This window comes from Lagopus leucura, unplaced genomic scaffold, assembly GCF_019238085.1.
Source record: "Lagopus leucura isolate 7727_CA_CO unplaced genomic scaffold, USGS_WTPT01 Super-Scaffold_100027, whole genome shotgun sequence".
Classification (NCBI taxonomy): Eukaryota; Metazoa; Chordata; class Aves; order Galliformes; family Phasianidae; genus Lagopus; species Lagopus leucura.
In genome coordinates, this window is record NW_024962278.1 from 1 (window position 1) to 142,573 (window position 142,573).

A 142,573-nucleotide genomic window follows, 5' to 3' on the forward strand; every position below is an offset into this window, starting at 1 on the left:
TGGGGGGGAATGAGTGAATTCTGTTGGATTTTGCATGCCACTGTCCTCCGAGAGCTTCCCAGTCATGCATTAAGCAGCGTGACTAACGCCTCTCTCATGTGGTCGGGTCTCTTCTCGCACTCTCCCCGCAGGGAGAATTGTGTGTGCCGAGGAATACTTGTTTTGGGAGGGGTTTTTATTTTTAAGCACTCTGTATTCTGCCAGCAGGTCGGAAAAAGGTGGCTGGCACCAGAGAAAAAAGTGTGGGATGGTCCTTAGATCCCATGGGAAAATAGACCGCTGCTGTGCACCGGCCCCTGGGAAGCCTCTGCCTCCTGCACAGATGTGCTTTTCCCCCATGGTGGAGCTTCCTCCTTCTCTCACACCCTGCTCGGGGCTCTCACGTCTGCTGCGTGTCATCCCCACCCCAAGCACCAAGCAGGATTTGTTCCCCTGGCAAACCCAGGTGCCTGGCTCCCACCCTCCTCCTGCAGCCACCTCTTTCTAGGGTGACGGCCTCACTCTGCTTCCAGCCCCCCCAATCTGGGGGCTCCCTCCAGTGTGGAAACACAGGGTTCAGGCTCCAGTCCTTTATCCCAGAGAACACCGCATGGGTGCAGGGCACCCTGGGGTGCCTCCCTTCCTGCCCCTGGCTCCTGGTTCTGGTGACTCAGGGCTGTGTGACGGCAGAGCCACGGCCCCACACATGGACTTTTACCTTTAGCTGAGATCCTCACACCTGGGTTTAGGCAGGGTGGATACGTCAGCGCCAGCCTCATGCAAACAGGCGTGGGCAAACAGCCTGTGCTGGGTGCCTCCCCACCAGGCATCCTCTGGATCCCCGTTCCTCATGCTCCCCACCCTCAGTGCGCAGACATTTCCAAAGCAATGGGGTGACGACTCTTGGCGTGGGCTCAGACCCACATCCACAGGGCACAAATGCCCCCTGTGTGGGGTGATACCATGCCAGCACACGGCGATGGGGGCAGGGGCACGCGCACACATGTTGCTCCGTGCACACGCGTGTGCGCGCAGTGCAGCAGTGCCAGCTCCATCCTGGTGCACGCGCTCTGCTGGTGCAGGCATGGGTGTGCTCCTTTACAGTGCTTGTGCACACACGTACACGTGTGCACACACGTGCTTGTGTGCTTGCACGCTCACTGCTGGGTCTTGCTTGCATCGATGCAGAGCCACATCGTGCTCCTGCTCAGCTTCCTGCCTCCATCCCTGGCCATGTGCAGGGTGGGGATGGCTGGCTTTCCTCCTCCCTTCCACCCAGAATGTGCCTGTGGATGGCTGTGCATACTCTCAGCGGGGTGGGAGCATCTGTCCTCTGGCACAAATGGTGTTTGCAGGACCAGTGAGCAGAGTGGAGCTGGGCTTTGGGGCCAGAGCTTCATTTTCAGAAGCAGAGCTGTGTTTCCACCTGCCGAGGGAGAGCTTGAGGCAGGCATTTGTCTACGGGCAAGCAAGGGGATAGAGGGACTGCGAGCAGCTGGCTTGGAAAGCAACAGGGCAGCCGGCGCAGGATGTTCCACTTGTTGAGGAGACACATGATTCCAAGTGAGCAGGAATTTTGCATTTGGCCATGTAGCGGGAGGACCACCATCCCATCCCGTCCCGTCCCGTCCCGTCCCGTCCCATCCATCCCATCCCATTCCACGGGCTGGGTGCAGAGCTTGGAGGGTAGTGATAGGAATGGAAGGAGCGAGTTGCTGCTGCGGGTGCCATGGCAGATGTTGTGGATGCTGATTTTTGGACATACAGTGAAGGCTCCCTGTCTGCTCACAGCCAGGGAAGCAGGTGACATAAAGGCTGGTGTCCAGGAGAAGGTGATGAAGTGTGTGGCTCAGTGCAGAGGGGACAGTCCCTGCAGAGCTGGCACTGGCCCTGCAGTGTCTGCACGCTGGGAGGAGGTTTCCAGTGGCTGGGTGCCTGCAGTGTAGCGTGCAGTGTGCGTCTGCAATGCAGGGGGCAGCGCTCCTGTCACCATTTCTGCAGTCGGTGAGGTGGACACGGACAGCCCTGGGCACCCCCCAGGCACATCTCAGCCAAGAGCAGGAGAGAATGGGAAGGAGCAGGGAATGCTTTTTGGCTGGTGCAGGGTGCGGGGTTGCCTAGAGACCGTGCAGCGAAGGGGAGATGCTGTGCTGCCCGTTGTGTTCAGGGGCCATGAAGAGCTGTAGGGAGGCTCAGGGACTGCAGGATGGGTGCTGGGAGCTGCAGTGCAGGGTGGGAAGTGTTCCCCTGGCACAATGCCGGGCACTGTCCCTTCTTCTACTGGGACCAGGGACAGGTGGCATGCAGTGCAGTGCAAGTGTTGTGCAGGGCTCCTGCATCCCTGCAGTGTTGGGTGGGTGGTGCCTTTGCAGCGCAAAGCTGGCAGCTCAGGGAGGGCAGTGCTGTGCTGTGCCTGCTGTGGCAGTGCACTGCATCCCTGCAGTGCTGGAGGGGTGGCACGCCTGCAGTGCAAGCAGTGCTCCACATCCTTGCATCCCTGTGATGCCCCATGTTCCTGCAGTGCTGAGGGGCTGCATCCCCACATCCCACACAGGGACCCTACCTGTCCCTTTGCTGCCACAGCCTTGTGGTGCTGACAGGTTCCCCCATGTCCCTGCAATGCATGGCAGGCAGTGTCCCCACAGTGCGTGGTGCACAATGCTCCTGTGTCTCTGTGGTGAGAAGCTGTTTCCCAGCCTGGCTGGCTCCCATCGGGTTGCTGGCAGCAGGCTGCGTGCAGTCTGCCCCGTTAGCATGCCTGGCTGGTTGTAATTACAGAGTGTGCGGTGACGAAGAGGGTGGACGGTGGCAGGAGTGGCTTCCTGTGTCTTGCAGGAAGGGCCAGGGTTTCGGTGACAGGGTTGTTCTTAGGAAACTCGACACTCCAGGGTCGGGCTTCCTGGGCCCTTTCTGGTGGAGGTTTGGGCCAGGTGGTCCTGGAATCCCCCTTCCTTTTGAGTCGTGGCTTTGCAGTCCCACAGAGTGCAGCCGGAGCTCTAACAGCTTAACCCAAGGTATTTTGTGTCCTTCCAGCTTCCCTGAGGCACAGGATGAGGACCCTCGCCTCCTGCCTGGCCCTGTGGCTCCTCTGCCAGCTGCCTGCCCTTGCTTGCGGGACGCGTGTGGTCTACAAAGTGCAGGAGGAGCAGCCCCCCAACACACTCATCGGCAGCCTGGCCTCTGACTACGGCTTCCCTGACGTGGGGCACCTCTACAAGCTGGAAGTGGGGGCCCCGTACCTGCGTGTGGATGGCAAGACGGGAGACATCTACACCACAGAGACCTCCATCGACCGGGAGAGTTTGCGTGAGTGCCAGCACCTGATGCCCGGAGAGCCCTGCTACCTGGAGTTCGAAGTGTCCATCACTGACCTGATCCAGAACAACAGCCCGCGCCTGCTGGAGGGGCAGATCGAGGTGCTCGACATCAATGACAACACCCCCAACTTCGCCTCACCCGTCCTCACCCTGACCATCCCTGAGAACACCAACATTGGGGCTCTGTTCTCCATCCCCCCAGCCATGGACCGGGACTCGGGGCTCAACGGCGTTGCCTCCTACGAGCTGCTGGCTGGCCCTGAGGCACAGGAACTCTTTGGGCTCCAAGTGGCTGAGGACCAGGAGGAGAAGCAGCCACAGCTGATTGTCATGGGAAACCTGGACCGGGAGCAGTGGGACTCCTATGACCTGACCATCAAGGTGCAGGATGGGGGCAACCCGCCACGGGCCAGCAGTGCACTGCTGCGCATCACCATCGTGGACATGAATGACAATGCACCCAAGTTTGAGAAGACCCTCTACGAGGCCGAGCTGTCTGAAAACAGCCCTGTGGGGCACTCCGTCATCCAGGTTGGTTTTTTGTGTTTCCTGCTCTTCCCCAGCTCCCCTATGCTTTAGCAGGGACAACCCGTGGGCTTTGGGAAGGAGATCCTAGAAGGGCTGCATGCTGTAGGAGCCCACAGCATCAGGCTGGGATGTCATTTCTGCTAAAACACAGTGGGATGGGACCCTTGGGGAGTTTGGCAAGGGTCGGGAGTAGCAGCAGGGTCTTTAGGAGCACGGTGGCGGGTTTTGGGGAGAGCTGGGACCCACGGTCTGAGGAGGAGACCAGAGTCACGCCAGGCTGGTCTGAACACTGCGCATGGACATAACATAGACCCTTTCACTGATTGCATTCTCTCAGCTGCTCCTTGGAAACAGACAGGGGATGTCGTCTGCAGAACCGGAGTGCTTTCTGCACGCAGGACTCTGCACCATAGTGGGCAACCCAAGGGCTGGGTCCGGGTTGCTCTTGCTAGGAGGCAACATCGAGATGATAGCAGCGACATCTGCTTATCGGCAGCTGCCATCTTAATAAGCAGAGCGTGGCTGGCTCTCATCTGCTCGCTAATTCTGATGTGAATTTTTAAAAATTCGTTTTTCACTGTTAAGAGAATGGAAGTTGGAAGCAGATAAGGGAGCCACGTGGCCGGGAGGAGAATGGGCTGAGCCACCACCACTGCCATTGCTCAGCTTTTATCTTTTGGGTGAAATGACTTCCGCCTTTTTTTGTGAGTGGAGGTAAAAGGTGGAATTTACATTTAACAACTTTCATTCTCCATCCAAATCTGCTGAGCAAGATAACGGCAGGGCAGCAAATGGTGCAGAGAACAGGCTGCTCGGAGAGCCGATTAGGGAGGCAAATGTTAGACAAACCTCATCTTCTTTTGAAAGCAAATACTAGGCAGATTTATGAGAATGCAAAGCTGCTGGCAGACAGGCAAGGGATGGTTGGTGCAAGCTGAGATGGAGCTGCCACAACTGTGCATGGCCTCACCACTGTTATCTTCCCAGCCACCCGAGCCCTACTTGTTGGCTGCAGGCAGTGGGAAGGGATGGCTCAGTGCAGCAGGGGCTGTCCCTCCCCAGTGCTGCCTGGCTCTGGCAGTGCTGCTTCCCAGTGGATTCTCTGCATGCTGGAGCCAGTCGGGAGGGGAACTCAGCTCAACCGGCACAGCCGGTTTCTCTGGAAGAGTGAGGGAAGGCCTCTGTTACTGAGCCACTCCCAGCCACACTGCCGGTCTCAGGGTGCCCCGTAGGTCTTAGCCTCAGAAGAGGAAATCCACCCTTTTCCCCCCACTCTGGCCTCTCATTCACCGTCCCCTCCCTTCGTTCTGCAGGTGAAGGCCAACGACTCGGACCAGGGTGCCAATGCTGAGATTGACTACTCCTTCCACCAAGCATCGGATGTGGTGCGCCGGCTGCTGCGCCTGGACCGCAACACAGGGCTCATCACTGTCCAGGGGCCCATCGACCGTGAGGACGTCAGCACCCTCAAGTTCTCCGTCATGGCCAAGGACAAGGGGGCTAACCCCAAGAGTGCCCGCACGCAGGTAGTGGTCACCATCAAGGACATGAATGACAACGCGCCCTCTATAGAAATTCGGGGCATTGGGTTGGTCACCCACCAGGATGGCATGGCAAATATCTCGGAGGACGTACCAGTAGAGACAGCAGTGGCTCTGGTACAGGTGTCCGATCGAGATGAGGGCGAGAATGCTGTGGTGACCTGTGTGGTGGCTGGGGATGTCCCCTTCCAGCTGCGGCAGGCTAGCGAAACAGGGAGCGACAGCAAGAAGAAATACTTCCTGCAGACTACCACACCTCTGGACTATGAGTCGGTGAAGGACTACACAATCGAGATTGTGGCAGTGGACTCGGGGAACCCGCCCCTTTCCAGCACCAATTCGCTGAAGGTGCAGGTAGTAGATGTGAATGACAATGCGCCCGTCTTCAGCCAGAGCTTCACCGAGGTGGCCTTCCCTGAGAACAACGAGCCCAATGACCTAGTGATGGAGGTGAGTGCCAGTGATGCAGACAGCGGCTCCAATGCCAAGCTGGTTTACTCGCTGGTGACCGACCCGTCCTCCAAGGACTCCTTCACCATTGACCCTGACTCTGGAGAGATTCGGGTGAAAGCGGTGCTGGATCGTGAGCAGCGGGAGCGCTACGAGTTCTTGGTGGTGGCGGCAGACAAGGGCAGCCCCAGCCTGAAGGGCACAGCGTCGGTGGCCATCAACGTCATGGATAGGAATGACAACGACCCCAAGTTCATGCTGAGCGGCTACAACTTCTCGGTGATGGAGAACATGCCACCCCTCAGCCCCGTGGGCATGGTGACGGTGATCGATGCTGACAAAGGAGAAAATGCCCGAATCCAGCTGTCGGTAGAGCAAGACAATGGGGATTTTGTCATCCAGAATGGCACTGGCACCATTCTCTCCAGCATCTCTTTTGACCGGGAGCAGCAAAGTACGTACACTTTCCGGCTCAAGGCTGTGGACGGTGGGGATCCCCCCAGGTCTGCCTACGTAGGGGTGACCATCAATGTCTTGGATGAGAATGACAATGCTCCCTTCATCACCTCGCCCTCCAATGCCACCTACAAGCACATTCTGCCCCACACGAGCCCCGGCCAGCAGGTGAGCAAGGTTAAGGCAGAGGACATCGACACCGGCGTCAATGCCGAGCTGACCTACAGCATCACAGGAGGCAACCCCTTCGAGCTCTTCCAGATCTCCCCCCAAAGTGGAGACATCACACTGGAAAAGGAGATCCTGCGCAAGCACCATGGCCTGCACCGCTTGGTTGTGCGTGTCAACGACAAGGGCAAGCCGTCACGGCACGGCACGGCCCTGGTGCACTTCTATGTCAACGAGACTTTGGCCAATCGCACACTGCTGGACACACTGGTGGGGCACAGCCTGGACACACCACTTGACATAGACATTGCTGGGGATCCTGAGTATGAGCGCAGCAAGCAGAGAAGCAACATCCTCTTTGGAGTCATTGCTGGCATTGTGGCTGTCACCTTGGTCATCGTGCTGGTTGTCCTGGTGCGTTACTGCCGACAGCGGGAGGCCAAGAGTGGCTACCAGGCAGGCAAGAAGGAGACCAAAGACCTGTATGCGCCCAAGCAGGCCAGCAAGAGTGGCAAGAGCAAGAACAAGGTGAAGAAGAGCAAGTCTCCGAAGCCACCCAAGCCAACAGAGGACGAGGAGGAGACAGGGCTGCAGAAATCCCTCAAGTTCAACCTGATGAATGACTCTGTCAGTGACAGCCCCCGCATCCACCTGCCCCTCAACTACCCTCCGGGCAGCCCGGACCTGGGCCGGCACTACCGCTCCAACTCACCCCTGCCCTCCATCCAGCTGCAGCCCCAGTCTCCCTCCGCCTCCAAGAAGCACCAAGTGGTGCAGGACCTGCCGGCCACCAACACCTTTGTTGGCACCGGGGACAACAACTCAACGGGCTCCGAGCAGTACTCGGACTACAGCTACCGCACCAATCCCCAGAAATACACCAACAAGCAGGTAGGAGAGCTCATCCTGAGGCCGGCAGCGGCCCCCCCGCTGCACCGGGGACCCATCTGGACCGAGGTGTGGGAGTGAGCCTGGACTGCGGGGCGGGGAAGGGACAGGGACAGAAGAGCATTGCAGTCCTTGTCACAGCGCCCGGGGCTGGGACCTGGGTGGTGGTGACACACAGGCTGCTGCACGCCTGTGCCTCTGCATGGGGAGCGCCGGAGGGACACCACCCAGCTGGGTATTCTCTGGGGACTGATGGTCACTGGGGCAATGTGAGCACAGAGCTGTGTCCAGCTCCCTGTGCAGAGCATCGCAAAAGCTGGAGCACAGCACCTGCTGCGCTGGCTGGGCAGGTGGGGTTGGGCAGGGGAGCAAAGCACTGCCTTTTTCCCAGGCTTGGGTTCTGCCTTCCTCAGGGCTTGGGCCTTCTGCCATCACTGGCACAGTGAAAGCATTGGGACCCAGCAGCTTTCCTCACATGGGGCTCCTCACTGGTGGCATGGGGCTGGGAGGTCAGAGTTGTGGGATGCGGGGTCTCTGCTGTGTGCTGCGGTTAGTTCACTGCTCTGCGTCTGGCCGGGACTTGTGCTGCACATGGGGCAGGGTGTGGGCAGGACCAGGCTGCTGGCTGGTGTGCTTGGAGGTTGTGGGAGGACCGCAGGGGTCCGGAGCTTGTGGAACCTTCTCTCCTCGCGCTGTCTGACCAGTTGGCTTGCACCTCATCTCTGCTTTGGCACCTGTCGGGTCTGCCCTTAGCTCTGTTCTCAGCTCTGTCCTTAGCTACTAGGGAGGGAGAGAGGGGACGGGTGGCTTCATCTGTTCCTGGCCCGTGGGTGAGGACCACTCGGTCCATCTCGCGCCGTGCTGTACCCCAGTGCCCCATGGAGAGCCCCAAGCGGCAGGCTGGGCTCCTGCCGTAGGGCTGAGCTCTGTTGCCTTGTTGGATTTGACTTCAATAAAGTTTTCTATTTTTGACCGCTTGTGCCTTATTTTCCGTGCTGCCCTTGAAGCTGCTCTGGCTCCCGGCCATTTCCCAGGCAGGCTTCCCACGTCCCTGCTGCCCAGAAACAATGTTCTCATGGGCCAGCCCCTCCGTAACCTTCCCCCATCCCCCAGTAGCCAACCCAGAGGTCCCAGGGCGCTGACTCCCTGCATGACTTCTCCCATCTCCAGCCTTCCAAGGAGCCTTTCCTCCAGGACACGGTTCACCACACATACACCCCAGTATCCCTGTACCATGCCTTCTCCTTCATCCTATCCATCCCCATGTCCACATAAGACCTCCACCTCTCCAGGCCAGCAGGCGGAGGAGCAGAGCCCTGCCTTGGTAGCATGACCCAAATCCTGCCGCAGTGCTGCAATGAGGAAGCGGGTGCAGATGGAGCCTGGGTGCGTCAGCAGCGCTGGGGGGGGGGGCACCCAAAGCAAGGCGCTCCCGCCCCACCACGCGACAAGCGTCAGCACTGTGGAGGAAATGTCCTCCCAAACAGGCTTGCAATGGAGCAAGGTTGCCGTGCTCCCCAAAAAGATCGCGGTCCCCCTTCTCTGGCTCTTCTCCCTCCTTCTCAAAGTTGTTGGTTCAACTTGGGGTGCAAGGAGGCACTGGCTTCACCTTTTCCCCAGGGGCTCCAACCGGCCCCACCAGCCCGCTGGGGAGAGGAGGTCTGGCGCTGGGAAAGATTAGATCAGCTGGGGAAACCAGTGCTTCTGGCTTCCGTGGTTTGAGCCTGGTGCCAGCCTTGGCTCTTCCAGCCTCCCCGTTTATTTTGCTAACAGCGTCAGGTTTTATCGTCAACCGGCCGGGAAGCGTCTGGGCCTCCTGGGCAGGCAGGGCTGTGCCCTGCGGGAAGTGCGGTGGCTGCAGAAGAGGAAAAGAGATACAGGCACCCACCTCCAGCAGCAGCCCTGCAGGGATGGGCCAGCCAGGCTGGAGATGTGGCTTCTCCTCACAGCCCTTCGGGAACCATCCGAAAGCACTTTCCCTTCCCTCCTTGCCCTCAGCAGCTCTTTGATGAACCCTCAGCCAGAACACAACCACATTCAGGTGCTGAAGTATTTTCTTCTACCTCCGTCCCAGCCCCCATCAGCTGGGGCATTTCTTCTACTTTTTTCCCTCCTTTCTCCTCTCCTGGATGCACGAACCCAAAGCTGCCCAGGTCACTACGGCCCCCTGTTGCTCACAAAGCCAGCTGGGAGTGATGTTGGCTTGGGCACACTGCTGCAAGCTCAGCAGAGGCACCTGCACCTGCCTACAGGCGAGGCAGTGCAGCGCAGCATTAATTACTCTCTGCAGGTGGGGGGGAATAAGAGGAATATTGTAGCTGTAATGGACAGAAATGAAATTGTCTTGTGGTAGAATTTAGTTGTAAGTCTCCATAAATTGCAGGTTTAGGTGTTGGCAGATGTCTGGGAAAGTCTCCTGCCGTCCCGGGTCATTGGATTTTGTCAAGGTCGCTCACGTGGAATGAGCTGATAAATGGATCCAGCACTGAGCTGCAGATGGAGCGGAGGGTTCAGGGGGGACCTGCCCTGTTTTCCCCTGCTATGGATAGAAGCTGTGCTGGGAGCAGTTCCCAAAATGCAAATCAGCTCCTGATCTCTGGCTCGTTTTGAACTGATGCAGATTCAGTGTGCCTGAGGATGTAGTGCAGGGCCCTGAGTGTGCATGGGGAGTGCCAAGGAGGGTGAGAAGTGGGATGCTCCCTGTCTGCATCCTCCAGTGGAGGCTGCATGGTGATGGGATGAGCTACGTCTCCTGCAGGAGGAGATGATGTGGAGATTGGTGCCGTGTTGTCCTAGGAGAGTTGGCATGGGGTCGGATACTACAGTGCCTGAGGAGGAGGTGGCACAGGGGTGGCAACCATGTAGGAGGAGGTGGCATGTGGATGGGTACTGTGTTGTCCCAAGAGGAGGTGGCACGGGGCTGTATGCAGATTGCACTGCACAACAAGTTGACAGTAGGGTGTAAGCGGTGTGGTGATTGGAGTGTCTGACAGGTAGGCATGGTGCTTCCTGTCCCCACCCTCCTGAGGAGAACATCAAATCTCTCCTGCTTGGCAGCCCCTGTCCCCATTGGATTTGGGGACATCATCCTTTGCTCTCTTGGTGGCTTGCACAGAACTCTCTTCCTTCATACCTGTGCACTACGCTCTCCCCACAACATGCTGGCCTTGCAGCCCCAAGCCCCCACTCCTGCCCATTCCTCCTCCCTGTCCTGCTGAGCCAGCCACTGGCCCACTGCCCCCTTTTCCCTTTGCCTTTCACCTCCAGTCTTCCACTGCAACATCTGCCCCCCTCCATCCCTCTCTCCTGACTGCTCCCTTCCTCCTGCCCTACTCAGGCAGTCTCCTCCCCCTCTCCCATATCTTTCTCCTCCCAAATCCTGATGGATGCTGAGCCCGCGTCCCTGCAGCTCAGCAGATCCTGCAAGTCCCGGCGCAATGAAAGCGCTGGCTCTGGCCAAGGCACACTGATTGATATTCCTGGCACCGCTCTGCCCGCTCGGCCGGGCTGTCAGCTGCAGTGCTGCTCCTGGAGCAGCCTGGAGCGGGGCTCAGCCCTGCAGCCTGCTACATCAGGCACCCTGATCCTGGGGGGAGGGGGAGCACAGCGATTTCTGCAATGCCAGCATGCATTCCCAGCATTTTCGCATCTCTCTGCAAAGGGGGAGAGGGAAGGATGCAGCGGATGAGATGCGAGATGATGCCTGGGGTGCATCTTTGGGGTGGGATGCAGCAGAGGGAGGAAGGAGGGTACGGTAAGGATTGGGCTGGGGTGCTGTGGGAGGTAATGAGAGGGTGTGTGATATAGGGCAGGAAGGGTGGGGTGTTGTGGGGCAGATGTGCAGACCAAAGCTCTGTCCCTGGGAGCTGTGATGGGAAAGGCAGCCCAGTGGGGCATGCAATGAAGTGACCACTGTGTGCTTGTGGCCCTAGATCTGGTGTCTGCCCAGAGGTACAGAGGACATTCAGAAGCTGAGCTGACACCTTGCAGGGTGCTCTGTGGGGCTGAACCCCTCTCTTCTCTTGTTTTGAAAGATGCCTCTGGACTTGAGCCCTAAGCCAAGCCCAAAGCACCTTCATCCCTCCCCAGCCTACTCGCCGTGCATTCCAGTCATACTACAAAAGCTGGGCACAGCTCAGCTCCATGGGAGAGCTGTGTTCCTACCCACTGTCCTGCAAGCCAGTCCTTCCTGGCTTCACTTGCACAACCCACACTGTGCTTATGGGAGAAACTGAGATGTTCAGTAGAGATTGCTCCAGACAGGGCTCTTCCCACAGTCCTCATCTTCCCAGGAGCACACACTGCTCAGCTGGGACGCTTCAACTTGGGATCGTGGTGTCATCAAATCATTAAGGTTGGAAAAACACAACAAGATCATCAAGTCCAACTATCAACCCATTTGCCATGCCAACTAAACCACGTCCCTCAGTGCCACATCTACCCTTTTCTCACACACCTCCAAGGATGATGACTGCCACCTCCCTGGGCAGCCTGTGCCAATATCTCTCCACTATAGCAGAAAGATGAACACGCCTTCTGCTTCACCTTCTGCTTCCCTTGCAACAGGCCTGTCCTTTCCTTGTTGGGTGCATGCCACTTCCAGCACTTTGGCACCTCCTTGTCACCTCTGGCTCTGTCTCAGTTATTGCACACTGCTTGTTCCCCAGGTGGGAGCTGTGCATTGCCTCAGCCCTTTAGCTCCTGGCAGGAAGGAGTGGGTGGGAGGAGAGCAGATTTGTGGCAGTGACCTGCCGGGAGGGCAGGACACATCCTGCCTGAATTAGCACGTCATCTACACCCATTTGGGCATTCACTTGAGGATCCTGCCCAAAGATCACCAGAGATGTCCTCACCCCATTAGCAAAACATCCTCATGAGCACCTCTTGGCTTGCGAAATGCCTGAGCTTCTATGAAAACAAGCACAGAGCTGGGCAGGATTCATCAAAGCTGCCTCCAGAGCCATCATTTTGGGAAGGCAGCAGACCACCACTTCTCCCCTGGGATAGACCTCGCTTCGCAGCAAAGAATCCAGAGCAGAGTGCCCTGATTCAGCTCCTTGGAGAGATCTCCAAAGGCCCAGGCAACCTGGAAGCCTGCAGCTATTTGGCTCCCACACAGCTTGCTGTTCACATGCTCCAAACTCCCCCATGCTCCTGAGCATCTGCAAAGCTGCTGCCAGGAAGGATCTGACAGATATCAGTCCCTGCTGCGGGGTTTTGTCTTGTCTGAACTCAGGGCTGCAATCCTGCTTTAAATATCTTGCTAATGTGATGTCTGATGTTTCTTTACACTAATCTGTTAATCTTTCTGCTTCTTCATCAAATGAGCTCAAGCCCAATAGAAGGGAAATCGGTATTCCAGATGAAAAAAAGCCCTTCTTTATTATTCAGGCTGAGTGAGACCTTTTGGGGTGTTGCGACATTGATTTGAGCTGCCTGGAGGGGCCAGAGCTGCTTTTCCTTAGGATTTCATGAAGATCACAGTTTATTAGGGACCATCAGGTCTCCTTTTTTTTCCATAGAACAGAGCTCAGGAACCTTCTCTGATGTTTTGCAGATTTTTTATCCAGATTTTTCGCTTGCACCACAATCTGCAAGGTCTGGTGCATGATTTGACAGCTCACACAAGGAACTGAGTGGATGAGAGATTAAATTTAGGAGAGCAGATATGCAATTCCTTTAGGAATTTCCACTCATCTGGGAATATTGTTCTACAAGCAGGATTTGAACAGGCAGGTGGAGCAGAAACTGGTCATCAAATCACAGAATCACAGAGCCATTAAAGTTGGAAAAGACCACTAAGATCAAGTCCAACCATCGACCCACCCCCATCATGCCCACAGATGTCTCCCAGTGCCACATCTACACTTTTCTTGTCCCTTTGAGGTGTTCTTCACAACCAGACCTCTTTAGGGCTGTGATGTCACTAGGGAACATAGAGGGGCAAGTACTTGGGACTTTCTTAGGTGGCCCATGCTGAGGGATCCTGCCGTTGGGTGAGACACACATGGTGAGTCTTGCAGCTGACCACTGAAGGCTTTGGTGGGACTCCCCTTACTCTTCTTTCCAGTCATGCTGGAGACCACATTGCACCAGGCTTTGTACCTTCCACCTTCTCTCTTCGATGGCTTGCTCTAGAATTCTGCTGCTTTTGATGGGTGGTCAGATGACTCAGAATCACAGAATCACAGAATCACAGAATCACCCGGGTTGGAAGGGACCCCAAGGATCATGTAGTTCCAACCCCCCTGCCTAGCAGGGCCACCAAACATACACATTCAGATCAGGTTGCCCAGGACCCTGTCCAACCTGGCCTTGAACACATCCAAGGACGGGGCATCCACAACCTCCCTGGGCAGCCCGTTCCAGGGCCTAACCACTCTCCTAGTAAAGAACTTCCCCCTAACATCCAACCTAAATCTTCCCTCCTTCAACTTAAAACCATTTCCCCTAGTCCTGCTGTTATCAGCCCTTTGACTCCTGTCAACCAGCACCTCCACCTCTCTGCATGTGCAGGAAACCAGTTCGTATGCCTCATACATGTTGCTGAGCGGGATCCTGATCCTGCACACGTGGGAGCAGCACAGAACACAGGGCACCACAAGTGTGCACCTGTTCACCTCCAGCCCACGCTGTTGGGTGCAGTCTCTGCTCTGCCCCAGATCCCTGTGCAGGGTCACAGTGCTCTTCCACCACCTACATGGCTTTGTGCTCCTGCAGAAGATGCCAGACACAAGTGTACTTCAACACAACAGTACTACTGTCTCATCTCCTCGATTTCTCCAAATGAAGGTGATATCTCTCACCCAACATCAATATGTGCAAACTGGTGGGAGGGATCTATGGATGTCCAGAGCACGCTGACCTATGGAACAGACACAGCTCCTCCAGTAACCGGTCAAGCTTCTGCGCCTTGTCTATGGAAAGAGTTGGTTAGAAAGTGGGATCACCATCGAGCTAAAAATTTGTATTTAAGAACAATTCAGAAAGAAATGACAGACTCTGTTTTGTTTTGGTTCAAGTTAGTAGGTAGACATATAGGTAGGTAGGTAGGTTGGTATGCATGTAGGTAGGTAGGTAGGTTGGTATGTAGGTAGTTAGGCTGACACGTATGTAGGTAAGTAGGTTGGTAAGTAGGTAGGCAGGTAGGTTGGCATGTATGCAGGTAGGTAAGTTGACATGTATGCAGGTAGGCAGGTTGGTATGTAGGTAGGTAGGTAGCTAGGTGGATAGACAGATAGATAGATAGATTTCTTAATAATTTTGTAAAGGCACCATTCTGACTGACATTTTCTTTAATTTAGTTTCATAACCGCTACTAGGCTTGAATTCTGAAGTGAAAATCACCTTTGCAAGAGCATCACTTTTTCATTTTTCCATGTCAGCAAAGATATCCCCCCTGCCCCAACTTTGAAACAAGACGTTCACTTGAAAGAAGATCTGATTTCAGCAAATTGACATTTTCTGCATGCAGAGTCTTCTGTTGAAGCATCCCTTGGTTAGCTCTCTCCAAGGGGCCTAAGCCTCCTGCCTGGGACCCCCTGCTTTCCCCAGAGCCCTCCATGCGATCCATCAGCTCCACTGGGTGCAATGAGGAGCCAGATTAGTTCATTATTTTCACAGCATTATTCTCCTACTTGGCAGCTGTCAGCTTCCTTGAGGGCTTTGTTCAAGTGTTTCTCCCTGTCCTGGAACCTTTTTCTGCCTGGGATTTTCAGATGGTTCTAATATGACAATGCGACCTCCTTCTGTGTCCCAAGCAATTTCTGCTCAACACCAACCAGCATCAAAATGTCTCTATTATCAGCATGAAGGTGATAGACATTTCAGGACACCATGGTCAGTCCAATTCAGACATTATTCCATAAAGATTATGACCCCTTTAGATTTTATGATTCACCCTTTGAATGATTTATTTCCATATTTTCCTTTCCAGTCTTCTTTTCAACCAAAGAAAAGCCAAATTGCACATCCTTGATGGGCTTGGAGCTCTGATAGGCTGCAAGGTTAGGCAATCTCTGTCCCGAGGCTGTCTAAATGGGTTTGTAATTGCGTTAGATCTTGCTATGAGTTAGATAAATTCGATCTGAGCAGGCAGGTTGGCACCGGGCTTCAGCAGCTCCTTTGAGCAGCATGCAAATTTTGGGAGGCTTCAGGGCACCTATGTGGAGACAGTCCACATTTTACCCAGACTTATTCATTAAATAGCGCCTCGGGATCCGATGTCCATTTCGGGATGGCTGTTCTGCTATCATTATTTCAGCAGGGCTTGTAACACCTCTCCTCTGACTGCAAGGTCAGCACTTGCTAATTGCTGGAGATGGAGCTGTGTGAGCAGTCACGAGGAGGGGTGAGAGGGTGCTTTCCAAATTGTGTGATCCACATGGATCCCTCCATGTCTTTCCTATTGTCCTGTGTTCATTCTGTGGCCTCATTTGTCTGCAGCAAAGGAGCTGAAGGGACGTCAGGAGCAAACCTCGCAACCCTTGCCAAAGGGCTGTTCTGAAAGCAAAGTGGGATATGGGGATGGACTCGCGGATTTAGGGAAGAGCAGTGCCATCAGACGGGACCTCATGGACATCAAGTGGAGCAGAACTGGCAGCCCATTGCTAACCAGAGGAGCTGACCCCAATAAATGAGAGGAGGTCAGACTGGTAGATGAGAACAGCAGAAGTGCTGCCCGCTCCATGCCCAGCCTTACACCCCAGCAGAATCACATGTTGCTGCTGTAAGGCAGCTGGCTGCAATGGCCACGAGCTCAGCTTGGGCCCTGTTCTCTCAAGCTAAAGCCTTGCTCTGCACTTGGCAGTTCCCATCTTGCTTTCCTAGAGGCTCCGTTTAGTTTCCAAGGGTATAATATTCTCCACTCCAGAGCCTGCACCACATTGCATGGAACTTCCAAACATGACCCTAACAGATTAAATATTTGCCACATGCAGCAAAGCCTGCGTACACAAAAAAGTTGGAGCTGCGTAGCTTTGGGCACCGTCTTCATTATAACAGTAAGAGGGGATGCCGTGCAGCTCCAGGAGCATCATGAATTCATCTGAAGTTGGCCAAGTCCTGTGCCACAATGGCTCCCTTGTCACTTATTTTGATATTCTGGGCACCGTGGTCTGACATGGCTGTCTCTCCACAGCCCTGTGAGTTGCTGCATTGTGGCAGTGGCCGGGGAAGCAAGCTCTGTTGGCAGCAGGCTCGGAGGCTGCAGGCGTTCAGGGAGCAGCGAAGGGGTTAACAATTCTGACGTTTCTACTGCTCTGGCACTAATCCCACAGGAAAAGGGTGCCTAGGGTGGATTCTAAGGTTCCTTTTGTGCAAGGCGTAATTTCTGGCCCTGTGGTCCCTGCTGCAGCATGACGGTGTGACGGGTGCATTTTGAGGAGGAGCCAGCGCAGCGCCACCAAGCCCTGCTCCCTTATAGCCCAGCTCCTGGTTTTGCTGAGTGCATTGGCCCAGTTGGGAAGCAGAATGAACCTGGTGCATGCCCTGCTTTGAGATGGGGAGGTTTACATCCAAGGGAAGAGTTGGGAAGGAGCAGAGAGTGCCCTGGGTCTTTCCAGCAGCCATGGGGGCCCTGGGGGGAGGGGGAGCAGTGGTGGGGAGCAGCAGGATGGGGGAGGATCCTGGGAGGATGAACAGTGAGGGCTCATGGTTACACCATGCAGAGCGGAGAGAGCAGTGAGAAACAGGAAAGTGATAAAAGGGGGGGAGAGGGAGAGTGTAATGATTAGTAGAAATGAGTAGTTTTGGAGTGTTGAAAATTGACGAGGAAAGCTAAAAAAAAACAAAAAAACAAAAAAAAAAAACAAAAAACCGTGGGGGGAATATCAGTTTTGACAAGCAGGATACAATGAGGAACACTTAAAAAAAAGTGCTAGGAGGAGGCAGTACCAGAAATCGTCATTTGCAAATTGTTAATTATGCAAAAAAATGCAAAAGTACTCAGTAAGTTGCACTGGCAATTTGGGTTGAGAACAAGGCAGGATGTGGCACCTGCCAATGAGCTGGTAGGTGACAAAGGTGTTCAAAATACAGCCTCTTTGCAACAACACTATTTGGGATAGCGCAGTTCTGAATACCGCTATTTGGAATGATGCCCTGAACCAGGGCAGCAGTGAGGGGCGTGCTGTGGGCTAGGAGCCCGCTGAGGGGACCACAAGTGATTGCAGCCAACGTGGTGACAGGAGGTGGTCAGGCAGTGTCACCAACACGAGTCTGTCCTGGCCACCACCAGGACCCACAGAGTCTATTTGACAATGTGCGGCTGATGGAGCCTTGGCAAAGATGCCAAGTTGATCAAGCCTTCTGTTGTTATCATTATTATTTCAAATTAACACTCTCCATTGTACGTGGGGCACTGCTGGCTAGGTGACGATCTGATTTAGTAGCAGCATAGAGAAGAAAGGCTGGAAAGTCCCTGGTGGAAGGGGGTCTTCTGGAGGAGCTTTTGGCAGCATGTCCACACCCGCTGCCATTCAGTGCCTCAATCAGCGAGCTGGAAGTAAATACAAAATCAACGCTGATGAAATGTGCGTCTGACATGGAGCTTGGTGGAGTGGGAGATTGCAATGAGTACAGAGCAGTCATGCAGAGCGATCCAGATTGCTTGGTAAAGCGGGCCTGAGGAAACAAAGCGCATCTTAACGCAAAGCCGTGTGGTGAGAAGCAGGGGATGCCCATGAGTGTCCTGCAGAGCATTGCAGTGCAGGAGGAGCTCAGCTGGGCACTCACACTGCTCTGACCCAGGGGTGTGAGCTGGGAGGTGGTAGCAGGAACGGAGCATTGAGATGCATCCGACCTTACAGGGATAGAAAGGGAAAAATGGGGTGAGCAAAGAGGAGGGCCATGAAATGGAGTGGCTGGCTCAAAACCCAGCTTGTGGCTGGGGCTTGAGGAAGCCAGCTTGTATAACAGCAGGAGAAGGTTGAGGGGTGCCTCGGTCGCACTGCACAAGCAGCTTCTTGTACAGGGAGCGCTGCTGCTGAAAGGCGCATTGACCTCACAGAGAGAGGTCAGACAAAACCCAATTTCTGCAAGTCAGAGCCAGACAAACGGAGCCAGTGTCTTGCCGTGCTGAGTCCAGAACAGGGCTGTGCGGGTGGGGAGCCTCAGCCAGAGACAAGCTGCTATTATCTCATCCCAGCGTGGTGGGGACTGTGCGGGGCTGAGGGTCTCTGAGCCCACAGTGCTGTGTGCATGAGGGAGCAGGGCTGGGAGTGCTGGATTTGCCCCTCTACCAGCCAGGTGTGGTACCTGATGGAGGTGTTCTGTAGGAAAAGATGCTGTTCGGGAGCAGATGTTTGGGGAGGTAGGATAGCTGCCATAGGCTGGGTCCAGAGCTCTGTGACTCTCAGAGTTGCTACTCCTGCATGGCACATTCCCCTTTTAGGGATTTCTTACGCTTTGCCAAACCTACGTAGGTATTTCTTCTGCTCTGGGAACCTCCATCTTCCTCCCTGCGGGTGGAGGCAATTCCATCCTGCTAATGGCAGGAAGGAGCAGCCCACTGTTCTCTCTTTGAAGAAAGCATTTGCAGAAAGGATGGTTCAGTCTGGAGAAGAGGAGGCTATGAGGAGATATTATCACTCCCTGCAGCTCCCTGAAAGGAGATTGTAGCAAGGTGGAGATTCGCCTCTTCTCCCAGGTGACAGCAATAGGATGAGAGGTGATGTATTTAAGTTGTACCCAGGGAGGTTCAGGTTGGATATTAGGAACAATTTATTCTCAGAAAGAGCGGTAATGCATTGGCACAGGCTGCCCAGGGAGGTGGTGGAGTCACTGTTCCTGGAGGTGTTCAGGAAAATCAGGAAATGTGTTGATGCAGCACATGGGCACATGGTGGGGATGGGTTGACGGTTGGACTTAATGGCCTTGGAGATTTTTTCCAACTGTAATGATTCCCTGATCTATAAGCTTTACACCTTCTGCCTTCTCCTCCCCAGACCTCTATCCTCAGTCTTTCCCTGCTTATCAGGATATTTTCTTATTTCTCTCTGCCTCCCTGGGGCACATGGCTTTTAGTAAGAACTATTGGTGATAGGTGGACGGTTGGACTGGATGATATTGCAGATCTTTTCCAACCTCAGTGATTCTATGATTCAATGAATGTGATGTTCCAGACTGGACATGGCATTTCTACAATCCTTCTGAAGCCCTACTGGCACCAAGCACAGTGTGACTTCAAGACAAATATCCTGCTTATGCATCCCAATATAGATGCGTTTTTTGTGAGGCTTTGACACAGCTGATAGATAGCCAACCCATGATCTGCTGCAGCCCCCAATCCCTCAGCCAGCCTGCTGCTTTCGTGGTGATTATTTTTCCCAAGTGTGTAAATGTGACAGATATATTCCACATTTGTCATCCGAGCCGTTAATGAAAATACAGGCTAGCAACAGACGCGGGACAAAACCCGGAGAATTTCATTTGAAACATCGTCCCGCCTGTAAGACTTGTCTCCAGTAATTACTTTCTGAATATGACTTTCTAAAGGCTTTGCATCCACCCCGCAGCGAGATGCACCGTATTAGCAAAGCGGAGAAGTGCTACGCTGCACCTACAACACTTCCCTGCATTCCTCATGAGAATGCCATCTAAAATAGTGTCAGAAAAGTTCCGAAAGCCAAGCTGTAACGTTTACTGCTCCTCCTCCATCCACAAGGCCTGATGTCTTTTCAAAGGGAGAAGTTCAATGCCTTGACATGTTTGTTTGTGACAAACCTACCGTGGCTGTTACTCATTTCCTTGTTATCTTGTAGGTACTTACAAAGAGTTCTTTTATCTGTTTCAGTATTTTTCCAGGAACTGAAATTAAGCTAACTGTTTTATAATTCTCCAGATCTTCTTTTTTCTCGTCTTTAAAGACAGGCGCTATTTTAGCTCTCTTCCACTTTTCTGGAGCTTCCCTCAACCTGTAAAAATTCTTAAGAAAAAAAAAAAAGAAAGCAGAAAAAAAAAAAAAAGAAGAAGAAGCCCTAACAGCTCTGAAGTTCCTTAAATCAGGTCTCTAAGCACCTGGGGTGAATTTAATCAGGTCCAACCAACCTAAAAGCAGCAAGCTCATTTAAATGCTCCCTGTGTGTTCCTTCCCCTGGTTAGGCTTGATTCCTTCCCTGTCCTCCTTGGTGCTGGCTGTGTGGGATGCCTGATTGCCACTCCATCTTGGTAAATACTGCAGTGAAAGTGGAATTTAGCCTGAATGGTGCTGCCTTTCAGTGTGTTGGCTCTTTGCCTCCCCATCATTTCCCAGTCCCACTGAGCAGCTCCTTGCGATGTTGATTTTGTGTGTCATTCTCTCTTGGTGTTTGTGTTCTCATCATCCTGGTTTTGCCCTGTGAACTTGCCTTACTCTTTCCACTCCTCACTAATCATGACAAAGAGGGATTTTCTGGAAGGATTTGAAGGAGGCTGATGATGCAGTTTAATGGCTCTTTGCAGCAGCTCTTCCATAACATGAGGGAGAGCAAGTGTGAAGTAGGGCTTGGCAGTGTTTAACGAGCACACAGAAGAAGCGATCGTGACCCATGATGGAGCATCTCTTACAGTGAGAGGCGACGAGCTGCAGGCTGTAAGGTGGGAATGATGTCACCCGAGGCTTTGTGCTGAGCCTTGATCCCATTAGAAAGGCTTTTGATGGAAATGGGTCTCCAAGAGCACCAAGGGTGCGTGCAAAGTGGAGGGCAAGGAGACCGCATGAAGGCTGGGGTGGAGGCCAGCCCGTAATTCAGGGCACGGCGCTTATGGGGGCCGTTTAGAGCCTGTAGGCTGAGAACTGTGGCACTGAGGGACGCGGTTTAGTGGTATGGTGGTGAAGGGTTGATGGTTGGACTGGATGATCTTAGTGTTCTTTTCCAACCTTAGCGATTCTGTGATATACAAACTGTGTGTCCTCCTTGGTGGCAAAGGAGGCAGGGGCCAGAGGAGATGATGGGCACAAGGTCCCTTGAACAGTATTCCCTGCTGACCCTCTGCCTTCAATGTGGGGTCAATTCTGATGCGCCCTGCTTTATGTCAACCACCCAGCAAATGAAAACCTCTTCTCTTCTCTCCTCCCACAGTTACCTCATCGCCGAGTGACGTTCTCTGCAGCCAGCCAGGCCCAGGACCTACAAGACCCCTCCCAGCACAGCTACTATGACAGCGGGTTGGAGGAGTCGGAGACTCCCAGCAGCAAATCATCATCGGGGCCCCGCATTGGGCCACTGGCCCTGCCTGAGGACCACTATGAGCGCACCACGCCTGATGGCAGCATTGGGGAGATGGAGCACCCTGAGAATGGTAGGTGCTGGCGGCACCCGTGTCTGTGCCCACCATGGGGACCCTGCACCCAAGGCTCTTTAGACTCTGTGCCTTGGTCAGATGGGGCTCCCACATGCAGCTTGGTAGGGCTGGGAGGCAAAAAGCAAAGGAGCAGCAAAGGCATGGTGGGGTGGGGAGAGTTGAGGGGATAGCAGGAGGTGGCAGGGCTAGGAGGCAGTTCTAACAGCATGATAGGGGGCCCAAAAGGCTGTTCTGAGGATGCAGCGTGGATATAAGCACACAGAGGGGCTGCCCATGGTGAGACTGTGGACAGAAGGTCCTGTGATGCCTACCCCAAGGCAGAGGGCAGCGGTACTGGGTTGTGCTCAGCTCCATGCTGCGCTCTTGGAGATGTAAAGCTTCGCTGGGGAGCAAAGAAGAGGTTTAGTGGCACAGGGAATGCATGGGGCTGAGGACCCAGGAGCAGGGTGATGGTAATCCTAAGGACTCCAGCAGGGCCCTTCAGGTCACCTCTTGCTTGAGTCCATCCTACAAAGCCCTACCAGAGGCATCTGCCATCCCACCACAGCAATGCTGGCTTTCCTCTGCCCTGGCACAACTTCACCCCTAGTCATTGTCCCCATGCTGCCTTCGTGCTGCCTGCTGACTGCCTCAAAGCAGTCCCTGCCCCAAGCTAGCTTCTCTGGCCGGCTTCAGTTGCTTCTTCAGCCTTGGCTCTGGCTGTGCACATAACGCCAATTTTCCTCTACCTGCTGTCTTCTGTGCTCTTGTACTTAGGGGGAGCTTGCTGGGGAATCTCTCGGAGTAGAGGAAGGTAGTGCTAAGGGTCCTCCTGAAATCTCCTGCTTCTGGGAGCATCCTTGACTTTGGGACAAAGCTGAGAGTGTTCAGAAAATCTTGGAGCTGGGAAGCATGCTGGGTTCCCCTCTTACAGCACAGAGGGGGCCCAGAGCAACTTGGGGGCCTGAAGGTCTGTCAGTCCATCTTCTCCTTCTTCACAGGTTAGTTCCTGGGATAATGTTGTGCCCAACAAAGCAAGGCAAGTTTCAGCTGGGTCTGGCTGGGCTCCCAAATCCATTGGATGCTCTGGCAATACGAGACACCCTCCTGCTTGAGAGTGTCGTGCAGTCAGCTTTCTTCCTAAGAGCACAAGCCAGACAACTGGGAAAAGCAGTATGGAGAGGTTTCTGGTGCAGGATGACTGCAGTGGACTTGTCAAGAGCCCTCAAGTACCAGCCAGGTGCATGCAGAATGCACAAAGGTCTTGTGTGAAGGGAGCTGCATGTGGCTGTGCTGCTGGGTACAGCAGAGCGGTGGTGTTGGAGCTGAGAGAGGGGATCTTGAGCTCATGAATGTGGCAGATGACTCAGAGAAAGTGAAGGAGGAGGAAGGTGAGAGAGGAGAACCTGGAAATTCTGCAGTAGGAGATGGAGGGCATTCTGCAGTCCTTGGCGTGTTCATTGTCTTCCTGCCAGGATGTTATGTGATGAGCAGACCCAAACAAGGCACAGATCTCTGCTCTCTGGTGAAAGGGGCAGGAGGTGAGGGAAAGGCATGGAGCTGCATCAGGGGAAGGTCTGTCTGAATGTTAGGAGAAGGCTCTGCCCCAGAAAGCAGTGGGCATGGAACAGGCTGCTCAGGGCAGTGGGCAGGGCTCTGAGCTGCTGGAGACCAAGGAGCATTCGGATAATGCTCTCAGACATAGGCTTTGGATTTTGGGTGGTTTTGGAGCCCGGGGTTGGACTCAGTGATCCCCTTGGTCCCTTGCAAGTGGAGAAATTCTATGGCTCTATGGTTCTAAGGCCAGGGGATACTGCTCAGAGTAGGGGCTGCTGTGGGGGCAAAGCACCTTTGGAGTCCCCGGCCCTAACCCACTCCACTAATTCAGCTTTCCCACTGCATAGGAGATGTAAGTGCTCACAGCGTAGAACAGAAGTCACCTTGCAGCCACAGAACCTCGCAGTTCTTTGGGTGCACACAGGATAATGGTGTGCTGGAGCCCCCATTCTGTTCACTGCCCCCAGCCCAGTTCCCCTCCCATGGCAGCTGCTGGGCGTCCTGCTGCCTCCAGCACCCGCCCCGACATACATAAAATCCAGTGAGAGCCGAGGCCGCGGCAGGGCACAGCTTGGGGGATCTACTGGCATTAACTCCATCACCCTGGTGCTCTGCAGATTATCTGGCAATGGCAGTTCAGTGAACTTGTGGGGCTGGGGTGAGGGCTGTGATGCTTTAAGCGGGCAATAAGGGGACTCAGGAGCCAGGACACGTTGTTTGGGGATCACAACTTTCTGGTTGCGTTGGGTTGGTCCATTGGGGCCATATTTCCCATTGCATTCCGGATCTGTCAGCGGCATGGGACATGCCTTGTTTGTGCAGGGAGGGTGATGTCATCCTACTAGAGAGCTCTGTGACCACTGTGACCCTATGGGAATATCTCACCATGCTTCTGTTGCCACTCAGAGTGCTTCAAGAGACCCTGCTTCGTTCTTGTGGAGCTGGAAAGACGGAGCCATTCTTGACCTTATATTAAACTGAAGAGACTAATTGGATCTCACACACCCTATCTTGCTGCACGAGCGCAAGATTGACACGACTGTGCATTTTCTAGGCTTTCATCTAGTTATAAATATCCAACATAACAGGGCTTCCATTGCTTTCTCCAGGAGATTATCCCTGCAGCCGAACCAATCTGATAAGCAAGTATGCAAGGCTATTTATAGCTCCTCAACTGGAAGACAGATCCATGCCTTTTCTTTGTAGATGGTTCTTCACTTGATTAACACACATATCAGTGTCCTCCTTTTTTGGACACCTTTTACTGTGCAGACTGCAGTAAAATGCTCTATTGCAGGGGCTGAGCCAGGTCCTTTTCAGGAGGAATTACGATCTTCCTGATGAAGACTCCTCCAATATCTTGGCACTGACACACCAGCTCCACAGTCATCCCAGGCATTTGTCATCCCTGGTATTATACCTAGCTGCCCACTGCTTCCTCCCCAGCGTTTTGCCATGCTGCTATCCGCTCCTGTGAGGTTTCTGAGCTTAATCTCCCACTTGTCCACCAGTTGCCTTTACCGGAGACATTTGCACCCACCGCCCAATTAAGAGAGGCTCTGCTGGGGAGCCTGGGAGTGGTCATGCTCTGCAAAGGGTCTTCCACATTGCAGTGTATGCAGAGGTTGGGTAATGCAAGTGCTGGTATGTCTTTCTCCTCTGGTAAAAATTTAGTGGGATCGCTATACCAAGCTGTGCAATTTGGAGAATGTTACATAAAGGCTTTTAGGAAATTAGGAGTTGCTATGTGAAGGCTGTTTCATTCTGCTCCTTTGTGGTGTGGAGGTACTTGAGATGACAGCGCAGTGGTTAAAATATTCCTGAGCTGCATTCTTCAGCCCACAAAACAGGGGCAAATGTTTAATTTGTTTCATCCCCATTATTTAAAGTGGGGACCCCATGCCACTCTTAATGCATGCCATTACAACCCCACACTGAATATGTAATTAACAACCATCCCATGAGCTTTTGCAATGCACTTAGTGCAGCAGTATCTGTACTTCACAGATGTTAATGAGCCCATCTTACGGCTCCCCTTCCAGGGAGGCAGCCCCACCATGGGTGGGGAATGAAATGGGAAAGGATAATCTGAATTTTCTGAGCTGCTTGCTGGCTTTGGGCAGATGAACAGGCAGTGTTCAGGCATCCAATGCTTGGAGGGCGAGTGCTGCTGCAGGATCCTGATGCCACCAAGCAGCAGCCCAGCTGTGGGCAGAGGGCAAAGCGCCGGATGCCTCTGGGCAGCTGCTGACGCATGAGGCGAGAGCAGTGCATCATTGAGAGGCTGAGACAGGGATGGATGCAAAAACCTCTCATTTGGTTCACAGCTACAGGCTTTTCCAACAAGACCAGCCTTTTTTTCTCAAGGTCTCCTGCCTCCTTTGTACACATCAGCATGGCTCTTCAGGGAGTGAGCTGAGGTAGTGTTTCATGGGTTTGGCTGCTGGACTTAATAGAGAAAGCCCTCTCAGCCCCAATTTCCCTTTGTTTTGAGGAAGATTGGCAAACTGATGTGTTGAGAAGCCAGGAGGAGCAGCTCATCTGACCCCCTTTGTGACACGAGTCATAAAATTCTACCCTGTGCACCGTGTGTCTGGCTGGGGCTGAGCGGCAGCTCTCTGGGAGCAGATCCAGCTGTGGTAGCTGGTGAAGATGTAGGTCCTCTCTGACCCAATTTCACAAACCTGCATTTGAATTCCACTTGAGCACCCCTAGCTTCCAATTCTTCTCATTGAACTTGATAATGTCAGAAGATGTTCCACTTCATACGTGCTGGTAGGTCACACGCAAGCAAGTCAATGCTTAAAGTTCTCTTTGATAGACTCAGAAGCCAAGTGAAGTCTCTTCCCATGAGCAGAGCTGAGTCAAGGCGTTTTGGCAGCCACCTTCCCTCCCACCTTTCCTTGAGCTCCTCCCAGCTGCTGCCATCTGCTCCCAGTGCCACCACAGACCTGCAGCCCTGCTCCTGGGCAGCAGCAACATCTGGCAGGGCTTGGCTGTGCGCGCTGCGTTTTGGCAACCCTTCCAAGGGCTGCCTGGGAGACTTATCCTCCTGCTTCACTTCTGAATGTAGCTCATGTCCTTCTTCCTTTCCTATCATTTTTGTCTCTGCATGACCTCCCATTTGCCAACAACCTTCTATCAGTGTGGATGTGTCCAGATGATAGCCCACAGCTCGCCAGCAGCATCCGCATCTCCACCAAGCACAGATATGATATGGCTGCTGGCACTTATGCTATAGTCTTGCACCAGTCACGTGTGCCCTTTGCTTGCAAACCGAGCTGCCTGTGGCTAGCACTGGGCTGGGCACAAGAACTGCCCTGGGTGGAGGTGGGCAGCCCAGGGGAGCCCTCCCATCACTATGCTCCTGGTGACAAAATGACTTTGCAGCACCGGGCAGCTGCTATCTCACATCTCCTACTTACTTTCAGCTTGGTTATAAGCTTCTCTTTAAGCTTCTCACTATTATTGTTCCGTTCCTCCCCGCCAGCAGCTGGGACGAAAAAATTATTTTGTCTCCTCCAACACAGATCTGCCAGAATGAAGTCTCTAGATCTAAAAACCTATTCTTCTTTTTTGCATTATCTTTAAATGTCCCTTTTGTCTTGCGGAAAGACTTTCAGGCACATGTTCAGTCTGCGGATATTTTTTTTCTTCTCAAACATACCCTGCAGCATTTTTGCTTTGTTGCAGAGGAATGCTTTGCCCAGACTCCCCTCCTTGCTGTGGTATTCTGGCTGGTGCAGTGTTGCTCCCAAGCACTGGACAGGATGCCAGTACAGACCTCTTAAAGAGAAATCTCACCTTGTTGGAGGAAGATGGGGATATGGGTGGACAATAAGGAAACATGGTTCTCTGGCTGGCACTACATCCCCATGTCAGCATCCCCCTCTGACTGCCTGAGATCACCTGTGTTGACTGTTGGCTTGGGTCTGGCTAGTGCTTGGACTCAGCACCAAGAGAAGGTGGTGAGACGTGGTGGGATTTTGTTTTTTGCTTTATTAAACTGTAGCCTTTTCTTTTATAACTCATCAGGGCTGGAATTATTTATTGTAGATGTGTCATCATTACTAGCGATTTCCAGACCCTGTTCTTGTTTAGGGTAGGCAAAATGATCTCTGTAATCACAGAATTGTTTGAGTTGGAAGAGACCTTTAAAGGTCATCCAGTCCAACTCTCTGCAATGAGCCCCATCCAGCCTGACCTTGAATGTCTCCAAGGATGGGACATCAACTGCATCTCTGGGCAGCTTGTTCCAGTGCCTCCCCATCTTCCACATCTTACCTACTTCTACAAATTACTGCTGTGTTTCTCAGTGGCCCTCAAGTCCACAGACATCTGCATGTCTTCATAAGAAATCCTGAGCTTCTCTGCTTTCCTCACGTAATGTCGGTTCATCCCAGAAGACAGGTTCTGATTTTCCTAATAGCTACTGAAGGGCAACGTGAGAAAAGATTCTTATCATGAGAAACAGCATCTGAGAGACTGCAAATGGCCATGGATTGCACCATCTTGGTTTCAACATGCCATCTCTGTCAGAGACATAATTTCAAACTCGTTCTCACCCTTATTTCCTCCTTTCCCTGTTTTCCAGCAGTGCGTCTGGGTAAAATGTCTCTTACAAAAGTCACTGAGGTCAGGGTTGCTGTGGCATGACACGTCAGCCATGTCACCTTCCTTAATTGTACTGAGGTGAACAGGGTACAGCTGTTTTTCTGCCTCAGACTCAGTAACAAATACATGTCTACCAGCTAGAGAGAATGCCTCTAATCCTCCCAAGACCTTCTAACGAGTATGCCACTTGCTTCAGAGGCTGTCCAAAATAGCTTTAATAATTCATTTGACATTCTCTTCTTTGTCTCCCAGGATTATGTGTTGATGTACATGTAAGATTGTCCTGAAGTTCTCCAAAGATCCTTGGCAGATTCCAGACCTCTCTAGAGGCATTATTTATTTGAAGGAGCCACATTTCCCGTTTCCCTCTTGGATTCTGGTGGCTTTATTCACCCTTTCTATCCCTCAACTGTGACTGCAGCTTATGAAGAATTTGGGTAGAATGATCTCTGTGTGTCAGTGCCCCAGAGGCAGAAAGTTCCATATTTCTATAGGAAGATGCCTTCCTTCATAGGATAGATAGGTCCCTGTGGCTGTATTTACAGCTCCTCCATTTGAAATAGGGCTCCTTAGGTTTTTGCTCTTCCTTTCAGGCCCGTGCTGGGATGTGGCATCCTCCTTTCCCTCTTGCTGTTTGTGGCAAGATGATGGGAAAAAACAGAACACCATCTCCCTTCCCTTATGTTCACATTCCTCCTGCTCTGAAAGTATCAGGTGGAGAAAATGCTGTCAGTTTTCTTAATCTCTATTCTTTCTTCTGTTTGGAAGCATTTTAAAACTTTACATTTTAAAACCAAAAGGTAAAAACAAAGAAGAGTGGCTTTGGAACCACCAAACTTGGCAGTTTCTGCTGTGACTTTTCTCATGGGCTCCTTCTGCGAAAGGAAGGGAGGAGAGAGCGCTTTTATCTGGGAATTATAAATGAGCTTTTGAAGGGGAGAAAAATTTTGCTGTCCCAGGCAAAGGAGGATTTCAGTTTCCCAGTGATGCTGAGAACAATGGTAGATTAACACAACACATCAAGTCGTGTCAAGCAGGTATTCCTTTATTGCAGCGCACAGAAGGGGTCGTTCTGCCCAATGCCTACACCTTGGCTCCTGTGCAGATTACAGTTATTGGTTGTGCTCATACATACTCCTGTTTTTACCCAGAATTTCATGCATATGTTAAATATTTTCTCGAACTCACTGTTGTTTTCTTAGAACTGATTAACAAAAGACCCTCCCCCTTAGAGCGTGCGCAGTCACCCCTGAGGGTCTTCTTGGTGGTCAGCTGGGGTTGAGGGAGGAAGGCTGGTAGTCTTCTTCGCTCCTAAACTTTTGTCCCCAGTCTTCAGGAGTGTGCTCAGTAAGGAGTTTGCCTCTAAAAGGGCCCCTCCATCTTCAGTTTGACTTCGTTTTCCTTCCTTATCTTTAAGATACCACATATGGTTCCTGCACATACTGATGCTTGCAATATTTGAGGTCCTCACTCCATCACCTTTAGGGCAGGAATGCTTTCCTCCACCACTGCATCTCAGCAGGGTTGAAGCTGAGTCTCAGCGCTGTGGCATTAAATCAGAGAGATCTTCACCTTCATACTGTGGTTACAAGCAGAGCTGCAGGGTGCTGTGATGTGTAGGCTACTGCTGTCAGCCTGCACTGTAATTACATGGGGTTGGGTTTTTGGTTTTTTTTTTTTTTTTTGCCATTGCCTGGCAATGGCTGCAGATGCCTAAGCATAATGGTCATCAACAGCTATTCTTATCTGCACCATGTCTGAGCACCCTTTCTTTGGTTTGGTACAAAGCCTATTTGCCAAAGAATAGGTCGTCATCCCCAAGCTATTTGTGGGTTCAACGCAAGGTCACCAGACTTGGTTACTGGAAGCAGCTTTCAGAAGGAGGGTTGGGCCCCTTCTTCCTCCTGCTGCCTTGCTCAGAACGACGGGTTGGGCAAAGCAACTTCAGGCTTAAAAATAGGCATTAGAGCAGGGCTTGAGCTCCCAGGCTTGGTCCTGCTGCTGGGCAGCGCTCTGGAACAGTTGCAGCAGCCCAAGAGCCGTCCGTGGGAGGCAGCAGTTGAGCTGGGAGCATTTTGGTGCCCTGCGTGCTGTTCTCAAGAATGCCAGCACAGGCAGCACCCTCCTCCACCGTGCTTTGCTCATCCCTGTCCCTGTGTCACAAGCTCTGCCATGTCAGCACAGCTGCCTGGCAGCATTCAGACTGGATCGGGGAGCGGGGCAGGCTGAAGTTTTGCTTGGTCACTCTTTCTTTTTGCCAGATCCCTCCAAGCAATTTTCCCATCCTGACTCCACCGGGAGCAGGACCTGCAGGGGGACCACGAGCAGCCAGAGGTTGGCGTTCAGATCCAGAACGTCTAAGGCAGAATAAGCAACCAAGAGTAAAAGCAATAGACAACTTAGATCCCTCAGCGGTCCCAGACTATTTGTTGTTTTCAAAGAGCTGCTCCTTTAGAAAGCTCCTTTTGAAGTAATTTGACACGTCGTTTCCAGCTCCTCTATGATCTAGCTCGGTTATTTCCCCTTTATCTGCCTCCGAGAGCACCTGAATGTCTCTATAAACCTGCCAGTGCCTCCTCCCATGCAAGGGGACCTGCATTAGTATGGGATTTAAACTTAATGCCCGAGAAGCTTATGAAGTCTCCCATTTGAGCTTCTCGAGGACTTCACACTGCATTTTTTTCTCATAAAAATAGCATGTGCCTGAGTTTGAAGGATTGGTCAGCTGCAGATCCCTCAGATGGAAAATCCCTCTTGTCGGCGTGAGATAGACGATAAGGGATTCATTCCTGTCCCCAGTGAAATCAATGCGAGCTTTGCTATTGAGACAGGTCAAATGTCAGTCTCAGTTGTTCGCTCTTCCCTAGGATTTTATCCTTTGTACTCACACTATCAATGAATCTCTCTTCCTGTCTCCTTCCCACAAGCTCTCATCCATCCTGATTTGAAGTCACCTCCATTAAGTGGTTGTAACGCTAGCGCTTCGCTTTACTTGCAGAGAGGACACTCCATAAATCTAACATTAGTCATGGCATCTGGCGAGAGCTACCAAGGATAGGCCGCTTTGACTCAGAGGTTATCTAACCGTATCAGCCCCCACATTTGCCTTCCTCTCAGGGAGCCCAGGCTCCCTGGCAGGATCTAGGGCTCGTTTAGTGTGTGCTGATGCAGCCCTGCCATTTGCTCAGGGCTTCCTATAGGAGCAGCGGAGCAATCAGTCCTTGCTCCCAGGGCTATGTGGTCACACCTGGGCTCCCTCTTCACCTCCTCATCCCTCTCCGTGGTCCAAGCAGGACAGCAAGTGCTCTGCAGTCAACTGCACATCGGGTCCCCCGGTGTTCTTCATGGTGGGTGGGATCCCTGTTCATTGGTAGATGCATCCGAGTGTATCTCCATCAGGAGATGGAGGACAGGCTGTGCACTTGCACTGGGTTATGGGGCTTCCTAGGTAACCTGCAGTGGCCTTCAGATGAATCACAGAATCACAGAATTGTAGGGGTTTGAAGGGACCTCCAGAGATCATCGAGTCCAACCCCCTGCCAAAGCAGGTTCCCTACACCAGGTCGCACAGGTAGGCATCCAGGCAGGTCTTGAACATCTCCAGAGAAGGAGATTCCACAGCCTCCCTGGGCAGCCTGTTCCAGTGAGCTCCTCATGGGAAGGGAGAGCTGCAGTTCATAGAACCATAGGACCGTAGAATACACCCTGTTGGAAGGGATTGGTAGGGATCATCAAGTCTAACTCCTGGCTCCACACTGCACCACCCAAAACCCAAACTGTATGTCTTAGAATGTTATCCAGTTGTTCCCTGAGCTGTGGCAGCTCAGGGCTGTGCCCACTGCCCTGGGTGTTTGTTCCACGCCCGCTGCCCTCTGGTGCAGAATTCCTTCCTAACACCCAGCCTGATCCACTCCTGATGCAGCTCCTTGCCATTCCCTTGGGTCCTGTTGCTGATGCCCAAGCTCTGGTGGACACCAAGTCCTACCTACTGCCCCTACTGCTGAATACAAAGAGCCAGAGTTTGTTCTTGGGCCTTGGAGCCAACGGGCATGGCACAGCTCACATTCTTTGGGCTGAACTCTCTTGGTTGGGGTGACCTCACCCATCCTGCTCATTGGGAATGGCTCCTCCATGAGGCTCACCCCACGCTGTGCCTAGGCTCTGTCTGGCAGAGATGCTCAGCACTGGGTAAAGGCAGACCATCTGCAGAAACAACCTTGGTGATGAGGATTGTGCTGGTGGCAGTCCTTGGAGCAGCCGGGATTTATACCCAGGGCCATTACTGGAGGGTGAGACCTGGCTGAACTGACTGCACTTAAAACCATTTAGGGCAACAAGCAAGAATGCAGCGTGTCAGGAAAGAAGCAGCTTGGCTGGTCCGTGTGTGTGAGAGGACTTGTGCCTCTGGTTCAAGCTGTCGGTGGTCATTTACTCGTTCAGGTTGTAAATGGTGAAATGTTCTTACATGGATGGCCATCAACCCATTGGGTGAGGCGGGGTGCTAAGGCTGCACAGACATGAGTTCATAAAAGCAGCAGTTCTCAATCAGTTATATGGCTGTGTCTGCTTTACAACACCTTGCTCAGAAACGAACAAGCCAGGAGGCAGTGAGAGCAAGGAGAAAATTAGGATCTGGTCTTCGCTCAGGGATGTGTCAGAACAGCATGTTGTGGTGTTTTATGGCTGCTGGGGAGAGACAAGATGGAGTAAGGAACGTAAAATGACAGAGAGTGAGTAGATGTGATATTTGCCTGATGTATTTTGCTAGTAATTAGTATAATACCAATTAAATATAAGTAATCTTTTCTTCTGCTGTATAAGTTATTGCTTGAAAATATGCCAGCTAAAACCAAGATATTACACTTTGAGAGGTAGGGAGGTCTCTGTTCCTTGAGGATCTCCAGATGAAATTACCCAGACAACAGGGATCTTGACAAAAGCGAGGCTTATTATTATCTAGAAGGAAAATGAATAAAAGCCAAAGAAATTGCAGATTCTGTGTCTGGCTGCTCATTAGCCACACAGGAGGGGCACCCACAGAGACACACCAGGGAGAGAAAGCAAACATCTTGCACTCCTGGAGACAGTGATTTGCCAGTATTGTTCCCCATTGCCTCCATCAGCCTTGCCATGCTTGGGCTGCTCTCCTCTGGCACTCCCCAGTGCCCACATGTATTTATCCTCCCCCCAGCCCTGTTTTCCCTTTGCTGACCCATTCAGTGAGGCTCAACACTTGGGCTGCTTTGCCCCTTGATTCTCTGGGACGTCAGCCTCCTTAATGATGATTAATAGCTTCCTTCAAAGGGTCAGTTGTTGATCTTAGACATCTCGAATCACAGATGCTTCTGAGGTCTCTACCTGGCTGGTTTGGAGCTTCTCTTTCAAGCAGGTTTGCTGCTGTTTATCCCAATGCTATACATTCATTTTCTACTGAGCTATAAGGAGCAGAACTGCTACTATTATCTCCTTTTGAAAAACAACCTGTACAAATCTCTCCCTTGCACCAATTCTGGAAGTTTTCATGCATCTCTGTTGGACCGTGAAATCAGAATCTCCTGATAGTCCAACTGTTTGCTCACGCTGTGCTCACAGGGTGATGGAAGTGGCAAATCCCTTCGGCCACTGTGCCTCAAATGCAAAATGAGGCTGTGTCTCCGCTGCCCCGCCAGGTGTAGGCCCTGTGTTCATTAAAACACACGGTATATCTGCTCAGCATCTCCAGGACTCCCTCCAGGGTGTAGACCTGGCAGCACTTGGGATCTGCAGCACCCAGTGGTAGCGGGGGTCGGTGCTCCCCCTCCAGTGACATTACCCTTCCCGTTCCCACTATACTACAAGAGTGTCATCCCAGTAGCAAACATAGGGCTCAGCAGTGCTCATCAGCATCTGGTGGATATTCTTTTCACCCCTGTCTTCCCGCGCAGAGCCCAGCCTGTTCTATTCCCCACTCCCACCCCTCCCTTTTCTCAGAGATGTGTGGATGCCCTCCTGTGCATGCTCACGTTTGCGAGCTGCAGTGGCACTGACACCTCCCATTTTTCCATGAGCAGAAGGCACCTCCCCGTGCACATCCCTGAGCAGCATCCCTCAGTCCCTCCGCTAGCAGGACGGCAAGCAGTGTGATCCACAAACGTCACCCACCTGGCCTCATTCCTTGGCACGTGCCACAGTGCGTGCGCTGCTCCTGCCGTGTGCCAGTCTCTCACCCCCTCCCATTCGGCTTCCACTGCGGATTTCCACCCTGCGAGCATGTGGATGTCGGAGGAGTGAGCAATGTATGATTCTGGGGAGAGGCTCCTCAGCACGGTTCAGAGGCATGGTCTCCCCTGCATGGGTTGCCCTTGTCCTTCAGCAGCCTGACATTGTCCTCTAGAGTCAGGTCATTCATCCTGTGTTTTTCATGAAGGTCTTGGACTTGATGATCCCCAGAGGCTCATTCCAACCCCTACAATTCTGTGATCTGTATGCAATTGGGCATGCTCAACCTGCTCCTTTCCCTTTCCCAAACCTTGACCCCTTTTCTCTGTAGTAAGAACTTCAGAGAGCCCCCAGCCACCAGCTATTTCAGGGCAATATCCCATTACTGCATTGGGTTTCACATTGGGTGCTCTGAGGCTGGTGGTGGCACCCTGGGCAGGATCCACGCAAAGGCAACAAGGCTTGTGCACACTGACCTGTACCACCAACCCTAATCTCAGTTCCTTGGGCTCAGCCTTACCCAGGGCTGCTCCTCCTCTTCCCCAGCCCCATGTCTCCCACTGGGCAGTGGGTTGTCTGCCTGCAGCCCCCTGGCTGATGTGAGCCCCTCACACCAACTTGTGCTTCCATCTATCGCTCAGGACCTAGGTGACTCCTGAAGCCTTGAGCAGCACTTTGCGTGCAGCGCCCCCCCCCTCGCAAGAACAATTTCCCCTGATTCATTGTCCTGCTAGCGAAAGATTATTAAATTGTTGATGGAGCTTAACAAAGGTTTTGTTCAAAGGCAGACTCGTGAATGCCAGTTCTTTTCTCCTTGACACAAGAGCTGCAATAATGCTGCACAATGAACGGCAGCCACCCAGGAGCGGGAGCAGCGCTCATGAAGCCACATGTCCCCAAGTCCCCATGCTCCCCTCCCCCCAGGATGCTCTTTATGCCGCCCTCCAGGTGAGGTCCGAACCCTACAGCCAGTTCACACCGTTTATTGGTTTTTCTCACGTAGAATCATTATCGGGATGCCAGGAGGATGGAGGAGCTGGGAGTTGGGTGCATGGTGCTGGCACAGGGCTGGCACTGCTGCTCCCGTCCCCCCACCTTCTCCCATTGCAGCCTCCGCATCCCGCAGCGGGGATCATTAGAGAGGCTGCGCAGCCTCAGGCTGCTTGACATTTAGCATTATTCAGGCTTATTTTCTATTGCTTATCACTTCAGCAGATTTCTAACACTAAAGCTTAAATTTTCCATGCTGGGTTTCCCTCAGGTTCATTCCTTTTTCTTTTCTCTTTTTTTTTCTTAAGTTTTAGCGAAGGTGTTCCAGCTGTTTTGTGAGAACAAGGCATGCTGTCTCGGCCCTGCTAACAAACCGCTTATAAGAATTCCCTTTCAAGACACATTAGCTTAAATATGCTTCGGAAGAGAGGTGGGGAATTTGGCACAGCAGCTGCCAGCATCGGCTGTGGGTTGTTTGCCCCCAGAGGGCCAAACTTTTCACTGCATGGCTGTCAGTGCATGGCCCTACGGAGCTGTACCCACGCATCATTTTGTGCCCTCTGAGCAGCATCGTGCTCCAGTACAGCCCTTGTGCAAACTCGGTCCTCCAACAACCCTGGCACAGGAGCTCTGAGTCCATCCTCCTGGTGCAATCCCCTTTCCCAGCACCTCAGGTGTCCCCAGATTGTTTTTGGGGTGCTGTGGGACATGGGACACTCCTGGCTGATGGGAGGGTTTGGCTCCAAGGGACTCTTCTCCCCAACGTTGGCCTTCCCAGGGTATATTCCCTGCCCTCATCCTGCTGCCTGCAGAGACTGCCTCAAGCTCCACTGCCTTCCCTGATGAGGTGCTGCCAGGAAAGGAAACATGGCTGCAGCTTTAATTAAATGATAAGGGCAGAGCCCCGGAAGTGTGGAGATAAGTGCAGTGGTGTCTGCCACCACATTTGCCTGGGCTCTTTCTAATTAGCTCAGAGAAGCTTTGTAGAGGATGGTTAACCCTTGGAGGAAGGCAGATGCAGCCTGAGGCTTGGGGTGCTGCAGGTCACACAGGGGTTAAGGGACCCCTCCATGTGCCAGAACACCTTTCCCAAACTCAGGTGGTAGGTGAAGCTCTTGGGTCAGCCACACAGGTTCCTTCTGTAAGAAGCATTTGGTGCTTTAATGCATCCCATGCCAGGCTGCTGTGCTCATTCCTTCCTGGGGACAGTGGCAAGGGTGCAGGAGCCATGGGAGAGGTCTCCAGCCCCCCTCAGAAGCTGTGGGAGAGCAGGAAGGAGATGGGGTAAGAGGTTGTTTATGGGAAGATGTCAGCAACCCATAACAATGAGGACCACGAGACCAGAGGGACTAGATGCCCCAAGGACCCTGACCTCTACTCTCCTGCTAATCACCCAAGCTGGGGCTGGTGAGCAATCATTCTGGGGGCCAGAGAAGGGCTTCTCTTCTGTGGGCACTCCATCGCTCAGGCAAGCAGCTGGGACTCTGCTCCTCCTGAGCACCCCATCCCATTGTCTGCACGTGTCCTTGCATCCCCAGAGAGCCCAAGTGAGACAGGAGGACAGCCAGACCACAGACCCAGGCTGGGACCCCTATGGGAACCTCTGGGAGGAATACTATGCACAGGAGGTGTTGCAGAGGCCAAGCGGGAATGGTGCACGCAGGGACTGTGTCGGTATTTGGGCAGCAGGAATGCGCATCAGAGGCATGCATGCGCTAAGAGCCCCTGGGGATGGCAGGTGTTGTTCCCTGCGTGTTTACATAACCGTCATTAGCCCTCGCAAGAGAGAATGCAAAAGCCGGAAGGGGAGGAACAGGCAGCCTGCAGCGACAGGGGCAGATGAACCAGCTGGGGACGTTGCATCCCACCTCCCAAAGGTATTGCAGCAGCTGGTGCTCACCTGACCAGCGACCCGGCCAGGTGATACGGGGGCATGTGGGGAGGTGTGGGAGGACACTGGCTATGGCACTGTTTGGTTTGGGTACTGCTCCCTGGCCCTCCTGGAGGTTATTTGGTGGGTATCTGTTGTTTGCAGGTGCTGTGAGAAGTTCTTGGTAGGGGAAAGGACAGTTGGGGCAATATAGGCAGTAAGGCTTCGTACCATAGGTAGGCTTGACACTGTGCCTTATCATAGAATCATAGACTGATGAAAGTTGGAAAAGACCACAGAGATCATGTAGTCCAACCCCAACCCACCCCCACCATGCCCGTGAACCGCATCCCTCGATGCCACATCTACTCATCTCCTGAACATTCCCAGGGATGGTGACCCCACCACCTCCCTGGGCAGCCTGTGCCAACGCATCTCAGCTCTGTTGGAGAATAAATTATTCTTAATAACAATCCAAATCTCCCCTGGTGCAACTTATGGCTGTTTACCTCTTGCCCTACACATAGCATCAGTGAGGACTGCTCAGTAATGCCCACTGCTTGAGTCTGCTTTCAGTTGCTGCAAGTTTTGGCAAAGTTTAAGCGCAAGGAAACAATTTTTCATGGTGGGCATCTGCCGCTTACCAAACATTTTGAAAAGTGTCGGTGAAATCTGTCCAGATAGCTCATTTCCAAGAGGAGGTAAGGAAAGAAATGGCTGGTTTTGCTCACTGGTAAAGGAATTCCCCTGCCCCCCAGCCCCACGCTTTGAAGGCGCAATTTGCTGTGATCTCCTGACCCCTTCATTGTGCCTTCTTTGCTTTCTGCAGCCCATAAGGTGGAGCCCCAATGGCAGAGCCTCTCCCTCCAGCCCAAACCTGGTGCACCACCGAGGTGTCCCCATCCTCTTTACAGGAGGACCCCGCAAAAGAGGAACGTTTTCCACCAGACAGCGCCTCTGGTCTGCATCACAAAGCAGATTTGTAAGAAGTGAATTAAAACTGCAGGGACAATCCTAATTTTGGCATTTTCTAACCTTTGAACCCCCATAATCCTATTAAGGTAGTTCTTAACGTAATTATTCTGTAATTTAATGTAATAATTCTGCTTTTTATAGTCCCACAAAGGTTGAAGCCCTGTGGTGCCAGGGCAGGAGATCATCCAAGCAGCACCGCAAGCACAGACTGTGTGACAGGGGATGAGATTTTCTTCCCCGGGTATTACAGGGATTGCAGATGGTGATTTTGGAGGTCTTCTCCTGAGCTGCAGCTGTCGGTTTGGATGCTCCCAGTGCCGGTGGTGCGAATCTCACCCTGTTGCCGTGGCAATGTCTGTGGGCTGCGGGCTGCAGGCACAGCAGCAGTGGGAGGTGGCCCTGAAGCTCCAGCAGCAAAGGGAGGGGATGGGAGATGCGCCCCAGGGACCAAGGTGCGGAGTGGTGACAGAACGGTTCAGCATTCTGCTACCTGTGCTGGTGATGTTAGGGCTGGTGGGTGCATCTGTCCCCATTAGTGACACACTGGTTCTGCTGTGATACCCTTGGAGGGATCTAGGAAGTCATCTGCTTCAGCTCTGCAGCTCGTATGTGCTGCTGTAATGCACTACAGGGGCCACGGTTTGTTCCGTGTGTGCATCTGGGTGCTGACAAGCCGTTGCATTCAGAGCAAGCTGCACTGGTGCTTAGCCACCATTATTCAGCATTCGGGCAACGCTGCAGGGTCTGGGGGAGATGGCTGTGTGCCATCTAGCTGCTGTGTGCACTCTAGCTGCTGACTTGTGTGCCTAGAAGAAACCCATCTATGTGCTGGCATCAGAGCTGCAGCTCTCTCAGTATTTATTGAGAGCACTGGCGTTGCTTGCTATGGCCTGGGAGCATTCGGTGCGGTGTTGAGCTGCAGCAACCACCGGATGGGCACCACCGGGTCACTCTCAGATACCAGGAGCCATCTGTTTGCGTGTGCCACAATGGTGTTAAGTTTGGAAAGCCATCTGCCTGGGTGATGCCGTGCTAGAATCGGTCCCCAAAGCCGTCTGTCTGGGTGTTGTAGTGCGAGGAATGGTCCTGCAAACCGTCTGCCCGGGTGCTGTGGGGACAGCATTAGCTCAGTCCAGGAAAATAGGGGCTGACGTGGTCAGTGCGGAGCGCTCTGCTGCTGCTCTCAGCTTCTGATATTTCTCTGCTCATCGATCTTTGGAGCATCGCTGTGGAAACGGGCACAACTCCAGCAGCGTTCCCCGAGGCCTGGAAAGTGAAATCAGGATTGTGCTGGTGCTGCTCCAGAGGCAGAAGGCTTCTGGTGGTGGCCATGTGCTGTGTGGGAACTGGGGATGAGGAGGGATGGGTGTGGGCTGTAGGAGGGGAGTGTGATGCTGCAGCCCCCCATATCTAGAGGATGAGCATCCAGTTGTCATGCTCCCATAAAGGAGATCTGGGGTCTGCACTTTGCAGCAGAGCAGGTCAGGGCCCTGCAGCCACCTCCCAGATCCCAAAAGCCCTCTGAAGGGGAAGGGGAAATGGAAGGAGCCCTCGAGTTCCCGGCTTCAAAGGGATCACATGCAGAGCCAAATAGGGCAGGAAGCAGGGGATGGGCTGCTGAGCACTTGCTGCTCCAGTGGTGCAGGGGAGAGGCACAGAGAAGGCTGAGACGAGAGTGGGAAGGGGCCCATACAAAGATATGAAGATATGGGGCTGCTGCTGTATAAAAACTGGATTTCTGGGTGCACTATCCAACTAGATGCACTGAGAGGGAGCGAGGAAGCGGGAGCAGAGCATGAAGCAGCACTGCAGGAGAGAGATGCCTGGGGGGAACAGTGCTGTGAAACATGGTACCTGCAGGACGTGGCAGTGCCTGGAGGGAGGAGAGCAGCAGGGGGTACCTGAAGGAGTGGCAGCACAGAACATGGCACCTGGAGGACGTGGCACTGCGGGGAATCGGTACCTATAGGCAGCAGCGCAGTGGGGAACGGTGCTCACTGGGAACGGCGCCGTGGGGGGACGACACCTGGAGAGAGCATCGCCACGGGGCACAGCACCTGTGGGGAGCAGTGCTGTGGGGAGCCACGCTGCTGGGGAGCGGTACCTGGAGAGAGAGGAAGAGAATGGCAGCTGGCAGCAGGACGGCAGTGTGGAATGGGGAGATGGGGAGAGCGCTGTGGGTGGTAGTGCCAATGGGTGTGAGAGCTTCAGGTGGAAAACTCGAGGAAGTGATGGTGCTGCAATGGCTCTGGTGAGCTGAGGTGAAGCGGGGGAATGGTGTTGGTATGAGGGAGCTGTTGGGAAGAGCAGCACCAGGGATCAGGAGATCCCACGGGATGTGGGCAGGGACGGTGGTGCTGTTGGAATGGGATGCCATGGAAGGTCATCACTGTAAGGGATGTCCCAGCAGTGGTCAGCAGAGCCTTGAGGGCTTAGTGCAAGAGGAGCGGTGTTTTCATGTGTCTGCACCAGGGAACAGAGATGGTAAAGCTGCCAACGTCCTGCTTAGCCAAAGGAAAGCTGCGTGGAAAGAAATTCTTGGGTCAGGTGTAGTGCTGCTGGGCTCTGAGCAGGAGCGGCTGGCTGAGTTAGATGCTGATGTTCTCTGTGCCATCAGGTGGGGAAGATGACTCTTTGCAATGTAACACTTCAGGAACGCATCCTGCTTTGCCTTCAAGCTACTCCCCGCATCTCTGCAGCCCTGAGCCTCCCTGCTCCCTCCTTGCATGCTGTGCTTCCTTCTTCTTCCTCCAGGCTTCTTTGCACCCTCTGCTGTGCCCTGCTGCCTCGTACCCTCAGTCCCATGTTCCTCCATCCCAGAGCTGCTCCTCTGCATCCCCTCACCCCCAAACTCACAGCCACATGTGCTGTAGCACCCCTGCTCCCCCAGCCCTGCACACCACGCTCTTGGTGATGATGTCTGATGTGAATGGAAGAAGCAAATCAGACCATGAACACTGGAGATGGTGGCACAAAACCGTGCTCCAGGCCGGCTCTCAGCATGTGTTGAAGATACTTGGCTTATGGTGGGTGAGGGACCCCCAGCCCATCTACTGCAGGAGATGGAAGTGCTGCTGAGTGATGCTGCCTGCTTTTGTCTCCTCCCTAATGGTACTCCAGTGCACTGCTGAAATCCCCCATGAAGAGCAATAAAACTACTAGAAGAGTCCTTGCGAGAGGGAAACAGAGAGATAATTAGCAGCAGCACCAATATGTGTCTCTTCCCAAAGGAGACTGCCCGGCACAGCCTCCTGCACAAAGAGCAGAGGTGCCCTGGATGCTGCAGAGCAGGGCTGCGGGAGGGAGCTTCCCCTCCTCCAGGAGGGGCCAGGACCCAGGCGCATCTCTGAATGCATCTCCCATAAAGGCCCTTTTCATCTGAAAAGTTCAAAGGGATGCGACTTTTACTGCCCCGGCTCATTCCTATGCAATGAGGCTGAGCAGCCCCCAGGCAGCCAGAGACAGCCAAGCAATAGAAAGGGAGAAGCCAGCGGGTGCGAATGCCCCGACAAGCACGCATCCCTCCAGGCATGGAGATGCTGATAGAGGGGTAGGCTGACCCTCTGGGGTGCAGTGAGCAGGCTGTGGGAAATGGTGTCTGCCTGGACACCATGGCCAGAACTGGCCCTTTGTGGGCAGAGTTCTCACTGCTGCTTACCCCTAAAGAGTTGTGCTTGCCCGTGGTGGCACATTGAACTCCAGCCCACCGGCATGTGCTGAGAATTAGGCCGTGGGGTCGTGTTTGCAGTAAATTGTGGCTATTCAGGAATTGCACCCTGCCCGTTCCCGGGCTCTGGAAGCAGAGCTGGTTGTGCTTGCGGCACATAATGCGCTCCTTTAGCGGGAGAGCACTGATGCCAGCATCTCACTGCAAGAGACAGCACTGGAAAATGGCTTTCATGCCAGAAATTAACAATGGGAAAAGCAGAATAAAAGATCCTGAACACTGAGTTCCTGCTTGACCCTGTGATTTCTCAGCTGCTATTGGCGCGAGGAAATCTCCATGGCTTTGTTTGATGGAGAGGTGGCATTATTTCTGTCCCATGGCAGACCACCTTCCCTTGGAGCTGGAGCATCCCATGACATGAAAGAGCAGCACCAAGCCCTTCAGAAAGTGGGAATGGTGAGGACTTGTCCCACTTGTGTACTGGGAAAGGAGATGAGAGGTGTTGCTTGTGCAGAAGTGAAAGACAGCACAACATGGCCTTGGTCCAACCAACCAGTGGCCATCCTGTTAGTACTGAGAGGTGAGAACAGGGTTTGATTATTTCTATCTGCAGCTCAGAGAAATAAATGAGGCAGCTCTGCACTTGCCCAGGGAGTGGGAAAACATTTTGTCCATGGCTCTTAGAACAATCCCAAAGACCACAGGCAAGCACAGCTCTCACAGTGACACTTGTGGGCTCTTTGTCCTCTCCGATGCTTGGTCCCTGGCTTTTGCACCCTGCACCGTGAGCATGGCTGTCCCCTGTGCATGGGTTCTTCCATGTGTGCCCATCCACAATGCCAAATGTCCACATAAACCCACCCCAGTGGGTTGTGTCCATGTGTGTGCACATCACCGCAAGCCAGGTGGCCTCGAGCTCTGCGAGTCAGCTGGGAGGTGAGGATGAGGATGGAGAAACACAGCGGCGGCCAAGCAGCTTTGGGAGGCTGGAACCTGAAGGCAGCGGGTGCCATGAGGACATTTGGGGGCTTGCTGCAATGCAATGGGGAGGGGAGCAGGAGGATCCTAGGGTGGGTGTTTGGAGGCTGGGGCTGTGCACTGATATGACCCTCTCGTCCTTTTTCTGCTCCTCATTAGAGTCCCCTGAGCGGAGCAGGCTGTGAAGGGGTCTGCACGGAGGTATGTCCTTGGGGCTGCTGCCAGGATATCGCAGCCAACGTGTGCACCAGGGGATGGGAGAGTTTGGGTTGCAGTGGGTGTTTTTTTAGGGCAAGACATGCTCCCACACTGGTTTGTTGCTTACTATGCCTCTCTCCCATGCCCATCCTGTTAGCTCTCACGTTTGACCCTTTCTACCCATTCCCAGCATCGTAAGAGCTTTCTCCCACAGAGACCTCAGTGTTGCTGGTGCATGAAAGCTGTGCGGGGTGACTTGGGATCACCCATGATCTTAAGCCCCGAGTTGGTGGCAGGAGGGACATGCTGGCAGAGGCAAAGTCTCAGCATAGCATGAAAGGCTACAATTTGCTTCTTGCCAGGGCTGTAGGTCCCTTCAACCTCGTAGTATGAGCAACAGTATAAGCCCTGACCTGCCAGCAGGTGCCAGAGGCAGTGATGTGTCCCAGGCAGTGACAGGGAGCTGTGTTATGCCCAAGCGGGGCAGATAGCAAGAGATGGCTCATGCCTGGAACAGGTCTTGTAAGTATTCTATAGGAATGGTGGGAATTCCAAGCTGGGGCCTCTGAAGACTCTTAGCAAGAGCAGCAAGGCCTGGAAACCTCTGGCATAGTGGACACAAGGCAATGACCTGGTGCTGTTGATGGCCAGAACTTCCCACAAGCAGATCTGATGCCTTGGTATATCTGGAGATCTGGAAAGTTGTTTGGTACACAGAGCAGTTTGGATGCTTCTGGGACAGGGATTCGTGGGTGTCTGACTTCTCTGGGGGTTGGTGTTGGATTGCCCAGCTGTGCTTTGCTCAGGTCTCAAACTGTGAGAGACTGGAAGTTGGCTGAGGACCTCTAGCTAGGCTTGGAAAGGAACCTCCAGTGGGTCCTTGGAACACCTGGTGATGAGCAGAGCTGGTGCTCAGGAAATCTGGATTTACTCAGGGCAGTGAAAAGCCCAGCAAGTTTGGGGCACTTCTTTAAGGACTCCTGATTGCATGGCACGGGACGTCCGATGGGGCTGGGCCGAGGGGTTCATGACTCCTAGGGTGGGCTCAGTGAGCTGTGCTGCATTATGATCCCACCTGCACCCACTGCAGGGTGCTTGTCCTCAGGGACACGGCTGTTGGGAATTATGAGCTCTCTGCTTACATTTTTCATGTCCATGTGTTCAAATGTCCCCTTTGCATCTGCTCCTCTTCCCAAAGGAGAATCAGAATTCCTACCTGGTCAGCTCTGGGGAGAAGGTCCCTACCATGGGGGCTGTACTCCAGCCTCATCCAATCAACCCACTGGGCTTGTCCATGCCTAACAATGCCTCTTGCTTGCTTCTCTGCAGATCTCCGTCCCCTGCCTGATGTAGCCATGACTGGGACCTGTACCCGGGAGTGCACGGAGTTCGGCCACTCCGACACCTGCTGGATGCCCGGCCAATCCTCCCCCAGCCGCAGGCCCAAGAACGCCCTCAAACTCTCCACTTTTGTGCCTTACCAAGACAGAGGGAGTCAAGAGCAAGTCGGGAATGGCAGCCCCAGACTCTCAGAAGAGCGCAGCACCAAAATGGCCAACCTCCGCCTGCTCCCCACGTACAGTGCCTTCTCCAATAGTAGCCATGAGACCTGCAAGGACTCTCCCATGGAGGAAATTCCTCTCACCCAGACCTCGGACTTCCAGCCAGCCACCACCCCCTCATCCCAGACCACCAAGAGGGAGATCTACCTGTGAGGCTGGCCCGAGGGGCGAGGAGCAGACATGCTTCTAAGGCCAGCGTCCTGGAAACATTTGAAACTTGGTTGCTTTATGGGCTCCTGCGGCCAGTTCTGCTCTGGGTGGTGGTGGAGGTGCCCAGGGTCTTCGAGGACAGCAGGCAGGGCGAGGCAGGGATGGAAGGAGCGCCTTTAAAACCCATTCCTTGGGGCGGGTGGGAGGGGTGAAGGCATCTGACTCCCAATTTCCCAGCACTTGCAGATGCGTGTCTCTGAACTGCGTGGTCGGGGAGGCTGGGCAGGCTCCTGGTGCGGAGGGCATGGCTGGAGAGGAGGGCTGACGTACCAAAGGTCCACGTAGAGCTGGTGGAGTCCCTGGGGCATGAGACGAGGGTGTCCCCGCGCACAGGGAGCGAGCTGCCTGGCTCTTTGTTGTAGACTCCTGTAAATACGAACCTTAGGAATGACATTCAAGTCCTGCCTGATTGAAACTTTTTATTGTCCTTGAAACAAAAGACGTTTGAACAAACACATACCCACACACACAAACCCAATCCACAGGGAGCAAGTTCCAGATTTCAATGGTTTGCTGTGTGGAAGAGCCCGCGGGAGCGCAGCGTCCGGCCCACACTCATGTTCTATATTGTAAATAGAGTTATGACCAGTCCCTGAAACAGCAGCTGGGGAGCTGGAGGAGAGGGCAGCCCTTGCCGGACTTTAGGGACTCAGCTATTTGTCAGTTTGGATCTCTTTTGGAACGTTGTCACTGTGCCCACAAGCTGCAGGGTCCCTAGGGACTGCCCGGTGCCATAGGCAAGGGCTGTGCCAGGGGGGTCTCTGGTGTCCCAGTGCCCGATGGCAGGAGAAGGGATGAGGACATCCCCAGGCAAGGGACCGGCTGGGTCCGGAGAAGCCCTCAGTCCCACTCTGCTGGCAGGGGGTCGTCGTCAGCTGCAGCACCTCAACCCCTCGCCTGGTGCCTCCGCTGGGAAAGGGGCTGCTGATGGGGCCGGCTGTGCCATGCCTTCGACCTCCGTCCTGTCCGCCTGTAAGCCACCATTGCCTTCGTCAGGAGGAGCGTTGTCTCAGGGTCACGCCGGGGGCTGCCGAGCCCCTGCCTGCTGGAGTCCCACCGCCCTTAGGCCCCAGGGCCACTCTCACGGGCTCCAGCTTTCTCTTCCATTGCCCAGTCCCTGCTGCCCCGGCCCCCTCTCAGGGGTGACACCATGCAGGCAGTGGGGACGGCGCTCCTGGAGATGTGTACATCGCAGAGGGGGTGCCCAGGTGCCCTCCTGAGCATCTCTGTCTGCTTTTCGGGGGGACCCTGGCAGAAGGAGTCTGGGGGACTCACACCTCATTCCCGGGTCATCCTCCCTGGCTCCTCCCTCCCTGCTGGGATGTGGGGACAGGCTGTGCTGCACCCTTGTTCTTCCCATACTCGCACATCGCATCAGTCGTCTTCATCTCTGGGATCTTCCTTAGGGAGTGAGGCCAGTGGTAGCTGCAGGATGCTTTCCCCCGGTCTGCACATGGGGAGAGCCTGGGGCTCTTCTTGCCAACAGCCCGACCAGCACAGGGTGCCCGCAGGACCCTCTGCCCACCTCCCCCCAGCAGCCCCTCTGAGCAGCTCCTCTCCCTTTGCTTTGGCGGTGCCAACTCCCGGTGCCCTGCATGGACATGGTGCCCTAGCCATGCTCCCCACCTGCCCCAGCACCTCGGGGTGCCAATGGGGGGCAGGACCCCCCTCCTGGCCCCTGCTGCTGCTCCTCACCCAGTGTGGGGTGGGTGTGTGGCTCCGGGGGATGTCCCGCTGGTGGTGCCCGCTCTGCTGGCGGGGCCTCGTTCTCCTGGCCTGGCTGCCTGAGCAGGTCATGCTCCTGAACTTGTTTTTAATTGTAGCTCTGTAGTTTCAGGGCCTAACTGGGCAGAATGTGCAATTTGGCCACGCTGGCCAAGATCTCTGACTCCACTGCCAACTCGACTGCTCACACCTCCCCGTGGCTCTGGCCGTGTCTGGTGCCCCTCCTGGGGACCCCCCTGGCAGAGTCAGATCTGAGGGGTGCTTGTCCAAGAGCAGCTTTCCCAGGCTACTGCCTGCGGATAGGCTCCCTTCCTTCCACTCGGGGTCACCAGAAGGATCCTGATGCTCCAAGCAGTGTGGCTGGGGTGGCTGTCTTGTCTCGTGGAGCACCTGGCGATGTTCTCAGTGCAAGCGTGTTGCAAACTGGGGAGAAGTGTAGAGGAGACGGGTCCCCAGGGAACTCAGAGGGGTGGAAAGGATGGGTAATGCAGGAATGGGGCTATTGGGATTGGAACCACTGGGATGGGTTCTGTGGGTTTGGGTACCATGGGGGTGGATATTATGTGGATGGGCATCACGGGGATGAGTGCCATGAGGATGGGAGCCATAAAGATAGGTGCCATTGAGATGGGAGCCATAGGGATGGGTGTCATTGAGATGGGAGCCATGGGGATGGGAACCATTGGGATGGGTTCTGCAAAGACGGGTACCACTGGGATGAATGCCATTGGGAAGAAGATACAGGGGGATTATGTGTCTCCTTTGGGGATGCTCAGAGGGTTGGTGGGGCTGGGTTTTTGAATGCAAGCACAGTGGGGAGAAGTCTTGGAGGGTGTCTTGGAGTGGGGAGGGTGTCTTGGAGGGTGAGGGTAAGGGTGGGTGTATAGTGAGGAAAAGGAAGGACAGAGCGAATGGGTCCTCCATAGGGTGCCAAGGCTGGCAATGGGTCCCTTGGGAGGAAAAAACCCTGGACATTTGTACTAGGAGAAGGGACAATGGGAATGAAAGTTGGTATCACTGGGGACCAGTCCTGAGGGTGGGGAAAAAGAAGAGGTGCCATTGGTAAGAAGCTCATTTGCACAATTATAAGCCAGAAGGATAAAGCCTCCGTGCACGTGGGGGGATACTCCCCACGAGCTCCAGTCTAGACAAGCACAGGGAAGAGGAGAGGGTGGGACGCCTCTGTAGGGGGCTTACTGCATCTCACACTGCACTAGGACAAGCCAGGGGTAAAACCAAAGGTGGGAGCCAGGGAGCAGGCGGGCTGCGTGGGAAGGATCTAAGCGACCCCTTTGTAGCTCTTCAGTGTTGGTTCTATTTATACGAGATTTCATTTCCTTGCTTGTGATGCCTTGTTTTTTGTACAGTTTTATGTACATGCAGGTGTAGCTTTTCTAAAGGAGAAATCCTATGGCAGAGTAAAGTACCCAACTATTTTTCAGATGGTGACCTATGTCTAAGGCAATGCCTCTTGCTAAGGTTGTATTGCTCTCAATGTGTAATGCATTTCCCTGTGCGGGGAAGGCTTTCGGCCTTGGGCTTGGTTTTCCCCGGGCGCTGTGAGCACAATTGATTCCCTTGTAACTCTTTCTGTTCAGAGCAGTAAGCATGACACCGTCGTGATCCCCTTTCCGTTCTCTCCTGTTCTGTTTGTTTGCTGAGCTGTCAGATGACCAACTCCATTGTAATTAGCCCTTCCTAAAGCTTTACAATAAAAGTGTGAAAACCCGGGTGCTGTGCCTGGCGTCTCCTTCCCACATCTCGCATCCCACAGCAGAGAACACACACAGGAAACGAGGAGCCTCACCACTGCTCATCCGAGCCCATTTCTCACCCCTCACCCTCTCCTCTACCACACAGCATTTCCTATAGGTTCTTTAGCTCTGTTGATAACATCTGGGCCATCTCACAGCGGGAGTGGTGGCTGGGTTTCCCTGCCTGCCCCTGTGCAGAAATCCATGAGGCTCATTGCAGAGGGTGCCATGCACAGCTCTTTGCTGAGCTGCAGGGCTGGGGTTTTCCATGGCACCAGGAGCTAGCTTAGGAGCCACTGACAGTGTCCCTGGGATGGAAGAGCTTCCAAATGGAGGTGATTGCTTGCACAGCAGTGATTTATGGACCTCTCTTCTACTATCTCCACCCACTCTGAGTTCTTCTATTGACCATGCACGGGGGATGCGGTGCTGCTCACCCCAAGGGGCCATGGCCAAGCTGCGCTTAGGATAGGGTGCAGAGATGGGGATTATGGCACCAGGGCCACATCTCCAGGTGCCAGAACCCCACAGCTAGCACAGGGGCAGGCAGCAAGAAAACTCCCAGAGCTGTCAGCACCCACAGAATCACAGAATTGTAAGGGTTGGAAGGGACCTCCACAGATCATCGAGTCCAACCCCCCTGCCAAAGCAGGTTCACCCATCCACCCCCAGGTTAGAGGGGACCACCACAGGGCGCTTTCTAAGCAGAGTCCCCATCCCAGGACATCTCTGTCCATCTCTGGCTTTTCACTGTGCCATTGCTCCTTATGTTCCCTTCTCCTTCCATTAAGCCCAGGCTGTGCAGCCCCCTGGTCACTCCACTTTGTGCTTCACTTCCCTTTTCTTTCAGCATAGAACCTCCTGCACTCCCTGCTATCTTCTCTTTCCTTACCACACCCCCGCCTCTCTCCCTGCACCCATCCATGCAGCAAACCTTCCTCACCCCCTCAGCACAGCCCTGAGCATCCACACCACTACAGCTGCTCTGGAAACTGTTTGGTTTCCATGGCAGCCACTATCGATCAGCGGGGTGGGAGGGGATGCTGCTGGGAGGATGCTGCTGCCGCCCTGCATGCCTGGGGCTGGCACACAGGGCTCCATATCGCCTGTAGAGTGGGTTTGGAGAGCCTGGGCAGCCCCATATTGGGAGGGTTGATCCCAGAGTGGTCCCACATGGCTGGGAATCATGAGGATCCAAAATGGAGATGAGTGACAAAATCACGGTGTTCTTGTTGGGTCCACAAGCGTTGCTCCAGGCTAAAGAGGGGTGGGTGGAAGTGGGGAAGGACCTCCTGCCTGCTGCCTGATGGCCTCTCCTGGCTGGGAACATCCAAAAAAGAGGCAGTGCTGCCAGACTGGGACAGCATGGGAAGGGGACTGTGCGCTGCATGAGCTTTGGTCTGACTCAGATTCTCCAGCTCATCTGCTGCAAAAGGCTCCTCGCCTCACTGCACTGCAGGGCCTGAGTGTGCTCTGGGAAGGTGCCAGGCCAGGAACTTGTGTTTTTGATGGAAATCTCTATTCTGCCATCCCCTGAGGGCCCCACCTTGCAGCTTCAGCTGTGCAGCGCTGACAGATTCATCCCCAATGCTCACAGGCTAGCACAGATGAGGTCTGGGATCTTTCTGTCTTTGCCTGAGTGCAGCAGCACCATCTTCCTAATGGAGACTGCCTCTCCCAGGGCTCTCTCCCAGCAGGGCTCTGTTTAGTAAAATCATTGTGAAGTTTAAATTGATGTTGTCAGTAAGCAGAGGAGATTGTGTTTACTTGGTTCCCTGACTCAGTTCTTCCCTTCTGGCATTCCTGCAAGCCTGAAACGGGGAATTGGGTGAAAATCGCAGAACTGCCTCATCCATTTTCCCTGAACCTTTAAAGAAATACAGTGATACTGGGGTAGCAGACCCAGCGGGAGGGCGAAGGGAGTCAGTAGAGCTCTGCACAGACCTGGACGAGGTGGCCAGATGAGATCTCCCATTGTGGTGACTTGCTGAGGTGAGTGATGGGCTGGCAGAGCACTCACTCCAGCTGTGGCTGCAGGTGTACAGCAATAGGGGAGTCTGGGGTAGTTGGCAGCAACTGAGGAGCTGTTCCCATCCCTCTGGCGGGGGATGTGTTGTATGCCACGATGTCCATATGCTCCTGAGGGACCGCAGAGCAGGAATGGTCATGGGGAGGACAGTGATGGCCTTTACCCCCTAAATCAACAGTGAGGAAGAAGATCAGGAGCTGGGGAAGCTCAAATCCTCCTTCTCTGTTGGCTGCAGGGAGGTGGTGGCCACTGTGCTCATCCTTCTGTGTACCACCATAAAGAGGATGAGTAAGGCCACAAATCCCATCCCTGCCTGTGTCGGTGCAGCCCCAACAACAGGCTGGGTGTTGTGCTGCAGAGAAGCCCCTGTAATCGCCTGCAGGATGATTGGGATTTGTAAGCAGTAGGGGGTGGAGGGGCCCTACCTGGCTGGCGCTGTGATGGAGGGGATTTAGAAGATTTGAGGCAGCACAGCCCCCTCAGCGGGAGGCTCTCAAGCTGGATCCCCAGCAGAGCATGCAGCTCTGCTTATTCCCTGAGGCAGACTGACAGTGAGAGGGCTGGGGTGCCAGCGGGCGAGCAGGAGCCTGTGCTCCCTGAGGGAAAGGAACTGGCACCCTCCAGTAATGGGGGAGAAGAGCAGCTCTGCAGCCACACACTTGACTCCCAGCAGCTCTACCAGCTCTGCGCCCCTTGTACCTTTCCCATCCGCATTCCCTCCCTTTGTTGCAGATCCTGCAGCTGCTGGATTTCCCCATCACCACAGCAGGAGTTGCAGGCACCGTGTTTCCTCCCCTCCAGGAGTGCACCCTGCCCTCTCCCCCATCTGCCCATGCAGCAGAACCACTCTTAACAATGGGGTTTGGGATAAACAGCCCTAATGGGATCAGTGCAAATGGAGCTGCGCTCTGCTCCACGTTCCTTTGCCAAGCAGATTTCTCCATCCCCACCTATCAGCTCCAGCTCCAGCACTTCTCACACAGGGCAGCTCCCCCTTCTCACTGTCCTGGTGCAGCAGCTATTGGTGTTCCTCAGCTCTCTCTCTCCACCCTGATCTCATTACAGGCAGCCGCTGGCTGTCGAAGAGCCCACTTTTACTCTGTGAAGCAGCCCCAAATCCATAAATCACCAGGTTGGCCTCTGGAGAAAAGAAGGTGTTTTTTTTTTTCCTCTCTTTTCAGGAGGCTTTAAAGGAGAGGTTTTCAGTGTTAGGGTGGACTCCAAAACCCTCCTCCTGCCTCTCTTCTCACAGCTGCAGTGCTGCAGGGATGCTTGAGAGCCCTGCGATGCCTTTCAGCTGATTTTCCCTTCTCCTGCCCTATTAAATAATCCCCGCTCAGAGGAAGGCTTCTTTCCAGGCTCAGGATGGTTATTCCAAGACCGTACAAACCCAGGACAGTCCTTCATCTCATTGTTCATCAGGAAATGTCTAATAAAGGTCACCTTACCATGCCCGCACTCTAAACACCTCATCCCGACGTGCATCCCATGCAACCACTTCCACTTTGCCTCTCTGCAGCAAAGATCAAAGCAAGAGGAAAGCTTTGCAGGGAACAAATGGCTGCAAGCATTCAGCTACAAGCTGGGAAGGTGCAAAGTGCTGGGGTTGGAGGGAAAGGACTGGAGATCCTGCAGATGTCTGACCTGGGGCTGAAGCTCTCCATTGTATCACACAGGGGAAGGTGCTGGTGGCACCACGTTCCTGTGTTACTGCTGCAGCCACCTCCAGGTGCAGCTGGGATGCTCGGTGGTACCTCTCAAAGCCCACCAGATGGGCTGACACCTTTCCACTCTGCCCAGTGGAGGAGGTCTGCCATGGCACAGCTCCCTCACCAAATGCTTACCCAAACTTCTGTCTGCACCACCTGCTCCCAAATGGAATGAGGAGGGTGGGGAGAGCTGCTGTTTCCAAAGAGAGGAGAAACCATCTTCCCCTGCTTCTCAACCTGCTGAACTGTGCTCATGGCTCCAATTTGCAGGAGATAAAAGGAAAATTAAATGCATTTTCTTGTTCCAGAGCTATGCGTCCATCCCAAAGTGATGCTGGCACATACTCCACCAATGAAGGCTGAGCACACCACAGACAGCATTCAAACTCTTTGCAGATGTCACCCCTCAATCTCCCTTTGGGACAGGGTGATGTTCCAAATTAGGCTCAGCATCCCACCTTCCCGAGCCAAAACGAGAGGGAGGACAGGCTTGCACCCCACCATGGGGCTGAGCTTGGTGATTCAGCCCTGCCCTGCCTGGGACTGCACACAGGGGGTTTTCCAGAGCTGGACGTAAGTGGTAGAAGGGGGACGCTTCTCTGGGAGCATCTTCTGCTCCCCTAGCAGCAATCATGCAATCAATGCTTAGCAGAGAGAGCACTGCCCTGCAGAGGCAGCTCACAGTGGTGTGTACACCTCGAAGCAGGAGGGGGTCCCAGCAAGGCAGTGCTGTGTTGTGCATGGGGATACATATTTGTGGGGGGCTCAGGGCACATCATCGTGTGTCCCTGCATGCGCCAACTGAGCTGACACACAGCCACGGGCAGGTGTGTGTGTTGTGTTTGGCCGGGGGTGCCTATTATTCTTTATTAGTTTTCCTGTCTGTCTGACATATTCTTTATCACTCTGTCTCAATCTTTCACTCGCCCTCCTCTCCTCCCTCAATCATCCTCGATTAGTTTTTCTGTCGGCCTCCCCTCCCCATATCCCTCATCAGGCACTCGTCCTCTCCCTCCCCCACTCCTCCTCTCCCCACATCTCCCCTCTGTGCCATTTCCCTCCCTCCTGTTTCCTCTCCCCCAGCAGCCCGGAGCCCTCTTGGCTCTTTTCCAGGAGCTGGTGGCTTCTCCTCTGTGCGTTCCTTCTCCATCCCCTTTGCTGCCCCAGTTGTGGGCACAGGGGATCTTCCTTGCTGCCAGCAGCAGCCTGGGGATGCTGAGAGCCTCCGGTCCCCCTGCGGCACGGATGCTGCTCTGCTGCTGAATTGGCTGCAAATTAAGTCCCTGGCTGGAAGCAGCTCAGGATACAGTATCTCCTTCCATAGGGAACGGGTCCCCTTGGATGTCGCCTGCTTCCCCCATCCCTCCTCCATCCATCTTTCTGCCTCCTCCAGCAAAGAAAGCTCTCAGCCCCGGCCCTGTATCTCTTCTGGGCTGGCAGTGTCCATCCCCAAACAGGCTGATGCTGCGGGGCTGTGAGCATGAAGGCAGCTTGCCAGTCACCAGAAGAGGTCCTGGCAGACCGCCCTGGGCCAATTCACAAGCCTTGATTGCCTCTTATCCCACTCTGTGCCTCCATCTACATGCACCTACAGTCACCAAGCAGGAGTTTGGGAGCTCAGAATAGGGGATGGCTGCAGGGAAGAATGGGGCTGCATGGCCAGGAATGATGGAGACCACATGGAGAGATGTGGGTAACCCATCCCAGGAGGCAGTCAAGGCCTGGTTGAATGGGGCCCTGTGCAGCCTCACCTGGAGTTGGCAACTCTGCCCACAGCAGGGGATTGAAATTGGATGATCTTTAAGATCTCTTCTAACCAAACCCATTCTACACTGGGAAATGCATCAAGGCACAGGGGAGCATGTGATGGAGTCAGCATAGCAGGGATGGATATTCTCAGAGTACTTTTGGGTGAGGGCAGGGTTTGGGAGGACAAATACCCTCCATCCCACAGTAGAGAAAGCACAGATATTTTGCCACATCTCCCTCCCTTTGGAGGTCACAGGAGAAAATCTGGTGTGCATTTGGGCTCAGGTGAAGGGCCCAGGCACCTGAAGCCAGTGATGCACACAGCCTGATGGCAGCTCAACATGGACATTGGCATGGTTATAAGAAGTGGGTTTGGGCATGGGCATAGGTATGGGCATGGGTGGGGTGTGGATGTGGGTATGGACTTGGGCATGGGAGAGACCTTCCTCTGAGCCTAGAGGATGACCATTCCTGTACCATTCAACCCCATCCCTTGTTCACTCTGCACTGCAGGGAAGCCCTTCCACAACACAGCAACTCCTCTAGATGCCCAGCCCTGCAGCTGCTCTCCTGCTGCCCACAGCAGCACAAGAGCCCATTCTAGGTCTAGCAATGGCTGCTCAGCAGTCGGGAAGCCACATCAACTGGGAGGCCTCACTAGCACTCATCAGAGCCCGGCAGCCCTGGCCGCAGCATCTTGGTAGAGAGGTGCTGCAGCAGGCGATCGGCCCCGCGCTGCATCCGATGTGGATGCTGATGGATGTGACAGGAGCAGGGGTTGCCAGGAGACAGCATCCTCCTCCTCGGGCGCTGCACAGCCAACGCGGCTCCGCGCCGGTGACGTGATGCTCCTGCGGCACCGCTCATTGCCGGGCTGTGCTGTCTCTCCCAGCCAGACACAGTGGGGAAAAAAGCTTCGCAGGCATCCTTCCCTAGACTTCACCCCTCTTTGGGTGCAGCCAGCAGGTGCTCGTGCAGAGCAACCTCATGGCACCGAAACGTTCCCACTCCCAGCTCCGTGTGTCCCCATGCATGGGGACCATCATGGATTTTGCCTGCAGGCAAACAGTGTGGACCTTCTCTCTTTGCTCAGATATGCGGGGATGGGGGGATGGGGAGGTGGATGGCCACTCGCCCACACCAAGGTTGGTTGAATAAATATCTGGCTACAAATTATCTGCTGATCTAATAAAAAAGATATTACCTACCTCTACAAACCTAGTTTCAAATTATTCCTTCTGCTCTGCTCAGTAGCCTACTGGGAGATCACTGGCAGGTTAATTTGCTATTGAACGGGTCCCAACTGGAATTAGCACTTCAGCCTGCCTCTGCTCTCGCCTGACGGTTAATGAAAGCCGCTGTTATTCACTCCTGGCGCTGGACTTTATGTGCTGCACCGCGTTTCACGGGTGTGAAAGAGCTGACCGGGGTATTTTCGTTGGGCTGGTGAGGTATTCAATGCTCGCAAGACCCAGAAGGTGCTGAGATAGAAAATAAACTGCCATTTGTATGCTTTTACATGAGAACTTGGCGTGTTCTTAACAAAAGTGGCCTTTATCTGGGGACTGTCATTTTGATTATTTTATATCCGTGCAGTGCCCCAGAGGTGTGCGCGGAAAATGAAAGCAGATAAAGAGCCCGAGCCAGGCAGCGCTGTGCCGGCGGCGGGAGCGAAGCAGCATGGGCACTGCAGGGCTCTGGCGCAGGTGGGGACCCTCACTGTGCACCCGAAGGTGTGCCCACAGTGCCACCAGGATGAGGGTGGCCCCTGGGTGAGGGGGGACAGCTGTGGACTTTCTGCAGAAGGTTGTTCCCCGTATCTCCTAGCCTAGCACGTACACCACCAGGCACTGCGTCTTGTAGGCTTCGTGCCACGCTGGGGCTCAGCCCCCAGTGAGCTGCTGGATGGGCTGAGCCAGATCCTGGCCCCCCTTGTCGCTCGCTGCCAACCCAAGCCTCCTCCGTAATTTCTTCCTCCCTTTGCGTTTGTACCCCTCGGGCACTCAGAGACAGCAATCCGGCTGTTGCCTGCGTGATGGATGGCCCAGGCCAGATGGATTGAGTTCATTTAATCTCTTCCAGAATCCCATCCTTCAGTCCCTTCAGCCCTTCCCCAGTGTCTCCCAGCACAGTGACACCAGCACCCCAGGACTCTGCTCCTCTGACACCTTCTGTCCCTGACACCTTCACCCCAGGCTCTGCTTCTGCAAGGGTCCATTCATTGCCACTGTGTTTGCTCTCTGCAAAATTTGGGCCGAAATCTGTGCTCTGGGCCAAAGCCCAGAGATGTTTCTGGTAACTGCAGAGCAAGATCTCAAGCTGTGAGGAGGAGGGACAGAGCTGGGCTGGCTCTTCTGCAGGGACCATAGGTGCAGGTGATGGAGCAAGGACCCATCCTGCTGCTACAGGTGAAGGCTTCTGGAGCCCCTCCTCTATCTCTGTGCAATGAGATATTGTGTCCAGCAGACCTAGAATTCTATGCTTTCATCCCAGAATTGATTGTTGCTGGCACTTGTTTTTTAATCTGCTGCGCTAGCTGATCAGGATCTCCATTTGGCAACATGTCCCAGCACCAGGGGCACAGCAGCTAGATGAACATGGGAACAAAACCATCCCCGAGCACCATGCAGAGCTCCTTGCTTGCTGGGTAGACAGCTGAGGGTTGGGCTGTGGGGCAGAAGTGGGCACACAGCATCCCAGCATCACACTTTTGTTCCTTTCCAGAAGTCTCCCTGGCCATCGGCCCTATTGTTGGACTGAAGATGGAGCCGTGAAGTTATCGCTGCTGGGATCGCTGCCTATTCATGCAGGCTGGTATACTTCCCTTTTCCAAATCCTCTGGTAATTTCCTGCTTTTCTGTAACTTCAACAACTCTATTGTCAGGCGCCGCTTTATTTCATAAGCTCAGTCCCACCCGCTCTGCACTGAGTGCCCCCAGCCCCACTGATCCGTGCGGGTTCACGCTGCCTGCACTCAGGAATCACACACGACAAGTCTTTCTTTGTTTCCTTATTGTTTGAGGGTGCTCCTTAGATTATTTTACTTTATTTTGGTGAAAGGCTGGTTTCAGAGCGCCGTGCAGCACTTCAGCCATTTGAGTCATCATTAATTTAATCTTCTTCCTAATTTATTAATGGCCCTTACTTTCTTCCTTGTATTTGAGGCTTGCCTGGTATGGTCGCTAAAGCCATCTATCTCCCTTTTACCTCTCTGGCAGTTTCATCACTCTGCCCTTCCTCCTGCAGTCACCCCGGGCCTGTCACATTCCACCCCATAGACCATGAGGGACTTCTCAGCCTGCTGCCAGTGGGGACCTGCAGGGCCACCTGCCCCATGTCATTCAGTGTCAGAGCCCCCAAGACCCTCTCTGCTGCTTACCGAGCCTCAGCATCACCTCCCTGCTTCTTCCCATGCTGCCAAGGCAGCCTCGGACTCAGAGGAGGTGTGCTGTGCTCCATGGGCAGGACCCAGAGCTGCCAGCACACAATGGCCACACTTAATAAATGGAGCAAACTGATGAGCAAACAGCACTTCAGGAGCAGGAGAAAAGTGTCGAGCCCAAGCTGTGACAGCAAATATATTAGGCTTAATCCATCCCTGGATGAAGTCCCTGTGTGGCTGGGGTCACAGTGGCTGCAGATCCTTCCAAAATGCTGCAATGGAAGGACCCAAGAGATTCTGGCACACGCTGAGCTATTGCCAAAGAGCCAGGAGAAGGATGGGTGGCATTTGCTGGGGGTGGCCTCGATGGGGACAGCACCACTGGGGACATGGGCAGCCCACTGCATGGCACTGCCCCAGTGCTGCCTGCACCCACATCCCACCACTCTTCACTCCTCCTGGGCTGTGCTCCTGCACCCCCAACCCAGCCCCAGCACTGGGGACCCACAGCTCAGCACTGCAGGGTGAGCTACAGAGCCGTGCTGCCACAGCACATGCTGAGAATGTCATTGCTTTTCTTTTTCTCCTTCATTTGCAAATGAAACAGACCCATCAAATTCTGATTTTTTTATATGGTTTTTTTTTTTTTTTTTTTTTTTTTTTGGAGAAATGAAGTTCTGGAAGGATTTCCTTTGGATCAGAGTAAATGTTCAGTGTCAGTAAAGCCGAAATATTCCACTGCAATTTGGGCTTTTTCAAACAGAAGTAGACAGAACTCTGAAATTAAATTTGTTCCTAAATGTCATTTTAAACAAAGACAGAAATTCTTTAGCTTGGAAATGTTGAAACAGACATTTGGATAGCACCGGTATAGTTAATCTTATTAAAATAAAATAAGATGCAAATAGACATTTTTATTTTTTTTTTCCCTATTGATTTGATCAAAGCCAAAGGGAAAAAAAAAAAAAAAAAAAGCCAAATTTTGCTGTTTTTACCATTTTGCACCTTGTGCTCCAAGCAGATGATGGGACCCTCACACTGTGCTGGGGGCACCTGCTGAGAGCACCCTACTGAAGCCCCTTTGAAGTGCACCCAGAGCATCACCCTGTGGGTGCAGCAGCTCCGTGTGGGCATCACATGATGTGCTGCTAAAGCACCCCAAAAATCCATTCCACTCCCAAAGAATACAAAGTGCCTTTTTTGGGGGCAGTTCATTTTAGCGCAAAATCGAGTTAGGAGGAAAAAAAAAAAATTGTATAATGGGCTGGAAACTGTCAGAGCACAAATTGTGTTCCAGGCTTGCTTGAAATGGGCAAAATGGAGTCTGGCTGGCAGCAGCTGGGGCTCCTCCACCCTGTTATTTGCTGGGGATTGTTTCTGAGCTCTCCCTGTGCTGCAGCTGCCCTCCGTCCTCCTGCACGTGTCCCTGTGCGTGGCAGCTCCTCGCCTCCGCTGTACCCGCTGCTGTGCTGTGCAGGTCCCTGCCTGCCCCATCTGGACCTCCCTTTGGCCACCTGGGTCATCTTCCCCACACAAAATCCCCACACCTCCAACCTTCCTCCTCCAGGCTCCCCAGCTTTGTTATCTGTTCAGCTACTTGGAATACCTTTACTCAAAGTATTAGCCCAGTGCGTTCAACGGCATGGATATTTCACTGCCCACCGTGGAGCACTTCAGTAAGTTGAAGAAACACGAGCTCCTATTCCCAAATCTCCCCATGGAAAGGGAAAAAAAAAAACAAAAAGGAGAAGGGATGAGCATGGGGTCTCCTGGTAGGGACCCCCAAGGCTCAACACCCTTCTTCCCAGCCGTGGCGGTGCAGGCAGGGCCCTCCTGGCTGCGTTCCCTCAGAGCTCAGCTCTGGCTGCAGCGTGGAGCCCAGCCAACGCCAGCGTGGCAAAGCGTCCATTCATCTCTTCGGATGGATAAAAGCAGAAATCAGCGGCGCTTGGACTGGAATGCCCCGTGGTTGCCTGACAGCAGAAGCCAAGCTCCGATACGGTCACACAAGCAGCGAGCAGACAATGAGAAGATCTAATTATAGAGAGGAGGAAAAGCAGCCATCTAACCGAGCAAGATTTCTTATTTCTAACGGCAGGCTCAGAGTGGGAGGCAGAAGGACAAAGGAAACAGGAAAACGCTGCTCTGGGCTGACTCATGGCTCACTTGACCCCAAGGAAAAAATGTCCCCGTCTGCTGGAGTGAGCACACACCGTGATGACAGGCAGGTGTCACAGCAGTGCAGTGCATGTCCCAGCACCGCTGACCCTGCTCTGCGCCAGCAGCCTTGGCCAGTTCAGCACTGTGTTGGCACCTTGTATGGCATCAGTTTGTATTTGGTTCCTTGGAAAGGGTGGGCTCTGTGGGCTTTAAGGGCCCTATCATGCCCATTCCTGGGTGCTGCACCCCATGTGGAGGCAGCCCTGTGCCATGGGGTGCAAGTGATGGGGACAGCCCTGATGGGATCAGGCTCCACAGTCACCTCATGTTTTCTCCCAGTGCTGTGCAAATACTGGGAGGAAAGCGAAGCCCCAGGCTGGCTGCAAAGCCTGCTATCTCTCTGAGTTGTGCTTTATTTTTGGCCAAGGACAGTAGTAGTTTGGGTTCACGCTTATTGCTCACAAGAACAGGAGCGGGGGTGTGTGTTCATGGATTGCTTCAGAGGAGGGGTGGGACACTTTCAGGGGGAAATGAAAGGCTCGTGATTGTCTCCAGGAGCTCAACAGCTGTCCTCTGCATGGTGAAAACATCCTCCTTACTGAACTGCTGTGGGGTTCCCATGTTACACCCCCCAGCACTCAGCAAGGGGTGCCCAGGTGCCACACATCACCCTGGGACGCCTGGCATTCCCCGTCACTGGCCTGACACAGACACAGCTTCCTCCAGGAGCTGACATCCACACAGCCTTGTGCTGGAGAGCTGCTGCTGCTGCCAGCGCTGAGGATCTGCTCCAAGAGGAGTGATGAAGTGGAAGCAGAAACAGCTGGCATCGGCGCGCGGCGTGTGCGCCCTGCCAGCATGGCTGAGTGTCCTGAGCTGTTGGGTCGGATGGAGAAGTGTCACCTCAGCCTCATCACGACCCGTCAGAAGGGAAGGCAGAGTGTCAACAGCAGCATGTGCACCTCCCTGCAGCTGCCCAGAGCTGTGTGCACTGGGGAGGCCCAAAGAACCAGAGGGAGGTTTGCAGTAGGGCATCCAGCAGTAGAGCCAAGACATGAATACATGGCCCTGGAAAATATTTGGTCACCCTTATGTAGGGATGGGACCACTGTGTCACATAGATCTGTTTGCCCTGTGTGGCTTGGCACAGGAGAAGAGTGCATGACAGGTATCACATTTGGATGGATGGCTTTTCCACCAGCTTGGTGCCAATGCTCCAAGGGTGCAGTGATACACAGGGCGATGGCTTTGCTGTCACCCTGTTATATCAACTAGCTGTCATGTAGCTCTGGAGAAGCATTTCTCTGTACTTGGCACTCGTGGGGCTATACCTTGAGTGCTGTGTTCAGTGTTGGGTTGCTTGTTACAGGAAAGACATCAAGGCCCCGGAGTGTGTCCAGAGAAGGGCAATGAGCTGTGAGGAATCTGGAGCACATGTGTTATGGTTGACGAAGCTGGGATGGCTCAGTCTGGAATAGAGGAGGCACAGGGGAGACCTCAATGCTCTCTATATAGGAGGTTATAGTGAGGTGGGGGGTTGGTCTCTGCTCCAGTATAATAGTGGTAGAACAAGAGACAATGACCTTATGTTGCACCAGAGGGAGATTCAGGTTGGATATTTGGAAGCACTTCTTATGCAAAAGAGTGTTGATGCAGTGGCACAGGCTGCCCAGGGAGGTGATGGAATCACTCACCCTGGATGTGTTCAAGAACTGTGGAGAAATGACACCCAGGGACATGGTTAATGGGCATGGTGAGGATGGGTCAGCAGTTGGACTGGATGACCTTAGAAGTCTTTTCCAACCTTAACGATTCCGTGATTCTATAATCTACAGCAGCTCCACATGCTTGTGGGTCTGGATGTCTCCCCGGGGTCAGCAGAACCGTGAGGTCCCAGAGGGCTCCAGCATCCACCCCACACTACAAAACTCACAGCACAGCCTGCTCAGTACAGGCTGACCACAGCAGGTTGCACCAGCACTGCATCATCCAGAGCTCCTCTGTTTCTTAGTCCCATAAGACTCATGACTTGTTGAAGCCTCTTTCCTCTTGTGCCAGTGCCACTCGTCATCCCAAAGGGCACCCACACAGTCCTTCCTGCAGTACCTGCAGGGCACAGGCTGCCCTCATGGTGGGCATCCCACAGAGAGGAGGGCTGCCATGTCGTGTCTCCAAAGAGGACTCACTGATAACAGGCTCTCCCTCCAACAGTGCCTGCAGCTCAGCTCAGACGCGCTGTTTTGCTGCTCCACCACACTGGCAATTCACAGCTGTGCTGTGACCGTTTCCCCTAGCGAGCTCCTGGTGCTTTTCATTTACTTCCAGCTACAGCTGAAGTTCCTGCATCAGTAGCAAAGAACCTGACCTCACATTTGTGCTATTGAATTTCCTTCCAGGTCTCTCGCTGCAGTCTTTAAGGTCACTTAGTCGCCCCTGTTTGATATTCCACTGCTGCGATGTGTTGGCTTCCTTCTTTGAATCATCAGTAGGTTTTATCAGCAGTATCTTACCTTTTGTGCAAAGATCATTAGTGGAAATATTAAGTAAAATCAGACCCCAAATGGATCCTTGAGAAACTCCATTAGTAGCCTGCCTGCAGCTTCCTGCTTGCTTTTTTAACGCAATCCATTGCTACTTCCCCTCCAGCCATTTCCCATCTCACCCCTGTTCCTTATCATTTCTTCATTAATCCCCATCTACACCAGTTTAATTAATAATTTCTCATGTGCATTACATCAAATGCTTGACTGAGGTTCAGGGAGATGAGATCTACCTCAATTCTTTTGTCTGGAAAAGCAGCTACTTTCTTAAGGAAAGCTATTTGAGCCAACCTGCCCCAGTATGCCTTTGGTAAATCCATGTGGCACTTAATACCATTTTCTCTTTAGTCGATGTTTTTAATTACAGCTTCCTTTAAAACCTGTTCTAAAGCCCAGAGTGGTCAGCCCTCACGTTGTGTTTTCCCAGATCCCGCATTTCCTCTCCCTCATTACCCAACACTTGAGCACAGTGAAGGATGGGCATGAGCATCAGTGTGGCCCAGAAGAAAAGACCCTGGGCAAGGTGTGGGCAGCTTGAAGGAGGCTGTAATACAACCACAATTGCTGGTGGTGTCCTGAGCACAGAGACTGAGCCACCCATTCTGCAATGAGAGCTGGAAAGCTTCCTGGGAGGGGATGATGTTATCAGAGCCCCAAACCCAGCTGTTCTGTGCAGGGAACCATGATGAAATCAAACAGCTGAACTTCCCCAGGATGGGGCCCCCTGTCCAGGGATGGACCCCATCACAGGTAGCAGGGTTTGCATGCAGGGATGGGAGCTCACAGCCATGTCCCAATGGGCCAGTGAGTGCTGTTATGGGCATGTTGTGACCATGAATCTGCAGACATTTGTGTGCTCGAGGTTTTAGAGGGCACCGGAAGGCTTAGTGGGATGGAGCTTGTCATGCTGGAGATCAGCCATCAGGTGACCTGGCAGTAATGCTGGAAGGAACCTCACTGTCTCTGCAGCTGAATTCAATACCCAGGAAGAAGAAATTAAAAAAAAAAAAAAAAAAAAAAAAAAAAAGAAAAGGAAAGGAAAAGATTGGCAGCTAAGGAGAGAGCATGGGCAGTCATAGGGGCAGCATCCAGATGGATCCCTGCTGAGGAAAGCCAGGCTCTGACCCAACCAGGAGACCTGCAGAGCTTGGAGAAGAGCCGCTTAGCAGTGCTGAGGTGAGAAGCTCAAGCAAGGAGGAAATAAGCCGACTTGGGCTGCATTCAAGATACAAAACTGCAAAATTACCCTTATTTCCTGATGAGTCCCCCTCTCTGCTCCTGGAAACCAGCTCAGGGCTCCCGAGGGCTTCTTCTTCTTTAAAGCATCTAAAACTCTCCTGCCCTTTTTGAGGATCTCTAGTGGTATTTCATGAAGCTGTGGAGTTGTTTCAGTCGTTCCTCTTGGTGTATGCGCTCACCAGACTGCCAGACCTGCTCAGCTCATGGAAAAGGTGGGGAGTGTTCCCATGATGTTTAACCCAGAAAAAAAAGAACAGCTACTGAAAGACATATGATTGCTCTCTATAAATATTTTGGAGAGAATTAGATGGAAGGAAAGGTAAACATCAGCACGGCAGCTTGTTATTTAAACTATAGGGCAGTGTTGGCACAAGAGCAAGTGGGATAAACTACTCATGAATATATTTTGAGTAGAAATTGGAAAAAGTGCTGAAGCCATCAGAGGATCAGGGCAGGGTGGGCTCAGAGCCCTTTCAGCGCTTACAGAAGAGATCCCCAGGAGCAAGAAATGGAGGGTCCCACACCATGGGGGTCCATACGGGAGAAGCTGAACAGTGTCCTGCCACAACGTCATCCCTGTCCATTTCAGATGCCATCACTGATCCTGAGAAGTCTGTGCTTTGTCTTACCCTGGGGCTTTCCTCACGAGAGCTGGGAGAGGATTTGTGGAGACCAGCTCCCAGGGAGCCATGCGGGTTTCCTCGGCAGAGAAGGATCTGGGGGTCTTGATGGACGAGAGACTGAATATGAGCCAGCAGTGCGCTCTGGCAGCTCGAAAGGCAAATGGGATCCTGGGCTCCATCAGGAGAGGGGTGGCCAGCAGGGACAGGGAGGTGATTGTCCCTCTCTACTCGGCTCTTGTGAGGCCCCACCTGGAGTACTGTGTCCAGGTGTGGAGCCCTCAGTACAAGAAAGACATTGAGATTTTGGAAAGGGTCCAGAGGAGGGCGACTAAGATGATCAGGGGGCTGGAGCACCTCCCCTATGGGGACAGGCTGAGGGAGTTGGGCTTGTTCAGCCTGGAGAAGAGAAGGCTGCGGGGTGACCTCATTGCAGCCTATCAATACCTGAAGGGAACCTACACCCAGGAGGGGAGTAAACTCTTCACAAGGGCTGACAATAGCAGGACTAGGGGAAATGGATCCAAGTTGAAGGAGGGAAGATTTAGGTTGGATGTTAGGGGGAAGTTCTTTACTAGGAGAGTGGTTAGGCCCTGGAACGGGCTGCCCAGGGAGGTTGTGGATGCCCCGTCCTTGGACGTGTTTAAGGCCAGGTTGGACGGGGTCCTGGGCAACCTGATCTGAATGTGTATGTTTGGTGGCCCTGCTAGGCAGGGGGGTTGGAGCTACATGATTCTTGAGGTCCCTTCCAACCCGGGTGATTCTGTGATTCTGTGATTCTGTGATTCTGTTTGGGATGAGGTGCTGCCGTGTCAGGATGCCCTGCATGGCATGATGTGACCTTGATTTTGAAGGATGACTCTTGACTGGAGGTGACTCCCATGTCAATGCTGTGCTCAGAGTGGGTGTCCTCACACAAGGACATGAAGGAGACAACAGATCTGGGTCTTCTCCCAAACACATGAGGCACTATAGGTACCAGAGGTACAAAATCATGTCCTTGCATGTTCCTGCTCCAGCTCTGCATGCCTGAGATATCCTTATCGCTTGCTGTGTCCCAGTGTTGAATAAGCATCAAACATCTTCAGTAGAAGCTCCAACAAACCCTTCACCCAGCAGATGGACATCGGGCTGGTTACACTCAGGCATGTCCCCTCCTCAGACCCCATCTCTGCAGCCCCTGCACTGTGCCTGCCCCAGTTCCTCCATTACCCTTCCTATCTCCCTGTTCAGGTCGCCAGGAGGCTGGCTCAGCTGGATGGACACTATTGTGCATGGCCCTGCCTGACCTTCAGCTGATGGATCCTCGGAGAGGTCCCTCAGATCCTATACCCAGTGCCCAGCAGGCTTGGCTCTGTGAGATTTCTGTGTAGGATGTAACCAACCATCAGATCATCTCCATCCTTCAGACTTACCCTGAATTGCTAGAAGTGCCTGTGAACCAGAAGCAACCTAAAAAATGTGTTTGTATTTATGTTTTTTTCCAACAACATATGCTGAAGAACAGATGCTTCCTATGGGAATGTGACCAAAGGAGGGATGCTGTTGCCTGACCCTCTTTCCACAATGTGCAGACCCAAGGGGAAACTGGAGAGCAAACATTTGCTTTCAGAGGTACAGGAAGCTGCATTTCCACCCCGACAGTCCTTTCTGTCTTTGTTTGCAAAGCTCTGTGCTCACCAGCCCCGGCATATAAACAACAGTGTCCTCTTGCCAGCCTGCATTTATCTCATACCAAAATTCACAAACAGATTACATGCAAATGATTTTTAACCTAGGAATTTTTGGTTCGTTCCCAAAGCAACCCAAAGTGCTGAAGACATCGTGCATCTTTGAAGTAGGGAATGAAAGAGTCAGAGCAATTCCTGGAGCTTTCTCTGAGCTGAAATCTGGATGCTTATCACTTAGATGTGCTCTTCAGACACTAAGAATTCGCCAGCCCTTCCCAATAAAAGCCTGAAAGTGCCTTGTGCTGGACCAGAGCCTGGTTGCTGAAGCCAGGGACTGTAGGGAGCTTCAAAGTAGAGCCTGCCCATTGGGATCACACCTCCATCCCTGGGCTGGTGTCCCACCCCCATCCAACAGCAGATCCTCTTGCACCTCATCTCCTCACCAATCCGTGTACGTGCTTCAACACAGCAGCATGGTGTGCACCAGTGTGGGTGTGGGAGAGGGGCAGTACAGTGGTAGGAAAGTCAAACTCTGTGTCCAGATCCCAGACAGCCTCTTCATCACCTTTGGAGTATGATGCTAGGCCACATGCTCTGGGCTGAGGACACAAGTTCCTCTGCATCCTGGTCAGTACAGCACTGAACACTTTGTGCCCATCAGCCTAGTTCTGCCTTTTCCTATGAGCTATGACTCTCCTACCACTATACAAGCAAATCTGCTGGAACGAATTAAATTTCTCTGATTCTGTCCGTGCTGCAGTGGCATCAGCTCCAGGGCAGGGCCTCCAGCATTGAGCTGTGGCTGTGGAAACGCTGGGCAGATCAGTGGTGCTAAGAACATCTCCTCCCTCAGCAAAAGGAGCCCAGCTTTTGTCATTTTCCATTTCTCAACTTTTGAAAACTGGCTGTTGAGGAAACTGCAGCTTTCTCCTGCTGACTCCTTTATGCTCCCCACTGACACATTTATGCTCCCCGTGACTCCTTTATGCTCCCCATTCTATAAGTAGAAACTCGTGTTTGCACACAGCTGAGTAAGCAGCCAGTGCTGGCAGCTCTTGTCCCAGCACCCAGGCATGCCAATGCCCAACCCCAGCCCTTAGGGGTCTTTCCAGCTGCTGCAATCAGTGGACAGGCAAGCACCAGGAGCAGAATACCTGAGGCAGGGAGAGCCATTTCAAAACAGCTTATCTAGAAACGCTGGGGAGTTTCCATCCTTGGCAATACCCCAAACCCAACTGGCTGCAGCTCTGAGCAACCTACTGCTTCTGATTCTACTTTGAGCAGGAGGTTGGAGCAGACATCCCTTCCAAACTCGACTGTTCTGGGGTTCTGGTCCTTACTCCATCACCTGCTGGAGTTCAGGGTTCAACAGGCTGCAGGTGCTGTTGCATTGAATCTCCTGAGCATTCCGAGGCTTGTTACCCTGCAGGCATCTTCAGGTGGGTGCTGGTGGGAGAGGGAAGAGGATAGAAGCACCTGAAAGTTCTCCTGCAGAAGAACTTCATGGGCAGCAATATGCTTTCCATGGTCTGGATGGGGCTGCTTACTTGGTTTGATTTTCCTGCGGTGAATAGAAAGTCCTACAGGATAGTTCTGTCCAAGCAAGGAGTTTTGCTGTTAGAATGTTATGAATGTTAGAATGTATTTGTGCACTCCTCCAGTAGAAAATCCCAGATGAGATGATTATAGAACTAGCAGCTTAAGTGCAATGCTAACCTCAGTCGTGTGGCAACAGGCAGTTGCCTGCTCACATAACCTTTTCCATGTGCCTTTGTATTTCTGCTTTTTGCTAATGAATCATGATCAACCAAAAAAATAAAGCCTTACAGCCTGATATTGCAGCTGTTTGTTGTATGTCCAAAGGGCAGGGCTTCACTACATGTTCAGGGACAGAAAGGAAAAATGGCTCTATGTGGGGGCATAGGAAAGAAAAGTGCTGCCTCCTCAGCAAGATCGAGCTCCTTGAGCCATAGTCCCTTGGTTCTCATTTGACCCAGAACCTCGGTTCGTAGGAAGGATCCCGTGGCAGCAACCAGCCCCTGAGGAGAGGATAAATTTCTCAGAGCTCAGGTCCCGAAGACAGAGTTTGGAAAAAGAACTCCTCTGGGATGGCTGTCAAAGCCTATCTGTGACATCTAATTCCCCTGGCTCACCATCAGCCGCTGAGGAACCTTGCAGCCAAGTGGCTGGAAATTGCAATCCTGCCAGGAGGCAGCAGGTTCCAAGAGGGCCAGAGCAAAGGGCTCGGTGCCACTACCTGCTGCTCCTTCCAGGAGGCTGCCAGCAACCCAAGGGCCAGATGTTTTTGCTTGTTCTCCTTTGGCTGATGCTCCTAACGACGCAGTCCACTTCAAGACCTGCAAAATATGGTCATTAGCAAGTATGGAGACGAGTGCCTGCAGTCCTAAGTTTGGGTCTCGTGATTGCAATTAGTGCAAATGTACTTCCATGAGCTACTTTAGATAAAGTCTTCCCATGACAATCTGTCGAACTCTGAACATGAAGTCCTCCAAACCACTTAAACGAGTGCCAACACAGGAACTCTACATCTGTAGAGTTGTCTGTGATTCAGATTTGAGTTTTTTGGGAGCTGCAGACTCACTTTTCTCTGTTCTCTTCCATTAGCCTGGGACTTCCATCTCCCAGGATACTGTGCTCCATACAGCCCCACCTGCCTCTCCAGCCACATACCTTGGCTATACAGGATGGCCCCAGCTTTCAGAAGTGGCCCAAATGTCCTCAGGGTCTCTTACTTAGAACTGCCTATGGGTGTAATCATCTCATCAATCTGAACACTTGATGTTTTAAATGTTATCTGTCAGCAGCCACTGTAACGTGTGTATTGGGGGCACAGCCCCCTTCAGAGGAGCCAGCTCCCAGATGACAGGAGCAAGCTGCACAGGATGACAGCTTTCTGGGTCATGGGCAGTGAAGGGCATTGCGCAGAGATGGGATGTGCTAAACCCAGGTTGGCACACTTCTGCAAGCCGACCTCATCCTCCTGCTTTGCATCCCTGAGTCTCCAGAGCCACTGGCAACTCCCCTGAAGGCCAAGCAATTTTCCCATCTCGCTGCAGAAGCTGACAATCTCGAGTCCAAAAGACATTCAAAGAGATGCATACATTTAGAGGGACACCTAAAGGTGCCTTTCTGCCTTAACTCCCCCATAATTTGGAGGCCAGAGTGCTTTCCTTCCCTTCAAATCTGTTCTTGTCTCCTTTCAAATCTGTTTACGTCATGGGCCGCAAGCACGTGTCCTGCTCCATCTGCTTTATGCCATGTCTATGTTGACTGTCCTCTGAAGAATCAGCGCTCAAACATGAACATGTGCACCTACCCATGGGATGAAGCCATCTCCAAATGTGAAGACACCACAGAGTACAACTTCACCTGGTCCTACGGGGTCTTGCTGTGGTTCTTGCAGGGGATCCACCAGCAACAGGGCTGGTGGTGTCCATGGTGGGCTGAAGAGCTCCTCAGTGTGCACCCAGCCATGCGTGAATGGAGGTGGCTCCGCAGCTCAGTAGCACACAGTTCGGTGTTCCCCCAACCCTGTGAGGGGCAGAGCATATTGCCAGCCTCCCAGGTGTCCTGCTGTTCTGGCAGACTTCTGTTAGACAGAGACTCTGATGAGCACCCTGTGAAACCCTGCTGACAACTACTATTTATTCCTGGATGTGATTTGCTTTGGGCTTTGCTTACAGTTCTTGTGGAACTGAATCATTCTGTGATCAGACAGAACCCTGGACTTGCCCCATGCCTGCAAACACAGTAACAGCCAATGCTGCAGTGGCAGCTCTTGGCTTCCAGCCCAGCCCTGGATGGACACCCGCATTACCAGCATCCACAGGGCTCCCATCATCCATAGAGTTCCCATCATCTGTAGGCATCCATTCTTTATAGGACTTCATCATCCATCGATCTCCCATCATACACAGAGCTCCATAATCTGTAGGGGTTGATCATCCATGGAGCTCCCATCATCTATAGGGTTCTCATCATTGATTGGGCTCCCATCACCCATAAAGCTCCCATCATCCATAGAGGTCCCGTATCCACAGGACTCCCATCATACATGTGGCTCCCATAATGAAATTTGGGGCTCCCAGACACGTGCTGTGGCCACACTTCCATTGCTTCTGCTCATCAGCCCAGACCCATGGACGGGTTGTGGGGCTGCTGCCTGCATTTCTGCCCTTTGCTCTCTCCACTTGGCATCCGCCTCTTTCCTAAGCAGGGTGAGACCTGGCCTTGATGTGTGTGACACTCTGGCCTGGCTCACTCTGAATTAATAACATTCATTTCACAGTGCCAGGATTTCACTGAACCTTTCTCCTTATTTTTCACATGATTGCCAATCTCTTTTGTTTCACTAGCCGAGTTGAACAATTTCTCTAACTGTCCAAGAAGGCCATTAATCAAATGAGCACCCATGACGTGTGTGAGATGTGGCTGTGTGCGCAGCCCCGTGGAAATCAGCCTCCTCGCATGGCAGGGCACTAGCTCAGAGCCTGCCTGCTCTCCTCGTTGACTTCGGCTGCCATCCTCACTGAGGTTTGCAGCCAGACCAGGCTCTACACTGGGACCCAGCTGTGCCACACTGCTGTGCCCAGCACTTGTGGACATCCTGCTGCACCTCCTTGCTTGGCTCCCTGCTGAATCACAGCCAAAGTAGACTGACATCTATGTTGTTCCATGCAACACACGAGGGTCAGCAGCAAGGATGGAGAACTTGGACCAGGAGAGCTTTTGCAGTACCATCAAAGGTTTGGCTGCTCAGCCCAGGGTCAGCCCATACTGCATGGTCCGTCTGCTTCACAGCTGGTTGCCTTGCCTTGCCCACCTTCTTGCTAGGTCCACACCTTGCCTGGTCCATCTCCTGGCCCATCTTCCTACCTGGTCCATCTACCTGCTTGTCCATCTGAACTGCAATGGATCTCAGCCACTCTTTCATGGAGCAGGGTAGTAGCAGTGAGAGGAGAGCTGGGTGTCCTGCACACAATTTGGGACAGCCTGACTCACACATTCATGCCCGTTTTGTGCAGAGGTGGCAGAAGGAGCAGGAGTTGCTGTGCCTTGCGTTGTGGGCTGTACTGTATGGTTGCCTCTGCTTTGCAAGCCCCCAGGTTTCTGAACAAGGTTTTTCTCTGTGCCCCTCAGCTCTTAGCAAGTGCCAGGGATGCATCATGGGCTGATGTCTGCGCAAAGCCTTATAGTGCCAGTGAGACACGTTGGGGGGCAGCTAGCAGTCCCAACTAGCAGGCAGTCCCAGGCTGCACCTGCAGCACCCCCTGAACATCTGAACATGCAGCAGTGCTTCCACTTCCAGGCAATTGGCAGCAACCTTTTTGTTAGCTGCAGGATATCTTTCTCTGCCTTTTAGAAAGTCTCTAGACAGATTAAATTTCTTCCAGCCCTCCTAGATTTTTTTTTTTAATTATTATTTTTTTTAAATATACTTTAGCCCTTTGCTTCCTCTCCATTTAGGAGTAAGAGCTTCTTCCAGCCCCTCTCCTCGAAATCAGGTCTGCAACTGGTCCTCTTTGCAAAGTGCTTCCTGGAAGGATGGGATGATCTCAGGGTCAGACTAGCTGAGCATCCTCACCCATGAAATCACCGGTGCCTCTCATAGGCAGTCTGGGGCACGAGCCAGGACTAATCAGACGCATTTTGCCTGAAAGTCTGTTGTTCTGAAGCAGAAACAAATGGCCCCATTGGCGAGGTTTCTACCACAGACAGCTGAAGATGGTGAGACGAACGCAGCTGCTCCAGCTCCTGCATGCTCCCACACACATACACTCTGCATCAGGCAGAGCAGTATCTTTCTCCAGGAAGCAGAGCACATCAGCACCTGCAGAGGGGAGCTCAGCAGTTGGGAATTGATTTTCCTGCAGGGCTTTTAGCTAATAGCTGTCCTGCTCTCGCCCCCTCCCAACCTACATCTCCTGCCTTCCAAAGGCTAAATATTTTCTCACTCACTAGGGGAGATGTGAAAGTCTGTGCCTAGTGGCACAGCGTAGCAACTATGATGCAGGCTTTGCTCTTAACATAGGAAAAGAGGGCAACATTGACCTTGCATATGAGATGAATAATTAAAGCAACTCTGGCCTGTAGAAGCACAAGAGTGACCTGAGTGCGTACATCAGTGTGTCAGCAAGAGAAAGAGCGTGCACCTGAGAAAGGAGGTGAGCAGGACTGTGAACTGGTGGTCCTGCCTCCTCCACTCCCATCACTTTAATCAGAGGCTGACTGACCATGTTGGTGCTGAAGCAGTGGGTTGGAAGATGCCACAGATCTGACTGCATGTTGGAAGGCTGAACACAGGCTACAGATGTTCTCCTTGGGTTGCAGCTGATCACAGACAGAGGTAAAGCTCATGGGTTTGCTTTCTTCCAGGCTAGCTGTAAGAAACAGCACAAAGCCCCTTTTGGATTGTGTCTTTGCACTCTAGGAAGCAGCCAATGTCATAGAGATGAAAGGGCAGCACTTCAGAACTTGTAGGGAAGTGGGAAGGGTTGGCACTGGTCTGTCTGGGAAGAGGTGATGTGCAGGGTACATGTGATGGAGAGCTTGCCTATCCCCTGCTCACCTCACAATGAAGAGAAAGAGTCAGGCTGTGAAACCAGAAGGCAACCTAATTAAAGCTGATAAAAGGAAACAGTTTCATTTGTACAGCAAGAGCTTAGCTGGAGGGACTCATGGCCACGAGGCATGCCTAAGGATGTGGATTTAGCAGGGATCAGAAGAGACTTAGATCTGTAAATGGGTAAGATGAGGTCCCTGGTGGCCACCCTTGTGCAGGATCACGCATTTGGCTCAGCTAGGAGATAAGCTTGCTTGCTTTGGGCCATGAGCAACCACTTGCTCACACCTGCAGAGAGTGGCATCTCTGCCTGGGGGTATGGCAGAGCTTCATCTGGAGGCTGGAGACAACAGCCAGACAACAGCCTGAAGAGGAGTGCAAGCTGTGATGGTACCAGTGCAGATATTGCCTACCAGAACAGCTGGGCCACACATCTCACAGGGCAGGAGCTCTGGGCAGGATGAACAAGCCCTTGCCCTACTGAGGTTATTCCCCCTAGCTTTGGTCTCTTTAAAATACTCTAGGTAAGCCCCTAAACTTGAACTTAGAGTTGCTCTTCGTGAAAGAGAGCAGCAAGGCTGCAGCACCCACTGAGACAGGACCTGAGCACCTCTTCCATCCTGCTGCAGAGGCTGCCAGTTCCCCCAGCCCTGGGGACAGTGGTCCTTAACAGGGATCTGGAGAGGGGACAGCAGTGACACTTGCAGGGCATGTTCACCAGACACTGGTGAGGGTCCCACATCCCCTCGTTGGGATGCAGAGGGCAGCATCTGCCCCAACCCAAAGCTGAGCTGCGCACAGACAGAGCCATGCTGGCAGCAAACCTACACAAAATCCTGGCTAAACACAAACAGACTGCACATTATATGAAAGAGCTTTAAAGAATAGAGAAAGGCACACTAATAACTCTTGGTAGGAGCTGTGACCCCGGCGATGAAAGTGTCAGTCTGGCTATTAGAGTCGCAGGGATTTTTCAAAGAGGCTCCAAGTGCAGCACGGACTCGCAGGCATTTCAGGAAGGGGGAGACGTGAATGCGAAGTTTGGGCTGCTTTGACACGGCACGGATAAAGGATCTCTTTCTAATCAGCAGTGCAGGGACCCAGCAGAGCACAGGCAGCGCAGGGGTTCCCAGGGTGCATTATGAACATTGAATTCACACACCAAATAGCAACCAAAAGGGGAGGAAATAAAGCATCTCGTATAATTAAACTGCGACTGAAGCGAGAAGCAGCCCCAGCGCTGAGTGAGCTGGGGAGTGCTGGAACCAGGCAGAGGAAAAGGGGGGGAGCAATTGTGGTGAAACCTGGAAAATTCATTTTGAACAAACTCATTAGAAAGATTTCAGCCCTGTCCTCAGAGGGGCCGAGGAAGAGCTGTTGTGGAGAGCTATTGTGCTGCTCAGGAAGAGCTCTGTGCTGCAGTAGCTCCAGGCTGTGGGAGGTGGATGGCAGCGCTCCAGGGTTTGCTGTGCTGGGAGCTGCAGGCTGGTAGGTGGGCTGGGAACCCCTGGGCATAGAGCATCTGGACGCAGGGGTTTGTCCCCTCAAGTCCAGCCCAGTTGGCAGAGGTCACATTGTCTTTTTGCTGTCTTCCTTAAAGCTGCCCAGTGCTGTGGGTTTGCTTTTCTGATCTGGGGTTTTTACCAGCACCTCAAGGGCAGGGATGCTGTGGAAGAACAGACCCTAAAAGGAGACAGATGTCGTTTCAAGCTGCACAAACCAGCACCAAAACCAAGCCAGGCATGCGCTGCTCCCTGCAGACAGAGCCCTCCACCTCCCATCAGGGCTTTCAGCCGCAGCTCTCCACACCATCCCCAGGAAGAGCACCAGCAGCTTTGGGAAAGGGGAGATCACAGTGAGTCTATCACTATCGCTGAGTGCCCACGGCTGGTAAGCAGCATTCCAAGGGCACTGCAGGACTGTAGGCTGCACCCAATGAGGAGCCATGAGTTGCTCCCAGTTGCTCCTCGTAAATAGACAGAACATTGATCCCCGCCCCCAGCAGTGTGGTGGGGATCATTCATTTCATCTGTCAGGAATGACCTGTACACAAACAAATCCCCACACCCAGCAATTGCCATACCTTCAGCAGTGAAATAAAACCCAAAGCCAAGACCTGGCTCCAAGGAACTGACCCCATTGCCTCTGATCTCCCACCGTTTCAAATAGCATGCAGGTGGGGAGCACAGCTGGCAATAAAGCATGAACTGCCCAGTCCTGCTGTGGCTTGGTTTATAGGGGAAATTTGCGAGTGAGCTGGTTGGCTTTACTGGCCCGATGATCTCTGCCATGAGGTTTCTCACTGGGGGTAATGTAAATAACTCTTTATGTTGCCATGTGTGCTGGCCTTTTGCACAGCAGCACGAGGAGACATCATGAGAGCATCTGGGCATGAGTACATGGAATTGTCATTGAGGTTCAGAGCAAAACTTTATTGCTAGGAGGAAGTACAGAGCAGCTGCTGTTGCTCTGACAACAGCTGAAGAAGCCTGGTTGCTAGATGAAGAAGTTGTGAGCTCTATGTGAGCTACATGAGGGTGTCTATTGGTACCACCAGCTCCTGCACATCTGTTGATGGACCTGGATTTGGAGCTGTAGGATGTGCCCTTCCTTGCCCCAGCAGGGACACTGGCATTTGAAGCAAACCATTCCTCAGAGGTATTTTAAAAATCTCTGAAATAAAGCCCTTGCTTTCCAGTCCTCAAAGCCTGCTTTCCAGAACTCAGCCACACAGCTCCGTGTCAGTAAGAAGGTGCTCTGTGGATATATATCCAAACCCAGGATAGACATCTCAATCTGTTCCCCACCCAGGATCTGCTGCTGGAGACAAGCTGGTGGAAACAAACAGCCCAAATGTATGGGCCCATCAGTCCTCCATCTCCAGAGAAAAGAACACACCTGGCGGAAGCACCAGAATACGTGGTGTCTGGTGAGCATTGTATTCAGGGCCTGACATTATGGCCTCTTCCACTTGGCCAAGGCTGGGACACGCTCAGCGTGGTGCCCATCAGCAGTGCCACTTGTCACTGCAGAAGTATCTCATCTGTGCCACCTTCAGTTTTGTTTCCAAAGCACTTTGAGAGTGGTGGTGCCTAGATCCTGGGTGTCATTGTGCAGCTTTTAGAACTGCAGGCCCTGAGAAACCACCATCATTCTGGGACACTGAACTCCCTGTTGCACTGTGTGCTTGGGAATACTGTCCCCCAGCTCATTTACCATGCACCAGTGTTTGCCAGCGCTCGTTGTGTGCCAGATGTTCACAAACTGGAGCCCCGTCTTCATGCTTCCTTATTTTTCTGGGGGTCTTCTTTCAGTGGGATTGGCCTGTACGAGCTGGACAACACAGGAGCAACAGAACTACCAGGCTGGGTCAGAGTCTGAGTCTTACTGCTCCAGAGCCCTGACTTTGGCATCCCTTTTCCCCAAAGCAAACATAGGCTGGCTTTCCTTCAGTGCCTGGCTTTTCCCCATTCCCAGCAGCACAGACATTCCCAAGTTCCTCTCCAGTGCAGTGAGTGGTGTGAGAGGGCAAATGGAGACAGAGGGAAGAGCTGCAGCATCTGCAGCCTTCAGGCAAAAGCTTTTCTGGCAGTAAAAGAACCAGGAGCAATCAGGCTGTGATCACAGGGTGCCATGGTGGATAAGCACATCAAATGCCAAATCTCAAATGTCCCTTCAGCTGACACCACAACACAGATCACAACTCACAGCCAACCTTGGGGGAACAACAGCAGATCTTGGTCCGGAAAATCACTTTTTGTAATTAGAAAGGACTTCCCAGGCCCTCACAAGATCTCCAGTCGAGCCAGGTGCCTCCAGAGGGTCCAGATGAGAAGATCTGAGGAGGTTGGGAGCACGGTAATGAACTCAGCCTGTTGTTGGCGGACAAACCTCAAGGAAGTGTGGGGCAATCCTACCACAGAATCCAGGAAGACAAAGGCAGCTGGGGACAGCATTGATCACAGTTTCTGTGGGGGCAAAGCCTGACACGGGGAAGTGATTTTCTGGTACTCATTATTCTGCAATATGATGGCCAATGCCTCGAGGCTCACCCAGGGTATTTCCATCCAGTTTTCCTTCCTTGCTGAGCCCAATGCTCCTTCAGCACGAGCAGGGCCTGACACATAAAGATGAGGAAGCGAATCCCAGCCTGCTTGCTTTCAGCCACATTATGAATGGCTACAGGGATTAGTTCTCTCTGGAGCGAGGATGCACTGCTGGGAATGTCATTAAGAACATGCTCATCTGCCTTCAGCGCTCAAGTGGTCACTGCACATGCGGGGGACAGGAGGCAGGAGGGCCTGATATTAACCGCCTGGGTTAGAATAATGTCATTTACTTTTCCCAGAGGACAGGAGGCATCTCGGATGACAAATGTGTCAGCGCTTAGTCACAGCATTGCTGGGTAAGTTACATGCTAAGTGAGCGTGCAGCACAGCGCTGCTGGTTTTCTGGTAGCTCACGGGTCTGGGTCATGGGACCCCCACAGAAACATCAGCTCAGGAGTAAGTTTGAGTTGCAGTGCCTGGATGGTTTTCAGAAATGATGACGTGCACCTGGCAGGAGGTTCTGCCCCAGCCAGAAAGTGATGGAGAGATCAAAGGAAAGCGTAACAAATTGCTCTGAACTTGGTCACAAGGTTTGGGGAGAAAAACATGTCCTGATCCAGGGTCAAGGATTTCATTGAATTTCAGCTCCAACGGAGACCTGCTCAGATTCGGTGCTCTCAAGAAGGTCGGACAAGAGGATGACGAGGTCTGTGTGCAGGCTGCCTGCTCCCCATCACCCCAGCTGCTTCACATGGGTCCTCTTGGATAGAGAATGGCCCCACATCACAAGGTAACATGGAGAGCTATGTGTCCTTCTGTGCCCAGCTCACAGGGACATGTCAGAGGCTCTCTGTCACCAGCCTTTCCCTGGTAGTTCTCCCTGTTTCTCCAAGAATTAAGGGTTATTATTTGTATGCCCTCATTCATTAGTATGGCAGCTGTCCCTAAGCCTTGCCACCAGCAGGCAGGATGAGTGAGTGAACATGAACTCCTAGACGACAACCATATCGGACAGGCTGGGGACTGGCATGACACCTCATGGCTGTGACTACCTCCTGGCACTGCTGCAAGGCAATGCTTACCCAGGACAGAGCTGAACACCACCCTGCACATGGCAGTGGACCTGATGCAGTTCTCTGAAGATTTCTTGTTCACTTCATCATCATCCATGGTAGTCAACATACAAATATCCATGGAGACCAGCAGCCATCTTTACCAAGGCTTTCCTGTGCAGAAGACAGTGCCCTCTACACTCTGGCAACAACAAGCCACACATTTCTGACCTCCAGGCTCAATTACTGCAGCTCATTATATCTGGGAGTGGAGCCAAGCAGGCTGAGAAAGCTTCCACTGGTGCAAAACGTAGCAGTCTGCATGCTCAGATGCGTGGGGACCGTGATCTATCAACCTGCAGCTCCTGCTACTTGATCCGTATTCCCAGCTAACCCAGCATCCCTGCCAGGCTGCAGCCCAGGACCAAGGATTCCCACAACTGCCGAGTCCAGCATTCTCCAGCAGTGGGCTTCTCAGTTGTCCACCTCTGGGGAAGGAGTTTGAAAGGGCAGAAAACATGCAGACAAGAGACATGAAGTCCACGTCTGCTGGCAGACTCTGACCTCTCGACCCTTGATCTGAAGACCTTTCCCTGCAGATGTGGAGCTCCCTGATCCCAGAAGGAGAGAAGGAGGAAGAGGATGGGGCAGGTGTAGACCGAAGGCGGCAAGAGGATCATGAACTGCAAAGCCTTACAGAAACACCAATCAGGTCCTTATCTCCCATTGACTTGGGCAAGGGGCAGCCATTGCCAACATTTCTGGTCTGCCCTCAGCAATGGGACTGTCCACCTCTTCAAGTGCATTCAGACATATAACTTCCTTGAAGCTTAGCAGGAGGAGCTGAGTGCCCCCATCTGAGCCTCACAGATCTGAGCCTTATCTCTGCCTTCAGCCTCATCTTCTTTTGCCTCCTGCTGTAGTCTCTTCCAACCAGCTCTTCTGCTGCCCTGATGGGCAGCCAGGACATCCCTCTCCCAATTTCTTTTCCAGTTCCCCAAGGTCCAGCTCCCTCCCCACCCCCAGCCTCACTAACTCAGCTCCTGCTAGTTTATGGCCAGAACATTTTGTTTGCAAAGTGCTGTCAGATGCGACATTAAGAGGCGCAGTAAATCAGAGCACAGGGGCCTCTCCAAGTCTCTGCAGATGAAAACCTTTTATCACAATTTGGATCTGTTTGCACTGGTATGAAAATTATGGCTCCAGTTTAGCATCAACTTCCCATTATTCATGTCCCTGTGAGCTGTGCCTGCTAAATTGGATTGTTTCAAGCCTCCTCACCCTGACGGCCATGAGAGCCCAGCAGATCTGGACTAGCTTCTCATCTTCATCTTGATGTCCCTTTCCAGAAGGATTTGAGCAGGAAGGAGGCCACAGGATGGGACATACTGGGGGTCTATGCTTTGTGGGAAGTCATTAAGAAACCAAGGGGGAGGGACAGCTCAACAGATGGCCTCTGCTGGCCTGGGCAGGGGCTGGCTATCCCATAGTGTCCCAAGAGGGTCAGGGAACAACTGTCTTTTGGGTGTGAGGAGACCACATACAACATGATGTTCACCTCACATCAGCACCAACATCCTGGCACACAGGGAAGTCAGATGGGAGTTGGTTTCCACTAGAAAAACCAAGGTCCCTGTTGTTAAGTATAAGATGCTTTTTGCCATAAATTAATCCAGAAATTTCCCTTGTGAGGTAGTAGGAAGCACTATCAAGCCCTGGTTGGAAGCATTGAGCGTTCCTGCCAGTGTTAACTCAGACACCATATTTCCTGGATAGGAACAGTGTGAAGCAACCAGCCAAGGGAATGATCCCCAAAAGGAGGCATTGGCAGCTGCCTGGTGGGAGAGGGGTTATGGTAGTCAGGGTGCGTGGGATGGGAGATGAGTTGGCTGCTTTCACCTCTGTGCACATGAGACAGGAGAGAGATGGAGCAGGAACCAACCTCCTGAAAAACTGGACTTGGAGTTGGTGATTTTCAGGGTCCCTTCTGACCTGAGCCACTCTACGATTCTACAGAAATCAGGATCAAGCACTTGCAGGAAGAGAGGAAAAGCAACGTGTGATGGCAGGAGGAGAAGAGGAAAAGGAGCTTTCTGCAGATGAGACAAATCTTGCCTGGTTGCAGCCGGGTCCTCTCAGATTTCGTTCCTTTCCATTGTGCAAGGGAATCCCAGCAGCAGCTGCAGAGATCCGGACCTCAAGGAGCAGGGGAGAAAAGAGAGCTTCCACACAAGCAGACTCTCTGACTCAGCTGGCAGCACTTGGATTTTCACCTTGCTGCGGAGACCGTGTTGCAATTGTAATTGTGCTTTTTTTTTTTTCTTTTTCTTTTTTTTTTTTTTTTTTTTTTCCTTAAGAAAAGGTCTGGACAGATGCTCTCCAAACAAATCTTGAAGTCTATTTCTGCCAGCTTCTACGCATGCACATTCTACCTCTCTATGCTCTATGCCTCATGACTGGGACCAGAGCACCGCATCCTGCCTCTGTCTGCTGGATTCGGTATTTTAAGGCAATCAGCAGCTCTGCCTGCATAAAACACACAGCCTACCATGCAGAAGAGACACCCAGTGAGCTGCACCTGCATACCCAAACCCCTGCCCTTCAGCAGTGATAACGAAGCAATGGGCATTTTAATTGTAACTCAGCATCGGTGTGACTGCTCGGTACAAGGCAATGTCACCACCCAGCAGATCCCTGGGGGTTTATCCGCCATGGGCAGCTTTGGAGTGAGTTCTGCTAAGCAGGTGACCATCCCAATCAATCTGGACATTTCTGGTGGTTTTTTTTTTTTTATTAACGCTCAGCCTGTGCTTGGCCCCCAGGCTATCATCCAGCTCCAGTCAAATCCGTGCTAAAGATCCCCATCTCCTGCCAATCTCAAGAGAAGTGAGATGACACTAATAAATACGCTTGCAGTGCCGCGAGTCTCTGGTGCTGTCTGCATCCTCTCTCGCGTTGCAGGCTGTGCAGCTTTACTTCTCCCTCATACATCACTGATTTGCTACACTGTCAGAGTTCAACAATAGCAGTAATAATTAACCATTTAATCTGAATCAGATGCTGGGGCTTGTTTGCTCTGTCTGTGTATAAGAGGGGAAATGCTTGCAAAGATCACATTCTGATGTGCCTCAGCTCAGTGTTAAGTGTCTTGACTCTGCAAAATTGCATGGAGTCTTTCATTTTGCTCTTTAAGCTCGTTAGGCCAAATTAAAAACAGCATTCATTCTAATTTCAGCTTCTTGAAATCCCTCCAAGATCAGCGCTATTATTCTTTCAGATGCCTTGGGAGCAGAGCTAACACCAAGAGACGGTCGCTTACATTCCCAATGTCCAAATGGTTTCACAGCAGTTACAGACTTCAGCTCCATGGTGCTGTCACCCTCCTGCCAACACGCATGTTGCACTCCCCAAGGCTGAAATCCCATTGCTGCCTTGCTCTCAAGGCTTTCAGTGAGTCACTGAGGTGAGCACACTTCTTATATATTTGCAGCCCTGGATGTAATCAGGTGTGCAAGTGGCTTTGTCCTCTTCACCACTCATGATTTCAGAGTTTTTTTGGTTGGGTCTTGTGGGGAGAAAAGATCTCTCCTGGTGGCTGGACTGCCTGAACCTCCTCACCTTCTGCAAACAACCCTGTGCTGCCTTTGCACGAGGAAGTTGTGGATGCCCCATCCCTGGGGGCATTCAAGGCCAGGCTGGATGTGGCTCTGGGCAGCCTGGTCTGGTGGTTGACGACTCTGCACATATCAGGGGGGTTGAAACTAAATGATCATTGTGGTCCTTTTCAACCCAGGCCGTTCTATGATTCTATTTATCTCCTCATCCTCCACACAGTCCAGTGAGCCACACATTGCTGGGTCATGCAACCCCCAGGGCACAGCTGGGCAGGCAGGGCTTGCTGCCTTCTCCTAGGGGACACTCAGCTCCATGTCATCAGCTGATCAAGTTGCTCAAGGAGAAAGAGATAAAGCAGGAGATAGCCTGCATCCATGCTTCAGCCCTTTGCGGTTGGGCAGAAGAACCTCCTGCAAAGGGGGAAATGCAGTGTCTATACAGGAAACAATGATGCTGACGGGTTTCTGAACAAAGCTCTCCTTTCCTCTCTGTAAGCCTGGAGCCCTGCAGACCAGCAGTCAGGACACTGCTGGAGGTTTTGAAAGGATTTCCTGGATGTTGCCAGAGAGGTTCAAGGTCAGGCTGGACAAGGCTCTGAGCACCAAATTGAGGTGTAGGTGACTCTGTTCATTGCAGGCAGTTGGACTCAATGGCCTTTAAAAAGGCCCTTGCAACTCAAACAGTTCTATGATTCTATGCCCACAGATTGAGCCTCCAAATCCCACAGATCAGACACGCTCATGAAGAGCCACCCATTGCTCCAGGACGTCAACCGGCTTGGTAGGCAGCTTCCCATCCTCCATCCACAAACGAACCCTCATCTCCTCCTGCTGAGGCATCCCAAAATCTCACCTCTTGGCTACCCACCACGCTCTGTCCTGTCTGGTGAGATTGGCCTGGAGGAGCAGGAAGGCGGCAGAAAAGGTTCTGGAAGGGCAGATGCATTCCTTCCCAGCTTGGTGCAGTCACTCAAGGGGAGCGAGGATAGGGGCTGAACAGCAGAAGGTCTTTTATTAACCAGTGTGCACCGGGGAAGGTAATTCAGAAAGCACTGTCTGGAGTCACGTCTGCTCCAAGTCTTGTGTAGTCTTTGGAGAGCTCAACATGGAGATGGAAATTATGAGTCTAGGAAGATATAGATGCAGTTAATACCTGTTTTACATGTGCAGTCTATAATATGTTGCCACAGTCTTGAAAATGTTGTGACTTGGAAGCCATAAAAGCTGGAAGGAACATGCTAATTGAGAACACAGTCAGGCTATAAATCTGGAGGAGATACCAGGGCTGGCAGGAGAGAAACCCAGGCCCTGGGAGGAAGGGAGGGGGAGGAAATCAGCTGCAAGCCAGGAAGGAAATTACAGAGAACAAGGAAAGAGGGAGAGAAGGGGACTCCTTGGTGCCCAGGGCTGGTGTAGCCTCAGGTAGCACTGCAGCTTGGTATTAGACAACCAAAGGAATTGATTCGAATGGAAGTGCCATTAAAAGAGAGAATTTAAAACAAATAGGCAGCAGGATGAGAACTAATTGCCAGAACCAGAGACACTCACCCAAAAATCATACGGAAGGAAGAGATGACATTTCCCATCTATGGCTGTAATACATAATCTGCTGCTTAAAATGGTCTCTGAAGAAAAGTAAGAGGAGATATCAAATGTGACAAAAGAGTTTTTGTGTTTTTCTTTGAATGTATTACGTGGGATGTAGAGTCTTACAGTATGTCAGAGTTCTATGTCAAGCAAATAGGTAGAAATTGTAATGAATAAAGCTATTGGGTAAATGAGTAAATACAATGTAATGGGGGAGAGTTGCTTCAGTTTCTGTGGAAGGAAATCATGCATCAGAAATCCATTAATGCTCACTGAAGGAATGAATGTGTGTGCAGGGGTGATCTGGTCGATATAATCAGTTAGGATGTTCAGAATGCCTTTGGCAATGTCCCTCTTCAGCGTCTCACGGGGAAATGAGCTTGTTATGGGGTGGAAAGGAAAATTCATCCCACAGGTGATTCTTGTGCTTGAAAATCAGGAAGGAAGGGGCTCAAAAACTGGTGTTTTTCACAGCTGAGGGGGATATGGTCTGGGACATCACGTAGGGAGAGGAGCTGTGGAGTCAGCACCTTGATCTGGGGTGGCTGATGGGAATGGAGGCAAGGATGAGGGCCGGTGTGAAAGATATGCACGTTTTACCTCCAAGAGGAGCACCATCTCGCAGCTTTCCTGGGCTTTAGCCTTTAATGTGAGTCAGAAAAATACAATCTCATGCACCAGTGTTGCAAAAACTGATCTGTCTTCATCACTTAGGAAATGCTGACAGCTCCAGTACTCTGCATGGTGTCTGGGTATAGGACACAAAGGAGGACAGAAGAGGTGCTCCTCCTCTCAGCCTTCTCCCAGCACCCTACAAATAGTGTTTCAGGAGTTGGAAGTTGAAACCAGATCATCATGTCCTGTGTTGTGACTTTGTCTAATAGCTTTTCAGATTTGCTTTTGGCCTCTTCCCCCTCCCAGGGCAGGAAGTACCAGGTTTTCACGATGCACCAAATGAATTGGCATGCCTGGGCTCTGGGAGCAGTGAGCTGAATGCCCGCCTAGGGTGCCTTTCTCACACTTGTCACACCCTGAACCCACTCCCCAGGTTCCCTTTCAGTGCCTTTGCTGGGACAAACTCTTCCCATGTCCCATCCCCATGGGACAGAAGAGGAGGGCAGGAGAGACCCTGCAGCTCCTGCTCTGCAGGCAGGGTGCATTTATCTACTCCCTTCCTCCTCGGCGGCAGCTTTGCCTTCTCCTTATCTGATATCTGGGGAGCACCATCCACGCTGACTCCTGGGTCTCCTTCCCTCCAGCCGTGTGCAGGCTGTGCACTGAAGGGATGATCTTTTCCATGTGTTTGGTTCAGTGAATCTTTATAACCGCTTATGGCTTGTTTATCCTCAGCTAACTCAGCTCAGCAAACTTCAGCTGAGCACAGTCAGCCCATTTCCAGATTGGGAAGACCATGAAGCCCAAGTCCTCTTGGACTTTGCTTTGGAAGCCCATGCCATTTTTTGCAGCTCTGGCTGCTCCAACTGCATACAACATCCGCATCGTGCTGACTGCTTCATACCAGAGAGTGAATATCACACAATGCCATACAACCACCCAGAAACTCCCCAGGGCTGAACAATACTCAGGGGCAGAATGAAGCTGCAGCGCCCGCCCTGCAGCAGAGCCCACACCCTTCTCCTCCTTTTGGAAGTAGTTGGCCCATGCTTAGTCTTCCAGGGGTGCACTCCCTCTGCATGGATGCTGGTGAAGCTCTTTATTGGCAGCACCGCTCGCTGCCTGCCCCTCATTTCCATGCCCTGCTCTTTCTGCAGACCTTCTCCCAGGCTCTCAGAGTGACCCTCACTGCTCTCTGCCTCCCTGCTGCCAGAGCAGCCTGAATGTCCCTCTGGCCTCTGCTCCACACCCCCCTGGCATCACTTCTGTGACTAAAAACGAAGAGCTTGAGAAATGCCCGGTCCCTACAGCTGCAGGGTGTTTCTGTTGCAATAGCATTTCCTTCATACTAAATTAATCTGCCTGGGAGTTCGGTGCTGTCAGTTTAGGAATAGCGACGTTTTTGGTCCACGCTGTGCTGCCCCACACCCAGGCACAGCAGGGCAGTGGTGAGGGGATTAAGCCTTAGGGCTGGGCATCCCACTGGGATGTGGGATTCTGCACCAAGCACTGACTTTGTGCAGGACAGGATGGCTGTGAGCCCTCTGCTCCCAACCCCAGTCCCTGGAGCGCTCAGCTGAATGTCTGCCAGAGGTCCACAGGGATGCTACTGCTCACGTGGTTTCCTCCCTGTTTCCAGCCACCAAATTGCATTTACAAGAAGCAAAACATACATTAAATAACCCTCGAATGTCAGAGCAAGTAGCTGCTGTGGGGGATGTTCTGGGAGAGAGAAGGAGAAGCAGCTGCTGTGTCCAGGAGCAAAGGGAGGGGGCAATGGGTGTGGAAGGAAAGAGGCTGGGGGCTCTGTGGGGAGAGAGGGTTGAGGCTGGGGGAAGATCTCCGGGGAAGAACTTCCTCCCCCAGACCTCTGCTGTGATCTGGCTGATGGAGAGAGGCTCACAGTGCAGTGCGCTTCATTGAGAGGGCTGCATGCAAACACTGAAGTCCCAGTCACAGATCCTGGTGGGTCCGGGATCAGTTGGTATTGCTGCCATCCCACCGGGATGGGGGAGGCTGGGAACACTCAACATGTGCTCCCCCTCACGCCCTCTGTTCTGGCTCCAAGCAGGAAACAGTAGCCATGCCAGAATCATCCCTGGGGATGTGAGGCTGATTGGCCAAATGTATGGACAAATCCCAGCAAAGATCTGCTAGCTCTCTGTGTTGTCGAGTCCTGAAGCAATGATCCCAACAAAGCCGGGCTGAGCTGTCCTCAGGTTCCTGCTGTGTGTTCCCACAGGGCCATTTAACCCAGCATACTTCAGAAAGGAATTAGAGATTCTCACGGGCAGCAGTGAAGCTCCACTGCAGCCTGCATTGGACAGCAGAAGCCAGGCAGGTGCCTGCTCACACCTTGTCACCCATCCCTCCCTGCTGCATGCTTGTAGGAACATGGGGGCAGGTAGATCCCTTTTGCATCTCTGTTCCCTTCCCACCACACTCAGCAGGCAGTGCTTTCCTGCCAGCCCTTCCAGCAACACGTCAGGAGCTGTATTTTTCCCCAGGTGGCTTTTGTGTTTCATTCCTGGTTGATGCTCTTTATCAGGAGCGACATGGGCAAACACCGTGTCTGGATTCCCATCTCTGTAGCACCTAGGGGAGGTGGGAGAAGGCAGGGTGGAAACCTCCCTCACTGCATTTGCTCTGAAGGTTTTGCCATTGTTTAAGAGTAAATCTGAAAAGTAATAATCCGAGCACAGCAGAGGGAGAGGCCCCTGGAGGCAGCTCAGCAGCAGAGCCTTGCAGATCTGCATGAATGAGAGAGTACAAGGGAGAGAAACAGAGAGAGAGGGTGAGACGGAGAAGAGCTCGTGAAGGAGGCTGCCAGGGTTGGGATCATGCCAGGAGCTGCATGAGCATCCTCGGCTCTGGTGCTATCTGCTGGGCTGTGGGTGGGAGGCTTACAGCCTGACACATCCCACTGATGGAGCACATCCTTCTTGGCCATCCTGCATGGGTGGCCAGGACAGAGAACTTGGTTGGTGTGTTCACTACTCATGGCAGGTGGTTGGAACTAAGTGATCGTCCTTTACAACCCAGGCCATTCTGAGATTCTGTGGTTCTGTGATTCTGTGATTCTATGATGAGCTCTCCATCCTTTGACTGGGACATGACTGTGGCCCCAGTGCCTGGGAACAGCATCATCTCGGGGTGCTGAGGGCAAGCTGCTCACCCCTTCCCCGAGGGTTTAATTCTTGCAGGCTTTGGGGCCATGGAGAAGTGGAGGACCATGCTGTTTGCAGCCCCATGCTGGGACACATCCCTTCCTTGAGCGTGGCTGGCGTCCAAGAGCATCCCAAGACACAAGGCGGGTAGGAAAGAGGGAGGAAAGTGTTCCTGTGCCAAGCCTTCCTCTGGCTCTTAGCTATTGTGCTTGCTTCCTTCCTTCTCCCCAGGGGTTGCAAAGGAATGGGATATTATCAGAACAGGTAATGCAGCTGCTTCCTGCCTGTCTGGGACATGGCTCCCTTCACAGGAGGGAAGGAGATGAATAGGAGCTTGGTGAGGAATTCCACTCCCCCACAGCAGCTGGAGCACAATCTCTCATTTCTGGGGCTTCCTGCTGCCTCTCTGCTGCCCTGTGCACATCGCTTCTCCCAAACAGGGAGCACCCCACTAAAGCCCTGCTAATAGACCCCATTGGTAATGGTGCTCAGGCTAATTAACCGCCTGATGGCTCGTCTGTGTTGGATATGCATGCGTGTCTCATGCTGAAAGTGTGTGAGTTTTTCTCCCTGTGTGCCCAAGGATTTTGCCCTGTGGTTCTGGGGACGAGGGAGCCCCCCATGCCCATCAAGAGAGAAGACAGCTTCACTCCGGTTTCTTTCACATCCAAGGTCTGCATGCAGAAAGTGGGGTGAGCCTCCAGCAGGGGCTGGGAGAGGAGACCTTACCATGCGAGTTATGTGCAGAGAAAAGGGGAAGATATCCAGCACGGAAAAACAGAACACAGTATTTTGGCTTGACTGAAATCTCTCTGGGTACAGCATTAGCTTGGCTTCATCGAAGAGTTGAAGCAGAAGTATGGGGGATCAAGAATTTGAAGTAGCCTAGGAGGGAGCAACGGGATCCCTGCATCCCCTGGCAGCATACAACCTGGTGCACAACCCCCAGGCAGAGAGGTATAGGGGGGCAGGAGAGTGAAGTGGTAGTGGGACATGGCTATGGGCTGGTGGGCTTTCATCCCCACCAGAGTTGCCCGCATCCAGTGCTGTGCTCAGCTAGAAGGCTATTGCCTTATGGCTCATGCAAGAGCCAGGTCCCCTCCAGAGCTGGCTGGGAACAGCAATTACACTGCACAAAAAGACATTCACCCTCAGAAAAAGACCAGTCATCAGCCTGCATCCGAATGAAAATGGAGAGTTTCAAAATGTTTCCAAACGCAATGAAATATTGCAAATAGCCCAGAAGTCAGGCCATTGCTTCAGGCATGGGAGAACTGAGCTCGTGGCCTTCCTGACACAATGCTCCACTCATCAAGCAGCAAAATCCCTCTTGGAGACTCCCAAAGGGGGTTGAACGGCATCTCGGCAGAGAGCCTTGGCCACCAACACAGCACTCTGCAGTGTCCTCCTTCCCAAACACAGGCTCCACCCTCAGTAATCTGAAAAATGCATCTCAGAGCTAAAAGCCATTGCAAAACGTCCTCGGGAGAAAAATCTGTGAACTCAGATTGAGCACAAAGGAATGATGTCTTGGGAATTGTGTGTATGCCACATGGCTGGAACCAGAGGGTCCTGAAGGAGACTGGGTTAATCTTGTCCTTCAGCCCTCCCCAAAGCACCAAGTGGCACAGACCTTTGGGCTGCTGTATCCTCCTAGAATCACAGGACAGTGAAGGATGGAAATCACCATTAAGATCTTGTCCATCCTATGCAACTTTCCCAACCTGCACACCCATGAGGTGCACACAAGCCCACCTAAGGACCCACTTTCATGAACTTGGCTTCTTTGTGATGTGAAACCAAGAATGTCCAGCTTCAGAGAGCTCTCCCATGTGGGCTTCTGCATGCCACACAGCAGTTCCTACACAGAACAAGAGCACGCTGCACGGATCAACCTTGCAGTGGCCTATTTTCCCCTTTCTAACCCACTGCCCTCCAAGTTTCTCCACCAGACATGACATCAAAGTACGCTTACAAGCACTTTCTGCAGCAGGTTTATGGGCAGAGTTCTGAAGCCCCAGCTCCTTTCCAACCTCCCCTTTCAGTGATTGCACCGCCCCCAAGGAACAGCCTAGCACAAAGCTTTCTGCATCCAACACAAGATGTATTTTCCTTCCAGCACCCTGTAACTGTTGGGCTGCTGGTCGGCACTCACACGCAGCTTGTGTTGACTTTCTGGCTCACGGGGCCCTGTTTATTTTTATCCTGCATCAGTGCACGGGTTCAGTGTTGTCAGATGATTTGCTACCAGCTCCTGCGTGTAGCAATTTAAGGTTCTTCCTGGCTGCCAGCTTTGAGCCAAGAGCGTTGTTTTTTTATTCCTTTTTATTTCTTTCTTGCAATCTCTGAAACAGGCAAATGCCTCCATCCACTCAACATCTGTAGGCCATGGAGGTGCCTGGTGCTCAATCCTGGAGAGAGATTCTACTGGGCCCTGGTGGCCTGCATCCCACTGCATCTCTGGGGCTGTGTGGGGCTGCTCAGCCTCAAGCAGTGCTCAGCCTCAACCAGGGCTCCCCCTTCACTCCTGCGTTGTATCAGGGCTCCCAGGAGGAATACATGCTGCTTTTTGGAGTCATTGTTTTTCCAAGAAAGCTGTTCTTCTCAGGGGCAGGCTTTCAGGTCAGATTCCTTTCGGTTGCAGCTCCTGGAGCCAGGATGGCTTTGCATCCCTTTGTCTGATTACCTTCTTCCTAGAAGGATTCAGGAGCTGCTGCCATGCATTTCTCTCTCTTTTATTTTTGTTGTTTCCATTCCTTGCTCTCTGATTCTGTTTTTCTACAGGACTATTGATCTGCAGCCCTGCGGGGTGTTGGGGTAGCATATGGGAGTCCCTGTGCTGCGTGTTGGAAAAGAGCACTTGTTTTTTCCCAGCTGTGGCTGTATCAAAGCAATTGTTTTCCATTCTCGCTCTCATTTTGGGCTCCTTCCCACCTCACTGCCACGGGCTAACGAATTGCTTTGCCTCCCTTGTGAAACTTTTGTGGCCATGCGAATACCGTTTGAAGCATCGCCACAGTGTTTGTTTCGCAACACATTAATTAGGTTTTCGGTAATTGGGGGGTTTTCAGGTCTCCCGTATTGTTCTGCCATTGTAATTTGTTCTGTTGATCTTCCTCGCGATACGACTCGGAGCCAGTCTGCGGCGAGGCGGTGCGCTGCCGCTGCTCCGTGGGACGCGTTGATCCCAGGCTGGTGGCCGGCGCGCGGGGCCGTTGGTGGCTCATTGGCTCTCAGCACGTCTCTGTCCCTGGGTTCCCTGGCCTGGGTGGAGCGGGTGATGTACGTGCTCCGGGTGCAGCGGCCCCGGGTGCCCATCGGCATCGCTGCTGCAGCCCCGGAGACGCTGTGGCTGTGGCTGTGTCTCCTGCTGCGACGCGGCTCTGCGAAGGGTTTCCATGGTAACCCTCAGGCTCGTTCCCCGACTCCAGATTATTTTATTCTTTTTTTTTTTAATTTTCTTTCGAAAGAGAAAATTTCACGTTTCCCTCAAAAAGAGCCCTTCCACCACAAGTGGGGGGGGGCACCCATGGCAGGACCACCCAGGCTGCAGGCTAATGAGCCCCACAGCTGCCATCAGCCACAGCCTGTTTGGTCCTGCCATGGATGCCCTCACCCATCAGAGCCATTGGGATGACCCTCCCTCCTCCATGGGCACCCCAGCATCCTCCCTCCCTTCGGGTTCTACCCATGCTTGGTCCACCCATGTCCCCCCTCTCCTCACTTCACCTTACAGCAGCAGTAGTAGGGTGGGATAGTATTTGCTGCCTGCATCCCTCCCTGAGCATCTCACAGAATCACAGAATCACAGAATAGCCTGGGTTGGAAGGCACCTCAAGGATCATGAATCTCCAACCCCCCTGCCACCAACCCCCCGTTTAATAAAAGACCAGACAGCCCAGGGCTCCATCCAATCTTGGCCTTGAACACCACTAGGGATGGGGCATCTACAACCTCTCTGGGCAGCTGTTCCACATCTCACCACTCTGTAAAGAACTTCCCCCTGACATCCAACCTAAATCTTCCCTCTCTCAAAACCATTTCCCCTTGTCCTGCTGTTATCTACCCTTTCAAAGAGTTGACTCCCCTCCTTTTTATAGGCTCCCTTTAGGTACTGAAAGGCTGCAATGAGGTCACTCCACAGCCTTCTTTTCTCCAGCCTGTCTTCATAGGGGAGGTGCTCTAGCCCCCCAGTTATCTTTGTGTCCCTCCTCTGGACCCTCTCCAACAGCTCCCTATCTTGTACTGGAGACTCCAGACCTGGACACAGTACTCCAGATGGGGTCTCACAAGAGCAGTCCCAGCGCACCTGGCAGCGGCATGACTTTGGGTAGGGATGTGGCCATTTTTCTGCCAGCAGACACGATGCATTTCCAAACAATAGCCCTTGTACAACTCATCTCTACATTTAGCAGGATTTTACAGGCAGAATAAATCTCAGGGCCTTTATAAATCTTGTCAGTGAGATAAAGAATGTGCATCCAGAGCCTTGTGTTGAGTGAATCCTGCCCAGTTCCGGGGTGCATGAGGAGCATACTGTATTTCACACCTGCTTTGGAGCAGGCTGGGAGATTCAACTGATTTTGGAACATTTTACTAAACTTCCATTCCCTCCACCCAGTGCTAGGGCACTCTCAGCTGCCAGCAGGATGGAGGATGAAATTTCCCAGAGCAGCTGGCACAGTCCATTGGGCTTTATAGGAATTCAGGGTTGTTCAGGGGGAAAGCTCCCTGGCTTTCACAACCTCACATTTTGCATTCTGCAGTCAGAGCTCTAAATGAATGTGCCTGCTTCAGCTGGTCTCACATCTCCACATTTCCTTGGGGGTTCCCTGTGGTACACAGCCTCCCCAAGGCAGGCACCTTGGGTTAAAGGCTCTCTGCTAGGGAGCACCATGATTTTAAGCATAGGAGCTAGAGTGGGAAGGAGTCAGCTTATCTTTCTGGCCTGTCTCAGCAGTGCCACGTTTAAGAGCACCATGTCCAAAACAGGCACCAAGTGGAGTTTGCTGTGTGGAGGGAGATGGCTGGAAAAGAAAACGTTCTTCCCACAGATTGACAACAGCAGGGGGCTGCATTCCAAGCAGAGAGGCATGAATGTGCTTTGGGCTCTTCACCTTCCTGAAACCCGTGGGAGCAGTAACAGGGCAGGCCAGGAATGACTCCATGGGACAGCCCTGGGGGCTGCCACCCCGACAAGGAAAATGCATTGCAGGCATGCCCATCTCTCACTGTGCAATTCCAACAATGCTGTGGTTTGTTTTGTGGCTGAGAAGGCAGTCGGATTTCTTAATTTTTCCATCCTGCTGTTTCCTTTCTGGCTAGTTGTTTGGATAGAGCAATTGCCCGGAGATGCAGGTGGTTGCACAAACCATCTTGCTGCTGGATGGTGGGCTGGCTGGGAGGTGGGTATTCCTGTGGGTGCTGTGAAGCAGCTTGAGGCAAGCCCCCCCTACTTAGGGACACAGGGCTCAGAGCATTTTTTGAAATAGGATTACAACCAAGCAAGATGACTTTCTAATCCATTTTCTCCCTAACAAACATAAGACTCGGTGAGCTGCTCAGGTCAGGAGAAGCACTAATCTCATCCCCGTGCTTCGATCAGGCAGACCTGGGCTGCACAGGGGCAGCTGGAAGTGCCTGAGGACTCCCTTCCTCCCATGAGGCAGGACGGGGTGATGATGTTCCTTCAGCTGTTGGAATGGCGGGGGTTGATGGAAACACCCAAAGGACACCCACAGGAGACAGAGCCCTGGCGGTGTTGCTGCGTGGGTCTGTGGCAGTGCAGCCGGGAGCATCCTCCTGACTGTGCTACCACTGGAATGGGGTGATGACAGTAATTTTCTTTGCTTCTTCCTGCAGAAATCTGACCCTGAGCAGACACCAAACCCAGGCGAGGGGCTCCAGGGTCTTATTTCAATTCTCCTTCACCATTCTCTGCTGCCTCCACTATCTGATGCTGAGCAAATGTTTCCAGGCTCCACGAAGGCTTCGCCTTGCTCAGTCCCATCTCTGATTTCCATGGTGCATCAGAAAAGAAGAGGATGACTCCTCTGACCCCCCTGCTGTGTGTTCATTTCGATGTGAGAAGGGGAAGTGCAAAGTGTCTGCAGAGCACGGGTAGATTAAAAATCTCCATGGGTGCAAGGGCAGAGCAGATAGAAGAGTCCACAGAGCGTTCCTGAGAACACAGCAATGATGCTCAGGGATACTCCAAGCTGGAAGTTGTAGGAGGGTGGGAGATGGTGAGAGAACACTGGGTATGCTTAGCCATCTTTGTTCCCTTACCCAGCATCTGCTCTGGGCTCTGTTGGGAGAGGGACGGTTCCATCCAGCCTGCCTGGCCCTGTGTCCCACTCAGCACCAGAGAAAAGTAGCCCCAAAAATGTCATGTGCTTGAAGGAACAAGCAGATGGAGCTTGAAGATATCCATTGTTTCACAATCCTATCCTCAAAGAATAACCCGTTGTTTCCCTGTGTTTATCACTGGGTAGCATAGGCTGCATATGCCTTCCCTTTTCCCATTGCCTAGGTTGCCAGTGTCAGTGCTATTGTGGGGAACTCATCCATGCTAACATGACTGGTCTTTGAATTATTTGTTTGCACCCCAGATCGATGCAAAACGATGATCAGCCCATCCAGAGATGGCCCAAGGGCAGGTGCTGCTGCCACACTGCCTATACGCACTCACTTTCTGGTGTTGCTGCTTCCTTCAACCAAAATCTGTTCAAAATAAACTGCATTTTTTTTCTGCAAAGAATAATAAAAAAAAAAAGAGCTCAGATGCCACCAAATGGAAATTGCAACAGCCCTGGGTAAGGTGTTGGTTGTCTTTTAGTCCAAATTTGCCGACATACTGATTCAAGCTCCGGATCTCTTTCTGCATTGTTACTCAGACCAAGAAAATCGTTGCCCTTTAATCCCCAGTGGGCTCTTACAGACTGCTCAAATTGCCCTTTCCCTACCTATTTCTCATTCAAATGCAGCATTTCTCTGCATGCATGCTAGCTCTGCAGGGTGAAGCCACACTGGCTGTGGTGATGGTGGACGGACAGCATGCAATCAACATGCCCAGACCAGGAGCCCAGGACCATGCAGGGTGGCAAAGCTGTCTAGCAAAAATAAAGAGCTCCCACCAATGCAGTTCAACCCCGCACTGCATTTCACCATAGCAAAGCATTGCAGGATTTGGCTGCAGCACACGCGGGCTCCGTTCCCAGAGCGTTTTGTAAGGGCAGATGGCTTGGAGGCAGGAGGCAGGAGTGTCAGCACAGCTCAATGGAGGTCTGGTTGAGAGGAGGCAGAGCCAGAGGAGGTTTCGGGGCAGCGCTGAGCTCCCGCTGCCTCTGCCATCGGAATCCCCCCCTGCATCCCACATACCCCGCAGCGCTGACCTTTTCTCGCTCTCAGACTTGTCAACACGACCCGCTAGCTGATCTAGGAACGATTTCCCGCTGATACGTGAAAGGTTCTCGGGAATGTCAATTCTTTTTCCTCCTGCTTGGGTTTTTTTTTTTTTTATTTTATTCCTTTGCCCTCAATTAACTGAATTTCAGTGACTCCTTCTGTGCAGCAAGAGCTGTGCACGGCTGGTTCACCTGCCACTGCCAATTTGACCTGGATTATGTTTGAATACACCATCACATTTCTGTCAAATTTGCAGCAGAAAAAACAACGCTGTTTATTCCAACTTCACCCCGGCTGCGCAGCGCCAGCAAAAGGGCAGCGGGGCAGGATGTGCCAGGAAGGTTGCTGAGGAAAAGCAAATTCTGCTGAATGCTTTGAACTTCTGCAGCACTGTGGTGGACTTGTGCAGGATCGGGGCTCTGGGAGCAGCAATGCCATCAGCCCATTGGAACTGGATGTGCCACCCTGCAAAGCTGTCCTACAGCAACAGCAGAACGTGCCCTGTGCATCTCCCCAATACAGTATGTGCGTCATGGGGATCCTCCTTCATTGCCTGAGAGATCCTAAAGGGTTTTCTATAAGCTCTGGTTTGCTGTGGGCATTCCAAGAATTGCTCAAAGCTATTGAAATCCCCCATGCCTCACCTCTCTGCCAACTTCAGTCCATCCCAATCTCCTACACCAAAGCAGGTGTAGGAATTCCCCAAAGCAGGTGCTGGGCTGTCCCCAAAGGAAAAGAAAGGCCAAAACTTTCATCTTCTGCCTCCCAAAATACCAACTCTATGGTCTCAGTGCTGTAGCCCACTCTGATAGACATTCAGTGCCTCCCAACTTCAGTGCCTCCCACCTTCTCCTCTTTGCCAGCCCCAATGGAGGCTGGAGCAGGATGGGGCTGTGCCTCGGAAGTGAGGCAGCCCTGCCCAGCACTGAGTGCACAACCTAAATGAAGGAAACAGTCTCTTGGATGAAGAAGGACCCACTTCCAACATGAGTAGAGCTTGCAGGGCTTTTAGAAGGGCTGTGCTGGCAGGGCAGGGGTAATGCACAGCCCAGTAGGGCTGGAGACCCAGTGGACACAATGGGGAGTTGCTGGAAAGCTGGAGAGCCAAGAGAAAGGCCAGAATAATTAATGAATCCCCCTGCTCAATGAGCAGGGTAAGTCTTCCCAACAATCTCCTTTATTCTTCTGCTTCCTCCAGCAAAACAGAATGATTGCCAATCTTATCACATCTCTCTTGTGCTGGTGTGCATTCTTCTGCTTTTTACAGGCTTCAGGACATTCCCCCTCAGAGCACTGCCCAGCGCAGGCCATACTCATCCTACTCACAATGCTGGTACAGGACACCAAGTCCAGGGCACCCAGCACACAGGTCAGCCTGCAGGGTGCTCTCTGTAGACAGGTCTGTCGGTGGCAATGATACATCATTCCTCCTTACTTTCTAATTCCTCCTCTGATGGATGCAGCCAGCCCTTCTCCAAACCTGACATTTATAGCACCAGTTTTCTCTGGGTATAAATATAACCTGAATGCGTTGGAGTAGCAGGAAAATCGTTTAAATGTTCCCTTTGACAGCAAGTTTGAAGATTGCTGACACTAAAACCACTTACTTATATTGTTCAGTATCATCCTGCACTCAGCTCTCAATCATCCTCATTACAGGTGTGTCAGGCACTTTGCACAGGGCTGCATCCCATCTCTCCCAAACAACAGCACATCCCACCCATCCAGAGACCCTCCTGCACCCCTGACATGGGTTACAGACCCACCAAGCACACAGAGGGGTGAACACGTGTATGTGCTCCTATGGATTTATAGGTACGTAAACAAATGGGTGTGGGATGTATGGATAAAAGGTGCATGCCTCCAGTGGGGAGGCCAGCAGCATTGCTTCTTTTTGGTGCCCAGTGTTCTCAACTGTGTTCAGGTAATGTCATTCAGCATGTTGGCACTTGTATGCAATAGAGAGATTCTGATCTGGATTTGGTGTTTGTAAGATGGAGGATTTCCATATCCCAGTATGGTTCAGCATCCTGTGGCCTATTGCTGATGGCCAGCTGGATCCCAGTCTTGCAGTTAGACCCAGAAAATTAAGGAAAGCTTACTATCGTGGGAGCACCTAGGGATGGCCAAAAGATGGTTGTGGGCCCATTTCTTCCCCACTGTAGGTGATGGGAAGCATTGTAATGGAAGACACATGCAGACCCATCACAAGCTGCAAGCTCAGCCGTGCCACCAAGCTACCAGAAACAGCCCCCTGCACAGCACTTCAGCTTCACCATGACAGAAACGAGAGCAGAACAGCTCATTCTGCCGAGGTACAAACACAGCCCTCAGGCAACTCAAACATCTCCAGGAGGAGGTTCCTCCAGTGTTCCATCTCCCCAAGCCTGTCACTGCAAGAGGTGGGATGCTGAGGAAGAAGCAGCTAACGAGAAGCACCGCGGCAGGCAGTAACACATTACGCTGACACGCTGGCTCCTGCAGACACGAGCTGGCGATGAGACAAGTACAATGCTTTAAAAGCCAGGTAGAGAGATGAGCCCTCGGGTGTTGTGTATTCCTGTGACTGAGACAAAAGGCAGTCAGGGTGTGATGTGCAACGGGAGGCTGAAGATCTTACAAAAGATGAGGATAAAGGCATATCCTAGCACATCCACAATGGCTTTCTGGGCCAAATGAGTGGGATCATGGCTGTGCCTGGGCTCATGAAGGGATGATGCTGAAGGATCTCCACCAGAGCTGTCCAGAGGTGTGAAATACAAGAGCAGAAACACTGTAGGGGAAGGAGTTCTAAAAGATAGAGACATTAAAGAAAGAGATGGTGATGAAAAGAAGTGCCAAATGCATGGTGACACAGCAAAGGAGATGAGAATTTCATGGGACGTTTGCAGCAAACTGCTCTGCAATTAAGCCTTCTTAGGGCCAGATAGATCAGGCCAGGCCCTGCTCTCACTTGTTTCTGTGCTAGCACTACCCTGAAGAAATGCATTTTTCCCTTCTGAGCCCCAAGATGGGTCAAATGGATGTACATCTGTGCTGACACGAGGCTGAGGCCGTGCAGCAAGCTCCAAAAGTCAATGAAGAGACGTACATGTGGGGCTGCTGGGGCGACCTGCTGGGAGGTGCTGGAGCTGAGGCTCCATCAATGCCGACTCCTCGGGAGGAGATCGCTCAACGCGTGCCCTTGTCTCCGGTGATGCCAGGTGATGTTCTCCCCTGTAAATATAAGGAGAGATGACATATGCTTTGCTTTCTGCTTGGCTGGCTCTCGAGTTCTCAGTGGTTCATCCTCTGCCGAGGTGACACACTGCACGTTGTGGGCCAGGATCGGAGGTGACATGGATGGTGGTGTAAGTGACACGTTGGCAAGCTGGGGAAAGTGAGTGGAAGGTGGTAGAATGCTCAGTGCTGCCGAGGTGCCAGCGGGCAGGGAGAGGCTGGCAGTGGGACCACCTGGAGAGGCCGAGAAGAAAAGACAGCACACGAGGAGCCTCTGGCACAGCAAAAGCCTGCCACTGGGTCCCAGGTGGGGTGCCAAAATGATGGGAACCCAATCTGCACTGCAGCTCGTGCCCTCGAGGAAGGGCAGGAAAAGCTCTTTAGCCGCAATTCTAAAATACCAAGGAGAGCAAACCGGGAGCTCTCACACTGAAGATACTTCAAGGGAGGAAAGAAAAAGGAGGGAATTCTTCACCCAGAGGGCAGCAAAGCCCTGGCACTGCTGTCCAGAGAAGTGTGAGTGCACCAACCCTGGAGGTGCTCAAGGCCATGCATGGGGCCCTGGGAAGCCTGAGCTGCTGGGGGGCATCCTGCCCATGGCAGGGGTTGGAACTGGATGGGCTGCAAGGTCCCTTTCAACCCAATCATTCTATCATTCTTATGAAGATCAGCACAGCCATCCCCTGGTGCTGGCATCCCTCTGCCCGGTCCCTCCAAGCACTATACAATGCTGTCTCACACCGTGCCCGTTCATTGGGGCCAGGCAGCTTCCATCAGCTGGCCCTACTGAGGCATCTGGGTTATCGACCTTAGCTTCAAAGGTTTCTCCTTATGCACAGCCATTCAGCACAGCCTGTCATGTTGCTTTAAAATGGGCTGCCCAGAGGTGGTGGAATCACTGACCCTGGAGGTATTCAAGGAACATCTGGACATTGTGTTGAGGGACATGGTTCAATGAGAGCTATTGGTGATTGGTGGATGGTTGAACTGGGTGATCCTGTGAGTCTTTTACAACCTTGGTGATTCCATGATTCTATGATTGAAAATGAGCCAGACTTTGTGCTGTGGTATTCTCAAACCAAAAAACCTCACAGGCTATGCAAGCTTATGGAGGGAGATGCACACAACCCCTCATTAGCAATCCTGGACAAGCTGCATGAAAGCATTATTCTCTCTTAATAACATTTGTGTACTGATTTCTAGCCATGCTGGTCATTGCCTTTTGCTCTATGTTCCTTTCTATCTGGAATCTCATCCTGCTGCATCTCCTATTCCCATCTCCTCATGCATACTTCCCCATCTACGAGCAGGAGGAACCACATCCTGCTTTATCACAGAGATGCTACCTCCACTCGAAGCTCCTTCACCAAGCAGTGGCACAAGACAGGAAAGATTCAGATATTGCTCAGCACACCATGCATGCCATGCATGGCAGCACCAGCAGTGCTCAGAGGGTGAAGAGCATGGGGGTACTTTTATGGTAATCAGGATAAGAGAGGAGAGAGAATCTGAGTGCAGATACCCCGTCCTAGATCCTGGTTCCACACAGCCTTGATCCTTCCTGGATACAGCCTAGGCTTTCTGGATATTTTTCATAGAATCATAGTATCAATAGGTTTGGAAGGGACCATTAAAGGCCATCTGGTCTGACTCCCCTGCAATGAATAGGGACACCTATGGCTTGATCAGATGCTCAGAGCCCTGTTCAGAATGACCTTGGGTGTCTCCAGGGACAGAACACTCAGCACTTCTCTGGACAACCTGCTCCAGTGCCTAGAAAACACATAGGCTGAGGTGTCATCCATGCAAAAAGACAAGCTTCAGGACTGAGCCCTCCCCCCACAGCCCAGCAATGTGCCACTAACTCAGGAGTGGGGTTCGAACTTGGCACCATGAGGTTCTGCAGCTTCCGGGGAAAGAGAGCCCCAAGGCATTTAGGATGCCAGGACACCAGGAGCCACCAGCTTGGGGATGTGAGTTCCCATGGGTGTTCCTCCCTGTCACCTCTGTGCCTGCCTGCATCCTTGGTGATGTGGGAGGAGATGAAACTGGAAACTCCAACTGAGGCCTGGAGGCATGGAGTGGGGAGGCAGCTGCATTGCTGGATTAATAATTGAAGAGGACAAAATGAAATTCACGGCACTGAGAATGTGAGAGATGTGTGCAGAGCTGTGTTACCCACTTCCAGCCCAACGAATGGCCACAGACAAACCATGCTGTGCTTTGCACCTTACTTCTCCGAGCCCCCAAAATTCTGCCTTACCCCTCCAAGAAACAGGCTTTTCCCAGCCAGGATATCCTAGCCAACCAGGTCTGGCATTGAGAAGAGGCAATTCATAGACTCATAGAATCATCAAGGTTGGAAAAGACCACTAAGATCATCCAGTCCAACTGTCAGCCCATCCCCACCACGTCCACTAACCATACCCCTCCGTGTCACATCCATATAATTTTGAACACCTTCATGGACGGTGGCTCCACCAACCTCCCTGTGCATCTTGTATCAATGCATTACCACTCTTCCTGAGAAGACACACCTAGCAGAGCGATGCCCCCAGCTCGCTGTTGCTGTGTGTGCACAGTTGTGCCCACACAGGATGCACTCAGGAGCTTGGCACGACTCTTTGATAATAAATTGTGCACAGAACAGCAAGTAAGGGAAAAAGCTCCTGACTTTGATGTGCAGGAGCTCGTGCACTATCTTCCATCTCCATCACAGCGTGCATCCTGGAATGATCCTTGCTCTGCAGGGACAAGGGTGTGTATTGAAAAGGTAAAGAAATGGATTGCATTGGAAATCAGCATGATTTTGGGGTGGAAAACACATGGGATTACCCTCATCAGGAATTCCGTGATGCATCACATACAGCTGGACGCCACTGCCAGCAGGGGCTGGAAACTTGGAATCCACTGCCCCTAGGAGCTACCTGGAGCATATCTGACACAGCAAGGTCTGCAAAGGATGCAAAATTTGGCACCCAGTACAGTGTCAGCCCGTTTCTTTCATGGGTGAATGATGCTAGGAGAAATAGGTTCCTGAGGCCACTCCTCAGTTAGGGTTAGGCATACGGGCCCCACTGCTCTGGTGTCAGAAGCTAATTTCCAGCTGGAATTACACGGCTCCCTCATCTCCATTTGGTGCCACGCAACATTCTCCTTAAACAGCACTGCTGGGCTTCATTCACCACTCCTGACAGAAACACTGAATGCCTGCTCAGAAATATTGCTGCTGAAATCAAGGCTATGAGCTGCCTTCTCAGAAGGGAGAAGCACGGGGAGGAATGATGCTTCTGCACACAGTAGCAGGATTTCCCCTGCAAGGCAGGAGCCTGTGGCAGTGCTGGGCTACAGGAGGCAATGGCATCACCAGGAAAGCACAACTCTTTAGGCACGCACCCCGTGGAGCTCTTGGGCTTTTTTAGCTGGAGGAAGTCGCCAAGGAAAATTTGATAGCGTGCTTGAATGCGTGCACACATAACGCAACAGAGATTGAAGAAGGCAGCACTGCACAGAGCAAGAGCAGTATGCATTATTCATCATCAAGGTAACGCTAACAAGATGAGAACATTTAGTTGTTAAATGTTGGAAAACAGGGGAAAAAAGGCCTTTGCCTTGTAAGAAGCTTGGTAATCGTGTCCTACAAACCCCCCTTTGACTCAGCCCCAGTTGCCACATGGCTGCAGGATACAGTTAGGATGATTCCAAAGGAGGATGTGAGCAGGCGTTGGGGCAGGGAGCAGGCTGTGCCCATAGGAACTGGGGAAGGTGTCTCCAGGCCCAAGCGAGTGGCCCTGGGGTCCCACCCCAGAGCGCTGCCCAGTGCCAACCCCACACCGACCAGCAGCTCCACGCCTCTGTTTCCCCACCGCGTGGCTGCAGATAAACCCTGAAGCATTGTCTGAGCTTTTCCTCATTCAGCAGCATTTCAGCATGATGCATTTGCTGGAACGACTCCAGAAGATGCTTCAGAGCCTGGTGCCAGGTCACTGCTTTTGCTTCTCCCGAAAGCAGCTCCCCACCCAGGGACTGTGTGTCTGAGGGAGCAGCGCGGCGCGACGAGAGCAGCCCAGCCGGGGCTGTCAGTGTCCATGGCTGTACAACAGCCAACAAGACATGTGCCCTCAGGCAGACCTCAAATATTAAATTCCCCAGTGTAACGGAGTTCCCAGCTTTAATAATTATACTTATCCAGTTCGGCAAAGGCTCTTGAAATCTTCCGATGGAAAGTGCATAATTTAAGTGCAAGGTACTTGTATTGTTGTTAGTGGTTAGTGGTTAGATCTGTGCCAGGTCTGCTCTCCTTTAACATCTTCATTTGATCTGAAAGAGGGAGGGTAAAGAGCATGTTAATTAAATTTGCAGAGGATATGAAATGGGAAGGTGCTGCAAATCCTGGTGAGGACAAAGAGCTAAGAGATAATGCCCTGGGAAAGAAGGGTCAGGCATAGGAAGGAAATAGCCAAATGAAATTCATTCTGAACAAATGCAAAGTAATCCAGCTGGGGAAATATAATTTAACACCACGGAGACTGGGAGAGAGACATTTGGAAAGCAGTAATACTGAGAGCAGCCTAAGGGACAGCAAATTACGTTAGGGTTTGAGATACACAGCGGTGGGTGCAGACCAGGAGGCTGCGTGGAGACAGCTCTCAGGCTCTGCTGAACAGGCAGATGGGATATTCTGCTTTCTTGCATAGGTTGACCACTATGTATCATGTAATCTCAATATGCTGAGAAGCTTTGGGGCCAAACGGCCCCCTCACTTTAACCTAGGCGTGTTAGGAGAGTCAATCTGGGGCCACGGCAGAGCATGGTGTAGGAAAACACCCAGTGTAACTGATGTTCCCTTTCCCACATCCACTTGAATCAGGCTCTGGGGCTGGGGACATCTCCCATCTGTTTGCTGCTCCCCATTGCCAAGTGCCAGCACTGAGCACAGCAATCCAGAGCTGCTTCTGGCCCAGGGGTCAGCTGCTCCCAGGGCACCCCCTGCCATGTGACTCAGGTACTGTCCCACACCACGAGAGCTGGTCGTGGTGACCTTTGGGAACTGGGGCCACTCCTGTTGGGTTTTGCTGCTCAGCTCTGCTCCCCTGATAGCACACAACCCTGGCATCCCATCACCTGAAGGCTCCTGTGTGGGATGTGTTCCACAGACTCCTTGAGGCAGCTAATGTCTGCAGGACTCCAGGATGTGTCCCGGCTGCATCTCAGGATCGGTGATGGCAAGGCTGGGGAGCTGCAGGTGTGACGGGGACCTGTGTGTTGCAGCTCCTGCTTGCTGGCGTTGCAGGGACCCCGCTTGCTCCCATCACACCCAGGCAGCCGTGCAGAGCAGACAGCTCCATTTAAGACGCGCAGCAAGTTTCCAAGAAATCATGCTGTCTTCAAAGCGAGCTTGGCATGAATATTTCAGTGCAGCTGCTTGGCCCCGGGTACCACACCGCATCTCCGGGAATGCTCGTTATGGGGGGAATTCATGTGCAGGGCTCAGCCTGTGGCACCACTGCAGCGCTGGCGTTTCGGTGCTGAAATCCAGCTTTGCCACGGGGCGATGAGGCAACCTCACAGGCGCACACGGCCTCACCCCAAGGCCGCACACGGGCTGTCACTCTTGCTCTGCAGACGAGTTCCCCGCGCCAAGGCTGCAGCTTGGCAGGTCTGCTGCGGCCTCTGCGCGCGGCTCTCGCTCATCACCCTTGGCTCAGTGCGTGGCTCCGTCTCCATCCTCAGCCCCCCGGGGGGGGTCGTGCCGCCGCCAGCTCCCTTCTGTGCTAACGGAGGCAGCTCGGCCGCCGAGCCACACGTCTCGGGGACGAGGGGAAACGACCGAGGGGCGGCACTGGGGGGGACCCGTGCACCGTTCATTAGCCTCGCTCTGCCTGTCCTAATTGCCTGTTCAGGCTGAAACGATTGTGTTAGAGGCTGCTCTGCCTAATTATTATTGTTCTTCTAAAAATAATGGGGGAGGGAGAGGAGGGAGATAGGGAAGCGGGGAGAAGGGGAAAGGGGAAAGCAGGAGGAGAAAGGCTGCGGCAGCGGCTTGTTTAATGGCTGCGAGCTCCGAGGCTGGTAGGGAATAAACAGGTCTGAAATTGGCCGGCCCCAGCCCTCCTCCTGCCTCCCCCACCCTCGCTCGCGCTGTGTTTATTTCCGAGTGATCAGAGGGAGAATAAAAGCCCATCTCATGTAATAGAGGGAGAGGATTTAATCTGTGTGCCTGAGACTTCGGTAAACTGCGAGCATCGATCCGAGCAGGTGGGGAGAGAAAAGAAATTTACAGCCCAATAAAAGTATATTAAAAAAAAAAAAAAAAAAAAAAAAAGAAAAAAAAAAAAAAAAAAAAAAAGAAAAAAAACTTCCCCTGCCCTTTCACCCCGGTGCTGCGGGGCTGCCCGGGGGCGATGCTGCCGGCCCCGGGGGAGAAGTGGGGGATGGGGGCATGCTGTGCCTGGGGTCTGCGGGCGTCCCAGGGGACGGGTTTGGCCCTGGGGGTGCTAAGGGGTTGGGGGGCCGCGAAGCGGAGGGGCTGGCAGCCTGTCTGACACTTAAGGAATTAGCTCTGCATCATTTGGAGTTTTCTGCTCTACTAATTTTCGGCCGGCTCCTTATTTGCGTCTTTTTTTTTTTTTTTTTTTTTTTTTTGTTCCTTTCCCAGCGCGTTAAAGGGGAAGCAGCTCGTATTGCCGGCTCCTCGTGGGAGCGGCGCTGCATGGACTGCCCCGAGCAGCCCGGCGGCACAGCATCCTCCTCGCTCCCCACGGGCTGAGCATCCTCCAGCAGCCCCACTCTCTCCCTCCCTCCCTCCCTCCATCCCCAAGGGCCGTGCATCGCTTTCCTCCCCTTTGCACAGCATCAGACCCTCCTTGCAGGCAGCACCTCACCTCCACACATCCCCCAAAAATCTGCCCGGCTCAGCAAACAAATCCACCCGGCTCTGATGCTGCCCTGCAGTGTTTGCTTTGGGTTAACATTGGAGGTCTTGGGCTGTGTTGGACTGTCGGTTGATGAAAAGGAAACTTCAGCTGTCTGTTGACCGATGGTGCCCCTTAGGCTTAGTTTGAGCAGAGGTTTGTGCTCACTGCACACGAGGGCTCTCTTCCCCTCCCCACATCCCTGCTGCCCACCTACTCCTGGCTGGAGGACAGGTATATCCATCTGACCTTGACATTTTTGCCTTCCCACTGTGAGAACACAACACTTAAACAAGTCCCATCATCTCCCCTCCCCTCACCAAAGAGTCCAGCATGGCTCAGCCCATTAACCAGCCCAGCTAACAAAGGAAATCAATGAAATTTAAAAAAAAAGAAGAAGAAAAAGGAGGAAGAAGAAAAATCAAAACCAAAAACCAGTCCTCGGCAAAGATTTTATCCCACATGAGGAGATGCAGCAGAAATTCCCTATGGTTGGCTTGGGGCTTTGCAACACAGTATTGATTCTGCATTGATAGCCTCCAGCCACCGCTGTGATGGGCAAGCAGATAAATAATCCCAGTCCTGCCTACCTCCCTCAGTACTCCCAGCTCCTCAGAACTGCAGTTAGGACATCCTAACTATTCCCAAAACCCATTTCTGGCACTGACACCTTCTGCTGAGGAACCTATGCACCCATGCTATGGGAGCATCCCAGCCTTCAGCTGTGTCCCCAGCCCCAGATTAATATCCCCTCTGCAGCCCTGTGCACCTGGACTCTATAGGGATGGGAAACATCTGCCTTGAAAGAAAGGGAAAGAAAACTCCCCCACACTGAGATTTAATGGAGAAGATGCTCTTTTATTAACTTCTTGTTTCCTAACATTCTGCTTGGTTGCAGTCACGGGCATGCAGGTCTTCACTGCTGGAGCGGATGGCTCCCGGGGCTCCGTGTGTCGGGCACACAGCCCCCTGTGATAGTCACCACTCTTTGCTGTGTTTGGAGACCCAAGTAGAATTGGAGAGATGTCTCCTTATCTGCCTGGAGCAATTCTCCCATCAGAAGGTGTTCTGAAGCCAGCACAGATGGGCAGGTCCTTTCTGGCGGTGTCTGGGGCCATGCTATGTCCGATGCAGCCCTTCCTCCTGAGATGTGTCTTCATGGGGTCTAACTCTTCAACCCAATGATGCAGCAGCAGTGGGAGCACCAGGGAAGAACCCGACTGCAGGAATAGATGACTTCTTGTAAGGAGACTGAAGACATAACAGCTCTTTGGCCTTGAACAGAGATGACTAAAGGGGGATGTGATTAGTTTTGTAAAGCTGTGAATAGCTCAGAGAAAGTGATTAGTGAGTGATTATTCACGGCTTCTCATTATATACGAATGAAAATGAAACTATCCTGTCACTTGTTTAAGACAAACAAAAGAAAGCACCTTCTTTTATGGCTCATTATTGCACCTCGCTGCTGCTGTAGGATGCATCCAGAAAGGCACTGCACGCCCACTGAGGGCAGCTCTGCCCGCGGCTGTTAGACACGAATCTGCCACAACCTGCAGCGTGGGAAGGTTGGGACAGCTGGGGAGATCACCCCAGTATGCCCAATTCCTCATGTTCTTCCCTAATTATTTACTCCTGGCTTCAGAAACCTCTGCTCTGAGTCCATGAAGCCATTCCCATGCTCTCTGATGCGATTATCTCTGCGTGCGTGGGTCACGAAGCATTGCAACAGAAACCAAATGGAGGGGGACGTGGCTAGGAGCAACTCTGGAGATGGCAGAAGTGACAGTAATCAAGATGTTAAGTGACAAACGCCTGAGCGTGCTGCTCGGCAGCTTGCGTGCGGAAGGTCAGTGCTGGGGGAGAAGCTGCTTGGCAGAGGATCGAGCACCCGATGCTGGAATATGGCGAGGAGCTGGGCTGGATGCTGCAAGGACAGGCAGGATGGATGGAGAGCTCTGATGGCACTCCATGAAGACCTGGGGCAATGGAGATGTGAGAGCTGGGAGCCAGGGAGCAGCACATCAAAGGAGGAGAAGTGAGGGATGCCCAGCATCACGGTTCTGATGGTCAGCGTTGATGTACGGAGGTGAAGGGTTGCCTGAACGGAGGGGAATGACAAGACAGTAGGAAGGAGAAGAAGGAATTCAAGGCAGCGGGAGTAGAAGGAAGCAGAGATGCCCTTTAGCAGCAGTTGCAATGAGTGAAATGAGGAGTTGCAGACAAAGAGGGTCTCTCACCATTGTGTTCCAACTATACACACTAAGGAGTACACAAGTCTCATTTCCGGGGCTGTAGGCATTCCCTGAGCTTCACAGCAAGCTGCTCTGCAGACTGAGGATGCATCTGGGAGAGGGATATGAAATCTATAGGGAGAAAAGTGCCCTTCTCCAACCCCTGTGTTGGGGCGGCACAATGCAGAGAGAGAGTGACCCGAAAGGACGTGAAAGTGAGTCAGAAGATTGTTTTTTGAATATCGTGGTGCTTTGTGCTCTCAAGGCAAAAAAAGACACCTGCAAAGGTTCTTAATGGTCTTGACAGCAACATTCACACATTTGTGAGGGTTTAGTTATGGGCTACAGATTGTTGCAATTTTCTGGCTCCAAGAAACCACAACAGTTAGGGCTTTGGATTTCCTCAGTTTCATTTAAAGGTTTAGTTCATGTAAAATTATTTTGCTTTTCCAATTAATTCTTTGCATTCTGAGCTGCACAGGACTCCTAGTGCTGGCCAGCTTCCTAGGTTCCCTGAGCCTGGGTTATTTTTCAAGGATTCGGTCCAGCATATTTCACATAGAGTTCGAAGAGACACTTGGCCTTCAGCTACATGTTTTGAGACCTTCCAAATGGTGCTGGATTGACTCAGGTAAATCTCTGAGCAAGTTGGGTGCCCTCGTTGATGCTTGCCTTGCTGGACTGCTAAGAGCCCATTGGAGGAAGTGAGTTGCAGACCTCCCCAAGGCCACCTGGGACAGCTGAGTCCATAGGGGCTCATGGACCACCCAGAGATGCCGGTGTTTCACCACAGGGACCACGCACAATGGTGCTGGGTTCAATGTGTCCATGAAAATGATGGAAAATAAGCATCAACCATCCCTAAGAGATGAGCTCAACAAAAATAAAGAAAAAAGCCACGGGATTTGTCCTCCAAGAGCTGACATCGCGGAGATTTAGTTCACTTCAGAAAGTGATGCTTTAGCAAAGTGACATTGCAGATATTTAGATGCTTTCACGAAGTGATAGGCTTCCCTGCTCATTTAACCGCCCGGCTTCATGTCCTTAGCAGTATCAGAGAAACCTCTCTGGTAGGGCTGCAAATTGAAAGTTGTGTGCTGTGGGCTGGCTTTCGTAAATGGAACTGTGACCTCAGAGAGGTTAAATGATTAATTTGTCATGGAAAAGCAGTGGGATGGTAGCACAGGCCAGAGAGAGCTGAGGAAGCTGCCAGCATTACAGCAAGCACTGCTGCCACCCAGTTGGCATCTCTGTCCACAGACCTGGCTTGGCACAGAGTCTGAGATGCTGGAGGGGCTTTAAAGGGCCACATCTCCAAAACTGAGGTTGTGGAGCATATGAATGAGAAGGATGGGAAATAATAAGGAAAAGGATTTTCAGCTCCACAGAAATCCCAGAGATTAACCCACCATGGCCAAAGTGGATCCATTAACGATCACCCATAGGGTGCAGGACACAGAAGCCCCAAAGACAGCAAGGATACACACCAGCTTCACCTGGCAGAAAACCCAATGGCTTAACGTGTGACATCATCTGCCAGCATCACAGAAACCACCGCAGTAATTAACAGACCTGGTGCCTGGCAGCATCTGCTGGAGATGATAAGCATCGCTCAACAGGAAGACTTCAGCCATCAATGTCCAAGCTAGTCTCATCCACTTCTTATTTGAAATAACTCATCAGAAATGATCCAAATAATGAGTAAGAACAAAAGGATTGCATTCATCCTAATGGAGCCCCTCCTAGGCTGGCACACAGGCAGAATTTTCTCAGCAGAAGAAAAGGGGCTGCTACAGCCAGCATGCTCAGGGAGTTTCAGGCAGAGGGAGGGAGCCAGCTGCCCCAGCCTCTGGCTACAGCACAGTGGCTGACAGCCCTGTTCAGGTACTGCAAAAATATAGCAAAATCAAAGATGCAACAGCTTGAGACCACACATCCCCACCGCTGCCTGCTCCAGGATCTATGTCCCCCCAGGATGGTCTCTTGTCACTTCAGATATGCTTGCTCCCCACCACTTAGCTTGCAAAATTTGATGATGCTGATATGAATGCAAGTAAATTAGGCAGGATGTACATGCTTCAGTGTCCACATGTGCTCAAAGGGAGTTTGTGTTTGAGCGAGCATCCTGTGAATGCAGGCTGGGGCCTGAGGAGCATCTCCAATACATTTCCCTGCGATGCTGCTCTGTTGAATGAGAAGAGGTGGTGGTGGTGATGAAACACCTCTAAACATCCCACAGAAAGGATATAAGTAGGCACCAGTGGCTTGCAGCATCACCTTTCCTGCTGGCCACCTCCATTCCCATCAGACCTCTCTACGTAGCAGAGCTTCACATCCAGAGCAGAAAAGCCCTGGATGTGTCTGAGATCATGGGGCAGACGCTGTGCAAGGTCTGAGGGTCTGCAAAGGGACTCCTCCAGAAAACGTAGGGGCAAGCAGCATGCAGGAGCCCAGTCTGTGCATGGGGGAGTGCTGGCATGCATACCTAGCTCAGGGATGCGCCACGGTTCAGTGCTTTTGGAGACATCCCTAACAGTACCACTGCAATTATCCCACTGTTTAGGTGTCCCCGAGGAATGGAGAGTCTCTCATTATCCAGAGGACCGAGAGTTTGAAAGCGCAGGGGATGTCAAAGAGGATTTTGAATGCAGAGCCCGAGGAATGGATAGCCACCCATCCGTCTGCCCGTCCTTCCAGCTTCCTGCTAATGAAGGCAGCCGTAACAAACCACTCCAAGCCAGTGGAAAGGAGAGGAAAATGCTCAAAGCTCGTGAGGGGTTAACCCGCTCTCAAGCATGGTTCAGTGAAATTGTCAAAAAATCCCTTCTGACAAATTGCCTGAGAAGAGAGAGAAAAATATAAAGAGCCGAGAGCATGGTAATGATTTCTGAAAAGTTCCCCAGCACCAAAACGGCAAAAAACCATTAGCAAAGCAAATTGTATTTTGTGCGCATAATTCACACCAGAACACAGAATCCGGGCAGCCTCGCTTTCTATTATTAACGGGACAGCATGCCAAGTCATCTAGAAAGCTCTCCGTGCGCCGCGGTGACGCAGGAGGGGATCGGCTCCGCTCCCTGCTCCCAAACCGGTGCCGGTCTCCGCTGCGCATCCCAGGCTGGGAGGTGCTGCGGGATTCACTATGGGAATCAGCTCCCGTCCCAAGCGCTGCGGTGCCTCCCCAGGCTGCCGTGCCCTCTGCAGAGGCTTCCCTGCGCAGACCGGCTTTCATCAGCGCTGGGAGTGGCCCTTCAAAGCAGGACAGCAGCTTTGACAAATCTCATTTTCCTTCTCTTTTTCAGTCGCGGGATGAGTTGTCTAAGCCTTGCCCATGCTGCCGGGGAGCTCGGGGCTGGCTCTTTGCTCGTCCCAAGCCCGGCTGGTGCCTCCCCAGCCAGCCAAGCCAGTCCGAACCACTCCTCCCCTGCTCCTGGGGCTCTTCTGCAGCGCTCCCCAGCTGACTCAGGGCCCAACCAGACAGATCGACTCCAGACGCTCTCGGACAAACAGCACCCGGCTGGCTGCTCCGACACATTCCTGGCTTGCCCCGTGCCCTCAGGATAAACAGTACTCAGATGAAGTCGGTGTGTGCTGCTTGCAGAGAGCTTGTCTGTAGAACGCTGGTTAAAAATGTCACCTGGGCTCGTGCGTGATGCTCAGGGGGTGTTCTGGGGATGCTGCTTGCTGTGCACATGGCTGGGTCTGCTCTGGCGCACAGGGCAGAGCATTCGGCACTGCTGCTGTGTGGTTCTGTGGAAGCATCGCTGCTCTGCCAACTGCACAGCATACAAACCCTGCTTTCCTAACAAGCTCCGGCAATGAAACGACTTCTCCCCAGCTCCCTGAGCTCATGGCATAGCTATAACATGCCACAGCCCAGAAAAAGCCTCCAGGCTACAGCCAGGGAAGGCTCCTACTCTTTTTCCCCAAGCCCCTTGTGGGGCTGGTTCTGGTCCCCTCCTAGCCCCATGGCTGGAGCCCTGAGACATGGTGCCATCCTACAGTGCCAGGATGCAGCCCCAAGGGCGCAGATGGGTAAAGGTGGTCATGCACACCACAAAATGGTCTTGAAGGTCTTTTCCAGTCCGGATGATTTTATGATTCTACACACTGTGGTTACCAGCACTGGTAGGATGGAAACTGGATGGTATGCGTGGTTGAATGGTGGGATCTGGTGGAGCCAGCACGGTAGGACCTAGTGGAGAGGCATACAAGCGTGGGATGTCAGGTGCTATCAGTCTTCGTGATGCTGTGCTTTTCTGTCCCTCTCCAGCTAGGTCACCACCAAACTTTCTTCCCCTTCCCAAAAGCCCCTGAGAAACCCTGAGCTTGCACTCCACCAGCTCTGGACGTATCACCCTGAGGTTCAAATACTGGGGTGTGGACTGAGCACACAGGCCAGGAGACGGTGTGTCCTTCCTGCCAACATCTCAGGGGCTCATGAGGAGGGTCCTGAGGATAAGGAATGAGGTGGGAGCTGCACCCGACACCTCCCTGGTCATGCACTGCCAGACCTTGGCCACCCCTGCTGCTTCTGAGGCTGGGAACGGCGTCAGTGCAGAGCAGCCAGGCTGGATTTTGGTCAGGGAAAGGCTCTGTAATTCATTACCTATGCCCCAGGACAGGCAGGATCTTAATAAACACCTCCTTTGAGTCCTGTAGATAGAAGTTACATGAAAATTACCTACTTTAAAAGAACATTAGCATTTCAAAGTCAAACATTAGGAGACAGTGGAATACAATGCTGGCGCACACTGGCAGGGTTGCGCTTTGCCTCCTTATACACACTGTGATGTTTTTCATCTCCCTGCTGCAGGTTGTTCCTGACAGGATGGGCCACAGGGCTGGGTACGGGGCCTCCCGAAGCACTGCTGGGTCTGGAAGAACAAGTGCCTGCACTTCATTATTTGGCATCAAAAGAGTAATGGAGCAAGATAGGTGACAGCAAAGGACAAACTAAGGTTGGTGTTCATGGGTCTGAGTGATCAAAAAAGCATTTCTCTGTCCAAGTGTAAGTCCGTGCTGCGTGCACGTCCATAATAGCCCTGGCTGCCTTGGAACTCTGGTTTCCAAAGCACTTGGCAGAAGAAAGATGGAAGTGATCAGGTCCATGAAATGGCCACTGTTGGGAAGAAGCTGAGCTAAAGAGATCTGAAAATGTGATGGAAGAGGACTTGGGAATGAATTTTCCCTATAAAGCACTGAGGAATAAGTAGGCTCAACAAGTGAAATGGTGGAGCAGTGGGATTGACACGAGCTAAAAAGAGGTGCCGGGGATTACGTGACCCTGTGGTCCTGCACAGGTGAGCCCAGAAATTGACATAAATTACCAGCATAGATATCCATCAAGGAATCAAAACCTGAGGTGCTGATACAATCTCCAGCTTGGGAAGCCTCTTACCAGAAGCCTGCTTGCTGCTGCTGGAGGCTGTCATCACGGCAGCCAGATCTGTGGGCTCACCCTGCTCACAAGCCCTTCCTCAGCACTTTCCAGTATCAGCCTGTGGCAAAGCTAAGACATGAGGTGCTCCCTTGTGCTATTCTCACCTTCCCACGAGCACACTTCCTAATGAGAGATGTGGCTGCAGATAGAGGCCTGCTCTGAACCCAGTACAGCGAGGTGTGGTGCCTTAGATAGCAGAGAACAATGCCCAAAATATCTCTGATCAACACAGCTGGAAGCTTAGAAAAACCCAAATAACATTTAGGATGGAGAAACCTTCCTGGCTTTGGTCATGCTCCTGGGAAGGAGATGGTCAGCAAATTGGTGATGAGAAAACCCAGGAGCTAAGCAAACCAGCTTTGTCTGCATGTTAATAGATGTAAATTGGGCGTCAATAGTGTCAGACTGTTTGCTCTGCTCAGATTAAGGCCATTTTACCTCTGTAATTAAAGAGAAGGCAGCCCTCCCCGAACAGCAGCATAGAGGATGCAGCAACCCCTATTTTCTGCAGAGATCCCCATTTACAGGTGACCCAAACTTCCTTTGCAACCCCATTCTGAATCTAAGGCAAGCAAAGCATAATCCACCTCCTGGTAGGCTAACTACTCCCTGTTTCTCAAGACAATACTTCAAGTGCTTGAATACGGCTCTTTTACCTGCTCATCTACCGCAGATATGAAGATCGTGTTGTTGTCAAATAGGAGTTCTAATCTCTTATCTCTGCTCTTTTATCTTTGCCACTCATTTAGCTGTGTCTAAGGTTTTCTTAGAGCCTTGTCTGCACGGGAGAGCCCGGTTCCTCTGTGTGATGCCCTCGAGCACTGCTGGCTCATGGCAGGGTCTCGGCAGCCTCTGCAAGGTGTGATATCTCTGGCACGCTGCATTGCCCACCCGGGGCATGCTCTGAGCACTTCAGCAGCTTGCTTCCTTATAAACTGGGTGATATCCTCAGTCCTTCCCTCCAGGACTCTTGCTCAGTCCTTTGCTCTCCAGGCTGTGCCAAGATGAGGTTTGCATTCCTGAACTCGTGCACAATGTGTGCTGCTTGGACACAGATCTCTCTCCACGGCAGTCACAGCAGCTAAAAAATGACATTTGGAGGGGAAGAGGGGATCAGCTCAAGGTATGTGCAGGGTCGAGATGTTCACAACCCCCGGCTCAGCCCACTTCCACATGCAACACAGCCTCTGGTTGCAATTTGTGTTCAGGATTTCCCCACTCCTGCTCTCTCCGCCTGCTGCCCAGCAGTTGGAAGCGGAGGTGCCATGGGGTCATCCCTGTCCCGTCAGGATACGCATGAGCCATGCACGGTGACAGGCTGCAGAGCCCCAGGAGAGCAGCCCTGCTCTGGGGCCATCTCCCCATGTCAGGCCACATTTCTGTGTGCGGAGCCAGCAGCCAGCTATCAGTGCTGGGATCGCTCCCTGCTCCGCGACACAAACACAGCAACCGGGCAGGTTTCCCTGAGCTCGCTGCTCCAGCAGAGCTGGGGGCTGGAGGTGGAGTGGAGAACAGATCTGAGGATGCCTATGAGTTTTTCTCCCCCTCCTTCAAATTAAAAAAATATCCTGTGCATCCATCTAGTCAGCCAAGGGAGGCATTTTCCAGCCGCCATAACAGATTTAGAGCGAGGAACCAGAAGATAAAATAATTTGCTAATTGGAAGTGGCACCAAACATTTTGCCTCTTGCCCCTTCTGTGATCTCGGTGGCAAGTGGCTGGCAGCAGGCCAGGAGAAGGAGCAAAGGGACAGCGAGAGCAGCGCGATGGCCGGGGTGTGATGCCAGGAGACCCACCCGATCACTCCCCAGCACCCTGTCGCCTCCAATTAATGCGAGCGATGCCCATCAAAGGCAAAGCTGGGTGCAAGGCTGAGGAGGAGTGACAGGGTTTGTGCAGAGGAATTTCACACAACAGCCCGGGCATTTTCTAGCTCACTGAATCGTTTTGCCTTTTTTTTTTTCATTTTTTTTTTTTTTCAGATGGCTTTGCACTTGGCAGACCTCAGCAGCCTGGCGCATGGGGTGAGCGTGGCTTTCTCCACTGCCAGAAGAGGCCAAAAGTCTTAATTTGCTCATTCAGCTGCTCCACAGCGTATTCATTTACTGAGGCCTGAGCTCCACAGCAAATTATGCTGCAACATTCAGAGGGCAGCGAGGCCCTGGCACTACTGCCCAGAGAGCTATGGGTGCTCCATCCCTGGAGGTGCCCAAGAGCAGTCTGGATGGGGCTCTGGACAACCTGAGCTGGTTTGGGGCATCCAGCCCACAGCAGGGGGGTAGGAACCAGATGTTATTTTAGGTGCCCCTCAATGTAAGCCATTCTGTGATTCTCCACTGAGGGAAGCCAAGTTGGAGCTGATGATTGCAGCAGCAGGAGCACAGCACCAAGCCCCCCACATTGGGGTGGTCTCTCAAGACCTGGGCACTTGGGCAGTGAGATCTCTGAAAATAGGACTGCTCTGGGAGTCTGCACAAAGCCATGCTCACTGTGATGGTCATGTATCCCACCACCCAACACCTGCTCAGCAAGCATTCAGCTCCTGGGATTTCTTTCCAAGACCCTCTCTAAAATATGGTCCAAACACCTCCCTGTGCCCAGAGGACACAGACCAGACACTGGGCACCCCTCCATGGGGTACAGAAACAATCTGACAGGCTTCTGGCGCTCAGAAGCATCCACCTGTTTCCATGCAAACTCAACAACTGAGTTTACAGCTCCATGACATTTCCAGCAAGTAAAGAATGCAGAGCCCAACCTGCTCATCTGAGAGCAAAGCGATGAGAAACTCCCACAGGAGGCTCACCCACAAGGCAGCCCGAGGTGGCATTTGTCTGGTTGGTGACAGAACAGCACTGCGGAATTCAGTCCATCATCTGCTTTGCTGCCCTCTCCTCCCTGCCCGGCACGGCTCCCAGCTGCAGGAATGCTTGTCTTAAGTTGCCATCTAGGGGAGCAGGAGAAGGCAGTGGCTCAGAGGTAGGTTACGAAATGAAGCACACCGAGAGCCTGCAGGTGCTTCACACAGGGAAACTGCGGCCACATAAATAGCAAGAAAGAGTGAAAATGAAATGAGTTGAGACGCCTGAAATACAGCTGGTGGTGTAATTGCAAAGACAAGCCTCTACTTTGGAAGCCTTGGGGGGGGGAAATGTGGGATTTCTTTGCTTGGTAGCTGAACAGGATACTCAGCCACAGTAGGGTGCTTCTTTGGAGCGGGTTTAGGGTCCGACACTGGGCAAGACTCCAATGCAGGGACAGCAAACTGCTGACATCTCCCAAGATCTTCTCTGACTGCTATGGCCACCGTGGTGTCTGAGGGAGCCCCTTCCCCAGCGCCGCCCATGGAGCGGTGGGACCGCTGCGCTCAGGCGAAGTGTACCAGCGAGGTGCTACACCCAGCTGCCTTGTTTTGATGAAAGACGAAGATAAAGAGGGAGATTAGAGCAACGAGAGGTCTCCAGCGAGGCTAAATCCAAGTTAAACCCAGATAGGCATGCAGGTGAAAAATAAATCCTCCAGCCTTAAGAGCAGAGAAAAAAAAAATACGAGGAAGGAGATGAGAGAAAGGAGGAAGAAAAATAGCAGAGGGCAGCAGGTAGCACCGCCAGGCAGTGCTGCATGAGCATCCCGGGCACTTCAAGCTGCAGCCCTTTGGGAGCCCTGCTCCATCCCACTCCTGAGCTGCGCTGCTGCGCTGGAAACGGCTCCCAGCTCCGCAGACAAAAGGTTCCCTCTATCTGCATTTATAAAGTGCTTATCACAGTGGTGTCTCACTGCTCTGAGCCCTTTCCTGGAGAAGGGCAGAGCTCTTCTATTGTTGTTGTACAAATAGCTTCCCCTGCCAGTTCCTTTCCTCCTAGGCTACTGAGTGGAGCTTGGCTTGGCTCCCTCTGGACTAATTTGATGAGAGATAATTATCTTGTTAATATCATCTTATTTTCATAAGCCCCAGCCTCTCTTTTATTAATTCTGTCAGTTCCTGGTTGTGTTGCTCTTAAGGTCCGTGCCTTTTCAAAACAGTAGATCAGGCACTTAGGGGAGAAAGTCGGAAAAAGAACAACTTAACTCAGAGAATGTAAATATTGACATTTTTCACAATGGAGATCCTCTTTAATCTGCTCCTCACTGAGCTGGCCCCTGTGGGATACTGTCTGCGGGTGGGTGGGATGCAGCAGGAGATGGGTTCCATGGGGGCGGGGGGGGGCTAGAGCCTGGGACCTCAAAATGGGTGTCAGAAGAGTGAAGGCAGAATGCTGGGGGCTTAATAGGGGGGCAGGCTGGGAGAAGGCTCAGGACACAACACCAGGGTGCAGCCTGCAAGGGTTCCTTCTGTGCCCCATCTCAGAGTGCCCAGGTGGTGGATGGAAGGTGAGAAAGGAACACGGATGCGGTTGATTTCAATGGAAAGGCTCAGGTTCAGTGAGCCAAGGGGAAATCTGTGAGCACCAGGGTGTGGCCAACGTGTCTGCCCCAGGAAAATGAAACCTATGCAGGGAGAGAGCCAAGTTCCACAAAATGCTTCAAAGCCTTTCAGACTTCATTATCCCTTGCAAGAACGTTTGTGGTTATTCCTAATATTAACTGTACCATTGTCTTACCTCATGATCATGCAACAAGACTCATTTTTTAGCCATAACACAGAACTACAGGATGTCAGGGTGCTGTTCCCTGTGTTCTTGCCCTGATCTCACCAGCACATCTCTGAGGAGGACCCCCTTGCCCTCTGACCCCCTGCCTGCATCTCTCACCAGCAAGATGGGCTGTGGTGCTCCGACACTCTTGGGGGGCACACAGGATGCTCTGCTGCCTGGGTGTGTGCATCTCCACCAAAGCTGAGGAGCTCTGAGACTTTGCTGGGGCATAAAGAGAAAGATTAACGTCAGAGAAATGAGGAGAGATTATCTACCCTACTAGGACAACTTGAATAGGATTTTGAGAAAGTCCACCTCTTGTTAATACAAGGAGTGAGCTTTCTTGCAGGACCACATCAGGTACACAGGGCTTGCTTTGGATCTGGGTCACAGCCCCAGTGAAACAGAGCACTCACACAGATGCTCAGCTCTAACCATCACCTTAAAGCTAAGTAGCTTCTCAAGCGCTTTTCTGAATCAGGACATAAACGCAAGCCTCTTCTATTTGACTTGACTCTTCTTCAATAACACAGATATCAAACTCATTCAGCAGAGAGGGGAGGGAAAATGAGTGGGTCGGGCAGACTTCCTCTGCTAGAAACTGAATTACATTAAGCCTGCTCATGACTGCTTGCAGGAAGCAGCTTTTTTATTCTAGTTCGTACAAGTGCTCACACTGTGCCTGTCGCTGTAGCATCCAAGGGCTTTCCAGCATTGCATTAGACAATGTGACTAATATCTGTAGCATGCTCATAAGCCGTGGATTTTGAGCCCAGAGCTCAGGCTCATTTATTCAAGGGACCAGAACTCTTTCTGTGGCGGAGTGCAGAAGCATGTTTTCGGGCGGAGCAGATGTACTTATGGCATTTAATCACACAGACAAGAAGAATCCTGTCCTTTAGGTGGTGTGTCACACCCCAAGGTAGAGCGCCTTTTCACTCAGCCCTTTGCCATTCCTCATGGTTGAGGTCACCCTACAGGCTCTATTGTGAGGAGGAAAGGGAATGAATAAGCCATTAGAAATAATAAGCACAAAAACGTGTCAATACTTCAAGTTGTATTGTGGGAAGGCTCAGGGGGCTGAAATATTCAGATAAACAGCCTTGAGTCGATGGTCTGACCATTGTGGTGAGAGAGGAAGGTAAAAAGGAGAAAGATGAAAGGATGTACAGTGCAGCAGCAGGGATTGGACTCAATGGTCCTTGTGGGTCCCACACAGCTCAAGACATGCTGTGATTCTGTGACAGAGAGAGCAAAGCAACGGTGTAAAAAAAAAAAAGAGAAAATCTATTTGTTTCCCTGACTCCCTTGCAGACGCAGACATGGAGGGAATCACAGCTTGGCTTGTCCCTGCTCTCTGGGCAGAGCAGTGGGGTGCTGGGGGAAGCTTGCTCTGTTTGCATAATGACTGCTGTCCTCTTGAGACACCAGGTCTGCTGCTTGGCTGCAGCAGCTCAAAGACACATCTACAGAGAGGCAGATGCCAGCCTTGCTACTTACCAGGCCTGGAAAGGAGCTGATAGACAGGATACATCTATCTATAAATCACAGCATATCATGTAAGCTTACTGTATATACTAACACATTTAAAATAGGCTGTGGGATGGGGGAAAAAGAAGCAAGCAGAAACTTCTGGCTACATCCCTGCAGCTTGCTCAGGCACTGCAGCACACAGTTTGATCCCACATCCCCAGAGACAGCATCCATGTCAAGTGGGCACAGCATCTCAACCTCTGTCACCGTGCTTTGGTGCAGCACAGACATGACACTCATCTGCTCAGTCTTCATGTCAGGGGGAAGTTCTTTACAGAGTGAGTGGTGAGGTGCTGGCACAGCTGCCCACAGAGGCTGTGGATGCCCCATCCCTGGAAGTGTTCAAGGCCGGGTTGGATGAGGCCCTGGGCAGCCTGGGCTGGTATTAAATGGGGAGTTTGGTGGCCCTGCATGTGCTGGTGGGGTTAGAGATTCATGATCCTTGAGATGCCTCCCAGCCCAGGCCATTCTGTGATTCTCTGAACTCCAGCATCTCCAAACAGGAGCCCAAACCTCAGCAGCACCTGCCCAGGAAGGATGGGTGCTGCAGAACAGGTGAGATGCTGAAGAGGTGCAGCACTTCATATCTGTGAGCTGAAATCTTTGAAGCTGAAGCTGTTTTGTTTTTAACCTACAACATATCCACAGCTGGCAAGTTGCTTTGTGGCCTTCTCTGGCCCAAGAATACTCTCTGGCAGAGGGATAGCACAGAACCATCACCAAGGTAAATCAACACCCTGAACTCAGAGCAAAACCCACATGGAAGCAGCAGGGAGGTTACCAAGCCAACAGCTCGATGTGATGCTGCTGAGCATGAGCACAGTCTCTTACTTTGTATTTCATCCTCATTTTTTATTGCTGCCTTATTTACCGGCCACTGCCCACTGTTCTTGCAACAAACAGAGAAATATTAATGTCCTCATCTGCTTTGCTATGAAACTCATCATTCTGGTACCCAAGTGCTTCACGGATGTTCATGAATTCATTTGCACAAGACTCCATAATGCAGAATCAGGTTTATGAAGATTAAATAGATCCATTAGTTTTAGATGCCCGATATGAGACACCCAGTCCCTGACATTTTTCTCCAGAAAGCTCATTACAAGGATGGGTTTTATTTTCAGAGTAAAATTCCCACTAACTCCGGTTATAGTGCAACTCGAAGCCTTAATTCAAGCAGCAGAGCCTCCAGCCAGATGCTGGGAAGTGGAGAACTCATGAGAAGTCCCAGGTGAAATATATGGTGTACACAAATTGCTGGCTATCGAATGGGAGCACTGTAGCAAAGATAAGAATTGCATGTGGTTCTCCAGGGCAGCATCCCATCCCATTGGTCCTTTCCCTTCCCATGGCTTGTCTTCTGCCTCTGCACTTTCCCAGTCTGGCAGCAGATGAAGGGTCCTACAGCACCCAGCAGGAGCTCTATGCTGGCACAACCACAGCTACGTTCCCAGAGCTGGATCTAGCAAAAATGAAACTGCAGCTGCACAAGAAAGAGTGAGCCACAGTGCTCATCCAGAAGGCACCTGAATTCCAGCCATGCAGATGACCTTCACTGTTGTGTTCATTTTGAAACCTCCATCTTTCTTACTGACATTTTCTGGGGACCTCAACAGAAGAAAATAGCAAAAGGAGAACGCAATCATGCATCACCAGATTAACTCCCCCCGGCTCATCTAGGGAATTGTGTGTGTGCCACACGGTGTTGGCTGCTGCTCTGCTCCGGCACCGTTGCTCCAGAGAGCAGCTGCCCTCAGGCCACGCCACATGCTTGGTCATTTCAAAGCCAACCAGAGCGGGTCCCAACATTTTCAAGAGTCTGTTTCCTGTAGGGAGGGAGAGAATTAATTCCAAACAATTTATCACACAGGCAGCACAGCAGGTGGCAAGCACGACGCTGGAGACCAGTGATCAAAGAGTACCCAGTGGGTCGGTATCAGAAGAGACCAGGCGCCTCCTAATAATGCACACCGACTGCTGCCGCTCCCTGCACGGGGCATCAATCATTTTCCTGTTGGTTATCATTTTCTATCATGTGTCTCTTGTGCATTTTTAATTGGTTAATTACTTTATTCATACACTAAGCACACCCTCAAGCTCCAATTATTATCAGCATTAAGTGCTCGGTTTGCCCTATACATCTTTTAAATGCTATATTTGGCTGTTTCCTGGTCCGCACTTCCTTCTCCTGCAATACCATGGGGGTCCTGCGGATGCCTGAGCTAGTCCTTTGACAGCCCATAGCCATCCTGCTCATTAGTGTGTTATCTAGCTGCTTATCAGCCCCACTCCCAAGCTCCTCATTATGGCAGATGCAATTACAGTAGCAACATTCCTCCTTTCAGGCCGGTACCTCTTCACTTACAGCAGGCCGCTGCTATTCAACTTAACAGCTCCCCACAGCAACAGTAGGTTGACTTTCCTCATATAAGCCAACACCTACGCCGTGTTAATGAACAGCAGAGCTGTTCATTTTGTTTGTTCACACTTCACTGTGGGTATTGTGTATTATATCTTCTGATAAAGGCTCTGGCAAGGAAATCTAATCCTTCCTCATGCTTGCTGCTGCTCCCTGCAGAGTGTGGAAGCCCCAAGGAAAGGAAATTGCCCCTTTCTCCAAAGGAGCTGAGCACATCCACCTGAAGGGAGTGTCCAGAGGGCAGGATGGGCTGACAGGAGCCAGACCCCTAAGTATGATGGCAGGTTGGTGGCTGCCAGAACAGTGGGGACTGCTGGTGCTGTGTGCCAGGGCTGTACTGGTTTAGAATTCTCACATCACCTTTCTCCCCAGCACTTAGAACCATGGAATTGTTAAGGTTGGAAGCGACCATGAAGAGCATCCAGTCCAATCATCAACCCAACCCCACCGTGCCCACTAACCACATTCCTCCATGCCACATCTACCCTTTTCTTGAACACCTCCAGGACCTCCACCACTGGAGACATGCTTCATTCTAGGGGGTGTTGGGGAGTCTCAGTTCCACCATTCCTGGCATGCTGAGTGCTGATACACCAGCAGGTGCTCTCAATTGGATGTTTCTTCCATCCAGCATCACACCGCAAACAAAGTCAGCTCTCAGACCTCACCAAAGATGCCTTTTTCCTTTTGCAGGACTCACTTCACTGAGCTCATGGTTGCACAGGTGGGAGATCTAATGCTTCTTGCAGGAGGCATCCTGGAGAAGCTTCTCCTCGGCTCTCTGCTCTCCCTCTTGTGGATGGGGAAATCAGGAGCACAGCACACAGCAGTGCCCTGGTCCTTTCCAGCAGGATCAATGCTGTGCCCACAAGTCAAACCTTGTGCTAGAAATAGGGACGGCTGGGGCATTGCACATAGGTCTTCTGGCCTTTCCCATGCCCTGCTGGTCCTGGGACAGAGCAGCCCACACCCAACTGGGACAGCAGAGTCATGCAGAGGGGTTCTGTGGATTTCAAGCACTGTCTTCTCTGCCTGCACTACAGTCCTGTGTGCAATATTAATTATCCAGCTAACACTGTTGCCATGACACTCCTTAAAGCCATCAAAACCAACGTAAGCGTATCAGACCTCCACCCCACCCTTCCTATTTGCTCCTGGGCTGCAGCCAAAGTCCCAGTGCCAGGCATTCGTGGCAGGGGACAGCACAAGCTGCCCCAAGGGTCACCTAGAACACAGCACAAGAAAACTCCAGATTTGGACTTTTGGAAGTTGTGCCTAATTCTGAAACTGCATTCCTAGGATTGACTATATCCAACCATGCCCATTTTTAGGTCAAGCTGCAAAATTACTTTTTCCTTATCACAACATTACCCTATCTTTAGAAGCTAAAAGGGATGATTAGAGTTATAAAGGAGAAAAGAAGGGGGTGGGGTGTATAAACAGATCCAAAGCCTTGAAAAAGACACAAATATGAGATCAAAAGAGAATGAGCCAAATTCTGAGTGCCCTGATGTATGCAGCATTTACATCCTGAGTAGCTGACACTTAAGAAACCCCACAGCAGTGACAGAACAGATCCAAATCCTTCCCCTTCCCACCCAAATCACAGCCCAAATGTTGAGGGCAACCTCCTTATCCCTCTGAGAACTGGGAGGAGGTCATTCAGATTTAACCTGAACTGAGGGCAGACACCAGGGAAATGATACCCAGTTAAGGATTTGTTTCAGGAAAAGTTTCTTTTTCCCCATCAGAACCCTTTCCTCCTCCCCACTGAAGCCCTGGCACATGTCCTTATGCTGCCTGGGTACCCCACTTACAGGTTCTGCTATCAGTGCACGCAGAAGGCAGAGCAATCCCAAATATTGCCTGTACCCAGCATCAAAACCTCAGCAGCAGGCTGACCTTCAAAAAGCCACGAGGCACAGAGAGGCCACCAGGGATGCAAGCAGGAAGGACGTACTTCAGTTCCTCCTGTGAACTCAGTGATGTCTGTTTGGGCAGCACAGTCCTTCGGTGTTCAGCAAGGAGAAAAGTAAGAATATACATGAAGTGTATAAAGTGTACCTCTATGTTTCTTTTTTTGTCCCACACATCAATCCCGCTTGCCAGGGGATTGCTTGGTCAAACCAAGGAAGCTGGGAAGAAGACCAGCTCTGAGGGCACAGCTCTGCTTCCCCACTCTTCTTCTCCTTCTTTGTGCCTTCATAATAGAGCCTACTTTCCTTCTACAGGAGCTGGAAGACTCCTCAGTGCCCCACTCTCTCTCCATGTGAAGAGAGAGCTTCCTTGATAGCCCTCAGTGTGAAGGGACATCCAGACAAAGCCAGCACAGGGCAGCACTCAGGACTGGCACAGACTGCATGATACCAGGCCAGTGACAATGCAGCCCTGAAGTGAAACAATTGAGCCAGGTCCAAAATCCAGCCATGAAAACCCCTCAGAATTAGGAACACTTACAGCAAAGCAGAGGTAGAGGCTCAAGTCTGAATTTAAGTAGAGCTGCTGGAGGGGTGGGTGGGGAGCCCAAATGCAGGCAGTTGGGAAAGTTAGTGCCCATTGGTGCCCGTGCAGGTGCACAGTGTGCACAAGTCATGCTTCAGGGCTGCTGTTGCAGGATGGACAGCATCCACTATATAAGGAGCATGGTGGCCAGCCATGCATACTTGAGACAGTGGGACATTAGATAGTCTTTCTGCACTTGCTGTGCATACTGCCTTGTTCAGATCCCCTCCAGTTATCCCAGCCAGGAAGAGTAATGTGTTCATGATGTCATATTTTGTCCCCATACTTTATTTTAAGGTACTTTTTAAGTTCTCTTCCTGGCTTATTCCCCAGTGCTCTATGTTCTTTGTCATGCCAAGATTAGACACACGCTGTCCCGCTGCAGGGTGGCAGTGAGTCGATACAAAAGCAGAAGGTTTATGCTCTGAGAACTCATAGGAGACATTGTCCCTGTAGTGTAAAGCTTTCCTTTATTCCCCCCAAAGTTTCTCTTCCTTCCTCTGCATGCATCCGTGCACATGCTGCCAGCCAGGGAAGGGGAATGAGGAGTTGCAAAGCAAGGAGCTGCTTCATTTACTACAGAAGGAGATACGAGCGGATCTTTTACTTCTGCTTATGAAATCCCATTTATGACAATATTCACACCTACAAGCAGCTGGCACCCTTCTTCGGATGCCAGAGGCTCTGCTGGTGATGAGTTTCTGGCTGGAAGCATTACCACTCGCAACTGATATGTTAATGCAATTAGAGGCAGTGCCAAGTGCAAAGCAGTATTTGTCCTGATATTATTGGTGATAAAGGAGCCTCTTGTGTGAGAAGCAAGTCCATCTGTATCTATATCTAAAAAAGCTTTCATTTTCCCAAGCACGGCAGCAGATTCTCCTGATAAATTGCTACCATATCTTAGCTCCCAACTACATTACATCCTATTCAAATCCCCTTCATTATAACAAGAAGCAATATGACACCAAAAGCTTGTCTAGGGAATTTATGATGCCGTGGAGACTCTTTCATCCACTAAGCCCCATTAATACCGTCTCCCATATAAAACATACACCTTATTACACACTCCAGTTGTGGGCAGCAGGTTGCTTTCCACTGGAGTTCCCATTTTCCAAGCCAGGGAGGCAGAAGCAGTGCAAGTGAACAAGGGAGCCCCTATTGAAAGCTTCTCTACCTCTAGCCTGGCACGTGTCAGAGTTTTACCTGTAGGGAGGGCTTTGTACAGTGGTTTGTCTCCAGTTTGCTAATGGAGCCAAGACTGCACTCCTTTGGCTGAATCCCTTTTTCCAGGCCTCTTTCAAGACACAAAGCATCAAAAAATTGGAATTAGGGTGGAATGAAATGTTGCGTTAAATCCAAAATGAAACATCGTGTTCTGTTTCCCTTCAAGCCATTTAATTAAAATAAATTTACTCTCAAAATCTCTTGGGAAGGAAAAAAGGTAACCTGACATTTCAACAACAGAGTGACAACGCGTGTTGATTTCCCAATCTCTTCTTTCAAACACGACCCCTTCTTCAAACCTTGCTTTGTTCCTGAGGGTGATCTCTCTTCCCAGTCCTTATGGCTGGAGCTGGGGAAGCAGAGAAAGAAGGCAGAGGTCTGGGACAGCTGCTTTGCTTTTCTGAGCATCCCACCCTGCACTTCTGCTGGAGGAGAAAATGCCACCAGACAGTGCTGAGGAGCGGGGCAGCAGCCCCCACCAACTGCACATGGTTCCACAGCAACCCAAGGCACTGCTAGGATGCTGTGGAGGTGGGAAGCCATGGCATCCCTCATTTTGCTTTCTCCCACACGCATGGATGCTCTCCTCCACCTCTCACCCCCCGGCTTTCCCACCCTGTGCCAAGCTGTGCCCTTCAGGAGTCCAGGTGGCAGCTCACTGCTGATCAGACTGCTGCTCATTAGCCTAGGTAAACATGTTTGTGTTTTCCTCTTTTTACCCCTGGTTTAGTCTCATCCCACTGTACTGTTTACTGTACTGGATTATGCAAATCCAAAAGACGACTTACATTGGAAAGCAGGTAAGCAAAGGCTGTGCCCACTGCTCTGGGCCGTGCCAAGAACAGGAGCGCAGCCTCCGCATGAATCACCTCTGGTCTGGGGTTCTCCCCAGCCCACCCTGGGACTTGCCCAGCCTCTTCCATGCTCAAATGAGGCCAAGTTGGGCAGTTTCCCACCCGGGAATCCTTCTGGGAGCACGCAATGAGTGCAGCCATTCACAGTCTGGGGGTGGATTGAGCCAACTGCCTCTCCCTGAAGAAGTGGGATCTGGCCCTTGAAGCAGATTAGCTCTGCTTTAAGGTGGGTGATTTTGTGCCAAAGTTGTTAGGATAGTGAAATCCTGGAGAGAGGAGCAGCAAGAAGAAGAGGATCTGTGCAGACCGCGGAAGCATAGATTGGTTTGTGTTGGAAGGGACCTTAAAGATCATCTAGTTCCAACCTCCTGCCATGGGCAGATCATGCAAATGTGATGGAATTGAAGAACTTGATACTGAGCTCTTGTACGCAGTGGAGTAATCTGTAAATAACTCAGGGTAACTCGAGTGCAACTAGACTTGTTCATGTGGCTTTTAAAGTCATGTAGATCAAGATGAGCAAATGTCTCCATGACAAAATGCCATGGATTATTGATGTTAAGGCCAAAAGGCTATGCTGCCCTCCTTCATCACCAGGACCAGATAGTTTTACCAAGCAATTCCTATGTCAAGCCTATAATTTCTGGCTGAGCTGGTGTAGCTCTTTCAGAAAGGCATCCAATCTCAAGGAATAAAACTCCAGGTAACGAGGAATCAGCCACCTCTTCCATACATTGCTTGATGGATAATTCACTGTTGGAATATGTCTTCTTTTCAGGTTGTATTTGTCTAATTTCAGCTTCCAGACATCAGATCTTGTTACATCTTTGATCGCCAGATTAAAGAGCTCCCTGGTCTCAAATGCAGTCTCTTTTGCTGGGTACTTCCAGAGTTGTGTCAAGTAACTATTTAAAGTGCTTTTCATTAAACCTTTCATTATAAAATGAGGCTTTTTTTCATCGTTTCACTAACCAGTATACCTCTTTTTTGGAGTCTTTCCAGATTTTCAGTATGTGTGACCCTGGAACTGGGCACTGAGCACATTGGTGGTCTTAATAAAAACACAGTCCTGTATGCAGGTGAAGCCAGTGCTTGTTGTTCTTTGTAATTCTCCTCTATGAGGACCCCAAGTTCATATGTCTTTCATTCAATCCCACTGTGCTTTTCTAATCTATGCCCTGTACAACAGCCCCTCTCTGTATGTGAATCTTTGTTCCTAGTTGCATGGATCTCCATTTCACTGTACCAATATCCAGATTCTTGGAACAAATTCAACCTACCATGTGATTCACGCTGCCTCGGTGGCAATTCTCATCTTGCTGAGTTTTATGTTGTCCTTAATTCTTATCTCTAAAGAGACTTCTGAGTCACTGATAAATTAAGGATGTTGGCTGCCTTCAGGAAGACCTATTCCTGATCTGATGTTTTGGCCTGGAAACCACCGAGAGTGGTCTCCAGTCCATGAGTGATGGAGCATCTTCTACAACTTCAATTTTCATTTGGATTTACGGTTTATTAATGCTCTCAGCTGCCAGAACAAGAAACAGATTCTGTCTGGATGGCAGTTTGAATGGCAACAAGCAACAAGTGGAAAGAGTCTTGTGCTGGCAGGAATCTGAAATGTGGCTGTAGTTCTGTATCGGATCTGGAAATTGTTCCCAGGGTCTGCAGGACAGATGTAGGTTTTTAATTACAATTCAGGAAAGCAAAAGGTAAAGGCTCTGAAGAAGAACAAGGGAGGCATACAAATAAGCCCTGACAAGTTTGTCTGGAGAAGAAACAGCTCAATCTGAATTAGCTGTCTGAAGTTAAATATGAATGTGAGGCTGGGGAAAGTGGCTGAGCTCAGAGCACGTGTACGTGACAACAGAAAGGAGAGTGCGGAGTGTGCCAGATTCAAACCAGGATGGGCATCCGAAGGCTCCCAGGGGATCCCTGAGCAGCCAGCAATGATACAGGTTCCTCCAGGGCAGAGCCAGGGGTGGAGCTGCGGTGGAAAATCCCAAAGGTGGAGGATTAAATCTGCAGAGATAATCTCTCTTCATTAAGTAGAGAGGGAACCATGAAACCCTTGTGATTTCTGGAGGGAGCAATCTTCCCATCTACTTGGTGTTCCATTCTGGGATTCCGTCAGCACAGGAGAGGAAGATGGAAGGTGATTTATCTGGAAAGCTCCTTTTTAATTACCTCCGCTATTCCACAAAGAAAACAGCAAGTCCAACAGATGTGGGAAGCAGAAGAAGAATAAGCAAGAAGCCATTGTATGTCATCAGCAAAGCCTCAGAGGGTGTGGAGAAGATGGAAGTAAGTAACTTCCTAAAAGGAGGCTGTGGTGATGTGGGGGTCGGCCTCTTCTCCCAAGTAACAGCAATAAGATGTGAGGTAATGGTGTAATGTGCTAGAGCAGGTTAGGATTGGGTAATTGGTGAGAATTCCTTCTCAGAAAGAGTGGTCAGGCATTGGAACAGAATGTCTGGGAAGTAGTGCTGTTACCCTTCCTGGAGATGTTCAAAGAAAGGATAAATGTAGTACTTAGAGACATGATTTAGTGGGCAGTGTTGCTGTAGGTGGACAGTTGGATTAGATGACCTTAGTTGTCTTTTTCAACCTTAATGATTCTACGATTCTTCCTGGAGAGGCACACCAAAAGAAGGCAACAGGAGCACACTGCAAGGGAAATCCCAGCTGAACGCAAGGAGAAGGTGTTTTCCTATGAGGCAGGTCAAGCACTGAGCAACCTGATTTGGTTTTGGATTTGGTCCTGCTTTGAGCAGAAAGCTGGACTAAAGCAGTTTTTGCAGCAGTCTTTGTAATAGCAGCAGAACAGAGACCAGCGGGATATGGAAGTGGAGGTTGTGTAGCTTAATGTTGCTTTCGATGCTCAATATATATTCAGCTTGGCTTATCAAGATCCTTTGCTCTCATAGCAAATAGACTTAGCATTGGACTCCGAAGCATTCTGGAACCACTTGATTCTCCAGTTCTGCAGCTCCTGCTCCAAGCTCGGCACTGCAGTCGCGCCAGCTTGCTTGATGAGCACCCAGATGCATTAGGAGATGCAAACTCCCAATGGATTAGACATGGAAACGCTGTCTTTCCAGACATTGGTTTTGAGAATCAAAAATCAAAATTCTTCTTCAGAGTCACAACCCTCAGCTAAAGGCTGCTGAATCACGATGGCGTGGCCCAAAACAGCTGGAGCGGCTCAGCTCCCCTGAGAGAGTGCAGGAAGAGGTTTGTAATGAGGAAATAAGTAAATAAATAAATAAACAAACAAATAAATAAATAAAACCAGAAGCTGATAATTTCCCCGAAATGGCTGCTAGCGGTGAACGTTAATTTGTCATTGTTATACTTCAGTGTCTACATCCCTATAGGTGAATATGCGCATTTCAAGGCAACCCCCCCAGACAAGCCTGGTTCCCAATTCTAAAATGTTTTTGCTGTGTAAAGATTAAAACAATAACGTTCTAAGCCTGCGAGCTTACAGTCTGAAGCGGTGGTGGGGGAAGACTCTGCAGCAGCACAGGAAGCCCTGCTAATGATGTCAGTAAATTGTATCAGAAGGATTCTCTCATTTTGCGAAGAGAGATGTAATAGTGTGGGCTATTCTCACTGGCACTAAACTCATTAGTTTGTTTACAGTGTGCCTGCACTGCTCTCTGGTATGCTGAAAATCTTATTTCGCCTTTGATATTTCCAGGCAAAAAGAGAATGGAGAATTTGAAGATTCCCAGCAATATTTGATCCCGTCCATGTTTTGTTACTGGGTACTGCCTGCCAGGGTGCAGAGAGACGGGACGCTGGGGACAGCCTGGGGACAAGTGCTGATGAAAGGAAGGAGGAGGGCACACTCTGAAGGTATCAAGGTGTGCTCCCCACACTGTGGCTCTTCCCACACATCAGCAATCGTTGCCGGCACGAGGAAGCCTTATCTGCCTCCAGCAGGCTCCAGCTCAGTGCCCTCCCAACTCATCACCATCATCTCAGTTTCTCATCCTGCTCTGACGCATGGGGTGGGAGCTGCCTATGCCCATCAGGATGCGTCACCCTAGGAGCTGTGTCACAACACAGCACTGCTTCCATCCATTTGTCTGAGTGAGTGTGTGGTCATTTTCCAGCACTCAAATATAATATTTCTGGCTCCTGGGTGTGATAAAAAAAACAGTGGGAGCTCAGCCCTGAGAATGCTGCATTGAATGGGCATCACTGAACAACCTTCGCCCAGCCATTTTGGGGTAAATGGGCATCACCCTGCAGCCTTCACCAACCCATTGTAGAGTGAATGGGAATCACCCAACGGCTTTCACACATCCATTTTTTTGTTGAATGGGCATCATCAAACAGCCTTCACCCACCGATTATTGCATGAGTGGACAGTGGGAGCTCAGCCCTGAGGATGCTGCAGTAAATGAGCATCACCCAACTGCTTTCACCTGCCCATTGGATGGGCTCTGGTTGGGTTGTGGCTCATACAACATGCATGGAAGAAATTCTGGCCTCTGGAATAGACCCCAGATGACATGCCCTTGCCTCAGGAAGTTGAGTTCTTCCCACCAGCGATGGGAGTGGAGCAAGAAGATGAATAAAAGTGAGAGAATAGAGTGCCTTTGACTGGTCAGCATGAAATAGGGCTCTTTGCCCCTCACACAGCTCTGGGGCCCTCTGCTCCAGTAAAGAGGTCCTCCTGGATGTCCTGGGGCTTCTTGGTGTAGAAAAAGCCTTTCTGGCTTTCCATGGTCTAGGACCACTTCTCTCTTTGAGATCCATTCTCAGGGCTGTGCTTTTGAGGGAAGACTTGCTCCCAGCCTCCACCATGGTTATGTGTGGCCATATAACACAATCAGCTTGCAAGGTTACTTACTCATCTCATTATGCAAGCATAAACTCTAGGCAGACAAATATAAACTAAAATAAGGTTTATGCCTTATTGAGAAAGCTTATTGCATCTCCTAAATTGGAATAAAATATGAAACAGGTGAAACGCTTTGCTACTATTACAAGAGGACTCCCAGAGCTACAGGAAGGGCTCTCACTGATGCCAGTGGGATCAGGGACCAAAGCTGGCAGCAGAAGAGCCAGAGATGGGAATGCTGCACTGGGAAACAGGGGCAGCAGGATGGATGTGGCAGTGGAATGGATGTGGCAGTGGGATGCAGCCATGGCAGATGGGTGACATCTGCTCCAGCTGCATCGGTCGGGTACCTGCCTCAGTTTCCCAACATCTGGTTCTGAATGACAGCGCTTGCTCCCATGCCAGCAGTTAATGAGATCGTGTTAGTACATGGCTCTGAACACATATTCTCTGTGATGTGTAAGTGCTAACTACTATTAGCAAGTAACAGCAGCTTTCCTTTGGTACAGGGCTCTGCTGACTTCGCCTGAGGCCATTCAAACCAAGTGAAGCATCACCGCGGCAGCACTACCTGCGCCGTGGCAGACCTCCATCCCACAGTGATCAGGAAGGCAGCCCAGTCACCCGGAAATGGAGCTGTGCCTCCAGAATCACAGACAGGGTTGGTGTAGGAGCCCTGGGGACTGGGAGGTGAGAGACACCCGTGGGAGACAGGGCGTTCCACCAGCACAGTGCCCAATGTAGATCCCATGCTCTTAGCCCATGCTACCTTGTTCCTCCAGAGAGGATGTGGTCAGTGTACTCTCATCTGCTTTCTCTGGCTGTTTCTGTAGCCTACAGACATCTGTGCCATAAGGTGGGAAGTGGAGCCATCCTCAAAGCCTTGATCAGTGCCCCCCTGTTGGATGATGCTCTCCCTGCAATGGCAGGGCATGCTGCCTGCTCACCATCCATCTACATCTCAGCAGCTGTGCTCACCCTTACGACCACACTCTTCCTCACCCTTCCTCTTCGTGCTACCTGATTGTCTCTGTGCTAGATCCTGCCTGGAGACAGATGATGTGCTGGGAAGGAATGGCAAAGTTTATTAAGTTGGTGTGGGAAGCTCTAGCAGGCTGGGTTCACAATTAGGCTCCCAAAGGCAAGAACATAAAGCATTCAGACACTTGGGATACGGGGCTGATTACCAGCATCTTTCATCATTAAATATTAACACCCAGGCTGCTTAAAGGCCAGTGAAAGAATTATAGAATTTAATACCTATCACGCTCTATCAATAGGCCGGGAGAAATATGGTCCTTTCGCCTATGTTTTTTTTTTAATGCTTCAATGTAAACTAGAAGACTGGCAAAATTAAACAGCACAATTCTTGGTTAGGAGCCACTGGGAATTGCAAACAGGGAGCACAAGGGATCAGACTTGTTTGATATGCTGGGGGAGAGAGCTCATTAAAACATAGGCATTGGTACCAGAAGGAGAGGAAATTAAAGCATAATTTAAGAAAAGGAATCCATCTACAGAGCGTGGCTCCAGCCTCAGCACTCCCCAGTGTGGCTGTCAGCTCCCTAGACCCTGAGCCAGCTGCAGCCTGGTGCCCTGGGCAAACAGAACAGCTGCACCACTTCCTGCAAGAAGCCTGAGTGTGCCAGGGAACTCGACATGGTGTGAAACCCTCCCTGGTGTCCTCATCCCCCTTTGCTCTTGCATACACCTGGGGTGGAGTGGCAAGGATGGATGGCTGGAGCTCCTCAGTGTCACTGATGGCATTCTTAACCACCACAGAGAGCTGGGGAAAACCCAGCAGCCAGGAAAAGATCATCCTCTGAGTGTGGCTTCTTTCTTCTGTGTTACTGTGCCAGGGCATCCTACAGCCACAGCTACAAGATACAAAGCCACCAGTATCCTCAAACATCCCTGTGGATAATTCATCCTTGCATGGGGAAAGCTCTGCAAATCTCTCTGACACAAAAGGACTCAACAGGAGCTAGCCAGCTCCACATGCAATACCACTTGTGCTTTGCTTGTGGTCATTCTGTCATCTTACAAGCTGCTCCCAGTGCAATTCTATGAGCAGAGGTTCAACGGATGTGCTGCTACTTGGGCAGCTTAGCAGGAGAGCCAGGGTGGGCTCAGGGCTGTCCAAAGCAAACTGTCCTCCTGCTGTCTCCTCCTCACTCTCCTGCATCTAGTGATGACTTTTTAATACTTGGATGAAGACAACCCAGAAGTTTCTGCTACAAGAAAACTATGTATTTCTTCCCTTTGTGTTCTCTACAGGAGCACCAGGACGGCTTTGACTTGCAGAAACACTGTCAGCTCATGTCCAACCTGAGCCGGAGGAGTAAACCCATCAGCAGAGCTGCCACCCTACCAAGCACTTTCCAAACTTCCCTCATAGCCACACTTCAACAGCAACTCAGAAACCACGGCTCAACGATGGGACTGAAGGAGTTCACACAATGGGAAGCAGCGTGTCAGCACACGAAAAGATGGTTCATATGGCCAAAAGGCTGCTGACATTCAGGTACAACTGGGATGCACGTCCACCAGGCAGGGCTGTGTTTTTCCATCTCACCTCTGTGCATTTCCCCTTGCCTCTCTGCCACCTGTGCTGCTGCAAATGCAGGTGGGCAGCCGGCCGTGGATGGGAGCACTGTCACCAGGTGGGTCAGCAGAGATGCAAGCTGCAGCATCAGGAAGGCAGATCCAGACATGCATGACTCCAGGGAACCTGATTGAAATAACTAATTAGCTTCTCGCAGCCACTTGCTTTTGCAAGAATAAGACCACGTCCCACTCCATATTTCCTAATGAATCCCACTCTATGTTTTCTAATGATTTGTTTAACCGGGCTCTCCGTGTCCCAGGCTGCTGTGCCACCATGGCCCTACACAGCCTACCCAGGTGCTGGGGGAAGATTTTCATGCTCTCAAATTTACCTTCCCATGCTGGTAAGTGTAGCTTTTTTATTATTTTTCCCATCGCAGTAATGTAAAATTCCACCTCTCTGTGCCATTCAAAATAATTCCCCCCTTCCCATGTTTATGCATACAGCCGTATACAGATGGTTACCATTTTTTCTACTCTTTTGAGCACCCCTCAGGGTGCCTAAATAGGTGAGCTGTTCCCTTCTCCTGCTGGCGCAGCCCATCCTGGCCCCACTAACTGATGCCAGGGATCTGGACTCACATTTTACATCCCCAGTGCCGCATTCCCACTACCCACACACACGTCGATCATGCAAACATTTGTAGACACAAGCATCCTTCCAGCTGCAGAAAGTTATACTGAACTCAGGAGAGCTGCCTGCGAATAACATTATTCCTGTGCAAGAAGTATTAGGAATATTTTGATCAAATCATCTATTTTAATTGTTATTTTCAAAGGCAATCACTCTGCAGCAATTTTTCTTTTTAAATCACATTGTTTGTGGCTTGCTGCTTCATTATCTCTTGGCTGTGTGCAGGTACAGGCTTTCTTCTCTATTTATGCTCTTCTTTTACTAGTGTCTGAGGTCATACCAACTTATGACAGTTGCCAAAATTACGTTTCTTTCTCCATATACATTTTCATACCAACACTTGACTTTTTTTTTTTTTCCCCTGTGTTTTATTCTTCTCCATTACACAAATCTCTCCCCGGGGAACTGCCAGTGCAACAATAAATCACCGCTTATTCTCTTCCCCGCTCCTCACACCCCTTCCTTACACAAATTTAATTTATCACACATTGATTTTTATACTGCTTATGAAGAACGCTTTTTAAAGGATCCTGTTTTATTCCTGGTCTCCTCAACTCGACATCTCTGAGCCAACAACGATTTCACACCCCTCCTTGTTGACTGCAAAGCTTCTCTTTTCTCTTCAAGATACACTGGCAGAAGGACCCTGTATTGTGCTGCTGTGTGCTTGGCCGTGCTGTTAGCTAACACAGCTTGTTAGCCCGTCCTTTTTTTTCCTCCAAGCCTTAAGAAATCCTGTGTTGCCTCCCTCTATTGTATTTGCCATAGCAGTTTTGTGAACTCTGGCTCCTTGAGAGCTCATACTGATGTTGTCTTGCCTGCTCCTTTTCTCCTCTCATCTCTCTTTCACAGCAGGTCCGTGCTCTGCTATGGCTTCATTATCATGCTTTGTAAGATTCCCCCAGGAGCTGCAGCACCGGTTGATTTTAATATCCCACCCATGACAATGTTGTCATTGGTATTACCACCACTCCGACCAGGACTGGTACACCACAGGCAGAATGAGTAGATCTGTACAGGTCAAGAACATCCCTGTTTCACACAGCTTAATCTGAGAAACCAAAAAGCAGGCAATAATTGAAGACAGAGACTCTGCACATGAGTGTGGAAACAGCAAGCATGTTTGTCATTAACAAATCGCAGGGTGGCTTGAAGCAGAGCTCCTGCAGACCTAGGAGGGATGTGGAGAGATGGGGTTGCTGTACCAGGATGCTCCACTGGGCAACCAGCAGCCCCTGTGCATAAGCCCTGGGGATTTGCTGGGGTTTTTAACAGCTGAGGTTGGAAGACTGGGTCTCGTTCTGCTTGATTGCCCACTGTGCAGCTCCTGCCCCTTCTGAGCTGTGCAGTATTGAGGAAACCATGGAAAGTGGCCACTTGTCCTTCTTCAGAGAGTAGCTGTATTGGAAGGAACCTGAAAAGTCACCCTGCTCCAACCCCCTGCCATGGGCAGGACTACCTACTGCTAGATCAAGCACTAGATGAGGTCGTCCAGGGCACCACCCAGCCCAGCCTTGAGCACCTCCAGGGACAGGAATTCACTGTATGGGAAAGCTTCATGTGGGATAATTTAAGGGCAGCGCAGCTTGTGTTGATTGAGTGGGTCACCGTGCAATAGAAATTGCTGCAGCACAGTGGGGGGAGGCAGAAACTGAAGTAAATTCTGTTCTGAACAATATAATACAATACCACCATATCTCCCAGCAACATCCACTGAAAACCAGGGACGAAGGTGGAGAGATGACAAAGAAGAAGAAATTCTATAAAGAGCCCTTCTGTTTCGACAAGTTAAAAAAAAAAAAAGTATATGCAGTCAAAGATTAAATGCCAGTTTGAAGAGGCATTCATACGTACTTCAAGGAACAGCTCCAATATAGAAAACAAGAAAAGAACATTTCTGAGAACTTCAATTAAGTACAAGGTAACTTGGAGTCATTCCCATCCATTCCTTAAATTTTCCAGACTATCTTCTCCCTTTTATTTTATGTATGGCGCTCAGAAAGGCTTTGCTACATCAAAGATACTTTTTGTCTCTTTTGTTCAAATGTATAAATTTGCCTACAAAAATTAGAAATATCATCAACGGCAAAAAATAATTTATTTGTAAAAGGAACTAACTTTTGTTTGAACTAGAGCTGGGAATAGAGATAATGTCTATGAATTGTGGAATGAATAGATGGAAGTATCTGAATTTATGGAAATATATGAATTCTTCTTTGCTGATAGAAAATTACAGTCAGGGCCCATCACAGGACAAATTAATATTCAGCATAATCTCATTCCCACAGTGGAAACCGAAAAGGCAATTGATCTTATTTCCACTGCAATCAATGGGCAAGCTGTGCGAGCAGCTCTGTGAGCCCATGGCACACCTGGGCGACGCGGCCCCGCTCCTCCTGCCCGCCTCCACCAGCCTTTGTTGCTGCTCGGATTAGCTTGGAATTTACCATCTTGCTCCAGCTCCTTATTTTTTCTGTTTTAAGTCACATTAAACATGCTCCGTGTGAGCATCGGTAATTATGCTTATCCCCCTGAGGTCACCTTTTTAGATGTATCCTCTGGATCTTCAATCCCCTCCTGAAGTAAGATGTTCTTCTTAATCAAGGTTGCCATGAGAAGCTCAGCTCTTGCAGCCTCGCATGGAGGAGTATTAGTGCTAACAGACATTACTTTTTATTTCTCTTTCAAATGCATTGATTTTTTACCTGGTTTATTCGAAGATGGAGCCGTGGCACCTATTTTACATTCTGAGTCTGCCAAGGGAACTGTAATAACACCAAGTAATGCATGCTCAAGCCAGTGTGGCTCTGGAGGGGTCAGCTTGTACCCAACCTGCCAGCCTCGTGTCCCCAGCATCCAGAAAGCATGGGAAGGTGGCAACTGGAAAGCTGGGGATGGCCAGCTTTGGTGGTGGTGACCAGCAGAGAGGCTGCAGCTGCTGTGTTGGCAGAGGTGCTGAACCCAAACTGGAGCGTGAGAGTATCTACTCCCAAAGAGAGACAGCCTTGGTATGATCAATCTCCACTTCTCAAATCAGACCCCATGCTGTGCGGCCCAAAGGAAAAAGGCGCTCAGCAAAGAGGCTCTGCGAGGAGGATGCAGTTCTGAGCAGATGAGAGCTGCGCTTGCGCGTGGCGCAGCAGAGGAGCAGGCTTTTGAATTGGGCAATGCTGCTTGCAGGGGGACAAATCGATTCAGAAACTCCTCTCACTGACCCAGGATTACAAAACAAACAATGACAGTCACTTGCAAGCTCACAACAGCCTCTCATCCCCTGCCTCTCATCCTGGCTGCTGAACATGCTGTGCTTTGTCGCGGGAGGAGCGTGATGCTAGCAAACCTTTATTCTCATATCCGAAGTGCTCGGTGTGGGGGCGGCAGCTGGGGAGAAATCTCAATACAGATATAATATAAAACAGTGCTACAGGAAAAAAAAAAATAGTACTTAAAGCTCTAGTCTCATTCTTTAGGGAAAAGCAGGCTGGGATAGGATACGCAAACAATAGCTGCATCTCTACGCAATCTTTCCTGCTATGCACAGCTGGCCTATAGCTCTCCAAGCAAAGCCTGCCTGGGTCCATCAGCCTCTTGCTGGAGCAGAAGGATGTTTTGGCATCTAAAGGGACGCATGTCTGTCCCAGGCAGTGTGTGGGAACCCACAAGATGTTGCAGGTGGGAACTCATAGAATATTTGGTGAGTACCCACAGGATATTGTGTGTGGGAACCCCAGGATATTGCAAATGGACTCTGTGGCCAATGCAGTGTAGAGGAGTTAATTCTAGGGAAGTTTCCTGAGCATAAATAAAAAGGCAGAATGGGAAGCAGGGTTCCTTTAGCGCTTGAGAAAAATAATTTTAGGAGCTGTGAACAGGGAGCCAGGAGAGAAATGGAATGAGGGTGGGGACCTGGTTCCAAACCATACTTCATTGGTCACTTCTGATCACACAATCATAGAATCACAGAATCACAGAATCATAGGGTGACTCGGTTTTGAAGGGACCATCAACTTTCGATCCCTCTGCTGTGGACAGGATTGCCACCCAACATATTGACCAGGGCCCCCTCCAACCTGACTTTGAAAGCCTCCAAGGATGGGGCGTCTAAAACTTCTTTGGGTAACTTGTTCCAGTGCTTCACCAAACAGGTTTTGCAATATTGTTTAGAGGTTGGTGGCTTTGGAAAAGAAACCACAAGTAATTAACCTTGAGCTGCTAATGGGTCAGCTCAGCAGAGAGCATTGGTTTTGCTAATTTGTCCTACTAAGGACAGGACTTCAGACTGGAAGAGCAGTGGTCTGAACCACCAAGACCAATGCTATTTTATGCTGCTGAGGAAGGTAAGAGAGTTACGATGGGATGCTGGTAGTGAAAAACACTTTGACATGTTCTGGGTGAAAGATCATGCTTAATGGTTATCAGGCATGTTGTTTAGGTGTCATGGTTACTGTTCTTCATAACTCCTGCTTGTTCAGAACTGAAGCTGTCTATATGGCTGTGTGTCTGACATCTCAGGAACTGACTTGTCTTGATCAGGGCAAATGGTCAAGTTTGAGGCAAGTGATGCAGTACAAACATCCAACATGCCTCTCCTGCTCTCTTTTTCCAGCACAGATGTGGATTTGGCCCTTTAAGCTGAAGGCAGCAGATTTTGTCCTTGCCCAAGGCTGTGTCTCGACCTGCTCAGATGGATGTAAGGGTGTAAATCTGTGTCTGTGCAGGTGCTAACTTGGGCTTTGGCAAATTGCTCTGGTTCACTTGCATAACCTGATTGAGGGGCTGCTGAGGTAGCTCTCATTTCTCACGAGGCCACAAGATAAAATATCACTCACATCCCAGCTCTTCTCAGACATGGCACTAAGTGGTGTGGGAGGTAGGAAATATGACATCATTTTTCTTTAAAAAGGGCATAAGGAACTGAAGACAAGTAAGTGTGCTTTCTGTGACAGGCAAATTTGAAGGAGCTGTAATATACAACGGAGTTAACAGGAGTTTAGGTAGATCTGGATATAGTGGGGAAGAGTCAACTTGGCTTCTCTGGAGGGAAGTCATATCTCATAAATCTATTAGATTTCTTTGAAGATGTCAACACAAGTCCTGGCAAGGATTAGCTGGTTGCTGTAGTTAAATTGCATTTTCCAAAAGTTACTTTCAAGGTCTCCCACAGGAGGTGCTTAGTGACAGTGTGAAGTTATGGAATATGGGAGGTTCATGTAAGTGGTTAAAAGTATGCAGTCAAGGAGAGAAATTCTAACCAGTGTTCGAGCTGCCCAAAGACTAGTTACCGGGTCTTCAGAGGCCTGTGCTGGAATCTCTGCTGTGTGACACGCTCATCAATGATCCTGAAAAGTGGTGGATAATGAAGTGACATTGTTTGCCTATGCGACAAAATTATTCAGGATCATGAAATCTAACACTGACAGTGAAAAGCTCTGGAGGATCTTAGGAGACTGAGTTACTGGCAATAAAACAGAAGATGAAATTCAGTGTAAATAAATGTGAGGGAATGACAGTAAAGGTGAAAAAAATTCAGAATGGCAACTGAATTCAGTTCAAGTAGACAACAATAAGCACTGAATTAGCTACTGCCACTTATCAGAGAGTTCATGCAGGGTGCCCAGGGAAACCTGTGCACATGCATGCCTGGTCAACAAGTAAGGAGTATGGCAGGCATTGCTTGAGGGACCACATATGGTGATTGTCATCCTGACCAGGGTGGAGATCCATGATCCATCTTCACTGTCAGTGGCATCCTGGGCTGCGTCAGCAGAGGGGTGGCAGCAGGGTGAGGGAGATGACTGTCCTCCTCTACTCTGCCCTTGTGAGGACCCAGCTGGAGCTCTGCGTGCAGGCCTTGGGCTCACAGTACAAGATGGGTGTGAAGGTGTTGGAGTGGGTCCAGAGGAGGGCCATGAAGATGCTCAGAGGGATGGAGCACCTCCCCTGTGAAGCCAGGCTGGGGGAGCTGGGAGTCTGGAGAAGAGAAGGACGCAGGGAGACTTCACTGCAGCCTGCCAGTACTTGTAGGGAGCTTACAAGCATGGAGGGGAGTGACATTTTAAATGGTCTGATAATTATAAGACAAGGAGGAATAGTTTTAAACTAAAAGAGGGGAAATTTAGGTTAGGTGATAGGAAGAAACTCTCCACTCAGAGGGCGGTGAGGCTCTGGAGCTGCTGCCCAGAGAGCTGCAAATATCCCATTCCTGGAGGTGCCCAAGGCCAAGGATGGGTCCCTGCGCAGCATGAGCTGGTGGTGGTAAACTCTGTTCATGGCAGGGGGTTGGAAATTGATGATCTTTCAGTTACCTTCCAACCTGAGCCATTCTATTTTTTTCTAATTCATTTTAAATACTGTGTGTATTTCTGATCCTGCATCTCAAAAAGGACATAGTGCTGCTCCTGATGCTGAGAGACTCAACAGACCAAGGCTTTTCAGCTCTGATAGGCTATGGACGTCCATCCCAAATTTTCTTGAGAAAGCAGATTGGAGTTGGTGACTCCCTGCTTATAATCAGAACTGAAAGAATTTGGCTAACCCACAGCACTATGGCCAAAAAACGGATTACGTAAAACGCTCTTCCACATTCCTTCACACAGCAGAGCTGTAGTCAGCCTGGCTGCAATAGAAATTCTGTATCAAATGCTTGAAGTTCAACTCTGATCCAATGTGGGACAACACAGCTGAAGAACACAACAAAGGAAATCTTTTTTTTCTTTTTCACGTGCAGTAAGATGAGGAGTGAAAAATGTGTATTTTGTCAGAGGAGAATTATGCAAAAATAAACTTCAGTGCTTCAGGAGTGAGGTCTATAGACACAAGCTCAGAGGAAGAGATGAAAGTGTGCGTTGTGCAGCTCCAGGAGGATGCACAAGGAGAGGCCACCTTTGCTGTCAAATCTCCAGAGGCCAGGCAGGAGGGATGCTGCCAGCCCTGCTGCCCATGGAGCTGCCAAGTGCTTGCTTCTGCTGGGATGCTGAGGTAGCGCGCTGCCTCCCCGATGTTTGGCTCTCCTGAACACAGTGCTCAATTCCTTCCTTTCTTCTTTTTTCCGGAGAGACACAATTAGAAATAACCCGTCAGAGTAAAATAACCAAAACTCACATTCTGTCTAAAAGTCTATTTCAAGAAGAAAGAAGATTGCGCGTGAAGAAAACGCTCACCAGTGAGGTTCGACATCAAAAGAATGTTTTGCATGGACTAAATAGAAGTATTCATTTTTCATACATGCACAGATTCACACTGACACCAGTTAGATTTTCATACGAGCACACTTTGTTTACTTAAAAGCTTGAAGGAAGCAAAAATGTCACAAATGCTCATGTAAACCTGCATGTGTGCCAATTGGACACATCCAGCATGGCTGTTTGTACAAGCAAAGATCTCCCAATAGGCCAGAAAGCACTTGCATACATCATCTGCCCAATCATTTAAAAGAATAAATTATTCATGGGCAGGCAAATGTGTTCACAAACCATTCATATGAAGAGCTATGTTCAAGGAGTGGATGTGCTGCTCACTGTCCCTGCAGTCTGGGTTCTGTGAACCTGAACTTGCTTTTCTTTGGTTCCTGACTTTTCCAAACCTGGAGCAATGCTGTAGCTCGGTACCTCAAAGCAAGGCTGATCTAAATGTCACAGGTTGTCACTCATCTGAAGCCGCCTGTCCGCTCCCTGTGTCTGTCCCAACAGATGAAACAGCAGTGTTTCCCACAAGAAGTGATGCTGACATCTCTAAATAACTTAATGGGGGGGTCCCTTCTTCTAACTGGGAGTGGAGGCACAGAGATGTTTTGTATCAGCCAGGCTTTACTTCTTACCCAAAGTCCTATCTCAGTCATAAAGGTGACAGGTGGATGGGCAGACGTTGCTGCCTGCATCTCCATTTGTGCTGCCCCACATCCTTAATCTCCAGCACAGCACCAGCAGGACATGGCCAGAGAGGAAGGGTTCTGTTAGTGCTGCTCCCCTAGAGGGACAGCCATTAGGAGAGAGACTACGGGGGACTTCAGCCAGCCGGGCACAGCAACTGCAAAGAGTGGGATGAGTGGAAGGCTCGGTACAGTTTTACCCAGACTTGCAGGTTGAGTGGGGTTTTCTTCTGCTCTCAGGCACCCTTGATGCCCTTAGTCACATCTCTGAGGGGGAAGCTGTTATTCTGCAGTGTCAGGTTTAGCAGAACCAGCACAGTTCTTCCTTAAGATGTAAAATATAAATAGGAACAAAGAGCTTCCTATAGATACTCAAGTGCCCGTAGTGTTCTTACAGTTCTTAAGTGTCCTTGCTGTGTCACCTCAAGAGATACCTGTTCTGTTTTCCAGAACCCAATTACAAGGTCATTCCTAAACCTTCTGAAGAAGTACTGCCAGGAGAGGTGTGTCCATCCTGCAGCTGCCCCGATCTGCAGGCAACAATCATTTCTAGAGAACCAATCCTGTCTTTCTGCCAAGGAAACTGCCATGGAAAGATGTGGCTCCTCTGGAGCACGTCAGATTGCCCTGTGCTTTGATTGCAGGACACAAATGTGCTCCTTGTCCTGACTCAGAGCACAGACCACTTGTCCAGGAGCTGCCTGTGTCCTGCTGTCCATATGCATAACCAGCTGCTGACCCACTGTTCATGCACTTCTTTCCAGTCCCCACTGTTCAGAAACACTGACTGCACCTAGAGCTGATGAAATACGATTACATTTTTCTCTTCATTAAACATGATATGGAATCATAATTCACACATATAAAACTGTTTTATTCCTTTTTCCTGTTTGCTTTGGAATTATTTCATGGTCTCGACAATGTAAGTTTAGCAATGCTGTCTCTTCTGCAAAGCCAGTCAGCCGCCGGTACCCTGCAATTTTAATGATCTAATCCGACAGCTAGCATGCTTTAATTTAAAGTTTTATTAACGACCGCTTTCTACCCTCAAAGACTATATTAAAATTTGTTAATGGAATTGGAGATTATAAATGCCCCACTGCAAGGCCCACTTGTGCTGTTCTGCACCACCCCCTTTAGAATTCAGTGCAATCCTATTAACTCTTCTTTATGTTTTGTATAGGTCATTTTGATTGCAGTTTTTTTGTGTACTTCCCTTATGAGATAGCGTTCCCCGAATCTAAGCATTTGAAAGAATATAATTTTACAAAAGATCACATATTTCACATTATCCTTCAATAGTGAGCTTAAAATTTAATTTCTTTGACTTATTGCAAAATTTTTTATTTTTTTTTTTTTTAGTCTGCTGGGGGGAAGAAACGAATTCCTTGGCAGTGACAGAAGTGACGGGATCCAACCCCAGCAGGAGGAAGAGGAAGAGGAGGAGGAGGAGGACGCAGGGCTGAGCGCAGCATCGGCACCACTCCGGTCAGCCTCACCCTTGGACATGGGACGTCTGCATTCCCTTGCACGGCACACATTGCTCTCACGTGCCCGTTACCGTGTGAAGGCTGTCCCCCCTCTCTCCCAGACGGCACTGCCGAGCCAGGGCCCCCACGTTCATTCCGCAGCGAAAAGGAGCCCCTGTACCCGCTATTTATTTTATTCACAGAGTCGCTGAAAGCCTCTCCGATCAGCCCATCTTCCCCGATCATACAGCCATTGTTTCACACCGGCTGTCATTGTTTGCCTCAGGAAGCGTGCTATTAATCATTGGCTATATAGACTTAATTTCTCACAATTCTCCCCTCTTTATTTGCTGCTGCTATTGTTCCTTTCTCCTGCTTAAATGTTTCAGCCACCCAGTGAAAAGGCAGAAACAACATCAGCTTCTCAAGGAACCAAACAATCAATCAGTTCACCGGCTTCACAATGGGACTCAACGGGAGCAGCCGGGCAGCTGCTTGTTGTTTGAATATCACTCACCCGAAAGGCTTGGCCAGCATGTAGAAAAAGCAGTTATTCACAGAAAAAGAGGTAGGTGAAGGACACGGAGAGGGATTTCTAAGTGGATTTTTTTTTTTTTTTTTTTTTTTTTTAAATATTAGAGATGTTTACACTTGAGCTACTCATCTAGTCTCCTTTTACAGCAGATGAAAAGCACAGAAATGTAGGGTGCGACTCATCTGGTGCATTTGAAATGTCTGCCTTTGGAGGAAATGAAGCAACTATGCTGTGAAGTGCCCATTTCTCTCCATCCTCCCTTAAAAATATCCTGAACAGTTGAGTAAAACCTCTAGATTCAGGTAAGACATGCTCCCTCTTCCTAGGGTGTGCCACCATCACATTCCTGAGGTATCCCAGATGGCAGGTCAATCCCACCTCCCCACTTCCCTCCTGGAAAAAAGCAGGAGCCCTGAGCTTTGCTGAGAGCAGTGAGGGGCAGAGGCTACACAACGTTTCTACAGTGCATTTCCACAGTTTATTTTTTGCTGACCTCTATCCAGGTTGGCTGTGACAGCGCATGGTGGCAAACAAATCAGTGCCACTGATGGACAATCAGTTCCCCTCCACC

The 142,573-nt window shown here is 51.5% G+C and overlaps 1 protein-coding gene across 3 annotated transcripts; it reads left to right on the forward strand.

Moving 5' to 3' along the window:
• The first annotated feature begins 27 nt into the window (after positions 1-27).
• Positions 28-56,163, forward strand: PCDH1 (protocadherin 1). 3 transcript variants are annotated; one of them, XM_042880562.1, is made up of 5 exons: positions 28-3,827; positions 5,138-7,330; positions 21,388-21,607; positions 42,598-42,639; positions 43,966-44,050. In XM_042880562.1, exons 1-4 carry the CDS (start codon positions 3,030-3,032, stop codon positions 42,621-42,623), a joined length of 3,237 nt encoding a protein of 1,078 aa, XP_042736496.1. In that variant the 5' UTR covers positions 28-3,029; the 3' UTR covers positions 42,624-42,639; positions 43,966-44,050. The 3 variants fall into 3 exon arrangements, with proteins under 3 accessions (XP_042736496.1, XP_042736495.1, XP_042736493.1); XM_042880561.1 differs by lacking the exons at positions 42,598-42,639; positions 43,966-44,050 and adding an exon at positions 56,099-56,163; XM_042880559.1 differs by lacking the exon at positions 42,598-42,639 and having other exon boundaries at positions 43,966-47,864.
• Positions 56,164-142,573: the final 86,410 nt, after the last annotated feature.

Coding starts and splice junctions, on each gene's coding strand:
- PCDH1 (XM_042880559.1), top strand. CDS start 3,030: ATGAGGACCCTCGCCTCCTGCCTGGCCCTGTGGCTCCTCTGCCAGCTG. Junction 7,331..21,387: donor AGAAATACACCAACAAGCAG/GTAGGAGAGCTC, acceptor CTCCTCCCACAG/TTACCTCATCGCCGAGTGAC. Junction 21,608..43,965: donor GATGGAGCACCCTGAGAATG/GTAGGTGCTGGC, acceptor GCTTCTCTGCAG/ATCTCCGTCCCCTGCCTGAT.